Source organism: Grammomys surdaster, unplaced genomic scaffold (genome assembly GCF_004785775.1).
Source record: "Grammomys surdaster isolate TR1022 unplaced genomic scaffold, NIH_TR_1.0 126398, whole genome shotgun sequence".
In the NCBI taxonomy this organism is placed as follows: domain Eukaryota; kingdom Metazoa; phylum Chordata; class Mammalia; order Rodentia; family Muridae; genus Grammomys; species Grammomys surdaster.
Window position 1 is genome coordinate 4,823,273 of NW_021621192.1, and position 144,179 is coordinate 4,967,451.

Sequence of the window (144,179 nt, forward strand, 5' to 3'; positions counted from 1 at the left end):
CTGTGTGTAGTGTCTCTTCTTTCTCAGCATTGAGATAACAACCATATTCAGATGCCTCCCTTTTTAAAAGCTGGGTTCTAAGGATCAACTATAGGTCTTCCTGTTAGTGAGGTAAGAACTTTACAAGCTGAGCTATTTCCCTAACTGTTGTATTTATTTGTTAACTTTTGATATAGGTTTGTAGTGCCAGGTAGAATTGATGTAATAATATAAAGAAGCAAAACATATAACAACCTTTCAAAGAGTCAACATAATTGTTACAAATTGAAAACCCTTTTAGAACTCCCATACATTCTGTAAGAACTGTGTTGTTTCCCATTATGTTTTTATAGAGCTTCTGTAATGTTGGTTCATAGCAATGTATGTCTGCAGAAACTATGGAAGTTAGAGGTAGGAAAGCCCTGTGAGGGCATCTACTGCATCCACAGACCATCAATAACAGATGCAAGGTAAGACAATAATGCAACATTAAGGTTACACAGTCAAACACAAAAGACAGGAAATGAGAAAAAAAATCACAGATCTCACAATAATATCAAGTACTTATGGTGCACAGATAAAATATATTTATAGCTAATTGTACTGTTAAGTGTTGTACTTCAGAATAAAGTACATGAAATATGAATGAACTATAATTCCCCTGAAACACTTCCATTTCCTGGCTTTTTTTTGTTTAAATTGGTAACGTTAAAATTTTTATTGATGTAGATTTTTATTTTTTATTTCCTTCATAAAATGCCTTGTCTTGATCACTGACGTTATTAACAGCATCAGAGACTTCCCTTGGCCTCTGTATAGCTTTCTGGAGAAGTTATTTCAAGACAGAACTGGTAAGATTGGCCTGAATCACAGCCTGATCCTCAGGCTGTAATCACCTTGGTCTCTGAGCATGGCTTGCTGATGTGATTCCACTCTCACTGAAACGTGGTGCTATCTTCTTTAAACGATCTTTATGTTTCTAAATTTTACAAAGTAGAAATTGAAAGGGTAGATGATGTAGTGATCAGATAAATTTTCATTTGAAAAAGGTTGCAGGGAGGGCAGATTCTTCCTTTAATAAATTGCTTTTGGTAAGTGCAGTAAGAAAGACAGGGATTGAGAGACAGGAATGAGAGGGGCTTTCCAGGGTAGGCCTGAAAGCATTCCCAAATAAAAAGCCTTGGTTCCTTTCTCCCTAACTGAATGGTGGATGACAAGACAGCTTAGCCAGTTAAAACTGACTGTAGCTTAGTACATCAGGATGTTGCTCTGTGAACAGAGTCCCAGACAAACCAATCAGGATGGCTCTCATTTGCATGGTAGTAGTTGCTAAACAAAAACTTGCCTACAGAAACACTCAATTCTGCTGACACCTTCACTTTAGATTTATTATACTGTGTTATTTTCAGCCACCAAATTTGGGATGATCTGTTAAAATAGCAATGGGGAAGAAAGACACCCCTGTACACTCAACTAACAATGTCACATTATTTTGTTTGTCTAGGTGACACCACCTATTGTAAGATATAGAGATAGTTTTAGAAGGCTTTTTTTTTTTTTTACAAAATACAGTTATTTGTTTCAGAAATTAATAACAGTTTATGCTAAAGCAATTCTACATGCCCATCTCATTCAAAAATGTATTTAAACCCGAGCCTGCTTCCTTAACAGTCAAAGTCCAGTGATTCTTCAGACATTCTTTAGAGTACTTGAAGTCAGAGTTGAATCTTGACATTCTTTTCATAATATATGCTCATGACTTCCTTCCAGGTAGATATCGCTAGTTGTTTTGTTTGTATTTTCTACTTGTTAATTCATAGCTCCATTCTTCTCTTAATTGAATTACATGTTGCTGGAAGTTTAATAGCTTCTCTTGAAAACCTAGTAGAGGCATTTGTCAGGCAGCTGTTGGAGCCTGGTGGCAGTCTTTCATGATGCCTAAATCAGCTATGCTATGCTTCACTACCTTTAAAAGTCTGATGATTTATTGTGAAACGTTGGCAATGTCTTCTGCTGCTAATTGCATTATCTGGACATGGCAGTCTTCTGTATGTGCAGTCTCCCTCATAAGCCTCAGTGTAATGTGTTTTGGAGACATTTAAGTGACAATTAGAGATCCATATTTCAGAGTAAATTAAATTGTATGTGATGCTACCAAAATGAAAGACTCAAATGGGCTAGAGAACAGACACATTTCATGCAGAATAATTCTATATCCATGGGCCCATAGCAATAATAACAACAAAAACCCAAAAAGGCATAAAACTGGACTGCATCTAGTTCCTTTGCTTGTCAGATAAAAAGACAGCTTGATATTGGTGAAAAGACATTGATTTTTAGAGACAAAAATCTGTGAAAAGATTTATCATTGATGTGAAGAAAATATGATAACAATGAGGATAAAAGCTGACACAGCACAGTTCAGTTGAGAACACGGAGACTGAGAGGAGGTGAAATACCTCTAGGACTACAGCAGTGCAGTAAGTGGGAGATTCAGAGGTGGTGGTGCTGACTGAATGAAGCATATACTTCTCCCAACTGCACTCCATCATGCTGCCAATCCAGGCTTCCCACCTCTGCATCTCTGCCATGCTTCCCATATCTGCATTCTCTCTATGCTTCCTACCTCTGCATCTCCTCCATGCTTTCCACTTCTGCATCCTCTCCAGGCTTCCCACCACTGCATCCTCTCCATGCTTCCCACCACAGCATCACATCCATGACTCATACTCAACTTTTTATGGTCTGTTAACTGGGCACTGTTTTGCAGCCTCTACTTCTATGCCTGCCAAGTGTTCTGAGCACAGCAGGTAAAAGAATGAACTCTAAGTCACCACTGATTATTGCTGAGTATAATACTTCTAAGTAAAAACATTTACTTGCCCTAAAATGGGGTAAAGTGAGTGATGATTGCTCTTTAGAAATGTTTCTTGCACTGTTGAGTTAATGCAAACAGATCACATTCACAGCCAGGAAGGATGTGTTTATTTGAATACACCCACATGAATTTTATACACACATACACGTGCAGATTCAGCAGCAGCAGCAGCATTTAATGCCATTCAAATAACAGCTTTGATTTTTTTTTTAAAGTTGAAGATTAGTAAAAAATAAATCTCAAAGGGGAGAGAGGAAAAAAACAGAACTTGTGGGAATCACTATTTTCTCTATTCTCTGACCTTTGGTATATTATTTAGCTAGTGGGTTTCAGTGAGCTTTAATATTTGAAAAAGGTCATGTGAATTGCTGGATTCATGTATTGTATTTGAATAATGTAAGCAGCAGAAGTCTAGAGAATTAGTCTGCTTAGACTAGGAAGTGTGATTTGCAGCCCGGCCTCATTTCTCCCTTTGATTTGTTGTTTGACCTGAGGTGAGCCCTCTCCTCGTTGCCTGTCAATGGTGATAATGAGATCTCTTCGTTCACTATCTAATATAGATACTGTGAAGAACACAATAATCTCCAAGCTGGCCTTTCCCGTTCATATGTTACCTCCATATATATCTGCTTCAAATTGTTTTTAGTGTTATAGATTGAACCCAGAGTTTCCTTATAGGTTGAGGGGTCTCCTGTTGAAATACTCCCCAAGATACGTCTTCCTGAACCAAAACTTTAAACTCTGTCTTCCTGTGTAAAACTCCCTAAATCTTCCTCGTGAAAGTCTCAGGCCATTGGTGACTCTTCAGTATGCTGGACACTATCCTGTGCGTTATTTTTGATATGAACTATTACTCTTCATCCCATCCTACGCGTAGTCACTAGGAATCACAAGCTTTTAATTATGGTGAACATAAAATACTTAAAAACACAAATTTGAATGTCTCAACTGTATTTTTTGGTATTTATTTTTCCTTTTTTGCTGTCACACACATAAACACATGTGCACATGCATGTGTGCACGTACACACACACACTTCAATTTAGAACTTTGTATTTATACTCTATCTCCTCTGAGGAATACATGACAGGATTTAAACTAGAATATATGACACAGCACACATAAACACATGTGCATATGCATGTGTGTATGTGCACACACACACACATACACACTTCAATTTAGGGCTTTATTTTATACTCTATCTCCTCTGCAGAATACATGACAGGACATTTAAACTAGAATATATGACACAGGCAGCATTTTATCTCAGAATGATTTTCCCAAATAATTTATTTTGCCATGTTGAAAGATATTAGTTGTTTTTTCTTTTCTTTTTTAAAAATGTTTATGGGAGTTTTACCTGCATGCATGTCTGTCTGTGCATCCTATGTCTCTGGTTCCTGCAGAAGCCAGAAGAGGGCATCAGACCCCTGGAGATGGAGTAATCAGTGTTTTGAGCCATGATGTTGTGCTGGGAATTGAACTGAAGTCTTCTGGAAGAGCAGCCAGTACTCTTAGCCATTGAGCCAGCTCTCTATCTCTAACATTCATTTTAATTTATTTTCTTGTTTAATTTCTTTTCATTAAACATATTTTGATTATGTTTCTCCCTTCTAGCTCCTCCAAGCCCTGACATTTTTGCTGATACCACTTTAAATCTATTTCTTGGCTTGCTTCAATAACCATTGGTCTCTTATTCCTGGTCCCTGGTACTCCTCTGCAGTTTTTTGTTCCTAAGGATGATTAATGTAGAAGTTGCCATATCTATTTACAATATTGTTATAGTTCTCATTATACTTAGGATACAATGGAAAGCTCTATCATGACCTTTAGATATAATAGGTCCTGTGCCCCGTTTTCTAATTCTTTTGTTTATTTTTGGTAGGGTTTCACTTTGTAGTACAGGCTGACTCTCCCCTTGTCTTAACATCCTGATTTCTTGGATTATAGGTGTGAATGCCACACTCAACAGTTCCTAGTTCTCGTTCTTGCACCCCAGCTCTTGACCCATTTACCTCAGTCATGAGTGATCTTTTGTTCCTTTAGTACACACAATGTGGAATATGTGCTGCTGATTTCATTGAGCACTTTCTACCACGAGCTCTTCATATGCATGGCCACTTCCTAGCACTTACGTATCAGATGTTAGTGTGCTAGCTACAGAGCAGTATAAAAGACTTACAGTATTTATTTTTTCATGTCTGGAAGGTATTTATCATGTAGATATGCTAGAATGCAGTTAATGTATTTTCTGAAAATAGGAATTTACTACTTGCTCATTCTCTTGCAATTGCAAAGACAAAACAAAAACAAACAAACAAACAAACAAACAGAAAACAACAACATGCAACATAAACGATTGCACACATATTAATGTGCCTAAGGGTAGTTGCAAATAGTAGTGACTTCTTGAACTGAATTACCAGATCAAGGAACATGGAATTACTTATTTTCAATATATATTGTTAAGCCAGAGAGATGAATTTTTTTATTGATCAATTTTGTTATTCAACAGTTCCATCCATATGTATAAAGTATTCTGGATACCTTTTCTTCCCCGCTGTAGAGAGCAACAATTTGGAGAATAAATTGCTAAAAGAATTTTCTTAGAGCCTATGCTAAGGTATCCACCAATATGTTGTTTTATGGAGGCAAGTAATCCTTGAGAAGTGGTTGTCATAAATGGCTCTCCTTGATGCTCTCTTCTCAGCAGGTGTCAGATAGAAAATTTTATTCTGAACATAGCCTCTCACATTTCCTGTTGCAAATAAAGGATGAGCCATAAGCTTAGCAGAAACAGAATAAAACATTTGACTCCAACACAAACTGGAGTGCCTTAATTGTGTTTTTGCTAACATGGAAGTGTCTTAGTGTTATAATATAAAACACTACCCTTTGCCCTTTCCACGGTCAGGTATGTCAGCTCCCAACTCACTCTTCCTCAAATCTTTCTCATGGATATACAGCAAAAGCTGATATTTCCATTTTTTGTCATTTTTTTAACTTCCTTTCTGTACTACTTACTTGGTCCTTAAAATATGATATATTTTATCATTTTTCATATGCCTCTATCATGTGTCTGATTGCCCTCATTTGATTGTGTGGGAGAAAGGTAGATATCTCCCACTCTTCCTCCCATTTCTTAACCTAATTCAACTCACAGATTAATTAATGGAAACAGTAAAAATTGTCATGGTACTGAGTTTCCTTTTCTGTTGAGAGGATTTGGATATCTTGTTGATCTTCAAATTGTTCTCTTTTACCTACAATAGTCTGGCATGCAGGGAGTGACCCAGAGTAGGGGCTGGTCTCTGATGTGGAAAATTCCTATCCCATATGAATTTCATACTCCTATGAGCCTGCCACCTTGATTTCCTTGGATGTTTTCTAACCAACTGAACTCAAGACTAAGTATTTTGGGAACAAATTTTTCATTATAATCTATTGCTCAGCCTACTCTAAGAAGAAAACAAACTATAGCCCTCAAGGAAAAAAACATAAAAATATTGCCAGTGAGAGAAAATTGAGGTTATATGGCCAGTCTCTTTAGCATCTCAGCTACAGTGTTCTTTCTCTGTTATATATATTTCTCTGATATATATATATATATATATACATATATATATATATGTATATATATATATATATATACATATATCTGAAATCAAATTCCTAAATGCAGTTTTTAATAGATGTTTTCAAGTTCTGCATAGCAACATTTGACAGGCCTGCACAGTTATGTGAAGGAGGCTTTTATTCTGATGTCTTCTGAATGTTTTGTATATTATGGGCATGTAATTCATTTGACTGACAGGTTATCTTCGCAAGACATCTGAGAAGGCTCCATGGACTTCTTTTTTTTTTTTTTTTGTCCTGCTTCTGGGAACAGAACATTGAATATGTTTAACTGTCTTAGAAATAGGGGATTGGAAACTTAAGTATCATGAAAAATGACAGGAGAAAATCCAGCTGATTTTGCTTAAATCTTAAATTAGATTTGGCCTTTGATGCTAATAATTGCTGCCTTCTATTTTTGCTATGAAAAGAGAACTATCATGTCGAGTGCTTAATACAGACTTGGCCTTGCTATGTTGTTGTTATGAGTGGTTAGGGTTATTTGAATTCTCAAGCTGTTGCTGCTTAATATTTGGCACAGGAGATGTGGTAAGAAGAGATAAAAAGTGAAGGGGAGATTAAAAACAAGCATTATGCTAATTTAGGCTTCACAACCTTTTTGTTTTTGTCTCATTTTAGGTTTGAAAGCTTAGACCTTTCAATAGCAATTCTTTCTAGAGTCAAATGTAACAAACTGAAGCCACATTACTCTCTTAAATGGGTTATATGTAAAGGCATCTTTTCCCAGAGAATCTGATTGGGTCTCTCAATTGCCCTTAAGCTAATATCTTATTTTAGAAGTAATATGTTTTAATATATAATCAGACATGAATCATACACATATTTATAAATAAGTAAATACATATATTCTTAAAATCTCAATATGTTGGTGGAAGTGTAACAAAGTGTACAACCACTTTGGAAGTCAATTTGGCATTTTCTCAGAAAACTAGGAATAGTTCTACTTCAAGACCGAGCTATGCCACTCCCGGGCATATATCCAAAAGATGTCCCACTGTACCACAGGGACATTTACTCAATTATGTTCGTAGCAGCCTTACACATAATAGCTAGAAACCAGAACAATATAGATGTCCCTCAACTGGAGAAAGAATACAGAAAATATGGTACATTTACACAATGGAATACTATCCAGCTATTAAAAACAAGGACATCATATATTTTGCAGGAAAATGGATGTAACTTGAGAATATAATCCTGAGTGAGATAATCCTGAGCCAAAAGTACATGCATGGTATGAACTTACTTAGAAGTAGGTTATAACCATAAGATACAGAATAACCATGCTATTCTTCACAGATCCAAAGAAGAAGAAAAAAAAAGGCCCAAGAGAAGATGCTTGAATCTCACTTAGAAGGGGGAATAAAGTAGTCATAGAAGGCAGATGGAGGGAGGGAACTGGATGGGAGATGGGGAGGGGAGTGAGGGAGTTCAGGACCAGGTATAGGGAGAGACAGGAAAGATGGCCAGATGGCCCATGAAAATGAATGGAAATCTACAGCAGGTTGGGGTAGGGGACATCTGGAGGATGTGCCAGAGATAGGGGAAGTTCCTGTGAATATATGTGGGTGGCCTTAGCTGAGATTCAGAGCATTGGGGGTATAAAACCTGAATAGGTCACCTCCTGTAGCCAGGAAGGAAGCCCAGTGGAGTGACAGGGACACACACCTATCCACAAAACTTTCAACCCCAAATTTATCCTGCCTAGAAGAAATGAAGTGATGGGGGATGGAGCAGAGCCTGATGGCCAACTTGAGACCCATCCCATGAGCAAGCACCAATCCCTGACACTATTAGTGATACTCTGTTATGCTTGCAGATTGGATCCTAGCATGGCTGTCCTCTGAGATGTTCCATCCAGCAGCTGAGTCAGACATATGCAGAGCCCTACAGCCAAACATTGGATGGAGCTTGGGGACTCTTATGGAAGAACTGAGGGAAAGTTTGAGGGCCCTGAATGAGATAGGAACTCCACAGGAAGACCAACAGAGTCAACTAACCTGGACCCTTGGGGGTTCTCAGAGACTGAACCACCAAATAAATAGCATACATGGGCTGGACCTAGGCTCTCCCCACCCCCACACATATGTAGGAGATATGCAGCTTAGTCTTCATGTGGGTCCTGAACAACTGGAGTGAGAGTAATATCTAATGCCTGTCTGTGGAATCTGTTCCTGTAACTTGGCTGTTTTGTCTGGTCTCAGTGGGACTAGCCTTGCAGAGACTTGATGTGCTAGCATAAAGAGATACCTGGGGATGGGGAGGGGTCCTCCACTCTCTCAGAGAAGAAGGGGAGGAGGGAGGGAGTATAAGCTGTAGGAGTGGGTGTGGCTGTAAGAGAGGGGAGCAGGAGGATGGGCAGCTATCAGGATGTAAAGTGAATTTAAAATAACCCTCAATATACCATTAAATTTGTTGACTTTTGATCAGTGCCTTTAAAAAATTAACCCTAAGTACAAAGTCTTTGATGATATTCCTGTTTCGTAAGCATTTATTACCTTTTAAATATTTTCTATTTGCCTATTAGAAAGTTCTTCTGACCCTTTATTTCTTTCATCTACAGATCCAGTAGATATGTGTTGCGCACTAATGCTCTGTCATGTAATATGAAACATTTCTCCCAGTAAAACACTTTCATCTTCAAGTGGGTTGGAAGCAAGCTTTCTTAGAAAGACTTCAGGCTTGATACACTGGTATTTTAGCTGGGGTATTTGCAAAAGTAAATGGAGTATTCTTAATCTAGGAGTCATGGAAATAGGAGATTACACCAATGTGAACTCGGTAATGAGGTGGACCATGTCATCCTTCTTTAGTTACTGTGAGGTAAAGAATACTCACTCTATGCAGAATTATTTGGTTTTACTGAGGGTTTTTTTTTTGAGGCAGTTGTATAACATTTGATGACACAGTGGGCTTTTTCAATTTTTCTTCTGTATGCAAATAAAGATTCAGAGGTTAAGCAATGTCAATCCATTCCTCCAGGTATAGCTATATGAATGAAATGTCTTCAGTCTGCACTGTTAAATGTCAAAGATATGAGTGGATTTTAATGAGTCTCACAGTAATCAGCACTGTGACTATGGGATGATCTTAGCACCAAAACAATTGGCCTTTTAAAAACCTTTTATTATGAGAAGCTTAAAAAAATATAACATGTAAATAAAATAGTATGATGAACTCTTTAATGCCTATCATCCAGCTTATAAAATGATCAAGATTATTACTCCAGCTTTGAATCTACCAACTCCCTCACCTATTTTATCGTTGATGTTTACATTTCTATTTTAATATATAATTTACTGGAAGACACAAATCTTAGCTTTATAATTTTGATAGATTTCAACAGCAACTATGCTGTAGTGGAATTTGTATTGCTGTGGACAGCATGTATTCTGTAAGTACCCTTTTAGGAGAAAGGGTAGAACTCCTAATGCTCAGGTTACTGGGTTTCATACGTGGACTCAAAGAGCATTAAACGGATGAGCTTTTGGTTTCAAGCTATTAGCAAAGATTTTATTATTTATCTCAGTGATAGCTCTGTTATTTGGTGTTTCTTCAAGGTATTAAAAAAGAGACCTAGTTCATTATGAGCTGGAGGAGAGGGAAGTGGAGGAATATAAAATTCCTTGCCAACCCCCGGGGGGCTTTCCTTTGCCAAAAACTTGTCTCAAATGAAGTGAAATGCTGTGTGTCAAGATTTTCCCTAAGTGAGGAAACATGATTATCTTGTGATCTCAAGTAATTCAGTTTTGAGCTTTAATTTAGGGTCTTATTAATACTATTATCTTCTTATAACTTCCTTATGATGAACATCTGACAATCTATCTAGCTTATCCTGGTGAATCTTTAGAGGTATTGTTGAAGGTACTTTGGTGAGGTGATGGTTGGATACTTTGGAAGAATCTCTGAGGCATATTGTTGGCTGTGAGCAGCAGACCGTATGGATTAAAAACAGAATGTCTTTCCTATGTGTCTTTATATTGGTCTTCCTCAGCCTAAGTAGTTCCTAATACAGATTACTATTGAGTAACAAGACCTTAACTCACAAGATTTCTTTCCAATGATGGCATGGGAAATTACAAACCAGCACACACGTATATAAAAAATGAAGCTAAAGCTCTTTACTGTTGCCAGTATATTATTACTTATTCATAGTCAGTGGTAATTTGTGAGGATGATCATTATAGTTCTGCTGAAAATGGTCTGCATTCCTGTGTTGCTCTTGAATAATCAAAATCCAGAGCTTTGGTAAGGGTGCTCCTCATTTACAAGGTTAATTCCTCCAATAACACCATCTATACCCTCACACACAATTCAGAGCTGAGAATTTATTGCACAGGCCAGAAGCTCATTGGCTATGCAGTGTAAATAACCTTATCAAGAATGCAGAGAGAGGATCTGCATTACTGTTCTGTTGGGTCAGAAGGGTAAACACAACAGGAAAATGAGGCATTTGCCACTAAGTACTCCAACTGATTTATTTTACTGTGCCTTTTTCATTTTCAGCCTTTTCGCGTGCAAATGTTTGGATATTCTACCCTCACCTATGCAATTCATTTAGCAATTTTTAAACTCTAGCGGGTGTGGTAACTGTCCCAGAGGATAATTACAGTGGCTGTGACTGCAAGTGAACCTGTTAAAACAGAGATGAACATTTCAGGTGAGAGGGAGTGGAGACTGAGTCTGCTTTGCATTTGTGCATTTGTTTAGTTTCAATACAGACTGAGATGGAGACTGTCTTCCTAACAGTATAAAGAAAAAGCAGTTGATCTAGGTAGTAGTTGGTCAGATCCACATTTGGGCAGACTATTCTAACTCTTCAGCAGTATTCTTTTGTTGGTATTTTCTATTAAGCTTTACGTGGATCACTAGAAGAAAGTTGTGTGCAAATGCTTGGGTCTCCATTGGTCATGCATTATCTTCGTAATTAACATGGTCAGATGTGCACATCCCCAGGGATAGGCCTTTAAATATAAACTTCATGATTACACGTAAATAATGAAGCCAGGTAGCCATCTCTAGCTTTCTGCCCCAGAAATCAATTCTGTTCTCAACTTGAAGCCACTGACCTTTTTGTATGCCACCTGTAAGCCTGGCCCTTTCTGTCCAGAGAGAGACTTGTCACACCACCTGTCCTTTGGCACTCTCTACTCTATGTCACCATCTTTTCCCCAGAAGACTTTAACTATCCTGACAGGAAATTCATAGTAAGTTGGAACCTGAATATCATAAAATGTATATTTGCAGGTTAATTTCAAAACAGTAAACATTCATCATTTAGATTCTATGGAGCTTCTCTGTCTCTGTCTCTCTTGCCCCACCCCCCGTGTGTGTGTGTGGTTGGTATGTGTAAGTGCATGTGGGCATGTGCATGTGTGTGTGTATGATATCCTGTCTGTACACATGTGTTTGGGGGGGCATTAACCTATGTATGTGATTATGGAAGTCAGAGACTGATATCAAGCACCTTCCTTAATGGTTCTCCATCACTATTATTGAGTGAGGACATCTCAATTAACCTAGTTCACATGATTTTTGTTGGAATGGTTGTCTAGAAAGCCTGTAGGATGTGTCTATCTTCTCCTCATGCCCCATTCCTTCACCTCAATACTGGGATTATAGACTTGAACCACTGGGACATGCTTTGACATGGGTTCTAGGCATCCATACTCAAATCTTTATGCTCCACAATAAACACTTTACCCAATGAACCATCTCCTCAGGCCCAATTCCATGAACTTTGAGTTTGTAGTCTGAATTGACATCTGGTTGATAATACCAATATTTGGAAATCAGTGAGTTTTCTTCAAATATGAGATATTTGTTTGGGAAATTCAACAATTTTTAAGAAATCTCAGTTTTTCTGTATTTAGTTGACTTTTAGAAACAAAGCAAATTGACTATTCTGCTTTCTTTCTTATGTGAATTTACCAACAGACAAGTCTAGAAGATCTTACATGTTAAGTAGGGCAACCTGTTCTGTCAAGTGTGCTAAAGATATGACATAATTCACCATTCTTAATTCAGTGTGCTAGTATAACATGCAATTCTCTATTCTTCTCTTTTTTGCTCTCATTTTTTAATGTCCAGGTTTTGGACTTCTGAATAAGAGGTGTGTATTATCACTTTACTGGGGCCATGTTATATCTTCTTTCTGTCATATTTATATTCTCTTCTTTCCTATAAATATCTGTCCACACTCTGTTTGTTTCAGCAGCAATATGTCCCTATATAACCTTTAGAATAAGTAATTACTTAAACCAAAGTATGTTGGTTTTGGTTACTTTACTTTCAGGAGTTTATCTATATATTGTTTACTTTACCCTTACATTCCATGCAACTTAAATTTTTTAATGATATAACCATTAAAACTGTCTACTATATTCACTCATTCTTATATGTTAATGATTTTTGTATCATCAGAATTATTGAAAATACCACTTAAAAGTATATCTACTTACTCTAGTTGTTCTCTAACTTATGACCACAATTCAAAACCTATCTTAGTAAGATCTTTAGGAATAGCATTTATCAATTCTTTATGTTTTTCAATATGTTTCTTTTATTTATATAATGGAGTGAAACATTTTGTATCTATGCTCATAAGGAAAATTAGTCTGTAATTCTTCTCTTTTGTTGGCTCCTTATATAGTTTGGTTGACAGGACAACTGCCTTGTCATAAAACAAATTGGACAGTGTTTCTTCTCTTTCTATTTCATGGAATAATTTGAGGAGTATTGGCATTAACTCTTCTTTGAAAGTCTGTTAAATTTCTGTGTTAAAGTGATCTGGTCCTGGGCTTTTTTGTTGAGAGACTTTTAGTTACTGCTTCTACTTCACTAGGGGATGTACGTCTGTTTAAGTCGATTGTCTGACATTGATTTAACTTCGGTACGTGGTATGTATTGAGGAAATTATCATTTATTTTAGATTTTACAGTTTGGAATACAGGTTTTTAAAGAATCTCCTTATGTTCCCCTGGATTTCTTCGGTGTCTGTTGTTATGTCACTCTTTTAATCTCTAATATTGTTAATTTGGATATTCTTTCTCCATTTCTTAGTTACTGGGGTTTTTGTTTTTGTTTTTGTTTTTTCGAGACAGGGTTTCTCTGTGTAGCCCTGGCTGTCCTGGAACTCACTCTGTAGACCAGGCTAGCCTCGAACTCTGGAACTCAGAAATCCGCCTGCCTCTGCCTCCCAAGTGCTGGGATTAAAGGCTCTTAGTTACTTTTAAAAAGAGTTTGTCAATCTTACTAATTTTTCAAAGAATCAATTGTTTGTTTTATTGATTCTTTGTATTTCTGTTGATTGTTTCTACTTTACTGATTTTAGCACTGAATTTGATTATTTCTTGCCGTATATTCCTTTTGGATGTGATTTATTCTTTTTATTTGAAGGTTTTCGGGTATGCTGTTAAGTGGTTAATATGAGAACTTTCCTTTTTTTTTTTTTTTTAAATGTAACACTTCATGGTATGAATTTGCCTCTTGGAACTTCCTTCAATGTGCCTGATGGGTTTGGGTGTGTTGTGTGTGCACTTTCATTCCATTCTAAAAAGTTTTCATTTTCATATTTTTACTAATTTCTGTCCTCATTTCTGACTCATTTTTTACTCAGTAGTGAATTATTCAGTTTTATGAATTTGTAAGTATTCTGTTGTTTTGGCTGTTGTTGATATTCAGTTTTAATAAATGGTCAGATAGCATGCACGGTGATTCTTTCTTTGTTTTTTGTTTGTTTGTTTTTTTATGTTGAGAATTTGTGTCTTAGTGTGTGGTCAGTCTTGGAGAAAGTTCTATGAGTTGCTGAAAAGAAGTTATATTCTTTTGTGTTTGGGTGAAACATTTTATAAATATGTTAGGTCAAATTAGTTTATAACCTCAACTTCAACTCTTTGTTTAGTTTTTGCCTGGATGATCTGCCTATTGATAAGTGTGGCATACTGAAGTCTCCCCTTTCAGTGTGTGAGGGTTAATTGTGATTGTTGCTTTTATAAACTTGGATACTCTTATGTTTTGTGCATGGATGTTAAGAATTGTAATATTTTCTTAGTGGATTTTCTTTGATGATAAATATATATTTTCTTTCCCCATATCTTCTGATTAGTTTTGGTTTGAAGTGTGTTTTGTCAGATATTAAAATTTAGCTATATCAGCTTGCTTATTTGTTCCATTAGCTTGGAATTTTTTTCTATCCTTTTATCCTGACATTATCTTTACTTTGTTAAAGTGTGTTTGTTGGATGCAGCAGAAAGACAGATTCTGTTTTTTAATCTATTCTATTAGTCTGTGTATTTTTACTGGGAAATTGTGATCATTTATATTGACAGATATCAATGAACAATGATTATTGATTCCTGTTATTTTGCTGTTTTTTGTGCATGTATGTATGTATGTATGTATGTGTATGTGCATTTGTATGTATGCATATGTGTGTGCATGTATGTGTACGTGTGTGTGTTTTCTAACTGGAATTGTTTTGGTCTGAGATTATTATTCTTTGTGTTTTCTTGGGTGTTGTTAATGTCTTTAGGTTGAAGATTCCTTCTAGTTCTTCTGTAATCTGTATTTGTGGATAGATAAAGCTTAAATTTAGTGTTATTATAGAATATTTTATTTTCTCCATCTATTGTGCTTTAAATTTTTGATGGGTATTTTGTCTGGGTTGATATTTGTGGTGTCTTAAAGTTTGCATCATATCTGTCCAGGCCTTTTCTACTTTCAACGTTTCCATTAAGAAGTCAGCTATCATCCTAAGTGATCTGCCTTTATATGGTATTTGGTCTTTTTTTTTTTTGAAGCTTTTAATATTCTCTCTTTTTGCTGTACATTTAGTACTTTATTATGTGTCAAGAGGAATTTCTTTTCTTGTCCAGTCTATTTGAAGTTTGTATGCTTCTTGTACATTACCTCTTCCCTTAGGTTAGGGAAGTTTTCTTTTATAACTTGGTTGAAAATATTTTAAGTGCTTCTGACCTTTTGTCAGGGACCAATTCCAGCTGCAAGGTCCTGAGACAAGGAAGGGGTATTGGCAAAAATGAAGACACCAACCACCTACCTTTTGATTTTCAAGCAAGTGGCCCTGAGTAGCTGGAGCCATCTTTATTTATATAATCACAATCCCACTTGCCTAAGCAGTGACATCATTGGTTATTTTATTAAAAGAAATCACAACATCAGCAATATAGAAGCCTCATCATTAAAAAAAAAAAAACACAATATTTTCCCTTCCTCTTTACCGTCCCATCCCCACTGGGTCAATCACCCCCGACCTTATTTTTTATTACCAAGCACAATTTTAGCAAGCCCCAAGTAAATATCTAGCCAGGCATGTCCTGTACACATGAACACATGCCCAGGTGGTAGCAAATGCAATTATGCAGTTATACAAGGTGAGAGACAGATTAAACATTTTGGGGTAAGAAGTTCAATCTTCACATAGCACTCCTCTGTCATAATACTTTTAAAATTGTAACAAAGATGTGTTCATTTTACCAAGCAACCTTTCCTAATATGCGCCTGATGCCATCTTCCCAAGAACCATTTTAAAATCTCTATTTATCAGACATAGTTTCCCTATTTTAAGTTTCTGTTCATCAGTCACAGGGTACTCAGTGTGACTGTAGCTGTTTCTCTATGGACATGATTACATGTCCCCAAGTATCCAAGATTAGTGTCACATCTGGAGAATCAAAAAAGGCAGTAAGAGGAGAGGTAGTTGGTTCTACCCCTCTGAAGAGTCTTGAGAGAAACATAGAATCATCCACTGGGTTTTCAGCCAGTGTGATTCTGACCTTTCCTGTGACCAACAAAGTGAAACTAAAAATTGCTATGACTATAGATAGCAAAGAGAAAATAAGGAGAGCACATAACGCATGTGATCTCAGTACTAAGCATAGAGGCCACCAAATTCACCACAAGTCCTTGCCATATAGGAAGGTCTTTCCATGGGCCTTCCACAGTAGAATCCCCCCAGTGAAGCACTCATATGCTGTTCTCTGCAGATGCTTCATGGCTACTGCCAACCTGAGTTTCTATCTCTTCTATTCCTATTATACTTAGACTTGATCTTTTCATAGTGTCCACATTTCCTGGATGTTTCCTGACAACAATTTGTTAGATTTATCATTTTCTTTGACTGAAGTATACATTTTCTTTGTTGTATTTTCAATGCCTGCAATCCTCTTGTTACCTCTTGTGTTCTGTTGGTAAAACTTGCTCTGAGGTTCCTGCCTGAGACCTAATTTTTATTTCCAGATTTCTCTCAGTTTGAGTTTCTTTATTGGTATTTCCTCCTTCAGGTTTTGAATGCCCCTTCCAATTCATTTTCTTCTATTGTTTGTATTTTCATAGATTTTTAGAAAGGAATTCATTAATTTCCTCTTTAAGGATCTCTAGCATACTCATAAAGAGTATTTTAAAGTCTCGTACCTTAGCTATCCTCCAGTACACAGAGCTTACTTCAGTATGGTTGCTGGGCTCTAGTAGAGACTCATTCTGGTTGTTCTTAATTATGTTTTTATCCTGGAGTGTAGGGATCTAGCTTTGGGACAATTATAATTCTAGACGTTGATATCGACTCTTGTCTTTGTTGGGTGAGTGTTGTGTTCCTTGGTTTCTGTTGCTTTCTCTGGAACTTGGGACGGTGTGGTGGCTGTGTGTTGTTTGGTAGAAAACTCTTCTGGGATCCTGAGAGATGTGACCATGGTGGGTTCCCAGTAACTGTGCTTTTGAGGATGAGACTTGGGAACTGTATTCAATGGGGAGAAGGGAGAGGTGAAACTCTGCAGTTTCCCTATCTGCTTTCCTGACCAGAGTGATAGTTTATATTTTGTATTCAAATGATTATTTAATTGTTTAGTGTAGAGCCAAGCATCTGTGTGGGGCAAATGCATATACTGATTTGCCTCTGGTTTTTCTTCTATGAAGCATTATTAAATATTTTATAACCACAATTTTACATTTCTCATCAAAGCTGGAAATGTGTAATTCCACCAAAACATTATTTCTCAAAGAAATTTAAGAGAAGCTAAAAACCATGCATATGTCTTTAAGAGATTTTTAGCTTCTCCTATCATCTATCTACTAAAACCCCAGGAAAGTTACATCACTCACTTACTTTCTAAAGCTCTTAGGCTGCTGATGGCACAAGTGAGATGGCTTTTCAGCAACCTAACACTGGGTTTCAGAAATGGTGAAGTCAAGAAGCCACTTAAAGTTTAATTCCCTCTTTATTAAGAATTCTTTTGAAAAAACAAAATTGCTTCTTGGCACCTAAAAGCATGTGAGAAACCTGTTGACTGGAAATTGGCCCAGGGACTTTAGCCCTGAATTGATTCTTTGTTCATGAAAGGGTCTCTGTAAATGTCTTGTTCGAAAAGAGGGATTGGGATTGGAAGACTGATCATACAAGACCCAACAAATTTTCATCATATTTTAAATACAATAACATTAAATTTCCACAATATTTATTAGGCTATATAAAATCCAATGTATTGTCATAATAATTGATTATATAAATCTAAAAAAAAAAAAACCCTTCAGTATGTAATTTTCAAAGGACTTTAGTTCCTGAGATTTCTAGACGCTTTCAAAGCCTTCTTTCAAAGCTCTTTCCATTTCTGTTTATAACCATCATAAACAAAACTAATGCTTTGAGTTCCAAACAACAAAGTATAAACATTGTTTAATACAGACAAAGTAACTCTAGGCTGCAAATTGGGAGCTAGAGGCAAATAGCATTGAATGTCTTCAAAGCTGCAGGTATCTAGAAGAAAGCCTTTGCACAACAAGATTAGCAGATGGTCTAATTCCCTTTGGAGTACACAGGTACTGACCTGGAATTTCTTATTCAAAGAAGTTGGCCTCTTCTGATGATTTCATAAGCTGTGTAACAATAAACTGTGTCATTCAATTTGAGCATTTGAATTCGTCAAGTATGCTTCAAAATAGTTATTTATGCTTGGATAATGCAGTTAACCATATCACATTTGATTATTGCTCAAAAGTCAATTCTTACCCAGATATTACTTTTAAAACTGGGCCTTGTGAAACAAGTATGAATTTACACTCCTCCCTCGAGCTGAAGCAAAGCAGACAGGGAATTTATGGGAGGCCATACAAGGATTCCAAAGCTTTTTCAGCCAGAATAATGATTTGGCTCAAATAAAATAATTCCTCCACTTTGGACACAGAAAATTGAAAATTAGAAATTGTCTTTAAATTATAGGCAAGAAGATACTAACAGCATTTATGAAATTAGCTTGCTCTATAAGTATAGTTATGAAGACAGATCCAATATGATATAACTAACTGTACATTCAATCTGTCTATTATTTATATTTTACTGCTGTCATCTACCAAGAGAATTAAAAGAAAAATGACTCACTCAACTGCGAAGAACAGGAAATTCAAAGCCAAGAAATCTAACACTGTAATCTAGCCAAATTAACACTTAAAATTAACCATCACACTTGTTTTACAAGTCTTCTTAGAGAGACAATGATTTTAGTAGAAACACCTTCTGCCTCTGGACTCTATTATAACCTCACTAGGAGTGAGATGATACTGAAGAAAATTTGAGCTTACCATAAGAAGAAATGTTGAAGGGGCTAAGATTATAAAGAAGGGGCAATTTGGACATAAGGCAATGAGTATATTTAATTTGCCATGTTGATTTACACAGTATATCACATTATCCCACACATATGGAGTGTGTGTGTATGTGTGTGTGTGTGTGTCTGTGTGTGTGTCTGTGTGTGTCTCTCTCTCTGTGTGTGTGTGTGTGTGTGTGTGTGTTATGCTCAGGGGAGACTGACATAAGTAGATGGAATATACTGTTATGAAAATTTGTTTTCAAAGCAATCCTATGGACTTTTACAACTAAAGAATTTGAAGACAATGTAAATAGTATTGTTTAGCTAACAAGATGTAATATAACGTTCAGAGTAGAAACGTCTGACTTTTACTAAAGTAACAGCAAAATTATCCATACTTTTGTGCTTACTACATTTAGATTTTAGCACAAATAAAAAAGTGAATAAATAAACACTGAGGAAATGAATAGAATATTCTTGTTATGGAGTTTACTATAAAATTGAAATGAAAAGACAGGTAGGCATTGTTTTTCCATTTTTTTTAACAGTAAAATTTCCGAGTGTGTTTATTTGTAGACTTGGATAGTAACTAGGCAGGTATTATGAGACACATAGACTCTCACTTTAAGTAAATCAATTTGAAAAAAATAATAATTTGTTGTTCTAAGATACATTTTATGCATTTAATTGCTTCATTGCAACTTATAGCTGTATAATGGCTTATCTTTGTTAAAATTTTCTTCATAAAGCAAGTGTTTTATAAGGAAGTCCTTTTATAGATAATTGTCTCTATGAAATTTTTTTTTTCGTTTGGCTTTTCCAGCTTGCTTGATTGCTTACTCACTTGTGTGACATGGTTTCACCACTTTCTATCCCAGTTTCTTTCTTTTTTCTCTTTCTTTCTTTCTTTCTTTCTTTCTTTCTTTCTTTCTTTCTTTCTTTCTTTCTTCCTTCCTTCCTTCCTTCCTTCCTTCCTTCCTTCCTTTCTTTCTTTCTTTCTTTTTTTTTGGTTTTTCGAGACAGGGTTCCTCTGTGTAGCCCTGGCTGTTGGGAACTCACTCTGTAGATCAGGCTGACCTCAAACTCAGAAATCCATCTGCCTCTGCCTCCCAAGTGCTAGGGTTAAAGGAGTGCGCCACCACTGCCTGGCTATGAAATATTTTAAATAAATGACTATCCTAAAACAAAAGTTATGTAGCATTTTCATATATAAATCCACACTCACATGTAGACCTAAACTCACACACATAGTGCTCTAATTGCTATAATATTGACTACATGAAAGTAGGCCTAAAGAAGAAGAAAAGTTGAAAAGATGCCAGAAAATTGAATAGCTTTATTCCATTCATGAAAAATGTTTCGGAGATTGAGATCTTTCCCACATACTTTGAATTTTCATCTATATGTTCTATAGGCCAAGTCATGCTTCAAAATCTAGAAACTCTAAGCTGATTAATTTTGCTCCTCATCTTTTATCCTCTGTTCTGTTAATAGTTTGAACTAAATATTCTTCTAAATGTGTAAAAAGTATCTATAATGTTATGACCAACCCATTAGACAACTGATGTCAAGAATTTCCTATTTTGACTTACTTTCCCTTCAAATTGTCACATATTTTACATGATTCAATGAAATACATGAAAGTTTGATGTTGGGCTAACGGTTATTCAGAATAATGAATGTATAAGTGGCACCAAATTTCCAGTTTTCAGCTCAAGAGAGAGCACCACTGTTAGCTAATAGGGTAATACCCTTCTAAAAGAGCATAGTTGTTTCGTTTTTTTTCAAGAAATGATTTTGTTTTTTTTTTCCTGGTCAGATGGTAGCATGATCTTGTCAGACTTTAGAAAATAGAAACTCAAAAGCCTACTCCAGTCTAACTATATGCAGGTGACTTAACACCATGAGGTAGGGGTGTAAAATCTGATGGGTTTGAACATAAGGCTTGATCAGGTTTATCTTGGATAATTGGATTTCTGGAAATGTTGAGTGACACATTCTCTCCTAAAATCCTTGTGCAGGAGTGTGGCTACTGCAGCCCTCAGGCAAGTTTTCCTCCAGTAGTGAATCTTTGTATTCTCCACTGAGACATGTTTTTTACAGCCCTTGAGATGGGTCCACATCCAGGTTAACTGGGTTGCTTACATTGAAAATGTACATTACCTTCCAGCCCTTGTAGCACTTGATGATTCCTCTTCTAAGGAAGAAATGACACTCAGTTTGACTATAGAGTTCAGGATAAATGTCCACATTTCTACCACAAGTACTAAAATATGATAAGATTCTCCTTTTAGCTTAGAAGTTGCTTAGAATCCTTGGTTTAAATGGCACATTGTTGCCTTATTATGGCAACAGAAATATGATTAGAACATTTTTTCCTAACATAATCTAGTTTGTGGCTTTCAACAAAGAGTCACTGGAAATACAAACCACAATTCCAATGCTTTTATTGGCAAATAGGGCAATATTGGTGAGTGGATACAGTAATTGCTTTGTAATAGCCATCAGCACTACAATTTACAATTATTTTAAGTCTAATGGTTTTGATCAGGCATTTCCAGAAATAAGTATGCTGAAGTAATCCAAGAAACAAGGAAATGCCTTGCAAATATGAGGGTGTTTTAAAAGCTTTCTTAAAAATTATTCAATATCAGTTACCTAGTAAAGCTAGTTCCTGGAACTGACCATGTTGAATTGAATACACAGCTGCCAAGAAATAATAGTACTGAAAATACAGCAGCCACCACAGACTCTTCATAGAAAGTGTCTAGCATATATCAAATCATACATGTAAGGGCCGAGTCTAAAACACCCTAAAGAGCAAACAGTAGCTGAAGTGTCATGCCAAAAATAGACAATACATCAGTCTTTCCACTGCTGCTTTAAAGTTATGATCGCAACAGTTTTTTTTTTTTTTTTGGTTTTTCGAGACAGGGTTTCTCTGTATAGCCCGGGCTGTCCTGGAACTCACTCTGTAGACCAGGCTGGCCTCGAACTCAGAAATCCGCCTGCCTCTGCCTCCCGAGTGCTGGGATTAAAGGCGTGCGCCACCACCGCCCGGCGCAACAGTTTTTAAATAATGTTTTCTCCCTTTGAAATAAAATAAATACAGTATGATTCCAGTGTTTTATCTGCTTCTTAACTAATTTGCAGATTTGTACTTTTATGCTGCTCTAGACAGAGAGAGCAGTTTGTGAGGGGCACACGTGCATGCTGAGAACTCAGAAGGATAGCTGCAAGTTCCGAGGGTAGCCTGGATTACACAGCGAGACTCGGCTTCAAAGACACAAACACAGGCTAACATAGTCTGCTTTTAGATTCCTTAATTTAGAAGTAATTTTTAGATGGCTTGTTGAGCTGAGAAATCCTTTGTTCTTGTGCATGAAATATATTTAGACATGGTTTTAACTATAGCTAAATTTGATTTTATAATTTGTCTATAATGCATAGCCTAAACTCCTCTGAGACAGAGATAAGTCAGGAGTTCATATGTTACAACAAACTTTGTGAGTATCTGAGAAACCCATGAGAAGTCCCATTTCTGAACTCTGCATATAGTAAGAACTCTATTAGGTTATGCTCATAAGATATAAAATAAAAAAAACTAGATCTGAATGGGTTCTAGGGATGTTGTCTTTGATGATCATGGTGATTAATGGAAGGGAGAAAGAGGAATAAAAAGAAATGGTGGAGGGTATATTCAATGTAAAATGATACTACTATGAAAAATATTCTTATGCAATACAGTACAATGAAATAATAGTACAATAAAATTTAAAAAATATACTTTATGACTGTTGGACTGAATATTTTATCCTAAATGAAAACTAAAGTATGTGTATTTGTAAGTGGCTGCATGTGATTGAGTTTGGGCCTGTTTTAAAGCATAAAGGATACTGAAAATGATGCTAAACATTTCATCATACAAAGATATCAAGCTACAGGTTGATTACTTTTCTTTGTAATATGGCGGTTGATTGTAGAGCTTAAATACCTCCTGATTATTTATACTGAAAAGATATTTATTCTAAATTATAGAAAGGATGAAAATCTCTTCTAAGTATGCCCTCACAATTCCAACTTACATAACCAGTTTACTCTCATGTACTGTGCCATGGAGGGAGAGCTTTGCACTTTATTTTTCTAGCTGAAGTAACTCATTCATTGAACATGTAGTTAAATGGCGTTTAAAGAATGTTAGGGAAGAGCCAGTTAATTGAGGAGTCTTACTAACCAGAGTTGCTTCTTGTTCTAAGTTCAACCTCTTATAAAGACTGGTGTGTACTGACACCTTCTGATTATAAATCATTAAGTCCTTTTCTGGACAGGATAACTGCTCAAATTTCTGCTTCTAGTGCTATCAGATGCGTATGAATATTAGATATGAGTAAATTATCCCTTGCTAGAATCATATGCATGTTATCAGAAAGCACCATTACTCAGTCATTTAGCCCAAAAATGTAGCCTGTAAGACAAGACATTTCTTTAATCAGGGGCTTAGAGTTTACATGTAACTGGCAATTTTTCTCTTAGAGCTTTGCCAGATAAGTGACATTGTTGTGAACCACATATTCAGAGGAAAAAGGTAATAAATAATGCCAGCTACTGTATCTGAACTGTTTTATCTTTTCCTTGCTGAAAGCCTCTAATGGAATTATTGTCTTTTTACCTAACCAACTTGCATAGTATGTGGGTAGTGGTATTCAATATTTATGAAATGCTTGTTTCTCATAGGATGACAGCAACTGATTCTCATGCTAGAGATGATGGAATTTATCAGTTGCTACTTGAACCTGTTGCATTCTCATCATAAGACTTAAAACTATGGAGGTTACGGCTGGTATACGTTCAAAGTAAAGCCTGAAATATCTCTGGGAAACATCTGACTCAAAAGCTTCACTGTACAGACAGAACTGCCAGAGCTTTCAGAGATGAACAAAAGATGCTTCTCCCGTCAATATGATTACAACTACACTGGGGTTGCTAGTATTCTTTCTTTGCTTTTAATAAATTACAAAATTACAAAGAAGCTTATGTGTGCAGTATTTGTCTGTTTTTCAGCGCTAAAGATCGAATCCAGGTCTTTGTGTGTATTAGGCAAGCTTTCTACCACTGAGATATATGTTTAGCCCTTTAAGGAAGTTTATATTAATGGAATTTAAAAAAATCAATAGATTTCTATACCTCTTGTTGACTCATGTAGAAGAATATTAAGCTCGTTTAGAGATTTGACACCCCTTTGTAAAACAAAGCCTGGATTTGCTTGGTGTAGAAATTCTCAACATTAAATAAGAGGTAGATGGCATTGTGTGTAGCCTTGGGCTATTATTTTTCATTGGTTACATTAGATTTAAAATCACTTACTGTTTAGGAAAAGCGTTTGATTCTGAGGATTGGCTGGAAATCTTAGAGAGACTGAACTCTTGAGTTTCGATCTCATTCACAATAGCCCATGGGAAACTTGTCTCTAACACGGAGGTAACTGAGTACTTAAATGTTGTTAATGTTCTCTGAGTCAATTGAATAAAATGAAGTGTTATACAGGTATAGGCCAGTGGCATTACTTGCTGAACATTGTGCCTTTTCAGGAGAGACATTATTATGTATAAATGAAATGCTATAAATCAACACAATGGGCTTCCTCCTCCTGTACAGTTAACCCGAAGAATAACAGCACACAAAGTAAAGCTTTGCCTTGGCTTCTTTGAAGTGCCTTGAAAGGCATCCCCAAGGCATGAGTCCCAGCTTCCCACTTTTCATTCCAATGAGAAGTCATAGGAGCTATTTGAATGGAATGCTTATTTGACTTCTATCTGGGTGCAAGGCTCCCAAGGCTTGTGGGGTTAGTTCTTTGGAAGCTCCTAAACAAAAGCAGAGATTATACAGCTGCTTGGGTGTCTGGCTCCTTCTTCATAATTGGATCCTGTTTGATTTGTTTGCATTGACATTCCTTTAGTCATTATTACCTGCATCAAGCCAGCTTTCACAACGATATTCCATATCCCATTTTCATCACTACATGAAATGTAGCATTGAAAGGACCAGACATCTTTCATGAAGCACAACAGGACATTGACAGTTGAGCAGATTAGTTCCTGATTCAACCTCAAGGCTTCTTACTTTATGACTTTTTTTCCCCCTTCTAGACCTGCAGGCTTTCCCTCATCAGGCTGACCAAGGCTGTCTTCACACATACCACACAAGACTTCTGTACAGTGTAAAATGGAAGATCAAAAGCAGGTATGGAAAATAGAAGCATGCAAGTGAAGTGAAGACTGAAAGACGCTCAGGTTTCATGTTGGTGATGATTAGCTTTGCAAAATCTCAGACCCGTGGAACTGTGGAAGTGTTTTTTGCTTGTCTAAAGAAAAAAAAGCAGCTTTTTTTTTGAAAAGACTTTTCATAATGAGCAACTCTTCTCTCATTTGAAGGTTGGAATCTTTTCTGAAAAAGTTTGGTAGGCATTTGGACACTGTCACATGCAGGGAACCAGGCACATGGAGGACAGCTGACTCTACAGAACCAGGGACTTGGGTAAGTGCCCAGTGCTGAAGCCACTCAGAGTGGCTGCAAAGGCTGCCCTTGAGTGAGCGTGGAAGACTTGTTTTAATTTAATAATGTTTTTGTAACTCGCACAAGACAACCATTAGCAAAATCCTTGAATGTATTTTTGGTTCTCGTGATAGGTAAAGGTATTTATTTGCCTGGGAAATGTAAAAATATGTTCTGCATCTCACTTGAGGAACGTAGATACAAAATTAGATTTTTGAGCACTGCAGTTTTGTGATTATTTTGGTGAGATTTGAAGTAAAGACCAACTCTTTGAGCAGTTCCTTTAAGCTTAATGTCCTAAGTTGTGTAGGATTCCAATACCATCATATTTTTCGTACAAACTCAAATCTCTGTTCACTCCCAGCCTGATATAGCCCAGAGACAATCTGGTAGTGAAAGCTAACAGACAATTTATATTGCTGATTTCTAATCAAGGCTCCATTGCAGCAGAGAAGCTGGCTGGATATGGGTGGCATCATCTCTAGTTACAAAGATGATATGATAATTGAAAATAATTGTGGCTTGATTTTCCTCTAGCTGGAAATAATTTTAACTCCCAGCTTCACATTGTTAAGTATTGACCTGGAATCTCATATGACCTGTGGGAACTCATCCATGACTGAGAGAATACATTTGATTTCCATTTCTTAGGAGGTTCCTTCCTTTCCTGTGGTTCCTTCCACTTTCTACTTGCCAGCTAGTTAGTTTCTGGGGTTAAAGTGGTGGTCTTACTTCTTGGATCCATATATTTGAGATGATAATCCTTCTAATTCTTTGCTTCCCTTGATTAGTTTTATATAATTCACTCTACAGGTTAAAGCAAAACAATTCTTAATTACAAAGAAAACAAGCTGTTGAATTTATTTAAACTTCTAGGATTTCTCTTCATACACACAGGAAAATCCAGCTTAATTTTCTTTTCAACCACTGGCCTTTCCTAGTACGACATAGTTCAAAACTCTTACTTGAGTCATAGTATTGAGTTATAAGTTTTTCAAGTCCCTAAGCAATTTTTATTTACAATGATAGTACTTAGCAGAACATAAAAATTTGGAAATACACTGTATATAATTTTGTTTTAGAGATTTTTTTCTTTTCTAGAAATGTCCTAAAATATAGCCATTGTTCTTAACAGTTGCCTAGTACTATAACAAGACCAGGGTAAATAATCCAGTAAATCACATACTTGAAGACATTTGAAGCTTAATATTTTCCTCTCAAAGATGACTTTTACATAGATAATAATAACTGAATTTCACTGCTAGAAATTTCTATTTCAATGTTAGCTTTTGATCAGTTGAATCAGGGATAGATGGTGCTTGGGCTATACTCTATTAAGTTATGGCATCACACCTTAAATTTTCAAAAACTCATGTTTCTGTAACCCTTTCAATGGTCAGGGCAGCATTAGGGTTCTTAGGAGAGACTGATAATACCTTTTATCATTTAAAAACCTGTACAAAGCAAATAATACTTGCTTGCAAGAAGCTCCTATTGTTGACTAATTTCCCAGATTTATGCACTGTCTTTCTGGATTTAAGCTGAGATGTAAACTATAAATTAGGGTTGATTTGTTTGCTGTGTTTTGTTTTTACTGCCAAATGGTTTAACCGGGAAGTAGATACTGCAACCTTGCCAAGATGCAGCAAAAGAGAGCCTTAAACTCAAGTTTTACAAACTCAGGGTTATTCTTCATTGTTATTAGCTGTCTAAGGTGATCTCAAGTGGGAAATTATGTAGCATGCCAACTTCCATTTTTCAGTGGTGAGAAAAAGAGGTACCTTAAGCAGTGGCTTATCAACCCTGCCAGCTTAACATTGCTCTTCCAAACGCTGAATGCAAATCATGCTGAGGCTAATGACCAGTGGCCTTCTCCAAGGCTCACAAAAATTAATAGCAAAGAAATAAAATTATATTTATTGAATTAAATTTTCTTAGAAATATATTACATCCTAAAGTTTAAATTTAAAACTTATGTGTACATAGTCATATACTAATTGTTTTTAATCATCTCAATCGGGTCCAACATTTAAGGCCAGATAGGAAATGTTCCATATTTTGTAAATATCTATCTCTACTACTCCTATTAGTCACTGTAGTTCCGAGATAACCATAGAAACTAGTGTATGCAAAAAAGCTATGTCCCAGTAACAGTGTATTTAAACACACTGCATTTCAATTTTATGTAGCTTTTACATTTTTAAATGAAATGTTATTGCTTTACTTTCTTTTAAACATTTAAAACTGGAAATCACTCAGGTCACAGGTCATATAAAAAGTAGGTTATAGGCAAAATTTGGTCATAGTTTAGTGACTCTGGTTTAAACATTAATTGTCTAGAACTTACAAATTATACACTAAGATAAAGTGTAAAATATAAAATTATGCATGGATGTCTTTAAAATGTTTTAGAAAAATAACACTTAAAAATGGAATCTCATAAGAGAACCCCAAATCTGCCAAGCCCCAAGCACATTAAAACTGAAGCTAGATTTCTGTGATACATCAGGGATTTCTATCACCATATGTATAAAATGATACCCAGAGTCTAGTATCTAAGATCCAATATCTAAGCGATATTTTTAATTTTATTTTCTCTAAATGGGGACTGAGGAAAAATGCAAAAAAAAATCAGTGGCTTTATTGTTTACATAGTTAAGAGTCTTTAAAATAAGGCTGACATGAAGCTTTCTCTGACACTACCCTCATTAAATGTGAAATTGCTTCATTCAACATAGAAGAATGACTGCCACTTGGTATTTTATTTTAAGATGTAAAGTTTGTTAAATGTATTTATCTCAGACATATCCAGGCATAGCCCCACCCGAGTCTCGGCTAAGCATGTTATCACTGTGACACTACACAGAAATATTTACGTGTCAGGAATTGCTGTACTTTCATGTTAAATCATCTTTCATTAGATAGAAAATATTAAGGTGTCCAAAACAAATCATGGCCAACTTTTCTATTTCAAATGCAAGTTATATGGTAAGTTATAAGTATTCTGCAACTTTAGGTATTCTATTTTTTATGGATTTTAAAATTATTTATGGAATTGATTTATGTTTAAAATTCACGTGTATTTGTACTCAGGGATTTAAATTCTGACACACAGAAAAAACTCTAAACAGAAATTTATTTTGAATAAACTTTAAAATTGCAGAGCAATTATATGTTTCTAGATTCTAAAATCCTTGTATTATCAAGTCCACCAAAATAAATGCCATCACTATTAGAAGCAAGAAAGATTTAGTAAGAAATTGTGCTATTTATATTTGAGGGTTCTTTCAGCTGATAAATATTGATATTGTATATGAAGCACAAAAAATACTAGCTGAAGAAATTTTTTAAGTGAATCAATTAATCAAAGTATAGAGCATAAATATACCAGTTGAATATTTTTTTTTAAAATGACGTTAATTTGTCAACTAAATTCGAGTAGCTTTAATTCATGAATTTTACATAAATAGACATAATTTTAAATCAAATTGCACACCACAAATCATATTTCTCTTTCCTTTTTTGTAGTAAAGGCGTGTTAGCTCAATATAAATTACTTCTGGCTATTGGTGAGCTTATTGGGTTTTAATCTGATTAATGTTTATATGAAATTGAAAATTTTAATACCATTAGTAATAGAATAACTAAACACTAAAGTACTGTCTTGACAAGAACTAAATGTTGATTCATTCAATTTTCCATGTTTCCTTTGATTAAGAGATAACCATTCATTAACAGTTTTTGAGGGTCCGTAGCTCATCTTGTTCTCTGCTAGAGTCTAACTAACAAAGATGAAAGCCCGTTTTCATTCTTAAGGAACTTATGAATTTATTAAAAGTGAAAACAAAGGTCAGCACACAAGGGTGACTTTTGTCAGGAGAAGGTGGTTGGTAATGTCTGCAGAGCATTTGAGGGTCACGGCTTGAAGAGGGGTGTGAACCTGGCAGACCATGGCATAAAGCCAAAGTCGCTGTTAAACATCCCACAACAAAGAATTACCAATAACACTGACTTCTGAACATTGTGAACCCAGTGCAGTACAGACTCAGGATTACTCTTATACAACAGGACACAAGCTTTTCCAGAAATACAGAGAAGGACAGGGTCAGCTTTAGAATTAGGAGGGGCGGTACACTGGTGGAAAAATGACTTGAAAGAAGTGTTAGCTGTAAAAAGACTCTTGAAAAAGCAGAATAGAGAGAGACATTCGTGTGGAGTGGAGCTGGTAGTATCTGTTTTCTAGACTCCATACAGAGGAACCAAAATGAGCCAGGATAAAAATATGCAAAATAACTTCTTATCTTGGGCAGCTGTAAGAATCCTTGAGTAGAAGGACAGGTGGAGGGAAACAGAAACCTGGGTTTGCTCAGGTAAGACGTGATTTATTTAGTCATATCATAGAGCCACAGAATTGGAGCTTTTCTCTGAACAATATTGGAAAAATGATGTCAGTGACAGACCTTGCATGATCAGGCAGACGACAATAGGCTTTATGAACCTTGGTAGGAATGGTTAGGGATCTGAAAGAAACAAAAACACGAAGCCCAGGTGAGTATTCTCTCTAATGTTTCCCTATAAATATGATTTTGATTCAAGGGCTTTTACCATTTGTCAGAATTATGCCAAAGATATAAAAATTGATTACTAGGATTTTCATTAGTGTGTTTGCTGCGGATTGGTTGATTAAGGATTGAGCTGTGGAGTTGTGGTGACAGAGAGCACTGTCCTTTCCTGAAATTGATGATTTCAGAGTCTATGTGGGTAAAAATAAAGCTTATTTACCAACAAAACAAAACAAAACACTAGAATCTGGAGCGATGACTCAGCAGTTAAGAACACAGGCTGCTCTTTCAGAGGACCTGGATTCTGTGGACCAGCAGGCTGTGCCAGGAAACTTGGTAAGGATGAATGAGTTCAGAAACACAAGCATCCATCTGAGGATGATAGGAGTTTCCTTGGTTCCTACTAGAATTCCTGGCCTAGAATACATGATCACACTACTCACATAGGGATGTGACCAATGGTTATGTAGACCAGAACACAGTTCTCCATGCTAATGAGGTATATAGTGGGCCCTAAGGGTTTAATTTAGCCAATAAGCTCCCCTTCCCAGACATTCCTTCCTATAAAAGATATTTAACCTCTGGTCCATCCTGAGGAAATTGTATGCACCCATTTTCCAAGATGAACATTCAATAAGTAGGTTTGGGACCAAGGCTATCTCTTTCATCAAGAACCACCTTGGGGAGCATGGAAAAAGTCTTTGTCTACAGATCCATTGTGGCCGAATCTCTCACAGAAGGCCCCTCTTTACTCTCTGACAGTTGAGGATGAGCTAAGATGAGTTTGCCATGCCTCTGGCCCTGGGGTTTTTCTAGCAGGCTGGAGGCACTCCCCCACCTCTCCCCACCATTCACAACTCTTCCAGGAGAGTCTGGATGCCCAGGAATCAGGGAACCCTAGCTTTGTCCTCAGCCTGCGCCATTTCTCACTCGACTGAGGCCCACATCTTAAGCTGTGTTTTCTCACCCCCTGAGCCACAACTGGGTTCTGTGGGGCAGTGGACAGTGCCAGGAAACTTGGTAAGGATGAATGGGTTCAGAAACACCTGCACCCATCTGAGGATGGTAGGAATTTCCCTGCTCACTATTATATTGACATTTCCTGAAAGCCCAGCACCTGATGCAGGGTAAATACAGTTTAGTGTTCCATGATTCTTCTGCCGGGCAGACTTCCCAGCGGCAAGGCTGAATCGGAACCACAGGGTTCAATTTCCAGAACCCACATGGTGGTTAACGACTATCTATAACTCAGTTCCAGGGGATCCAGTGCCCTCTTTTCATCTCTATGAGCACTCATGCAGTACACGTATGTATACATGCAGGAAAAACATTAATGTACATAATAAAAAAATCTTAAAAACCCTAAAACAACTCAAAATAGAGAAAGAGAATCTCAATTCTAGAGAAATTTGTTCCTCCACTTCAGTGGTTCTCAACCCTGGAAGCTTGCTAGGACCACTGGGAGAGAGATTAAAAAAAATCTGTATTTCTTTAAATTATCCATGAATTTTAAAAATGTAGTGTGGTGTGTGTATGTGCCTGTGTATGCAGTAAGCACATTTGGAGGCCATAGGAACATGCTCAGTATGTTCCTGTATCACCTTCCAGCTATTTTTAAACTTAGTTTATTCTTTAATAATTTCTTACATTTATAAAGTACATTCTGAATACATTCATCCCTTCATCCTATTTTATCCTCCTCTCTCTCTCCCTTATTTTTTGATACAGGGTCTCTTAATAAATCTGAAGTTTACCATTTAGAGTAGACTAACCGGCCACTGAGCTTCTGGATTCTTCCTGTCTTTCACCTCCTAGTCCTGGGACTAAAGCCAAAAGCTGCCGTGCCTTGGTTGTGCAGGGGACCAGGAGGTTTGAACTCAGGTCCTATTGCTTTCACAGGAAGTGCTCTTACTCACCAAGTCATCTTCCCTGTCTCTCCCCTGCTCCTCTGAATTTGCTTTTTAAAGAGGATGGAGACCACTACATTATCCAGATGATTTCCTGCCTCTGATTTGAAAATTATTAACTGATGGTCTAAATCTCCCAAATAAAGTGACACAGACTAATAGATTGGATTAGAAAACCAGTCCCAGTTTTCTGTGTTTCTCCAAGAAACACACCTTAACATCAAGGATAGACATTGCCTCTGTGTAAAAGGATGGAAAAGGCATTCTATACAAATGAACCTAGGAAGCAAGTAACTGTAGCCATTTAAATAGCCAATCCCTACACTTCTTCATGCTTGTAGGTAGGCTAATTTTGAAGGGAGACATCCAATGAATTGAGTACAACAAATGCTTATTGCAGTTTATTTCACAACTAATTTCCTATTGCCAGTGACATCTTTTATGCATCTTCTCATCTTTTCATCATGACGAACTTTTGTTTCATGCTGTCCTTAGTACAATATTCCCCAAAATATTGTCAAGTAAATTCGCTTGGAGAAGAGGTCCCAATGTCTATGTGGATTTATGTTTAAATTTATCTCATGCCTCAGTAGCCTAGTCACAATTAGTAAATTATCTGTAGTCTGATGCACAATCAAACCTATCAGTCTCCTGCTCACTTCCTTCCGTTCTCCTCCATGGTCACCTTACCTGATGCTCAGTTCTTCAGGTTACAGAGCTTACCACACCTGCTGTGGTCCACAGATGTATCTATTGGTTATTTTATTTATTTACATTTCAAATGTCCCCCTTCCAGGTCTCCCCTCTGCCTACCACCATCCCATCCCCTACCCCCTTTGTCTCCAAGAGAGTATATCTAGATCTGGACCAGTCCTTTAGATCTCCAAAGCTACTGTTGTTAATGAGACATGAGCTGATAGCCGTACCTAGAGTTATGTTTTATATTCCCAACTCTGGCCGTTACAGGAGTGTAAGTTCATTAGAATTGTGCTTATTCCATCCAGACTCTAAACCTTATAAGCCATCTATTACCTTAACAGGTATTACTTAAGTTGTAATACTATACTACATTCTCTGTCAGAACCTGTCATGTCAACCTTGACAGTATTGACTTTGATCCTGTAAATAAATTAGCCTGATTTCTGTCTCTGTGTCTAACTCAGCTAGTTAAAGAATGTAATGCCATTGAGCAGATTTGTGTGATATAGTTGTGTAAGCTATTTATTTACTTAATCATGTGGGTCTTTGTTCATAGCTCGGGTGAAGGAATGTGCAATGTCATAGAGATGCCACTGATGAGTTATTTAGAGATTACTTCCTTTAGAGCTTCCAAAGGAGGCATAGCAAACATACAATATCAAACTAGCTTAATTGGTAATATTTTGTACAATTCACACACTTATTTTTTGATGACACATTTAAAACAAAAATGCAGTTGCTACTTAAAAGTTAGAAATAATAATTATTTCTTTTTAATGAGGTGGTCATTTTAGTTGAATTTAGAGTAAAGATTTGATACAGTAGTTGCCTTTAGTCATCCATGAATGAATGGCTTTTAAAAATTAGTAAAATAAAACCAAATGGTGTTTACTAAGATTAAGCAGAGCAGGAGAGATAGTTTGGTAGGAGAAGGCACTTACTATCAACCTGGATGGCCTGAGTTGGATCAAAGAGATCTACGTGGAAGAAAAAGAGAGTGTAGCCCGTAAGTTATTCTCTGACCTCTATACACATGGCTTGACTCTCAAACATAGGCCCAAGATTCATTCCCACCAAACCTTTTTCTTTGTCTCTCTGTTTCTGTGTCTCTGTCTATCTCTATGTCTGTCTGTCTCTCTCTCTTTGTCTATCAATCTCTATCTCTGTCTCTGTCTATCTGTGTCTCTGTCTCTGTCTCTCTCTCTCTCTCACACACACACACACACTGAATAAATGTAATGAAAATATTAAATTTTCAGATTCTTTTTGAGTTCAACACTTACCTTAAGTAACTTCTGTGTAAAATGATCCTTGCTTCAACTAGCTGTAACTTGAGTGCATCTCAGCTTCTCTCCTGCTCCTCATTCCCTCACATGTATGTTACTCTGCTACTCGCTAACAACTACATTTGGAATTTTGCAAGTACTTTGGTGACTGATTCTTAGTTCTAATCATTCAGATTATTCATAAAAAATGCATTAATCACTTGCCATCAATTCCTATGACTAACAGGTAAAAGTGGTTTGTTTGCCCCTTTGGCATTATTCAAAGGGAGGCCACAAAATGCATTATTATCTCCCCTGAAACAACTTAACAAATAATATAAGAATAATGAGCACAGGACTAGATATGCATTTTAGGCAAAATAAAATATTAGAACAAATTATCAGTGGCCTACTTTATTTTGTGAATATTGCTTCCTGAAGCCATTCGAGGAAGAACACCCACATTGTCATAGCAAAGAGGCATTAATTAAGCATATGCAGCCAATGGCAATATATTTTCTATATAATAGTAAACTTTACTATTATATATTATATTATATTATATTATATTATATTATATTATATTATATTATATTATATTATATTATATTATATTATATTATATTATATTGTTATATATTTTGTTCATGGAGGAAGAACCAAACCTTCCCAAAGTGAGAGGACTAATGCATTCTTTAGCACTATGGAGAGGCTGTTTCTTAGGATGAAAACATGTAGATAGAGTCTTCTGCATGTAACATTTTCATCAACTCTCAGGGTAGGAACAAGCAGGACACCAGAGCCGCTCGATGTAGTGAAGTCTGACTTTGTATAATGAGCATAGGTGGTTTTTCTCCTGCAGCTGCTAAAGCTTCCTAGGTTTAAAGTCTCTGTTTAGATTGACACCATTCTGTGGACTCATACGTCATACTTGAGGTAACGGACATAAGTTAATCTTGTAACTTTGCCAGATCACACTGATAATTAGTACAGAAGAGAGGCAGAATCCAAACCCAATGTTAGGTTTATACAAATTTTTTTGTAATTGTGACATATATATATATCATATTCTAGGAAATAGACAATGTATCAGGGAATATCTCTTGGAAGCTATGGGAAAGCTTTTAGATGCCTAGAGTACATTTTATGATGGTGAGACTTTTTTTGAATAATGAATCTTTCATTGCACCTAGGTTACGTAGTTCTAAGTTAATATCTTGAATCTCTACTACTGTTAACACAAGATGGTGAAACTCAAATATTTTGCCTTTGATCCCAAACTTCGTAAGAGCATAAACACATACTGTGTACATTAACACCTGTCACATCATTCTGGCATTTACTCTCAACAAATTTAACCACAATTACCACAAACTACATAAATAGTCTTCCTATTGTCCTAGTTACTGGGTTCATTACTATGTAAATGTGGACACAATTCAAGCTGATTCACTGTCACTGAGTTTAATTTCAATGTAACTGTCACATCCAATTACATCTAGTGTAAAATTTTAACAGTATTTTTACTTATGTATGTGTGCACATGTGTACATGCATATAAGCATGCACACACATATGTACATGCTATCAGTTGGTACGTGGATTGTTTTAAGTGTAATTGTTTTAAGATTCTGATTTCTTTTTCTTATTATTGTATATTTTATTTATTTACAATACTGATGTCATCCCCTTTCCCCATTTCCCCTCCCTAGAACCCTCTATCTCCTCCTCCTCCTCCTTTATGCTTTTATACCATTTTAATTACATGCATGTATTGAGGTCAGTTCTAGGATGAAAGTCTAGCAATACAATAGATGCAAATAGTCAAGGAACAAGCAGTACAATAAACACAAATAGTCAAAGAATAAGCAAGGCATTAAACCCAGTTAAGTAAACACTCCTGTGGTCACTGTTTCTAAGGGCTTATCAGGATGACCAAAGTATCTGAGCCTACTTCCCTGTCCTAGCCCAGAGTCCTTTTCATGTCTGAATCCTACTTCCTTGTTCTAGCCTAATATTTAGGTTCCTGCCTGAGATTACTTCTTTGTTCTAGCCTAATGTCAGATTCTTGCCTGAAACCTACTTCCTTGCCCTTGCCCAATGTCATATTGTCAAAAAAGGGTGAGATTCTGATTTCTTATACCATGCATGTCTTGGGATCAAACTCAGGTTGTCAGGTTTGGTGGCAAGTACCTTTGTCTGATAAGCCATCTTGCCAGAACAACATTCATGTTGTATGACGCAGGGCATACACTGATATGTTGGAAAATACATTCTAAAATTTCTAAGGATCAATACTCAATAAAATATATAAATCCCCCAAATCATCCTCCCAGATCTTAAGTTTAAATTCTACTTCTAGAATTTTACAGTCATTGATATGCATTAATTTTCAAAGTGAGCATTTTCAGTCTTAATCTGACTAACTTTCAACCATTTAGTTCAATATCAGAGTAGATTCCTCAAATTAGCCTTTCCTGATCTTCCCAGCTAAACGACACTATTCCATTAGACTTTCCCAAAGGATCTTTTATGTTTGCTTTACAGCATTATAAAGTATATTTGCAAGCATCTTCTCACATGTGTGATTATTAGTATGATGGTGATCTACTCTTTAGTCTATGAACTCTGTGAATTTAAGTACCATGCCTTACTTTGCTCATCATTGGATCTCAGAAACTCTGCGTCTTAAACTTAAATAAAAATGTTTGATAAGTACTTGTAATAAACAAAGAGTGAATGAATTGGTATAGAAATTTAAAATAGTGAAAAAAATTTATGAAGTCTTGTTAAGCAAGACAAGGACACTTTATGTTAAAGAATATATGTGCATAACTGGGTTAACTAAGGCATGCAGTTATATTTCAATCATTTAAAACTGTTGGCGTAAATATATTTTTGATTATTAAGAAATTAGTTATAGGCAGCTCATCATAGCATCCTTGTCACAACAACCCTTTGTTGTATCTTCTGGTAAATACTTTGTAAATCATCTCTATTAAGAAAGAAACATTTTAATTCTGTAATAGTCATACTAATAGTCTATTTTCTAATTAGAGGGAAGTGATTCTTTATGCTAATTAACAAAAATTATTATTCTATTATTAATTGGTTATGATTATACTCCATGTAAGATGGAGGAAGTCAATAAACTAGCATGGCTTCAAAGCTCATTCAGAATAATACAATATACAAATATCTTACAAAAGAACTTGATGAATTATTAAGAAAAGAAAGCCTTTAAAGTGATTTAATTCAATCTGTCTGTTCTGTTACTTCCCTAAAACTAAGGTACAGAATAAATGTCCTAAACCAAATACTGTGCATTAGTTAATCACTAGATGATTTGAGGAAAACCTCAGCAGATAGACAAATGAAGGAGATTGCAAAAATAAATAAATGAACACCCCCTTTGTGCTAGATCATACGGCAGAGGTTTTTCTCATAGGAGCAGCCTTTAGCTTTCCTATTTCCTTGAGGTATATACATCAGCAGCTTCAGAACCATAAAATTTTGCAATGTGTTCTTGATGGCAACACAGATTTCCCTTTTTCTTTGAGGCATGATTTTGAAACTACATGGTGAGTTTTATTCTTTGTTTAGCAAGACAAGGACACTTTATGTTAAAGAATATATATGTGCATTATAATGGATGTTTCAGTTGAAGGTTTTATATTTTCCTTTTCCTTTTCATGTATATGTTGCCTCTAGTGTCCAAGCATAATAGAAATAAACAATATAGAGCTTTAGTGTAGACATTCTGTCAAAAACCATCTCTCTTTATTAAAAAATTATGGTCTCTACAACTCCAGCACTTTAAAAACAGTGATTTTGGAGGGTGAGCCAAGACATTCTTTTTTTTCCTAGTGGGAAGATTGAAGCAGCAGGATTCATAACTCAACGAGACAGTAGCTTCCCTGGAAAGCATCAGTGCCTCTTTACCTAGGTCCTGATGGTTTTATTCTGAGAAGGGAGTGGCTCTTCATTTCCTTACCTCGAACATTGACATATGTTGAAATACACACATTTATCTCCTATCTTTCCCTGGAAACATTGGTTTCCAGCCAATGTAAAGTTGCCTGGACTGTTTAAGATGCTCCCTATGGAGGAGGCCATGATGGATGTTGCAGAAACTTTGGGATGTTCCTCTGCCAGCTGGAGACTGCACACTTGTGTAGTAGGGAAGGTAGAGCTAAAAAGTAAGGCAGGAAAGATGTCTTGGGCATCAGTGATGCTGAAAAAGACACTGCAGGATTTTGTGAATTGTGTGTGTGCATGTTTGTGTGTTTGTAGATGCATGTTTTTATGTGTGTGCATGCATGTATGTTTGTGTGTTTGTAGATGCATGTTTTTATGCGTGTGCATGCATCTATGTGTGTGTGTGTGTGTTTGTGTGGATGCAAGTGCTTGTTTTATGTGTGTGCATGTGTGTGTCTGTGTGTGTGTGCATTTCAAACTCTCAGATACAGCTTAGTGAAAAAGCACCAAATTTGGACTGATTATTCATTTGAGAAATTTATATTTAGCTACATTTTCCACTTTTCTTTTCAGCAATATTATCTAGCACATAGGAGGCTTATACAATTTAGAAAGAATGGACTTTGATAAGCTGCTGTGCCCATTTGTCTTTGCAAAGTTACTTCTTAGGTATAGACAAAAGTATTTCCAGGCATGTTCGATTCCTTTACCACCACCACCACCCCTGAACCCCCAGTTGCCAGGTCACAGGGGTGGTGGTTATGGTCCCACCACAGGTCTCAGGAGTGTTGGTGGTGGCAAAGCCCCTCATGTCACAGGGGTGGTGATACTACTTAATCTTTCTTGGCACTACTTGGTATTCACATTTTCATATTAAAAAAGACTGATACAGCTTTTCAAGGTATCTGTTATTCCTAGAGAATAATTCATGCACTAAAAAAGGTTGTCTTTCTTTTTAATTTGGGCACTACTTAAGTAGAAAAAAAGAAGTATTAGTTAGATACTAGCTGTTTGTAACTTGGAGCTGCTCATCTGGACTGATGGTGTATCTCTGACGACACCACATTCACTTTCAGCACACTATCCCCACTTTCTCGTTCCTCGATCTTCGTCTATTTTTACCCCATAGTGTTAATCATGTACATATTTTATATTGTACTCATAGATTGCTTTAATTTTTTTACTAAAATATAAACCCTATGCAGACTTTTTCTTATTGCTGTCTTATGCTTCTTTTATAACATGAGTTATGTGAAAATATTCAATAATTAGTTGGTAAATGAATAAAAGAAAAATATGACACTGATTAAGTGTACTCTGTGAATAGTCTGTTTTCATTTCATTTGGTGCCATGTGCGTTGTGTTTTGGACTTGTATGTTACATAGTGACTGCTGTAGTTTCTAAAGTCTTTGAGAATAAATCCTGCTACAAGCTGGATGTTTAGCCTTGAGCCGGTTTTATAACAATTCAAATTCTTTATTTTCTTTCCCCCAAGAATAAAGAGAATAAATTGCACATTTGGTTATACCAAATGTATGTACGAAGTGCTTAAAACATTCTAGTACACAGTCAGTCCTTACAACCCATTTGTGCTTTCAGTAAGTCAATTTGCAGAAAGAATAATATTCTTCATGCTCTCACTGACTAAATGGAATAGTGTTACGGAAATTATGTAGATATTAAGAAATGTTTTGCCTCAATCATCAGAATCATTTTGCTCAGGGCACATATAAGCATACATTATTAATATAATTTATTTTTTGTAAAGTAGCAGGACATTAATTATATTTATAGAACAAACCCAAACGAAATCAAACTATAGTGGAAACATTGTAAGGTCAAGTTGAATTCTAAATTCTCAACTGCCATTTGCTAAGTCTGTGACCCTGTGTAACTCAATTAAAGTCTTGTGCATGTGTAAAACCAGATCTCTACTAGTAGCTGAATAGTAAGCAAAACTCTATGTTTAGAACATACCAAGTTGAAAGAAAAATAAGTTTTAAACTATGATATTATAATGATATCTGGAAATGGTGTTTATGAAATAATGGTATCAGTGTGTATAAAGTTAAATGAGAGGCAAGATTTTATTTCATTTTTCATTTCAAATTTAATCCTAAATAAGGCAAAGTAGAAAGCAAATCTTTAAAGAACTTCCTATTTTAAAAGAAAATTGTAATAATGTAAATATTGATATGTGGGAAAACAATTCATTCAGCATAAGGCTTCTTTTGTGTTGTTAATACCTATTAATACAGTGTCAGAAATATCAGGGTGCTTTTGTTTAGTTGATGTTTACAACTTCTTTCTCTTTTTCTTGGCTTTTTGAAACAAAGTCTTATTATGTAGCTTGGGCTAGCCTTGAATTGATGATGATTTTACCTCTACAGTCTCCTGATTTCTAGGGTTACATATGTGCAGTACTACAGTTTCTGACTATTGCAAGTAAAGCAGTATGTGGTGACTCTGAAGTGTAATCTCAAAGCTTTCTGTGTATTTAGAATTTAGGGAAAATAAGGTTTGAAGACCAGCACCTTGGTTTTAAAATGACACATATTTTACTACTGCCCTTGGTAGTCTGGTCCAATTTGCTGGAGTATTCATCCATTTTTAAAAATACAAAGTTTTTAATGTTTTTTTTTCCAGAGCGAGGGGAGGGTGCCTCCCTCAAAAAGCTTGTATCTGTTTTCAAACTTTTATCACTAAGACAACATTTGTTTATTAATTCACAGAAGGAAAGATCTGTTAAATATTACAAACTTTGAAAACATAAAGGAAACAGTCAACAATCCTGAGCGGAAATGAGAATGGTAGCTGACTTATTCATTAACTGTTGATACTTCCATAGCGTGTGCAGCCAGCCAGCTTGCTGTAAGAAAACACTGTAAACCCAACTGTGGGAATGGAATTGCATTTTCTTTTTTTTTCATAAATTATTTTTTTATAATTTATTTATTTTTTCTCAAATTGTAATTCATTCACTAGTTTCTCATGTCAGTTAAACTCCCCAAGACTCAGTTTTTTTCTTCTATACTTAAAGTGATAATCCTGACCTCATCTACTTATTAAAGGAATTTAAATGAGACAGTACAGGTGAAAATTTGCCACACTCACGAGTAGAGTCCGTGCTTGGGAGGTTGTGCTTTGCTTCTGAAAAACAAAAGGTTGATGTTGTTTCAGTCTAATAAAAATAATCTAACAAGATAAAATTCCTGGCTATGGACCTATCAGCCACACTATTTTTTTGGCAGGAGGGGGGTGGAGAAAACAGTCTGGAGTTAAGAGTTTCCAGTACTTTTGGGGGCTTAATAGGATCAATGGTAGTAAGGGTGTGGCAGTGCAGCATCCCACTGAGAATGCCCTGTTCGTTTTCCCAGTCATCTTCAAGAGCCTAAGAAAGAACAGGCTTGTTCTGTTCTATTTTAAGTACCTTGAGGACCTAGACTGTGGTAATGTAGACGTGGCCAGTAAAACCCAGGGTGTGGGGCAGCTATTCCTGTGAGCCCTTTGTTTATGACGTATCACAAGGAATTAGAAGAATTGTTCTTACGGAAGTCATGAGGAGGCATGTGACTGAGATGTGGTAACACCAAAGGAAGGATGCTCCTGTTGAATTATTTGTTCAGTCTATTTTTGAGAGTAAAGTCATACCTTGCTTCCCCACATCCTCACCAAAGTGACTCTGTTCACCATAAACTTTTTGTTCTAAAATGATGTTTCAAAAGAGAGGCACATTTCCTTCCCTTTATTGAAGACTTAGTAAATCATACAAGGCAGATCTTTAAAGGCAGTTCAAACATCGTTTTTGCCCCCAAAGCCCAAGCTTTTAAAATGTACTTGATTGAGTAAACATTTATGCTTTTTATTTTTTTGTGTGTGTGCCTTCTATGTGTAGTCACAAACCACTAACTGAAATGATGTTTTTTTTTCTCCCCCTGCTCCCTCCCTGTCTTTTCAGTGTACAAACTATACTGTGGGAATAAATTGAACATTTCTGGAAGCCATTTTAACTTCATCAGGCCAATAAAAGCTCATCCAAGAAAACATTATTGAACATTCAGTCAATGCCCATTTATTTTCCAAACCCACATTGACATCTTACAGAACAACTTCCTTTACTTTATCCTAGGAATTCAGTGTTTTTGTGCAAAGCTATTAGTCTTCATATCCCATTAAAGAGCAAGCATTCATTGGAGCAACTACAGTGTTACTCACACACATTCAGCTTTCCTAGTCTTTTGCTTCATTTCTCTGTTTCCCAAGAAAGAATTACACAAACCATTGATTTTTGAGACAATGCCATAGTCTAGAATTGCTTTGTTGAAAGAAGGAAAATTTCTGATGTTATTTGGTCATTGATAATATTCTCAGAATAGTGCACTGAATGCTTGAATACACTAGACTGTGCACTGATATCATACATGTGCTGCTACCTCTAAATTTGTGAACTGGCTAGATAGTGGGTTGAGTTCATCCTATTTACATTTTTTTTTCTTTTTCATGCTTCATTTGATTTAGAATCAGTTCCCTAGTACAACAACAACATTTTTACCATTATCAAACTGAGGTCAGAGAAATGAAATAATCTTGTATCACAAAAAACCTGACCTCATACTTTGTGACTACTGTTTATGGACTCTGGTCTTTGACTGTATAGCCATAAGTTGCTTAACAAAACACTGAGATCTGCCTTAGTCTTTTCAGTAAGAAAGAGTGATGTTGGTGATATGTACATGGTTGTTACTCTTTCTTAGGTTTGCCATGGAACGAATATGGTTGCTGGTCCTTCTAGCGATTAGAGTATTTCCAGGGTCTGCTCAGTTCAACAGTTACAACTGTGATGCCAACCTACACAGCAGATTTCCTGGTGAGTCTGACCTTCATCTACTGTCTAATTACTTCTGGAAAGAACAGTTGTACGTGAATAGTCAATCATCTAAATACATATAGAAAATGAGGTCTATCTATTTACATTAAGTGGATATTAACAAATGGAAGATGAGATTTGTTTCTGGAATTTTAATTTATAAACATATATAGAATGGTCATCAAAGTTAATAATATCATAATGACTGATAACAAATGTGAAATATATTGGCCAGTGGGCAATACATTGTGAATCGAATTTTTATCAAAATATTTGCCTAATCAATGATTTTTTTTCAGCTAATGAATTCAGTCTTTTAAAATTGTCTTTACATGTGAATATATTTATATAGGAGTCATATTTACTGAAATAATTGTTAAATATTGTGTGATATTTCTAAAATACTGTTTCAATGATGTCTGACACCATCAAAGTTGCACAGGTTGCAACTTTTTAAAGAATTTCACAAAAACCTATCAATATAACAGTTGTGAAGTTTTGGCCATATTAGTGGGTAAATCCTACAGGTTAATAAAGCCACATATAATAAGGAGGTACTCTACACCTGGTGTGAGCATCATTATCCATTTGCTAGAGTTGCATCATTTGCACTCTATATTTAAAAAGTTAAGATCAGAGAATCAGAAAATGACTTTTCAAGTCCATCCTGTGCACTGCAAGCTTCTGCATTCTTCATACTTGCCAAACTCCCATTTTTGGAAGATGTGAAGGCAATAAACTGGAATAGAGCAATCAGGGGATGGTTTCATTTGTTGAAGTGAGAGTTTTGCATCAGAATCAAGACTGGAGTGTGGCCAAATGGTTTCATAAACTCAGATCTATTGTCTGGGCTTTTCTTCCCTGAGGCAAAATCATTGTGGCAAATGCTCAAAGGTGAATCTGCAGAGTGTGTGAAGGTGAAGCTTTAATAGCATCGAGTGTCACAAATGACTTCTCTTTGAAAATCACCTTTAGTATGGGTAACTTCTAACCTACACGTAAGTAAGATTAGTGAAAAAATACACACCCTCAAATGGGTCATACAGATCAATTCACTATGTCCATTTATAATTTTTGTCCCATCTCTCCTTTCCACTTCTATTTCTGAACTATTTAAAGGTAAACTTATTTTTCATGCTTTGGTATGCATATCTAATAGAAATAAGTTTAAGAATCATTAAATTTTATGCATATAACTAACATACTTATTAATTCTTTGATATGCTTTAATGCCCAGCCAAATTGCCTCTAATTTGGTCATTTGTTCTATACTATAGAATCTATAGAATCCCGACACTCTGGGTTCAGCTGAGCTCAAGTCTGAGGTGCTGTCAGCAAGCTCTTCTTGCATACCCTGAGAACTAATTAAAGCTTCACTTTTGAGTAAATTATGTTCAATTGTTTTGGCATGAATATTCTCTGTTTTATTATGTAAGGGAAGTGTTCTTACTTTATTTCGTAGGCAGAAACGATATACTGAATCCATTTTAACATGATTTTTGACAGGTGTTATATGGTCTGTTTTGTTTTATGAAGACATGTTTGAAAAAGAGTCAAGTTAGAGAAAACTGCAGGTAGAGAGAAAGATTATGAAGCTCCTGGCAGTGGGAGTAATAGAAGGAGACATCTTTGTTAAGAGAAATGTTTGTATTGGACTCAGCAGAGCATGAGATTGATTTGATTTGAGAGAGAAAGGGAAGGCTAGATGGTGTTTTGCCTGCGGGCAACTGGTGTTGATGCTGTTAACTAATGTGGAAAAAACAAAACAAAAACAAAAACACTGTGAGATTTAAACAGAGAGTTGGGGTCTGGAAATAATGGGTTAGAAAACTTTCTCAAGAATGGAGAGTGGTTTTGTCTCTCTCCTGGCAGGAAGTTCAGACCCAGGTCTGAGAAGGGATGTCCAAAGTGAAGGCTGAGAACTGTGTCTCTCCTTTGAGTGTGAGCAGGAAATGGGGGTGAGCATAAATAAGTACGGCAGTTTTTTTTTAAAAGGCTAATGTTAAGATTATCTTTACAATGAAGGAAAAAGAAGAGTACCCCTGAGACAGAAATGTAAGAAAAAGTGTTTTTGGATACTGAGCCCTGAGCTCTCACAATGAAAATTCCTCAGAGTCTGGAAATACTAAGGAGGAAACGGGTAACATAATGGGGAAAGAGAACATAGACTGCTATAGGCAGGGGATGCAACCATGAGTGTAAGAACTGCATTTATTTATTTATTTATTTATTTATTTATTTATTTATTTATTTATGGAAGAAGCAAAAATAAAGACACAAACAGAGAAGGGCTGAGACACTGATTGTGTTCCCCAAATCAGGCAGTGAGAGATAGCCTTTGTGAGAGCTGAGGTACCAGAGGCGTTGGTAAGGTAGTCTGGACAGGCCTACCTGGGTAGGTAAGGGGGCTGCTTCACATCTTCAATAGATTGTTCAGCCTAGACAATCTGGCTGGCTGATGTAATTCTATCTCCCTCCTCCTTTTCCTCTTCCTCTTCCTTGTCTTCCTGCTCTTCCACCTCTTCCTCCTCCTCCTCCTCCTCTTCCTCATTTCTTCTTTCTTTTTCTTCCTTCTTCTTCTTCTTCTTCTTCTTCTTCTTCTTCTTCTTCTTCTTCTTCTTCTTCTTCTTCTTCTTCTTCTTCTTCTCCTCCTCCTTCTCTTCCTCCTCCTCCTCTTCCTCCTCCTCCTCTTCCTCCTCCTCCTCCTCCTCCTCTTCCTCCTCCTCCTCCTCCTCTTCCTCCTCCTCCTCCTCCTCCTCTTCTTCTTCTTCTTCTTCTTCTTCTTCTTCTTCTTCTTCTTCTATGCTTATATATTTTCTCTTTTATTTTTTTAAAAAAGGAATTTTTATACATTGTATTCTGATCATGGTTGTTCCTCCCCCAACTCCTCAAAGATCCTTCCCACAGTCCCACTCACCCAGTGCCACACCCTTTCCCTCTAAGTGGAATAAAATGTGTTGATTGGCCATAAAGTAATTAGGACAGCAAAAGATTTTATTTATTCTATGCTTAATGAAGAACTATGTTAAAACATTCATTTATAATGGTTAATAGTATATACTGACAATTGATAACAAAACTAGTTTGAGTAGTTGTGGGATCCATTACCTCATCCTAAGCACCAAAATTTGTATTTATACAAGGCAAATGAACCTAATGTAGGTTTGTGATTAATAATAACTGACCATGTGTTTTTGCTTTCTTCTAGAGTCCATTATTCCATTAAAAAGGACAATCATGTGTTGAGAAACTGTTATTGAGAATAGACTCTCCTGGTCTAAAACTCCAGTGTGCCTACATAGTAAAGAAGAAAACACTTTTGGCATTGAATAAGCATTAATCTCAGCATGTCATGTGTATCATGTCAAAAGCATGTAGAGCGCAAAGACTAAAAGATTTCTGCACTCTTAACCTAGCCAAGTGAAACAGCCACAGTATATGTTTTTAAGACAAAAAATGACTGACATTTGCATAAGACTGTGACAGTATTGCCAGTCATGTATTCTGACTTTACCTGGTAATTGGCTTCTTGTGTTAATTTATCAGGTTTATCCAGATGAAAATTTATCTTTTCATATTGTAACAGGAGGAGCCTTGACATTTGAAGCCAGGTTTGTGCTAAAAGTAAGCCTCACCCTTCTCACAGTGTGCAGAAGATAGGGATGGTTTGTTGTCTCTGTCTCTGTCTCCCCTTATATAAATATATCTCTGGATCATAAGGGTTAACCACATACTATCTACCTTTTTCTAGAGAATTTGCATATATTTTAAGGAGATCAGAAAATACAATTCTAAGTTATTTAAAGTAAATCCTCTGAAAAGAGTAAGGAAGAAAATTTCGATAGTTTTCATCAGAGAGAACTGATTATCTCTTGTTTCAGACATGCTAGCATTGTCATGGGTGATAGATGCCAGAACTTTCCAAATATACATACGTCTATACAGTCACCCACACACACCCATGGTTAAAATTGAAAATTTATATTAAAGGAACAAAACCTCCTTAAACCCAAATAAAGCAGAAATCTCAGGAGAGGCTTTAGGTTTTTAGGCATCACATCCTTTCTTGGTTTGCAGGTTGTTCGCAGAAGGAACAGAGTGCGCAAATAAAGCCTAAAAGTTAATTGCTCATTGCCCTTTGGCTTTCGTTTCTGAGTCAGAATATTCCTTGGGGTCATTAGGAGCCCGGGATCTACTCCAATCCCAAGCACTGAGATGGAATGGCAATGAGTCTGGCAAGAGAGAGAGGACCATCTAAATGCAGAACAATGTTAAACAAGATGGGAATTATCATCCTGCCCTATCTAACCTCTGTTTTTTCAGGATATTGGAGTTATTTTCTCTAATTTCCATGGCATTTATTCTGGGGTGGAGATAGCTACCATGGTCCTAATTTGTTAAAACTTAAAGAAATACCAACTAATTTTAAAAGTAGTGAACTCTTTGCTATCCTAGCTAGTGACAAGGAGCAGACTTATGAACTACCAAAATGATACTTGTGCACTTCTCAAACTAAACTCATAGGTGACTTTTAGATTCTAAAAGCTATTTTGGGACAAACTAAGCCTTACAGACAGATAAAAGCACTGTCCTTTGAGATTGAATGATACCTTTTAGAACCAGCCTCTGATTTAGAAGGGAGTAGAGGGGAAATGTTAGACAAAATTTATAGCCTTGTAAAGAAGTTTTTAGTGATAAAGGCACAACCAAAGAGACCACTGGGGACTAGATCACTTATGTTCTGAAAGTATCATAGGGTGAACTAAACCCTAGGAAAGTTGTTGCTTCATAACTTTTAACTTGACATTCTACTTAAAATAGCACTAATAACAATAACAGATTTTATATATTGTTAGGTACATCCTTTTTGTATTTTTGCAACAAGCAAGTAAAGTCATTTTTAAATGTCATTTTGTAGTAGAAAAACAGAATTAGTGTTCTCTAGCATCACAGACTGTCTCTATATGTTAAGGGAATTTATTGTAATGATTTACAGTCTGTGGTCCAACAAACACAAAGATGTACAGCTATGAATGGGAAGTCCAAAATCTAGTAGTTGCTCAGTCCCACAAGGTTAGTTGTTTCAGCTGGTCTTCTGTATAATTTGGAATCCTGAGGAAGTAGGTTCTAACAGATGTGCTGGTAAGTAAGTGCAAGCAGGTAAAGAAAAGTCTTCCTTTTTCCAATGTATTTATATAGGCCTCCAGCAGAACGTGTGGCCCAGTTTAAAGGTGTGTATCACCATACCTGGATCTGAAACTTGCTTTGTCCCTGAGATCTGCTTGCCTAAGTCTCCTACGAGTAAAGGCATGTACTACCTTGCCTGGGCCTAAGCTTTTCATTGCCAATATGCCTCAAGATCTCCATGTCAAGTTCTAGGTCAGAAGCCTGTGTTTTCAGCCTCAAGATCTAGATCACAGGTGTGCTTTCCATTTCTGGATTGTAGTCCACTCCAGATGTAGTCAAGTTGACAACCAGGAATAGCCATCACATCAGGTTAACAGTCAACAGTGATATAGAAGCTAATATTCGTTCTATCAAATGTTGAAGCCACTGGCCTCCAGTGGCCTTTGGATATCGAGTTTAAAAGATGACATTATGATGTAGAATCACACGTAAAATGTTGCTTCATTAAAGAAGAAAAAAGCTACATAATGAGTATTTTTTTTAGCCTTTTCAAGATTTGGTTGATAATAAAACATTTTTCTGATAATGTCTATCAAATATTTCAATGAACCTGAGTGTCCTGCAAGAAATTAAATGGAGAACCACTCATTCAGTGGGTAGAATTAGTGAGTTCATTTTGTGCTTGGCTTTGCTTAATTGGTTCAATGTTCCATTTTTGAGGAACGGGGAGTAGAATCATAATTTCAGGGACTATGTCTGGTCCTCTGTGAAGATAAAGATAGCCAATTCTCCTGCCTTCCTACTTGGGGACAGGACTTTGGTCTCCTGTTTGTCAAGAAGATGCCTGCTTCCTGCTTTGTACCTGTGACCATAATTATTAAACAGAAGAGGCTGAAGAACTAAACCAGGCATTAAACATCAGTCACAGTCTTATTAATTGACAGTGGTACAGCATCATGGAGGAGTTAGCAATTAGTCAGCAAGAGCAGCAACTGAATAATTCAGGGTCCACCCCTCTTTAATATCAAGTTTATTTACTACATGAAAATTGCATTTCCATCGTAAAAGTAACACTTGGATCACCCCCTCCTTTTGTTTTCTTCCTTAAAACATTTATCAGATTCCTCTGGCTACAAAGTATAGCAGCCAATGTGATTATAAGTCTTCAAGTTTGCCTCAGACGCCACATGAATATCTGAAAGCCCAGGAAACAGCAGCTTGCATTTGCTAACGAGAAACAGATGTTGCCATGAAAAAATAAGGTGGTGAGAAACCTGTTCAATATAGAGAGGAAACTTGAATCCCTAATCCACTTTAAATTCTTCATCAGCTGCTGGTATTTTGCGTAGATGAAATATCAATACCCCTTAAGGATTTCTTGCTGTTTTAGTACTGAAGCCTCATACTTATATAAAAACTTTGTGAAAGGAAATATAACTTTAAAAACGAGTTAAAGAAACACACACATCTGTTCTCTAGGTAATGACAAGGAGCTGGGATTTGTAAGCAGGGATGGTATGAAAACCTACCCCTTTTATTTTAGAATAGAAGAAACAGAAATGTTATATAAATTATTCTTAAAGCCTGTGATGATGGCACAAGTTAGTATTATAATATTTATTGCAGTCCAGGAGGTCAGTAATTTCCAGATGAAATTTTCTATAAGACTTTAATGAGCTTTTCATTGTGTTGAAAACATTCTGTCTTCTCCAGTCAACTGGCTTCTGTTTACGCTGTCAACTTTGCAACAATACTTCTTCTTAGCACATATATATCAGCCTGTGAATATATATGTAATTGTGGTCGCATGAATCTTGCATCTGAAGTATACAGAGCCCCTATCTGCTTGCAGTTGACCATCCACTCCACATCCACATCTCTAACCCTCCCAGAGTTCCCTGTGGGCAGGGAGTAGACACTTTTCTTCAATCCTTTGACCGCAATGCACCGTCTTTGCTAAAAGCATCACTTTCAGAAACACCACTCCACTAGGTACAATCGTATTTTGAAGTGGGATATTTTGCTGTTCTTTGTGAAATGAGGTATAAAGATGAGAAAGGGAGACTGGTCCTTTTTAAAGTTCTGTCATGTGGGTTGTTACTGCTGTTTGATTTCATTCAGATTCAAAATGAGATATCTCATGAGACTAAGAAAGGATTATGCATGTGTGCCTGTTGGCTCCTTGCCAGCAGGTCCAGGCTAGAGGAGAGTGGTCCTGATCTCACTGTGTGTTTCCGGGGCTGAGCAGGATGGTGAGTGTCAAGGCCCTAAAGAAACACACCAGGCTGGAAGTCTTGCTAAAGCAGAACTCAACTCTATTGCTTCAGCCTCTTGCTTACATAAACTCAGAGCATAGGGAGGGGGATTTTTCTCAAAACTTGAGCCAGGCTTAGGCTCTTCCACAAGGCAGCAGAAAGTCGAGCCAGACCGAAATGTACATGCACACACCACACACACACACACACACACACACCCTCATGCACGTTTCTTCTTACTGCTTTTATATTTGTACTTTCTGTCTTGTACACTTGTGCATTCTACCAATACATGTTTGGTGAGCATGCTTAGTTTTCCCAGATGAAATCATCCTTAGAGTTTCTGTCCAATCAAAATAATTACCTGTATCTTAGCAACTGAATTGACTGCGAGACTCCTCACATGAGCATCACCGGGAGCCTGAGAGAGATATGAGAAGTACAGGCCCCACTTACACCCACATGCACCAGTACCTGTATTTTAATGAGTTTCTTCAATAATTCACCCTTTTTATCCCATAAAGTGACACGTAGAGAGTTCATGATGGCCTTGCTGGCTTTTATGTATGGAAGCCATCATGTGAGTGCCATCTCTTTCCATGACTGGCTATCTGACACTTGCTGCTATTAGTGATGACAGGCTTCAGCAAACATGTCAATGGGAAGAGAAAATTATTTTAAAATTATTAGAAGGAAGGTAAGTTAACAAGTTATCAAGACAAACTTAAAATTAAAAAACAATACATATACAAATATCAAACCCCCATTATTTTCATACTGTTTAAGTTGTTCAATGTGAAGTCAGATAATAGCTACCAATAAGGTAAGTGATGTTCACTGGAAACTCTGGAGACAGAGACATTCTCAAGCAGCTGGCAAAGATAGAAATGTAGTATGGACAGTCAAAGTGGATCTATTGGTTGCCATATATATTTTTTTGTTTGTGAAACTTAAAATCTATATTATAAATCTATAAATAGTTGGAAACCATGAGTGTTATTTCTGAAAGAATCACAACAAATATATTGGTAAACAGTTGCTAGTATTTCTAGACACTCTGGGAAAAAACTAGAACCTCTGATAAGTTTATAATCTACTGGAAAATAAAATATCCACTCACATATAATATAAAAGCAATTTTATGGCCTCATTCTTAAAACATTATAGAACAGGGCACATAAGAACTAGGTAGTCACACCAAAAGACAACATTGATGCTGCTTTGTCTGATATTAGATTATTTTTCTTTTTGACTTGAATGTTCTCCTGAGTAACAGGAGAGCTTGCTGTTAATAAAGAGAACAGTTTATAGTTCAGTTAGAAGTTTTGCTCTTTCCTATCTGATAATCGTTGTATTCTTCTTTTTGACTACCTGTCCCTTAATCCTTTACCTCACGGAATAATTCACTCAGCAATTAAGTGGTCAGCCCTACCTCCCAAACAAAACAAAACAAAACAAAACCCCCCAAAAAACAAAAAAACCCACCTGATTGTGATTGACACTCACTGTTCTTTATGCCTTCACCTAATCAATTTCTTCTAAACCTCAGACAGTTAAGATTATGTCACTTTTTACTGACGATCTCTTTCCAAACACATCGACTTGGCCAAGACCAGTAGTAGATGATTTTCAGAGAGTGCTTCCATGTCAGGAGGCCATGTTGTAAGTGACCTTTTCCCTCATATTTTTTTTCTTGATTCAACCACAATCCACAAGCTTCTTCAAGTAGAAGAGCACCATTGCCCTGATGTGAAGACTGATGCTTAATAAGTATAAGACAGATGTACTTTTGAATCTTTTAATAACACAAGGTAGCATTCAATTTGGATACAATAAAGCCCAATAGCCTCTGGTCTAGAACAAAAGAGATGTTTTTTTGGATCAACTCTAGGGTATCCTACAACTTAGAAATATAGTAAAGACTGACCTCTAGAACTTTTCTTGATATGCTTACATTTTCAGATGAGCAATTTGAATCACTGCTCTGCAGTGATGATCAGTACAAACGTGTAGCCAGATTTCAGGATATTGCTATCTTAGTATCAGAAGACACAAGTGTATAGATAATGTGATTAATTCCACTGAACCATGTTCTTATAATTGAATAATATAGTTTGACAATGTTAAGCTTTCTGAAAGGCACTAAAAGGTGGTGTAGATCTCCAAGCTAAAATGATTAAGATGGTTTGAGAAGGAGTTAGGCTGTCACAGGCTAAGAATTTGTAGCTTCAATTGTATGCTGCTGGATTAACACAAATTGACTATGGGATCATTGAGAGAAATAACAAAGGCAGCTCTACTTATTCAATACATAAATGATGTCCTGCAAACATGTGACTAGGAAGTGGGGTCTAGAGACAAAAGTGCAATTACATTTTCAGGGAATGGTATTGTACTCATGGGAAGGAGGTTGTATAATATCTTTATTCACACAAATAGACTGTGGTCCATCATATCTGTAAATTTATTCATATGGTAAGTATAGTCTATGAACTCCCATGAGGATACATTTTTTATACATATACAGGAGGAGTTAGATGGTTAGCAGAGTGATGGTACATTTATACTTTGCAGGACTTCAACAAATCTGTTCCAGGCTAAGGCATGGCCAAAATGATAGGTGAGAAGTATATGCAACTTTGTTTTTTTTAACCAATATTATTTATTAATATGTATTTCAATATTTTAATGAGAAGCTTAGCTTGTCTAAGATCTCAATGAAAAACAGTGGCCTGTTGACACTGTAACTACACACAGACTGTATAAGCAGGTCTGTGGCTCAAATGCATTTGACATCTTTAAACAGAAAACATTAGAAGTCATCTCCTAGGGAAAATCACTGTTTCACTGTTTTGCTCTTGTCATTAACTCACAATCATTGGATTAATACTCAAATATCATGCAAATAAATGTCATCCAGGCCAGTCACTGGCAGCCAAAGCTTCCAAGAAGCTTAGTTATGAAAACAAGTGTTATTCACTAGCTGGAAAAATATCTTTCCTTTGTCCATTGGCAATTTGAAGTATCTTTTTGTTCTCTGTCTCAAAGCTTCCCAAATGGGAAAGTTGAGCTGAATGGATGTCTTTAGTATCTACAACCAGAATAAATAAAAAAAAAAAAAGAAGGAAAAAAATATGTTTCTCTGAGGGACAGTGAAAGTCTTTAGAAAACCATCAGAGAATGGATTTGAACAGATTTCCTTTCTTCCTCTGCAAAAGTCCTTTAATTTGTTACCATATCTTGAAGTGGAATCAGCTTGTAGCAAATTCAGCTCCACTGCAGGGTTACAAGACTTTGGTAGTAAAGCAGAAAATGGAAACAAGCTTAAACATCTGGACACAGAAATCCTTTCCATCTGCTAAGGTGAAATCTAAGCAGCAATTAATCCCCTCAAATAGAGGTGCTGAAGTTGAAGACTCTGGCTGGCTTAAGTCAAGGAAAGGAAACCTGCCTCTTTGGACATGTATATCAATGTGTACTTCTCTTTAGTATATTTTCAATATACAAAGTAATGCAGTCATACCTGTGCATTGAGCATAAATCAAACTCAGAATGGACTCATGAATAGTTGAGTATTCTACTTAACTTTTAGGTAGACATTTTGTTGTGGCAAAGAGATGGACCATTTTATATGTAAAGGTTGCCCAGATCTTAACTGTGCTTGCCACATGGCTTCATTTCGTGGTGCTTGTTCTGCTTTGTATTTTAAAATCATGATGAAAATGGAACTTCCTGCATTCCAAACTCTCAGAATTTATTTCTTTACTCACACAATCCCTCTGGTTTTTTATGTGTTTCATTCTTTTATTTTTGCATGGCTATCTCCTTCAAAACTATACTCAATGCCATCTTCTCCAGGAAGCTATTCACAGTGATCTCATCTGGGCTACTTTGGCTCTGTCTGTCATCCCTCACCCACCGTGTCCAATCTTTCTGTGAGTCATGATATTGTGCCTGCTTTTCTGAATAAATTGAGATAAACAAGACTACTGCTTTTAAAATCCCCAGTGCAGTCTATTGCTCCAATGCCTTATATAATTAATTAAATACTCTCCAGAGCACCTTAGTGAGTATAATAGGTTTGGTACCTCTGGGACATACAGTTTATTGGACAAATATCAAAATGCATTGCATAATTTTAATGCTGTATGACAGCAAAAACTAATGTGACATACTTTGTATTTGGGATCAGGGAAATTTCTGAGTAAAGAAATAAATTTGAGATCTGAAGGGTGAGCCGATGTTACTCAGATAAAGTTTGGGTATGGGAAGAGATAGTACCTTGTTGAGTATTAAAGCATATGTAGTGAGATGTGCCAGTCTTGAGGATACAATTTGAAATCTTGACATTTTTTGACCTGGGATACATTTATACATCTCCCTGTCAGATCACTCATCATAACTCCTCCAAATATTCTTTATGCTCGTGTGACAGAAACCTTCTGTCCCAGGAGGTAAACATATTCTGGCATCTATCAATCAGTGTAATCCTTTTAAATAAATAAGCACCATTTTGTTTAATGAATGTAAGGAGCAGGCATGGTACAAGAGGAGGATGCAGAGTGCGGCAGGTGAAGGAGTATCTTGCAGACTTATTTGATGTATGAACTTTGGCCTAAATGAAAGAACCAACTTTTTACTGGAGGTGGGCTCTATAAGAAGGGCATCAAGTGGGGGGGTTGGAGTTGCCACCCCATAGTCAAAAACTCTGACCCAGGATTGTTCCTGTCTGAAGGAACTGAAGGGACAAAACTAGAGAAGAGCCTGAGGAAAAGGAGCTCCAGTGACAGGCCCAGATTGGGATTCAGCTCAAGGGGAGGCCCCAAGGTCTGACACTATGACTGAGGTTATGGTGTGCTTACAGACAGAAGCCTAGAGTGGCTGCCCTCCTAGAGGCCCAACAGCAGCTGAAAGAGTCAGATGCAGATACTTAGACTCAACCAATGGACAGAAGCTGCTGACTTCTGTGGTTGAATTAGGGAAAAGCAGGAAGAAGCTGAGGAGTTAGGAGACCATAGGAAGACCATCCGTCTCAACTAACCTGCACCCCTGAGATCTCTCAGACACTGGATCACCAACCAGGCAGCATACACCAGCTGATATGAGGCCCCCAACACATATACAGCAGAGGATTTCTGAGTCTGGCCTCAGTGAGAGAAAATGTACCTAGCCCTGGAGAGATTTGAGGCCCCAGGGAGTGGGGAGGTCTGCTAGGGTGTGTGTGTGGGGGTGGGGACATTCTCGTGGAGATGGGGGTTGGGGTGGGGTGAGGAGTTATGGGATGAGGAACAGTCAGAGTGCAGACCAGGATGGGCATAAAGTCTGGACTGTAAAAAAAGATTAAAGAATAAATAATAAGAAAAGAAAGAGCCAACTTTTTAGGCTGTAAATAAGAAGTTGATATCGCTGAATTAATAGTGCACCAAATGAAGGGGAGCAAACATAGTTTATAGATACTCAATGAATTTCTTTAAAATGAACTATTTTATTCTAAGGAAGAGGAACATTTAAAAATTGTGGTTACATTTAAATGGTTAATGTTGAGTAGGTCTATTCCCCAATTTAAGTGTATTTATTATCTTCCATGGCAACAAAGCATACCTTCCTTAATTTCATTTTTACTTCCCTGAATGGATTATTAGGATTTTGTCATACACCTAGTCTTCTATTTTCCTTTTGTCCACAAAAAGATTTTTGGTTATTCCATATAATTGAAATGAGTTTGAAATTATAATCAAACATGCAAACTTCCATATTGACTTATTCACATTCTCAAAATACAGTATATTTTACTTGTAAAAAAGTATAGAGAATCATATTTTTAAAATAACTACTAGAGACATTATTTTTTTCCTTTTTTTATTTGAAATTTTATTCATTTACATTTCAGATGCCATCCCCCTTCCCTACTCCCCCTCCCCCCCATTAATCCCCTATCCCATCCCTCCTCCTCCTTTTTTGCCTTTATACTGCTTAAATTACATGCAAGTAGTATTAAGGTCAGTTCTAGGTGAAGGAACTAGCAATACAATAGATGCAAATATTCAAGGAACAAGCAAGACAATAAACCCAGATAATTAAAGAACATACATGACAATAAACAGAGTCCTGTGATCACTCCTGTGATCTACTGACATTGTTAAGAAGACTGAGTGACTCAAGCAAATTCTTTGCTTAGTATATCGAATGAGATTTACATAATTCTTAGATGAACATTCTTTATCACATGTCAAAACTATTTTACTTGGTTTAAGGTTTTTTTTTTTTTCATTTTAAATAATCAAGGTAATTTATCCAAGTGGTAAAATCAGCTTTGTTTGTTTCCACATTTTGTAAATTTGATGCCTGATTTGATTCTTCATCTTACTGGGAATCCACGTTAGAAGTAATGAATGTACGGTACTCATTTCCTAGTAATTATATAGCAAAGTACCGCCCAGAAAATGATTTAAAACAGTGGACACATATTGTCTCACAAAGTCAATTAAAACCATGGATGATTATCTCACAGTTCTGAAGGCTAGAGACTCAACATCAGGGTGGGTTCCTTTCAAGAGTCTGCAAAGCATTCTTTCAGGTCCCTCTTTAGCCTGTGATGATGTTCAGTCCGGGTCCATTGTGGCTTCCAGACACATCATTCTACTTTCCACCGTCAGCTCCTGTTCTTCCTGCATCCTCTAACGGCATCTGTCATCTCCAGCTGGAGCTCACTTTACCGCAGTGACCTCATCGTCACTCAACTAATTAAATTTGTAGCAATCCCATTTTCTAATAAAGCCTGGAGCATGAGAGGTTGGAACTTTGCTATATTGTTTCCTGGGATGGGACACAACCCAGCAAAAGTGAAATCTGCTGCTAGGCATTACTTATCCGCTGAACTCTCCTTTTTCTACGCACTTTATTATTTGTAGGAAAACAGCTAGAGATATGAAAACTCTCTCTCTTGCTGTGTGTCTGTGCACGCGCCTGCATGCGTGCATGCACATGTGTATGTGTTTATGCATGTGCTCATGTCGAGAATGTTTCCTGATAAATCACAGAGGCATGGAGAACCATGCAAATTATATTTTGCTTTTCTGCGCCTAGCTAATGCATGCAGTATCACTGGCACCTTTCTCTTAAAGCAAGCTATGCATTTTGTACACAGTATCAGCACACTATATTTCATTTTCTTTCTCTGATAGTGCTTTACTATATACTAAGTAAAATGATGCTATTCAAAGTGGGTTTTGTTTCCATGTCCTGGATAGGATGAGACACCAAAGGCACTGAATAATTTGGTAGAGGGTAGGTTTTAACTTCTTCCTTTCTCTTGAGAAAACAGATCGTTTGTACCACCTCACTCTAGACAGGAAATTTGAATAATTTAGTTACTTTGGTTCTAAATTTTCTCAGTAACTTGATTTTCTCCACTCAGTTCTCCTGTCATTCAACAGTTGTAGACTGGCATCGCATATATATTCTTTGAACAGCAGGCTCAAGGAAACAGAGGTGACACTCAATGTGTCCAAAATCTCCCATTATGTACTAAATCAATGACTACTATTCTTAATAACCTGCACACTGGATCAGGACTAGAAATGAGTTATACAAAGGAGATGGTAAATAAGGAAGAGAACACTTAAGTCATTCACCTGCTCTCTACTGTCCTTTTATGACTGACTTCTGCTTTTATGTGTTTTTTTGTTTCAGCGGAAAGAGACATCAGTGTCTACTGTGGAGTGCAGGCCATTACGATGAAGATTAATTTTTGCACGGTCCTTTTCTCGGGATATTCTGAAACAGATCTGGCACTGAATGGAAGGCATGGGGATTCCCACTGCAGGGGCTTCATCAATAACAACACCTTTCCAGCAGTGGTCATTTTCATCATTAATCTCAGCACCTTGGAGGGTTGTGGAAACAATTTAGTGGTAAGATTACTATGAAATCCTGTGCTACACCTGAGGTCATAAATAAACAAGCTCCTGTTTTCCTGTTTCGTCAGGAAAAAAGTTCCAATAAAGCCAAACAAATCATTTTCTTTTGCCTGCTTGAAGTTTGTACTCCCAAATACATAATTCTGTCTTCTGATAATGGTTCTGTTGATAGGAGCTTAGCTGGGGAGATACATGTAGCCATCTACGGTCCTCTAAGCATCATTCTGTTAGACTGACGTTGATGGACATCTCTAACAACGGGCCATATTCTTTATGCTTCTATGGCACATCAGATCATAAGAATGATTTTTGTTCCTTTGCTGTGATCTAGATCTTATGATCTCATTCAGTAAGAGAGATTGAAGATAGAATAGGAATCCTGAACTTTTTTTTTCATGTTTACCCTTAATTGATTGTCATCAATATTGTGTAAAAGAAGGTTGTTTCTTGTGTGAAGTGCTCCGTGGTGTAGGACTGCCCATTACATTTACAAAACACTCATTATACCCAGTTTTACCCGTAGTATTCTGGAAGCACCCCTTTCCAGTTATTTTGACAACCAAAGTAATGCTTTGAGTATTTTTACTCTGACTGAGAATTCATAATTAATATCATTCACCATTTTATGAATTCACTCACCAAAGATAGAAGTAAAGAAAAAAAATTGACACTCAAGGGAATGAAATTAATTGAAATTAAAAATATCTGGTGGGAGCATTAATTCTATTACATTTTACTATGTTTTATTGAACTTTCTCAAATATCATCAATAAATCTTAACTAAAGTGGTATAATACACACAATTCCCCAATGCATTAAAAGAAGAAAAAAATGACTTTCAGTCTTTAAAAATTATTTCTACAGATGAAAAAGGAAGACATGATTATTCCCTGGGCATGGTTTCTAGGATTTGGTGGAGGCTAGAAGAGAGAAAAGAGATTTATTTGAATCTCCTTCTTTATCTTATCTCAAAGGGCAGTTAGAATATTGTGCCCATGACCATTTCTAAGCCTGCAGACTGTGCATTGTTTACTCTTTTTATTAAAAACGTTTATTCATCTCTCTGAGTTGTGTTCACAGAGGTTATGAAGCAGGCCTAAAGGTGAAGGTGGTTAGCTGATTATTGTATTCTTTGTTTCCTATTGGTGAGAGCACAGGTAGGGACCAGCAGAATCTCCCTTCCTCCTGTCATGTTTCAAAGCCTCACTGTCATAGATTGAAGTCAATGTTGCCTTACTGGATAGACTATAATCCAGAAGAAAAGTCAGGGGAAATACTATTCTGCACATGTGTGCTTTTCACATTTAAAAAGTTTGTGGATTGGGGATTTAGCTCAGCACAAGGCCCCGAGTTTGGTTCTCAGCTCCCAGCTCCGGGAATGGGGCAAAAGCTGGTGGTTTTAAAAAGTGATGTGTGTGTGTGTGTGCGTGTGCCACAGAATTGACATTCTAACCTAGTAAGAAAAGTATGTGTAAATGTGTGTGTATGTAATTCACAGAATTATATACTCACCTAGTACAAAAAGTGTGTGTGTGTGTGAGAGAGATGGGGGGGAGGGAGAGGGAGAGGGAGAGGGAGAGGGAGAGGGAGAGAGACTCACTGAACTGACATCCTCATCTAGTAAGTTAAACAAATGGTTGAAGGAAGAGAAGACTTTCTTAATTTTTGTATTTTACATTGGATGTCAGTAGCTTTGGAGGACATTCCTTCAAAACAAAAAGTTTACTATGTCACAGGGTTAGTTCTAAAACAAGTGTTCTCTTCCTACCGATTTTTGCCTCATGCATGAGCTAGATATTTGCCTTAGCTCTACCTTTATCTCGTTAGGCTCATGCATATAGACTTTATTCTATTATTGAATGTCTAATATTACTTATCTCAAAAACATCCCCTCAAAGTACTCAGTGAGTGCTGTGTGATGTATGGCCTGGTGAGAGAACAATGGTGTCCTTCCTTATTCTCATGAAAATCACAAACATTATTCCTAAGATGATTGTGTTCCAGTTTTAGTAGGATTTGAGATCACAGGGAAAGCTAAGCAATGTTAGGAAAACACAAATATAAGGAACATTCCCTAGAACTTCTGGGAGTTCATAGTCTCCTTGAAATTTGTTTGAGAATGGGAATTCCATGATACTCCAAAGAAAACACTGGAAAGTCAAATCCTTGGTAAACTTAGCACTTGTATTTATTTGTTCAAAATTATGTGTTAGACTCACATAATAACACGATGTTGCCTTGAAGACACAAATGTAAGACCAGGCGGTTCCTGTCCACCAGATGCTCTGAGGATGACAGAGGGTATACAAATCAAGCAGGGTAACCATGTGATACAAAGAGAATAAATGCATGTGACTAATTTGGGAGGCTTTCTGGGTAAGATGCAGTGTTTTAAACAGGTAACAGGTACTGATGAGGTGAAAAGGAGAGAAAGGGCTGAAGTAATATGCTCAAAGGTCAGAGCAAGGAGAGCTTTGGTGCAGGGGTATTGTATCCAGTGTGGAAATCTAAGTAGGCTGGTGAGATGGTTCAGCAGGTGGAGACCGGAGATCTGCATTCTAGTGAAAGAACCACAGAAAGGTTGAAGGAAAAATTCAACTACACAATGTTGTTCCATGAACCCCACCAGTGTGTCATGGCCTTCATGCCACATGCACATAACAACAGCAACAACAGCAACAGCGACAGCCATATAGCAACAGCAACAATAGTTAACAGTGTGGAAAAAGTCTGGAGCTACAAAACTAAGATGTTAAACAGAGTCAAAACAAATCTTTTAAGTAACCCAAGACATTGGAATTTATCAATGAGGTTTTTAAAAATTAACTGTCAACTTCTGTATATCTTATTTTTCCTTTCTTATGAAATAAGTAGGAGTCAAGTGTCTGTGGTACACATAAAGTTCCATTGAGTTTAAAAGACACATTGTCACTTATAAATTTTATAAAATACGTATAATTTCAAGTCTATAGTAGGTTTCAATGAAACCAAAATGAGAAATAGACTATCATAATGTGTTATTTGCATGTAAAGTATATATATTTGCATATGTAAATATTTAATTATTGAACTTGGTCTGCTATTCTAATAGGTGTCCACAATTCCTGGTGTTGGTGCTTCTGGAAATGCAACCTCAGTACAAATAGGAAATATTTCTGGATATATTGATACTCCAGACCCGCCAACAGTTATCAGCTATCTTCCTGGGCTCCTTTACAAATTTAGTTGTAGTTATCCATTGGAATACCTGGTTAATAACACGCAGCTTGCTTCGTGAGTTCATGTTTATTCTTTTTTATCCCATATTGTCTTTCTGCTTACTTCTTATTTTTGATGGACTTGTAGTCAGACTAAAACCATGTAATGGAGCACAGTATTGACTCAGCTATCTATCATCTATCTACTATCTATTATCCATCCATCCATCTTCCTTCCTTCCTTCCTTCCTTCCTTCCTTCCTTTCTTTTGTTCTTTCGTTCTTTCTTTCTATCATCTATCACCTATTAGTCAATATATTTATATCTATTTTTCATCATCATCTATCTCCTCTCAAATAATCTCTATCATCTCTCTTCTATCTCTGTTTATCCATCTATCCATCTATCAATCTATCTATCCATCCATCATCTATCTATCTATCTATCTATCTATCTATCTATCTATCTATCTATCATCTATCATCTATTTTCTATTATAAACCAATCAATCTATCTATCTATCATCTATCTATGTATCATCATCTACCATCTACTATCTATCTATCTATCTATCTATCTATCATCTATTTATGTATTTATGATCTATCTATTTAGCATTATTCTTAATTCCTTTGCACAAAAGCCATGGGTGCTTATGTAGTTCTGAAGTGTTGTAGTGTCTCCAAGGCATAAGGTGCCTGATCACTGTATTGCTGGTTCCTGCTTGACCCAACTGTCACTTTCCTTCACTATTGGATTCCAAAGCTTCGGATTCTGAATTCCTATAACTTTTGCAGAAGGGAGGAGGACAGCATGACACAGGTCCAAGGAATTCTAGACAAAGAGTGAAGCTAAGGAATATATCTATGTCTTTATTTATCATTTCCAAAATACACACATGAAGACACAATATGTCCATAACATAATCACCTAAATTTGTCGATTATTTTTGACAAAAGGAATAACTGGATGAAAAGTTTTTCTCATTGTTTTGACATTTTGTATTATAAGGTTCTAGTTATTGTTTAATCTTAGTACATGAGCATGTGGAAGCTACTTTTTGTTTTAGAATTAAAGGTAGAGAAGTTTTTCATAGCACATTGATGGTATCTACCTCAGTCAAAGGCAAATCTTAAGTGTGGAAAGGCCTCAAGGATAAAGATGTAGGAAGAACCATTCTTCATTCTATCCTCACCTGGCATATCTAAGGAATCTGTTCATTTATTTAATCAATGTTTATTAAACCTCTATTATTTAATCATATACTGTTTGTTCTAGTATGAACAAAGTTGAGCAACTCTCTGACTTCATAGAACTTGTAAAATGGATGAAATTCTATTTACCTCAAATTTAAGATCTTAGGAAATTAGTTTTCCTGAAAAATTTCTTACATATGTAATGCCAAATAAAAAGATGATTTTATCAATAAAAGGGATCATAAATGACAGTCTATCTTTATTTGATTTCCCTTGCTTTTTGATAACTTGCCATACTGGTGATTTAAACTCCATACCTATTGCAGACCTAGTTAAAAGTATGTCAAGTTAACTCAACAGTTCATTGTTTAAAGCCTAACATCTGGGTATAAATAAAACTTTTAATTTAAAATCTCATTCCTGTTTCCCCTCTTTGATGTCGGTTTTAGGTCCTCAGCTGCTATTTCTGTGAGAGAGAACAACGGGACATTTGTCAGCACTTTGAACTTGCTCCTTTATAATGTAAGCTGATGGGCGAAAGATGCTATTTTCCCTTTCACTGTTGTGAGGAGTCATTTATGTGAATGGCGTTTCTATAAAAACCTACTGAAAGTCATATTATCCCTGCGACAGTTTGGTAACATTTATCCATCTTGCTTTCATTTTCATATATCTTAGTTATAAAGGTTGCTGTAAGCGCCATTAAATTTTCTAAAAGTTGATAAATGATTGAAATTCCATACCATAAATATGATTCTGTAATAGTTACTCCAAAAATCTATCTTGCACCTCTCTCTCTCTCTCTCTCTCTCTCTCTCTCTCTCTCTCTCTCTCTCTCTCTCTCTCTCTCTGTGTGTGTGTTTGGGGGAATAAAGTGCTTGTAAGAGACAAAGATATACACAGTTCAAATGATACATCTCTTACAGGCATCATTGGTGATGAATGTGTTAATATTTTGAACATGGTTTCTGGCTGATGACAGTTTCTGTCACATCTGAAATAATTTGTACTGATGACATAGCATTGTCTGAACTTTTGTCATGTAAATATCGAGAGTGGCAGCAACACGTGAAAAATACATGGGTTTCTATTTATAAGTGTAACATTAATCCACCAAATGATATTTTCATGTTGATTAAAATTTTTATTCATACATTTTAAATGCCTGATTTAAATATCAATTTTTCAATCTATCAACCAACATTTTTGTAAATTATGAATCTGATTTTTGCATTATTATTCATGTCATCATGGCACTGAGTTATAATTCATGCAACTGATTTAAAAGTCAGCGCTTTATCCATTGAATATAATGAGCTATAAATATTGTAGTAGGACATTTTGCAAAGGCATTTAAAAAATCTTGTTTATAAGTTTGTAGTTTGACACCACAGAGTTCTAAACAACACATTAAAATGTGTGGTACTCAAGATTGCCTTTTTGTCATTTGTAAACTTTTTCCTGAAAATCAACTTGCTTCTATATATTTAGCAACTATGTACAGACATTTTATTCAAAAGGTAACCATCTACCTATAATTTTTGTGTTCAATATTTAGAAAAGTAGCCTTAAATTGCAGGATTTTCTCTGATGAGTTCTGTGTATAAATTCTCTGAGGAAGAATTAATGGTGCTCATGTTAGAGTCATCAGTCCTAAGTGAGATAGAAATGAGGATTTCCTTTATTAACATAGTGAAAAAATACATTCATATGAGTCAGGCATGGTGCTGCACGCCTTTAATCCCAGCACAGGGAGGCAGGGGTAGGCAGATCTTTGAGTTTGAGGCCAGCCTGATCTACAAAGTGAATCCAGGTCAGCCAGAGAGAAACTCTGTCTTGGAAAACCAACCAACCAACCAACCAACCAACCAACCAACCAACCAATCAAAATCCATATACCACTAGATGGTATCTTTATTTTCTGTGAAGTTAAACTGTTTCTTCTCCCTACTGGAACGGCAGAAAATCAAACATTTGAGAGAGGAGAATCTTCCTTTTAAAATATCTTTATTACTGGAAATACTGTGACAGTCTTGTGGCCCAGGCCTATTACTACAGAGTTCTTGTTGATGCCAAATAAAAGCTTATAAAAACTTATTATTAAAACTTATTTTATTATTATAAAAACTTATTATTAAAAACTAATAATCGGCCTAAAATCAGCAATAGGCCTGTCATACATGTATACTAACACCAAGTCTTGGGTCTCTGTGGATAACACTGAAACAGATGGCTAAAAGCTATTGTAAACAGGCAGTTTTTGTGACAATTTACCAGCCTGAGTAGTCATAGACCTTGTGATTAGGTAGCCTTGGCAGATATTACCAACTTAGATAAGGACAAGTGAATCAATCATAGGTAGAGTCATAGTGACCTGTCCCCTGAACCCTCACCCAGCCGATACCCTGTTCTGAAAAATATCTGTATTCCCCCTGAACACCCACACTCCAGTGTCATCCCCTTCCCCATGTCCTGCCTTTTTGTGTTTATAGTCCCTGTGTGAATGAGTATAAATTACAATTTGAAAAAAATAAATTATATATATATATATATATATATATATATATATATATATATATATATACTAATAATCTTCATATTTTGATTCTACAGTAGAAGGTAATCACTTTTATCATACTCTAAATAAAAAAGGGTCAAAAGTTGAGTTTTGATCATTAATGTCACTAAAATATTAATTATTGAATTAAATAAAATTAAACTAAGTAATTCCTTACCAATTACATTTTAAAATTAAATCATTTCTAAAAAATATGTTTTATTTTCTTTTCTGTGTCTCTGTGTGTGGTGTATGCCTGTGCATTTGTGATGCATATGTGTGTGTAGAAGTTAATGTGGAGATTAACTAAGTTAGTGTCAAATTGTCAATAGTTAGTCCTGCCTCATTCTTTTTCCTGCTTTATTTACTAAATCAAGGTCTTTCAGTTACACTCAGAGCTTATCAATAGGGCTAGTCTGGTTAGCTAGCTTGCTCAAGGGATCCCTTATTTGTGCTTCTTGGATGCTAAAATGACAGTTCTGCTATCATGTTTACCTGACATTTATGTGTCTTTGGAGGGGATAAATCCATTTTCTCATGATGTGCAGTAAGACTTTGAACCACTGAGCCCTCTCCATAGACAAGGTTTTAAATTTTCTTTAAAGTTAACAGATTTACTATTTTTAGAGCAAATTTAGCTTTATAGACAATTTGACTAAAAAATAGAGAGAATATTCCAACACATCTCTGTAAACATTTTTCCTCTCTTATTATATATTTTACTAGTATGGTTTATTAGTTAAAAAATGAACCAGTATAGACACATTTCTGTTAGGTAAGGGTGAACATTATGTTTAATTCACCTGTCTTAGCGTATGTCCTAAGAATCTTAAAAATCATAGAAGGACATGTATCATTAGGTGTGTTCATGCATAAATATCATTGTACCAAACCAGTTTAACATCATATTATTTTGCTATATAACAATGCATTTAAAATTACAAATTTATATTAGAAAAGTAAATGTTGGCATACTTTCATTAATTAATTCCAAACCACATTTATTATTTATTTGGGATAATACTATTTAGTCACTCAAATATAATTGTATTGTAGTATTTAAATTTTAATGTCATTTATATCCATTAGGAGTCATACTTCTTCCAGAGAAGTATATATAAATAGTTACAACTTATTTTACATGCCTAATGCTGAACTCTTTTCTCTGGTTAGATGTTAGGACAGATACAGCTACATACTGTCTGGATACAGCTTTCTTCCTTCTGTCATGTTTATGTATAACAGGACATAGTCCATGTGCTTACGAAAGGTATATTTACAAAAAAAGTAACTTTTATTGAAGATGAAAGTTTCTATGAATTCGATTTATTTTGTCTGAAATGTGGCCTTCTCTTTGTGTAATAAAAAAGTAACTGTTTTATTTCCTTGTAAAATAGAAAGCAAGATGCCTTTTATATTTGAACGGTACCTAAGTATTAGTGTTTGATGAGTGGGTGAATAAATAGGGCCATGCAGGACAGTGATGAGAGAAATCTGATGACTCATGACCAAACCACAAAGGGATATATGTCATTTGCAAATGTTTTATGAGCTTATTTCTTGTGAAGAAAGTCAGCCTTCTTTGGGACAGTATTAATGCAAATATAAGATGGGTAATGAACTGAAATTTTCTTGAAGACATTCAAAAAGAAATCCAGAAACATTGTGAACAGAGACACTAGCTCTCTGCTGTGGATATAGGAACCGTCACTATTTATCACAAAAGTGTAGAGAAAAGTGAGAAATACAGAGGCTTACATTTCACCAATTGTGGCATGCAGACTCTTGTTTATCTGTCTGTCTCAAAAACGGAATGTCCCTCCTGGATGCAATTCTTTCAAATGTCACATATCCAAACCCTACTGTTATAATGTAAAAAATTCTAATACGCTGCTTTTGTCCAACCAAATAAATACGATATGCTCCATATCCTTTGGTGACTAAAATTTCACACTGAATGGTAAAAATGAGGTTTCTGAAAAGCAGGAAATATTTTGAGTTATTAATTTTTGGAAAACCAATTTTTGAAAGTTAAAATGATTTAACAACTTAGATTTTGAGAAATTTTTCCTTTGACATTTTATATTTTTCTTTATTTCTCTTGATTATCAACTTATAGATACAACTTTTGAATTTCTACTTTGCTATTTTACTTCAATGTGGGGGGCTGATAGGTATAAATAATTGAGAATTGCTCTAAAATTTTTAAGGAAAAGGAAATTTTGAACAAGTCTTTTATTGCAGAAATGTTGACAACTCAGAGATTATTTTGGTCTCTCCTCTGTCTCTCTTTCCCCCCCCCCCCACCTCGGGCTTTAAGTTAAATTCTGGTAATTTTTGATTATAAGATGAGACGTGATTCTAGATACATGAGAGCTTACACAATGTGAGCACCTGGCACTCCAACAGTGAAAGGCTTCAGTTGAAGCACATTTAATTAAAGAAAACTTAAATTAGAGACTAATAAAGGTAAATGGAGTCCTAATTTAAATCAACACAATATTGGGAGTTGAATACTAAACAAACTAACACTAACCATTAACTACTTAATATAATTTAGATGTACTAAACATTAACCATCATATGTGATTAAATCATGTAAACAAAACAATATATGCACCAAAATCAACCTTTTGTATTCATCTGTGTTTTGAGCATTTTTGCCAATATAAGGGCAAAATAAATCCCTTTGGAGTCAATTATGTAAATATATGTTGATTTGAACGATCTTTGTTTCTCCTAACAGTTTTAAGTATTAACTTTTTTATTGATAGAAGGGTAATAACATGTGGATTATTTATTATTTCATCATTAGGATTCAACCTACAGAGAGCAATTAATTATCCCGAGTATAGGATTACCCTTGAAAACCAAAGTGTTTGCAGCTGTGCAAGCTACTAATCTGGATGGCAGGTAATTGTGCACCCTTACCTTGATTAGCTACATTACTTAGCTCTCCGCAGTCATAGTGTTAGCTTATTCGTTCTGAAGTCTTACATGAAATATATGGTCATTGCCACACCATTAAGTCATACTAATAAAAATAAACAAAAAATTATAAGGGCTAAGGGAGTGCTACTCACTTTATGTCATTAATTGGGAAATAACCAGGCTGCCCATAAAGAAACTGGAGGAGTGACTGAACGAGACCATGTGGAGATCTTCTGCGATGCCATAATGTTCTATATTTATTCATCAGAAAGATAACTAGTCCAATATCATTTGATACAGCTGTGATTTTTTTATTGACTCTGTGTATTTAAAATTCATAAAATAACTGTCATAGTAAGAATCTGTACTAAAATTATATAAAACAATTTTCAGAAAGAACTCTATAAATAAATAAAAACCGACATTATTTTTTATTCTGTCTAGAACATTCACTTCAACCTTCTGAGAAAAAAAAACCCTCAAAAAATAAAAATCCTCACAACTGAAAGGGATCCTATCATGACATTGTTTAAAATAAGAACAACAACGACAACAACAAACCAAAGCAAAAAACTACCCCCCCAAAAAAAACCAACAAAAACCAGACCCCTATATGAGAACTTAAATGCTGAAGATCTGATTCAGTCCTTTAAAATTATGTAACCGATGATGGTTTATTGTGGTGTGTAGACTATGTTTTAAATTTGGGGCTCTCTAGGAGATTTGTATACTATAGAAGTGGGATGTCAATTCACATTCTCCTCATCCCTCAAACTGTGGCTTATTAAGCATTATTCAACTGTTTAAAATCATTTTACCAAATGGAGGAATTTCCTTTCATATTATTGACACTTATTTCCTGTGGTGGTGTACACACACACACACACACACACACACACACACGTAATGCAAAGCACTGGGATGACGAAAGACATGAATCTTACTCTAATATAACTCTGTGGAAGAAAGTTAAGTATCCTCATGACTTCTACTAATTAAATGCTATCAGGAAATCACAGTCCTATCCCTACTGAGTCAATTCATATACCAAACACATTGTCTATGTCATTGTATGACTATATTTTTATGGCATTTAGTGTAACTTCTTTAAACAGTACGATTCATACTGAAACATCTAGGTAGTGCAATTTGCTTCAGGCTATGCGACCATCCACCTGCCTTATCTCCTGTTATTTGGGACATTCATCTCCATTCTAATTGACAATTGTTGCAAAATTCTAAATACATAATTCTTAGAGAAATGTTTGATAAAGAAGAAACTTTTGTAAATAGCAAATATTGAAATATAACCCAAATGTTAAGAAGTTGGCTAATAATTTCCTTGAATTGATTACCAACACTCTGTGAGGACTCTGACACCAGATCATGTTTGTTTCTCTCTGCAGATGGAATGTATTGATGGATTATTGCTACACAACCCCATCTGGGAATCCAAATGATGATACTCGGTATGATCTCTTCCTTAGGTAGGTGTCTAAGTCTTGTTCCAAAACCAAAGACCCCATTATAGATAATTAAGATGTGATATATAGGTCAGACAAACAATTTATGCAGCACTTTAAACTTTTACAATTTGAACTTTTAGACTGCAGTACAGAAGTTAAAAATACAACATGTTAATAACTCGGTTGTAGAATGAGAATTGTAACTAATTTAGATCTACTAACAATGTTTTATTCATGTTTAAGAGAGACAGGATATTTCACTACCTTATGTACTGAAGAGCATAAGGTTATCATTCTCAATAAAAGAGAGCAACAGGATGGTATTGTTTATTGGCAGCTATACCGTCTTATCATATGTCAAAAAGGACAGTAAAACTAAAGTAATGGTCGGGAAATTTAGATCCAAGAGCACTTTTGTTCATTTATCAGTGTTTAATATGAAAATATAATATAGCCTGCTGCTACTTCTTTTTTTTTTTAAACCAGAGCCAATAACTTCAACTTGATTCCCCAATAGACAGTGATAGAGTGAATGCAATCTATGTCTAGGGAAAGGAGACATTGATCATAAAGCCATTCAATCATTGCAGCTCCCTTTCAGCATTTTTATCTGACAGCAGAACAGACTTGAGAGATAAGCAATGTCTTCTAATCACACTTGTGAAGTGCACTTGGCTCAGATCATTGCGGTTATTGACACATGATGGGTGAAGCATAATGGGAAACCAAAGAATGTACTTTCTTGGCTAATCAAGGTTAAGATGGTGCTCAGAGGATATGTCCAAACTACCACTTTTAATATATTAGATTGCTGGAAATGTTACTCTCAGCTAAGTTTTGGAGAAAAAAAAGTGTCAGTGTATATGAGAAAAGGCCTAAAGGAATTCATGCTGTTTGATCTGACCCTTCCAAATTTAGAAGTGTATTTTTCAGTATTTATGATATTGTAGTCTATCAGTTTTAGTAAAACTGTAAAACACAGGAGTAAACTGCATACACAGCAATAAAAAAATTGACCCAGTGAATGACAGAAAACCAGTCAGTCAGGAATTCACACTGGTGCAGCTATCATGTGGTGAGTTATTAAATGGAAATTAATTTAATAATTTTAATGGAAATTAATTAAATAATTAATTAAATTATTTAAATTATTAAATGGAAATTAATTTCATAATTTAATAATAATTAAATAATTTTGCACTTTCATCCTTGATATTTTCATTCCTGAAAATTAAAAATTTAAGTATATTTAGAAGTAAAGCTTAAGAAGTGACATAATTTTGTATATAGTAAGACTCATATAAAAAGCTGCTATTAAAAAAAAAAGTCACTATAAGCCAAATGGTTCACTGGGGGTACTTAGAAGTAGAAAGATTATGTATCATTTTGATTTGTCATTTGTTTACCAACATTTCTATAACCATCATAAATGAATCATATGGAATGTGATCGTGAGACTTATGGGATAAGTGCTGTGTCAACTTCCGAATTATTTCAGGTTTCTTATTGGAAGTTTTAGAGGGTAAAAGAGGGTTGCTGCTGATGGCAAATTATAGAAGCGACTCTAAGGAATGTGGCTAGAAAAAGTCTCCTCTGAATTGGAGATGCTGGCAGCAGGGCTGAGGTCCAACAGTTGCCAGAGCTGGGGAACATCAGAAACGATGTTGGAGACTGTTCCTGGAGACTCCACAGTGGTAGATCTTATTAAATAGAAGGGAAGGAACTCATTATCAAGGTAAAAGACTCACCTGTGAATGTCCTTGCCTACTGTAGGAGTCCAGGAGAGTCAATGAATTCTCTGAATTTCTTAAAGCTCAGCAGGCTAGAGAAAATTCAGGTATAGCATTGCAGTGCAGCTGAACACTTCTTCCATCACTTTAAAACAGAAGCATGGAGACCTTTATCTGGAGAAACTATGAAGAAGGTCTTTAGCATTCTACTTTGCTTTAGGAGCCTCTGGAAGTAACAAGTCCAGTTAAGTCCCAATACTTAAGACAGAAACCATAACAAAGAAATAATTTCTTTGCGATGTTGCAAAGAAATAATAAAGAAAAATATATTGAAAATGGCAGAAAATATTTTTAAGTATAAATTCACCTCAATGAAATATTATAGAATAGAAGACATTTGTAACTGAGCATCTCAATATTAATTTTAAAATTATTAAAAGGAAACTTCAGTAGCAATGAGCAAATTGTTAGAATCCAGGAAAGTAAAAATAAAAAAAAAAAAAGAAAAGCAATGAAGGTGGGAAAGGGGAACTGGACAGATTTTAGGTAGAAATAGATGTGACTAGAATATATTTACATGAATAGAGCCACACAGCAATAGAACACAGATCATGGAAGACAAAAATAATGAATGTAAATAAAAAGAAACGACAATAAAGACAAAAAAGAGGAGACTGATGTAGAAATGACAGACAAAAATGTAGGTAAGTGGATTAAAATACGTATTTATGTATATCTATCTTCATTGTGTATGTGTACATACTATATAAAATATATAAATTATATGACTATGAAATCCCTCCTTAATAACCTAAAATAATAGAACATTGTTTAAAAATAAAATTTAAGAATACTTTCCTAAACTGAAAAAATATCATAATGTTCAGTTACTGAAAACATATGCTAGGTAAAATTTAATGTTTCCTAAAGTAGAAACTAGAAAAAACTGAGAAAGACATAGTCAAGATTGCAATAAAAGCTGGAGACTGTCTCCCTTAGGAAACTTAACTGAGATCAGTAAATTAGAATATGTCTCAAACAATAAGTTGGACTGTGATTGTGAAAGGCACCTGATCCCAAACTCTGAACTCTGTGGGCATGTACATTCATAAACACACACGAATACACAAACACATGGACAGTCACACTTACACACACACACACACACACACACACACACACACTTATACACACATGCATGCACACACAAGCACATACACACTCATTAACACATGCACACACCCACATATGTACTTACACACACATGCACACACACAAGCACATATACATATACACAAGTAGATACACATGAATAATAATGATATATATGCTGAAGGAGAGAGTGATTATGATAATATCATAAAACAAAATGTCTTTGTAACTTGGATGTTCTTAAAATGCAAAGCTACCACTTGGCTTAAAAAGGAAATACACTAAGAATTTTAAATACTTTGGGGGAAAGATTATTTGAAAAAATTCACAAACTAATGTGGTAAAGAAAAATGTCTGACTGATACTTAGAAAATGCAAAATGTGAGGTGAGGATTAATGTGCAGAGAGTGTGGTCCATTAGATCTCACAGAAATAGTTCTAATGTTAGCAAGGATATGGTGGCTTGCTAGACACAGTACTGAGTGGTAAGCTTAGAAGTAGATCTCAGAACAAGAGATTTCAGTGTAGTACAGTGCTCCAAATGAGAGGGGATGTACAGAGATTTAAAAGAAAAATATCTGAACAATGAATAATTCTAAGAAAACTGTCAGTTCTTTACTCAATGCAGCATAGTAAACTCCAAATTGATTATTAATTTAAAATACATAAAATTCAGCTATAGAAGTTGTGGAATAAAATATATAAAATACTTCTAAAACTTTGGAATAACAACTTGCAAATCAGGAACCATCCCCCCTATTACATGAAAATCTTATATGAATCAGAAAGGGGAAGGCCATGGTTGAATTTGGCAAAGGAAGTACAGTTTACAGTGTATATGAAAAGATAGATAAACTCATTTATATTATGAACAGTATACATTAAAATTATATGGGAATATTTCCTTATTACTGTCAATCAAGCAGAAAACAATCCAATAATATTATATATTTATATATATACATCTCCAAATGAAACAACATTCATAGAAGGCAATGTGGCAAATATATTAAATTATCTTAGAGATATGTATAATATTTTGTACAGGTTTAATATTCATTAGTCTTTTATTATGATGAATGATCAAAGAGATCAATTGTACTTATAAATAAGGACTTGACTAAATAAATTCTAGCTTTTGTGTACACTGGAATATTCTACTATTGTTTAAAAATGATGACGGGGATCTGTAGAGTGAAGTACTAACAATAAAAACATGGTTTATGTAAAATGCACTAAAATAACATTTTCTTATATGAATATATCCTTATTTTCAAATATCCTGCGAGAATACAAAATATGTATAATATTTTTTCAATAAGGTTTACATGTGAGTGTGGTGTGGAGATGGGAGGGTGGTTTCATGATGTTTATTTTACATTATTTGGACCTGTGAATCCTGGAATAATATGGCGCTCCTAAACTTGACATTACCCTGTGGTCAGACACAGCTCTGTTTACATTTTACGATCTATTTACAGTCGTCATAACTACATGATTTGTTTGTGCCCTTCCCATTATCTCGGACAAAGCATTTTTCTAGCTTATAACGTAATGAGGGTGCCCTTCGTGCCATGCGAATTAATCCACAAGTCCCATGTGGTTGGTACTTTCCAATGATGCCCTGTTTTCTGATCCCCTAAAATGTAGCTGTGACAAGGATCCTCAGACCACTGTCATCGAAAATGGCAGAAGCCAGCGGGGCCGGTTTTCTTTTGAAGTCTTCCGTTTCGTGAAACACAAGAATCAAAAAATGTCCACTGTCTTCCTGCACTGCCTCACGAAACTCTGCAGAGCCGATGACTGTCCTCTCCTCATGCCAGTATGTCTATAAGCAATTTTACTTTAAGTCACTGAGTTAATCTAAGCTGAAAGACTATTAGATCTCAGGAAAGTCATAGGTCAGGGTGAACTATGAGTTGATTATTCATTCAGTAAGGATTTATCTGTTGTTTATTTTGTGCCAAGTGACGAAGCTATCATGGATTTGGATTAGGATCATGAAAGAATGGTCGAAAAACAAAACAAAAGCAATATTAGCAAAGGCAGATGGGTACGTGAGTTGTAATAAGTGGACTGATTGTCCTTTGAGAAAGTAGAGGACAATTGGTGGGCTAGAAAGAGGAGATGACTTGGCTAGTGATTTTGAGGATGGATGAACTTCCAGCAGGGCAAAGATCAAGTGTGAGACAGTCCATACCAAAGATGCCAGGTAACCGGGTAGGAGGGGAAGAAGGTGGAGGGAAACATGAGGAGGGTTGGGCTGGTTCTAGAAGATAGATTAGTCCCAGATGGTTCAGGAATACTTTCAATCAAAAGCTAAAGTCTCTAAAAGATCTGGATCAAGTGGAATGCAGCCACCATCAAACTGTAGAAATTCAGAACTTTTATTTAGACAGGTTCCCTAGAATTATATTAATATTAACCAGAGAACAAACATAAGTAGTTTTTCACATTTAAATTAGCTTTACTTATTATATTTATCCCCAATATATGTGTAAATATGAAGCTATTTCTTCTACTCATTGATTCCTTTGGTCTTAACTCACTGGATCAGATGGAGGCAAAAGCAGAGTCCAGATTATTTTGGATCTGTGCTGACCAACATTTTAGGGAAGAATTTATTAAAGGCTTGAGAGAAATAAAAGTGGCAGAGTTTGATAAACACAGCTCGTTTCCAGGAGAGCTGTTGAGCTATGTAAACTAATGAGGCAGTGCACAATTACAGCGGGGAGGAAATAAGAAATGTGGTCCAAGCTAGGAGAAGAAGCACTGTAGTATTTATGTGCAAAGTAATTAAATAAATGCACAGAAGGAAATGAATAAAATTAAACATGTGGTATGTCTTCCAAAAGAATCTGCTTTCCAAATGGCCATAAAGAAACAATTTTATGCTGGGGTGGAATTTCATTTGTTTTCATTAACACCTCAGATTTGTGGCAACAGAAAAAGGAGAGATGCCCAGAGCTGGACAACTTGGGCCCCACAGAGCATTTCAGGAAATGCGGTCCTGTCTGCTGGACCAATCATCACCCGGAGCGGTAAGGACCCCTCCTTTTGTATGTAGTCAGAGAGGGAGGCAAAAATGGCGGGCTACTTGGCCTCTAAGGAGAATTCCATGTTTCTAAAGAGCACTACTTAGTACTGAGACTAGTAAACAATTACCCAGTGTTTATACAAGAGGTAGTGTTGTCTTCTATATATTTCTTTGTTTTATACATTAACACACACACATACACACAGCAAATGTTCCATGACCCCTGTAGTTCCAGTTTACATTTGCTGCCTATTCTCTCCCCATTGTAGCACACCTTTAAGGTCTGTGTCTACTGGTTCCCTTGTTATCTATCTTTGCATGAAACTGGACCAGGAAGAGGCACTGTCAGAGACCAGGCAGTCACACAGAAGTAAAAATTGTTCCAGTAAGATAGATTCCTTGATGCTGAAGAGATGTCTCCCCAGTTGCAAACACTTGCTGCTCTTGCAGAGGATCCATGTTTGCTTTTCAATTCCCATACAGGTGGCTTTTCACAATGTCCTGTAACTGCAGATCCAGGAGGTCTGAAACCTCTAGCCTTCACTGGCACAAACACTCACTTGTGCACACATGTGTACATGTACACACACACACACTTCTAAATAAAAAGAATATCTTTTTAAAAAGTAACATTTTTTTCTAAAGTTACACTTTCCGTGTTCTGTAAACCCTTTCTTAACCTACTGCCTAAGAAACATGACTTTCTTTTGTGACCTTTGTAACATTAACATTGTAATTAAATATTGTTGAATTGAGCAGGTTTAGTATCACTTACTGCATTGCATCCTTCTCCACCAAGTGATACACATTCACAAGCACACATTTGTATGAGTGTCTGAACACCCTGCCAGTACACGTAGATTCTTACAGACACAAGTATTTTTTCACACATGTCTATGCATAAATCACACAGATGCAACAAAGGATATGGATTTAAATCTGTATGAATATAGACGCTTCCAGAACTGATTGGATAAAACAGACACGTGGTAAACATCACTGAAATTTAAGCTGGACCCACTTGACTCCAGGTCTAGCTTTTGTTCTAAAAAGCCACATGACTACTAGTTACTGCATTTTGCTGGATATATGATTCTTTCGGTTTAGTATGTAGAGATTTTAAAGGTAGGTTTAAAGCTATTTTATAATGTAGTTGCAAATGTCCTCAAAAATAAAAAGAACAATTTTGGTTTGGCTTATATGATAATAAAGTTTTCTAAATTTTATTTTAGCTGTAGAGCTGTTATCATCTTTCAATTAAATTCTTTACCTTTTTGCCAATGTCACCCATCTAATAGAAAAAAATTTTTCTTGAAATACATAAATAATTAAGTAAAAAAGTACTTTTATCTTAAAAATACTTGAAATTGAGTTAATTGTTAACTTCTTTGTGTTTGTATAAGCATCCTATTATTGAAAAAGATGCCAATAGGACCCTTAAATAATGTAGAAGATTATTAAGTGTGAGATTTCAAACTTAGCCTCCACTCTCTGAGGATTTGTCTGAATGGATTGAAGATGAATATTTTGGGGTTTGTTAAAGGCCCAAGTTTTTATCTAGTTATAAAAATTTGCTGATGGAATTACACGGGAAGGAAATACAGGTCTTATTTCCAATAATTAACACTTTAGGATAGGCAAAACAAAACTCTTTTTATATTTATGGAGTATATATACAGTAATTTTCTTATTAAATAAGAACTTTAAAAGAGGCTGTGTGTCCATCATGGATAGATGGTTTAACAAATTAGTAACCTTGTTTCTTTCTTACCTAGATCCCCAAAATGTAAACATTATAAATCTTAAATATGTTGTTAGAAGATACTTTTCAAAGGAAAACATTTAAGACCCTCAAACCCTATTAAATCTAGCTACCCAGGTTTCTTGATTTCACCTGCCCCATGCCTAGCTCTCTTAAGTATCTCATCATTTAAAACCCTTTTTATGTTGTGGGTGAGAATCGTTCTGCGTGTAACACGTATGTGTGAGGCCAGAAGAGAACATCAGATTTTTGTAGTCACAGGTTGTTTTGAGCCTCCTGGTTTAAGTGCTGGGAACCTAACTCAGATACTCGGGAAGAGTAGCAAGGACTCTTAATTGATGTGCTATCTTCCAAGCCACCAAAATCAGACAAATCCCATGTAAACTTAATACTCATCTTCATTACTAGAGCTATCCTTTCTCCTTTGGCTCACTAAGATTTTACTTGAATCTTCTAAAAGTTATCCCTCCAGGTGCAATTGCGAAGTCCATTTCAGGCTTGGTTTACCTGCTTCAAAGTCCTGATCCTTGGATGTTTTGCTCAATTTACAAAGTGAGCCAGCCAATCCTTGCTGGTGAAATTTCTGGCTTAAGTCATTTCTCAGTTGAAAAAACTTAGGAATCCTCTTTTATTTTGATTTTTAATGAAATCAAATCTGTTTTGGTTATTTTTGCCCAATAACATTACCCTTTTTGTTAGTTCATTTATAAGAATGTCCATATATTTTTAAATGTAAAATCCTTAAAGTTTCTGTAGTGTTCTTACTAAAAGCTCTCAAATGTCAATATTTCTGATGTAGACAATTGGCTGTGGTGAATAATTCTGATACAAATTCTGGAAAACTATAACACTTAACTGTTTTATTTACATAAGTTGCTATGAATAACCCAAATGTTGAACTCTTGTTCAAGTAGTATTATTAAGTTTTGGGGTAGTTAATAATTCATAAGCGCATACTTATTTAGTGTCTACATAGGATGGGCACTCTGCTAGAAATTAACCCACCAAGTTGTCCCTTAAGGAATGTAGAGTTCAGAGCTAGACTATTAACACACATTATATAATGGAAAATTTCAAAAGTTTAGTGCTTTCTTAAATGTAAAATATAGGGTTCATTAGGCAAAATAAGTAATTAAACACTTTTTAGGTTTGCTGGAGATAAGAGAAACATTTATTCTGCATATATTTTCTAGTGAGTACTGTTTACATATTTTCATTTAGTACAGTTTTTTTCTTTTGATGGGGTGTGAGGAGAAACTCGTCATTGCAATGTGTATGCCACTTCTGGCTTACACAGCTGTGGTACTGCTACTATTGCTTCTGCTCTATGAATCCTCTGACAGTTGAATATTCCTTGCACACCTCACTGAGTTTAGTATTCAAACATATCTAATTTCTTCAGTCTCCATGCCTTGCTTTTGACACATATGTACATATCAAGACCAACAGGACTGGAGGGAACACAGACGTGGGTGGTGACTTAACACTCCTAGAAAGCATGTGCCTCCTTTTTGGGGCTTCACAGTGATTTTTATTACAGCAACACAATATATTAGAGACTATCAAAAACAACAAACAGGAAACAAAATCTCTACCAGAAACTGTTATTCAAAGGAAATTTCAAACAATACATGATTTGAACACAGCTATCTGACAGTGGTAAAATGCTTTTATCTTCTCTACTCTAGGAGCTGGAACTAGTGCTTCCATTTGGTTTGAGGGGTTTGTTCCTAACACAAATTTTTTTTCATAGCAAAGTGTTCCTAGGGGTATCCAGAATATTGCTTTTTCAGTAATGGTGTTAATGAGAGTGCAGAAGTTTTGATATTTTTTTAGCTTCAAGATGAAGAGAACAGTGAGCGGTGTGTGTGTGTGTGTGTGTGTGTGTTTGTGTATGTGTGTGTGTGTTTGTGTGTGTGTATGTGTGTGTGTGTTTGTGTATGTGTGTGTATGTGTGTGTGTGTGTTTGTGTGTGTGTGTGTGTTTTGGAGGACTTTATGCTTAGCATCTCTGCTTCATTCTGGACACTTCATAGGAAGGAGCTACTTACTCAAAGCAATCTAAAAGGAATTAAATGTACCCCAGAAAGGATATATAAACAGGACATGGAAGTCTTTTGGATGAATCATCGCAGTCCATTCATCACATTTATTTCCATGAGAAAGGAAATAATTTTACATAGAGATGTTAGGTGGGGGTAGGATGTTCCCATGTGTGTCATTTCTTTGTCCTAATAGAGCGAGCATTGTAAAACATCCCCTGAATGAGTACCAATGTACATTGTAAAGCATCCCCAAAAGGAATGCTCATGCACATTGTTAAGAGTTCTCTGAGTGAATGACGTGTTAGCTTTGAAATCTGTATTTCAGGATGTGATAACAGAACTATTTTTGGATATGAATCAAGTGTCTGAAAGAAAACAGAATCAGATATTTTAAAAATAATTCCCTGGAGGCAAGTATATAAAATAATTGTGTTTATGAAGATTAATATTTCAACTATAAAATATTTATCATACTTTGTCAATTTATGTTATTTTAGAAAAAAGACTGAGCTGGAATTATGATGTTAACATATGTTTACTTTGCGATAGAGGCAATGACAGATTGAAATTTCCTCACCTGTAAAATGGGTGTAGCAATAATATCTAAGCCACACAGCTAACATGTGGTTTAAATATGGCAACACAAGAGATAGCACTTTATGGTTTCAATGGTGTTACATAGTTACACATGTACTAATTGTAAAAAAGAAAAAGTGTTTAACCCATAAATAATCAACTATGCAAATCTTATGATTTAAGTAACAATCACAAGCACACACGTACACATTATCTCTGGTTTCAGGCTCAAAGGTTAATTTTAACATGATTGCAAATTGGGCAATAGGATTGGGGAAACTCAGTATATGTGCTCATTGCTGCTGTGATGTTCACCAAGGAAAGTGAAAGTCAACAGCCCCAACCTTCCACTTAGCAAGTACCAAGAGAACTCCAACTCAAGCGCAGGGGCCTACTTGTCCCTTTGCTTGGTTATTAAGTATGAATTTATCTTCTTGGATCTCAGAATGATGTTTTTGGAGATTATGTTAGGCAAATGGGCAGCACTTAAAACAGAGTGACACTAAATAATGACTATTTCTCTGTAGCAGAATAACAAATGGCAGGTTATAGGCCCATAAAAAATGTAATAGCTGTTAACAATTACTGCCCTCACTAACCTGGCAGAGAGAAAATAATGAAACAATGTTGGCAGGAAAGAATACAGTACAATATATTTTGCGATTGTATTTGTAGACTTGAGGGTGAAATCCCAGACAGGAGGAGTAGAAAATTGGAAAACAGAAAGGTTTATGGGCTTTCATTCATGAATACTCCATGGAGCTCGGATGAGGGATTGGTAAAGAAAGTTGATAGGGATGGAGTTTAAAACTGATGGAGTTGGAACACACAAAAGCAAATGTGTGTGCAGACAGTTTCACTTCTGTTTTTCTGTTATCTCTCCTCAGATGAGACTCCAACCAACAATTCACAGCTTGGTAAGATAATTAGCAAATAAAAATGCTATGTTTCAAAATGTTTTGGTGGTCTGTTATGAAGCAGTAGCTGGCCTCTATACTGAGTTCTAGTTTCCTCAATTTGCTAAGTTTTAAATAACAGTTCACAGAAGAATTTCAAACCCATATGTGATGTGTTGGTCAATTTTTATAAAACCTTTAGCTTTCATTTCATTTTATTTTATTTTATTTTATTTTATTTTATTTTTGGAATATCAAGCTTCTGATCCATACAATATTTTGGGTCTTTGGTTGAATTGTAGTTATATCATATTCCAGTGTGCTGCTGTGAAATACTGGTGAGGGATATTCTGTGGGAGCAAAGTGGGAAGGCAGTGAGTAAAATGCATCTTTAAGACTGTATAACAGTGTATGTGCTTCTTACAGGTTCCTTGAGTGTGCCTCCCTTTCAGCTGAATGCTGTCACCAGCTCTCTGATATCAGGAATGGTCATTCTGGGAGTCATGTGCTTCTCTCTCCTCTTGTGCTCACTGGCCCTTCTACACAGAAAGGGATCCACCAGCTTGGTATTGAATGGTGTGAGAAATCCTGTCTTTGAGTGACAGTTACTGGTCCTGCTCCAGAAGGAAGGTGTCACTGACCACTCTGTGTGACTGTGGTCAGCAGTCCATCTGAGTTCAATGACAGCCACACTTGATACTTTTTAGGTTAGGTACATTTCTTGTTGTAGCTCATGAGTATTAACATAGTGAAAGACTTTTGATGGTATTTTGATGACCTATGTAAGTGGTCAACCCCATTTTCTTATCATCAAGGGGCACATTGACTATAAAAAAAATATTCAGGACTCGGACCTTAAAAGATCAGTCATTTTTCACTTCATTTGTAATTTCTGCTGATTGTTGGTGTAAGAGGTCAATCTAACAAGAGAAAAAAAAAGAATTGTTTCATTTTTCTCTAAGTAGTAAAAACCAAAACAATGATTTTAAATTAGTGTATCTGGTCCTAAAAAATGAAAGTTACCTTTTGTTTTTTAAATTCCAGGTAATTCCAGCATAAGACTACATTTAAAGGGACATTTGTGAGTTAACTACTATTTCTACTGTCCTACTGTGTCATGGATTGATTTTTAATTCTGATGACATTTGTTTAAAAAGAAAACACCAAACAAAACTACAAATATGCTTGGAAAAATCTATTCACATAACAAATAGTAAAAGTGTTTTTTGATGTCCAAAGGATTCATTGTGTGTTAGCAAATTATTCCTTTGTGAAGCTTCATCCTGGTTCATGTGGGGCCACATCACAGGGTAACTCACCTAGCAGTTAAATACCCAGCTTCCATATGTGTAGTATCAAGGCCACTGTGGGAAGGTTATTGCTTATTCACAAGTCATTCCATGAGAAGCAGACATTGTCAGTGCGATACAAACATGATGCTCCCGTTAGGGTTTCCCAGCAGGCCAGTATTCATTTTATCCTAGAGCAAAGAAGAAATACAGAGTAAGTGTTGTTTGCAGAGCATTTTAGGAGCCAACATGAAAAAGATGTTCCTTTGTCCTAAACTTTTTTTTATGAAAAGTAGGAAATGAATGGTCCAAATGGGCTTTCTTTATAAGACATCACATTTCTAGATGCTATACTCACTACACAATGGGCAATAGCTTCACCTTATACTAAATGGTGAGCGCATTCAATGCTTTAACAGATTTGCAAAAGAATAATGCTTAACCCAATTTTTAAACAAGTCATGTTCAACACAAAAGCAAAAAAAAAATATGTTCAAATTATTTCCACAACTGAACAAGTAAAAGAACTCATATATGCCATATATCGAAGTCTGGTATGTACAGCTCCTGGTAGTGTTGTATTAACTGTAGAAATTTGATGTCATGACACTGAGATCCATTATTCAGGACAGATTTTAATATGCCATATGTAAATCAATATGCAATTTTAGATTTGCTTCAAGTGGAGTATGTGCACTGCAAATTAAAATAATAATTAAATCAATCACCAAGTTAAAAGACCACCCTTTCTCCAATTTGCTTGAATATTTCAGGAGCAAGTGTTTATATTACAATAATTAGCTATATAATTACCTCAACTCTTCTATTTCAAGGTGGGTGGCATGAAGCGAAATAGAATCTGAAGGAAGAAATCCTGGATAATTTCTTCAATATTAAACAAAAATTAAGCCACTTAACAAGTCAATCTCCCCTTTCACTCTGCCCTCCTTCTGTGGTAACATGATTAACTGATCGTATGATTCTCTGTGTACATGGACAGTACTGAAATACTGTGACGAATCTATCTCAGATGCCTAGGGTTAGTAATAGTTCAAGCTTAAGCTCTGTGACTAGTGCAGGAGATCACTGAGGCTGGGTTGTCTGTTTGAATTCTTTGCCTTTGGATGGTTATTGCTTCAACTTTTGTCTCTTAAGTCCTACACTTCTTTCATGGAACTGGATAATCAACAAACCCTACACTTCATTTCACAGAACGAAATAATCAACACATACCATTTTAGAAACACCTCAAGTCTCATCTTTCCTTTTGCTCCCCTTTTATCATGAGCAAGAGAAGCAAAGCTATAAGCACGTTTGCTTCACTCAGCTTTGCCCCGGAATACTCAAACTGTAGGTTCTGTTTTAGTTACTCTGAGTTACTATTATTTTTTGATTATTATAGTAGGAAGACCTTACAAATATGTGCAAATGTCTTTTCAGTTTTAATACCTCAAACTGTTTTTTCTTGCGCTTCAGGGGTAAGGTCTGATGACATGTACAAAATTAATAAAAATAATTTGAAATGAATATTTTGAAAATACTAGCTTGTTTATTTAAGACCGTATTTCTTCTTCCTGCTCTGTGTATCCTATTCTTTCCAGGAGTGCAGAGAATGAATGGCTCTAAAGTAAACATCAGCAAGGAAGGTGGGAGCTGTCTGTAGACAGATGAAGTCTGTCCTAGCAACACTAAGCTTCTTAGCCATGGAGATGATTTGGGGTCTTCATTTATGGTCCTTTACCTGAAACTTGAGCTCTGCCTAAGGTGGATTTTCATACTTTGGTGGGTGTAGTAAAAAGAAAGGACCTTGACCTCTGTGTTGTACTTACAGATCTGACAGGTTCTGAAATCATCTTTCCCACTTTGAGAAGGAGAGATGGGAGGAAACAGTAATGAAGAGAACTTCTTTTCAGGTCTAAGTGAGAATGCAGTCTTACTAGGCATGGCACGGAATCCTTAAGTACAGGGAATTAGCTTAGTGAACATCACTGCTCCAAGGTTTTTGGTGAGGGGTGGTGGAGCCTGTCGCATTGCTCTGTGTACCCTCAGGCAGTGAAACATCAGAAGCAAGACAACAGCAGAAGTTCAAGGGTAATACCTGCTGTCAACATATATGGAGTATAGATTTTTGAATTTTCAGAGTACTTGGCAGGATAAAATTATGAGAGAATGGAGAACCTGAACATATACTATCATTCCATATTTATAAGTAAAATAAGAAGCTGACCATAGATATATTGCTTTTGACAACAAGAGTGTTCAATTATCTGCAACTGGAGAGCCCTTTAACACAAACAGTACCATTTTATAACTGGGAAAAGAACTTTAAGACTTGGTTACTAAATAAAAGAAATGCATGGATAAGTTGAAATATTTCTCAGAATTCTATGTGAAATCTGTAGCATACAAAGGCAATAAATAATGATGCACACAAGTAGTGTTTATATACAAAATATAAAGTAAAATGCTATCCATCATCTATCTATCCATCATCTATCTATCCATCATCTATCTATCTATCTATCTATCTATCTATCTATCTATCTATCTATCATCTATCTATCTATCTATCTATCTATCTATCTATCTATCTATCCATCTATATCTTTTGGAAAGTAATATAATACATAAAAAGGAATAGCCTCACAGGACTGTAGAGTCTGAACAAGCCTAAGGCCTGCTGTAGGGAAGGTGAGTTCCAGGGAAACTTATGTACAGATGAAATCAGAAAGCACCCAAGAAGAACTAACGCCCCCTTTCAAGTTAAAGACAAGATAAAAACAACGTCAAAGTTTGAAAGGCAGCAAGGAAGGAGGTTTGCTTCTTGCTCTTTGTTCTAGTCAGGTACTGAACTGATCAGATGTATCACATCAGTTGGCAACAAAAGTTCCGACTAAGTCTAGGGTATTAGGGAATGAATGCATAAACATGTCAGAAAATTTGATGGTTATGTAAGGTAGTTTGAAATATTTATTATCTACATATCTATTTATTTATTATCTACATATAAAGGATCATGAGCAAAGGATCCTATTTTACAATTACTGAATAATATGGATCAAACGCGACGAAGACTATCCCAGAAGTTAGGAGGGCAGTGGTGAGTTGTGAAAAATGTTGTTATCCTGTGATATGAGGATAGATAGAATAGAGGATGTATAGCCTAGTATTAACTCAGGGTTTGTTTTATGTGGCTTTGAGGGTCCTAGTATGAAAAGAGAAATGATGTTAGTAGTGGCCATAGGTCAGGGCAATAAAGAACATCAGACACAGTAGCAGACATAACTGGGGACAAATGTAGCACGACAGGGCTGGACACAAGGAGGAGAAGCAATGTGTTAGACCAAACCAGTTCCTAGAGGAGACAGAACAAGAATAGTTGATAGCTGTTACCCTTATGCTACACGATGCAGCTCACCTCTTGCACAGGTTCAGGGTAAATGGAAACCAGATAGAACACTATGTTTTTATGTTTGTGAGAATGTATTGCCTGACAGCTTTTGTGTGAACGCTATTGGTCTGCAATTCCAAGTAACACAAGAGAAATAAACAGCCTTGACTAATGCACTTTTCTGAAACGGCAAGGAAAGACTCGGTTTGGGTTAGCGGATAGGGCTTTGTTCATTTGTACTCAACATAACAGAGACCTCTGCTAACAGAGACCTCTGCTAACAGAGACCTCTGCTAAGCAGTCTCCACTTTTAAACCCCTGTGAAGTGAAACTGAGAATTATCATTATTATCTCTAATTCCTCTTTGCTTCAAGAATCCGGATATTTACTTCTTCACCTACATTAGCAACATAACTACCTCATTTTTTCCCTTTCATTTTCTACAAAGAAGAAAGCAGTGTTGCTGTGGTGTTTGGCTACAGTCAAAAGCAATGGGGTTCATTTCCATTAGGGGCAAAGCTGTGTTTGCATCATCGCACAAAACAGAATTCATTACTTAGTCATCTTGCTTGTTAGGCTATTCAGCTTAACACAGTAAATTCGTGGAGAGTGATGGCTTGACAATTGCTTCAGCTCTGAATCAAGGGTATGTAAGTTGTGAGGCCATGTCTCCCTTCCTACATAGCATTGCACCTGTGTTTTTAAAGGTGTGAACAACTGACTCACATGAATAGTTACCTTAGGGGAAAATGTTTTGGCAATTGTTTACTTCTTTGGAATTAGAATCAACTGATTTAAAAGCTGCTATTTGCTACCAAGGAGGTGTAATAGGCAGAGAATAATTCAGCTTGTTGTTTCTGAAAGAAATTGAGCCCATTTAAAATTTACAGAGATGGAGTCTTTATTTTTATTTTTGGTATCTCACCTCAGCCTCTGAACACAATGTGGGGCAAATTGATTCACTCTCTCTCATTAGAGAGTTCTTTAAAATTTTAATTATTTTCAGTTTGTCGATATGTGTTATATATATGTATAATGAAACTTTTTCAGATTTTCCAAATTAATTAGTCTTACTTGTATTTTGTCTCATAAATGATCTTGTCTCTATAACTTTAACACAATCTCATTTAAAACTGCAACAAACAGAGTGGTCAAGTATAGAATGGTATGATTATTTAATTGATAAACCATTGCAAAGATTCTTTACTTGGCTAAAACAGTGTGCACACCATTGATGTTACACTCACAATTTCACCTATGAAGAAACCTGCCTCCACCCAATGGCTATTAAATCCATGGACTCATCTCTCTAGGTTGGTATTGCTGCCAATCGAGATGATGTCTCCCTAACCTTGTTTCCATTTTCTTCACATAAGACTCAATGTGCTGAAAAAAAGTGAATTTAGTGTTTGACATGTATGTAATTTGAATTCGAAACACAGAGCTGTGGCTTGAGGGGGGAAAAAGACTAACAGCATAGCATAGAAATCCCTATAGCGTTACTTCTTTATACATTCCATAAAGAGTTGTAAACTTATAGAAAAAATGCATACTTCAGGGTTCTACCATCCTAGAATTGTACATATGCATATTTTGGTTAATTGGATAGAGTATATAGGAAGTGGTATTTTCATAAGTTCAACTCCACTCTTTTTCTCTTTCTGGTCTAATTTTTCCATCTGATATCCAGAAGAAATCTCTCTTTAAATCTGGTGACTCTCCATATCAATATTTATTTATAACATTTGGATACTTTTGAGACAATAAAGTGCATTCTGCTTCATTTCTTTGGTGCCTTGAGTTCTGGCATCAATGTCATGTGACTAAAGTCGCTTCATTCTGATACAAGTGGACTCCTCCTAATAAGCAGAGCTGAGTTGTATAGCTCTTGGGTGACTGTGAGTGTGTGACTGATTGGCTTCCTGGTTTAATATTGCCAGGGTGTAATCACAGGCCTTTTGTCTTTACAAATCTGCAGTTAATGTAGTGATTTACACATTAGCCACATTTTTTTCAGCTTGAAAAATGAAATTTATGAGATGTTTAAACTAGGTTGTTTTTCTTATAGATTTTCAAGAACCATTTACCTTGAAATCTTCAAATTTTCTGACTTTTTGAGCTTAAGAGAGAAAAGATCTATGAATAAGTTACACTAAGTTCTTAAGAGACTCATCTTGGCAGTTAGAAACAATCATTAGAAGCCTCAGAATAAAATAAAACAAAATATCAAACAACAACAACAAGATCACCCCCACCCAAAAAGACGTTTTGAAATTAAACACTAGAAGATATTTTCCAACTTAAAAAATGCTTTTTAAAAATAAATTCTTTACATTAAAATTAAATTATAAGCTTTTCATCTGAATGCCTTTCTAACTGTATAGTATTTATTGAGTTGGAAGAGTTTAGGTATGGTTAATTTGTTATATGAGGTTTTTATTTATTTGCAAATTTTAAATAATAATGTTTATAAAATTAAAAATAAAACTAAATCCCTGAATAATATCTTGGGTACTCTATGGTGATGACAGTGTCATAGCCTCATAAAATGCAAGTGTGATCTCACATTTTATACACTTGATTTTAGGAAAATTATGAGCCACAAAATAATCACTTAGCTTTTTCTATTCTTTGAGTGATATCTTTAAACCTATGTGTAATAAAGAGGAATAGAAACCATAAGAGAATATTTATCATTTACAGAAGCCTCCTCATAATGATGATTTCAGAATATAAATACTGTTTGTGAGTAACTTAAAGTACTTTTATTATTTGTATACATTTGAAGGATTGCTTGCCTTCCTGGTTTGTTTCATTAGTTAATTCACTTTTCAGAGTTAAAGATTAAGTATTTCCCTTTCAAACTCTCATTCATTACTTAGGACAAATATTCCTTCTTATATATGCCAATCCTTGTGACAGATCAGGCTTTTATTGATTAATATGGTTTTATAGATATCATACAATTAATAGATGAGAAATCAAACTACCCAAAATTGGATGTAATATGCAGTAGCCTTATAATTACTTATAGATACTACTACTTCTACTGTGTGTTGGATGATTATGCTGGTTTTATTTTACTATACAACAAGTACATTTTTACTGTCTAGAATTGCATTCTATTGCACATACTAGTTACCAAACACAGTAGCTTAAATAAGAAAAACATTTGATATGACTGCCAGGATTGGCACAGCAGGCTACTCCTCATAGACCTCAGGTTGAGCCTCTTTTTATCTTGCTGCTCTGGGCCTTGCTGCTCTTATTCTATGATTTAAAAAGAGAAAAGTAATAAAAAAGAGTTGTGAAGCCTACATAATGTAAGGAAGGGTATTGACAGCTCTTGCAGGGTACTTTCATTATACACTGAACAAACTTAGTTATGTCTATTGTACCAGCAAGGAGATCTGGGAAATGTAGTCTTATTGAACATGTACAGAGGACCAGCCTATCAGAGGACCCAATTTAGATGTGATATCATTTACTTGTACCTAGAAAATGTTAAACAAGCTGATTTATGTACAATGATGTTTGTTATTGCATTAGTAGCAAAAATATGAAATGATACATCTTCTCAAGTACAGAATTTTTAGCTGTATCTTAGATGTATTACAGTAGCTTTATTTGATATAATAATAATACAAAACACAAAATTAGTTATGGATGTTATATAAAATAAAAATAAAATAAAAACAAGACACAAACACAATATGAGCTCAAATAGAAAAAGCCGAGAATGAAGCCAATAGAAATAACTATAGTCAAATACAAATTAATTGTTTTAATACTACATTTTATATGTTTCTTTGCAGAGTATCTAGGTCATTTAAACTGGAAACCTTTTTTAGTTGCTATATAATTGAGACGCTTGGGGAATGTATTTTGTCTATATTATTGTCACAGTCATACCAGTTCTTAACTTCATCTAGGTTTAGCTACTAGAAAACAAGATTTGTACCCAAAAGTATATCAACAAAGAAATCAAATTTGTGAACATTTGTTTCCTCTGAGAGGTAGTTAAGATTCAATGGCTTTATTCATTCCTGAACAATTTAACAATTTGCTCAACATATAAATGTTCTTCAGTATGCTTCAGATCACACCATGGTAGCATTCTAAACAGATGTGGGAACTCTGATTCATTTGGACAGAGAAGTAAGAGCTCTTTGACTCACTGTTTTTAATCTTTGTATTTGTTATCCCTGTGTTACCAGCATTATGGTCACACAACCGTGTTCACACTCAGAAAAGTGAGTTAAACTCTGGGAAATGATTGAAAAGCACCATCATTATCAACAATGAAAATGATGTTTGCCCATACTCCCAGGAGCCATTGGCTGGAATGTTTGGAATCATCACCCATGCATATTCCCTCTCAACAACAACAACAACAACAACATCCATCCTGGTGACTGTAATTTTTGTTTATTTTCAAGTAGTTTGTTCCCCTAGTCCTTTAGAGCTGAGAGTAGCTGTGTGTAATGAATATTGCTTGTATGAAAGACCGTTTCCAGAATAAATACCACTTTCTGCTGTTTTCTGAGAAAAACGACACAGGAACAAGGTACCAGAGTTCTTCAGAGTATAACCGCACTTCAGCATGATCCATTTCTTGAAGTAATCATGTAACGATTTCCTATGCACTTTCACCTCTCTTCATCTTCACATCAATAATAATAATTCCGTTGCCATTTTTCCATATTCCTTCCACTAGCTCTTAGGTATTTCTCTAAGATACCCAATTTAGGACTCCAGTATAAGACACAGCTATAGTATCACTTCATAGTAATGTAAACATCATTCTTGCCAAGCTGAAGAGAAAGGTGGTAATTATATTAGCTTCTTCATTAACTTCTCTCTAGATAAGGATCTTTCCTTAAAATGGCATCCAACAAAAGTAGCTTTATTTGTATCCTGCAGGGTTAAAGTAAAGCTGGGAGGACAGCGTGGTTTTCTAACCTGTCAGCTGTACAGAACCAAAAATCGATCACGTTTTGCCTCAGTTCAAATTCAGCATTTTCCTCTTACGATGGGATAAGAGAATAACAGAGCCAAGGATAGCACAGCAATGTGTTTATCTATGGCTCTTTAGTCAAAATTACTTTTTCCAATATCTAAGCTCTGTGCTAACTCTAAATGGAAGGCAGGAAGCAAAGAATGATTTGCTGCTTTAAATGTAGATGGGGGATAAGATGTTGAGACTAAAATTTAAAAACCACACTAGGACAGATTCATTCCACTCTCACATTTAAATAATGTTCACATTAAATAATTGCTCCAAAGGAACTGCCAGAGTGAAACAGTCAGTCATCACTTTGCCTATCTCAGTTCTGACAGCTTTAAAAGACTCAAGCTCACAGTGAAGCTATGAAAATTATTTTTTTAAAAAAGCCATTTGCAAAACATGAGCAAAATTTTATTTCTGCCTGATTATTGACAGGTAAATGAACAACTTCTATAATCTCGAAGAAGGGAAGCCTCTTAGGTTATATTGGTTATGTAGGATGTGCCCCCAGGAATTTAAAATTAGTAGGATGTGTGCATAATTTACAAAGCTATGGACAATATTGTTCTTAACTTTCATCTCAGTTGACATTGGTGTCTGTGTTTCCTCAGCTCAGAAAAAATGTGGAACTCACTATGCTATGCATGGCCTCTGCAAATCATGCTTGGAACTTTCTAGAGGCCTTGACAACTTAAAGTCAAGAAACTGAACACTTGTTTAAGGAGTATGTTGTTGACTAATGATAAATTGTATCATATAATGAATAATATCTGTCTGAAGAAAAGAAAGGTGAATAGAAATGAAGGAATTTTAGGGCCTGGCAGAGCATGGTTACTCATAGTTGTCATCCCATCACTTGGTTTACATGAGGACAGCTGCAAGCTTGTGGATAGCAAGTCATAGAACATCTAAGGATACATGGAGAGTCTCTGTTTCAAATGAAACATATTCTTTCTTGAACAACAGTCCTTAATAATTCTCAAGTGTGTGCTCATGCCTGACACCCTTTACTAGTATCAGAGGATTGGTCAGAAATACAACTCAGAAATTCTGTATTTTCTGATTAATATAATCAATTCTCTTAGCCTCTAAGAAAGGCAGTCACTTTTGGTGTCAAAATCATATACTAAAGTATTGTCAAAGTATCTTTTTCATTGTTTTCAACTCAAGCTATTTGGAACATGCCTAGGACATTCCTGGCTATCATTTTATGATATAAACCGAACCTCAAAGTGTTCCTGATTGCCATATCAGCCTTTAAAATATTTGTTCTTTGTCACTGAAAGAAGCATGCTTCTCTATCTTACATTCTTTAACTACAACATGCTCAAGGAATGTACTTAACCAGACATCCTGAGGAAGGTGCCTGTCTGTAAAGTATTTCCCTACATAAGTGCATATAGACTTCCTAATGGGAGTTCTATTGAATATTCAATAGTTTGGCTTTACTTCCTTTGTCAGGGGAGGACATTGCTTTGGAAGTAACTCCCAATCTGATACAAGGAATGGATCATTTTCCGCTCTTATCTTTTGGCCATGTTTATTTTGCTTTTACACTCATCGAAATGTTATCCAACTGCAAACATTCACAACTCTATTGTTTTCCTGAACTTGTGGAGCACTTCCTAAAATAATGATGACATTAACTCCAGAGATTTCAAGGAGACCACCATAGGTAATAGACAATGGGTGTCATCTGTGTATTCTCAACTAGTCAGAAAGTTATATTCTACCCATTGTCTAAAACTGGAACTATGTCCTCATTATGAAAACCATTTACTTTATTTTGCACAGCATTTTTATCTTATTGATAACACTAACCTGTGACCCTCTTGGTCACTAAGGCTGTTTCAGTTGAACTGGTAAGATAAGAATGTTCTCTTAGGGATCCTTGTCTATTCTTGTAAGCCGCAACACACACTTTGGAATAAAGGAATCAACTTTTCAGATTGGAAACTCCACTGATCAAAGCACAAATACTTGGATCCCTCTGTTCTCTACCATATGGCTTAGAGACACAAATTTCTGCCAACATTGAAAAATTGTAGTTGTCTAGACTGTGTAGTTTGGCTTCTAATAATATCACATATGAAAGATAAGGGGCATTGATTTAGAACTGAAAATGGTTTGATTCACATTTTTATTCTTTGTTAGCTGTGCAACCTAGAGAAAATCAGGAAGCCTCTTTGAACGTCAATGTTCCTATGAAATGAAAGATTCATAGCAACATTTTGGGTTAGAATGAAAACTAAAGATGATCTAGGCAGCCAGTTTAAGACCTAGCACACAGTCAATATTGACCTTATACTTCCCGATGTCCTCTTACTACTGCACCCAATCTCAGTCACTATTGTCACTTCTTAATTAATTCTACATGGTATTTCAGAGTCCTAAGACCATGCGTGTGATGTCAGCTTAGCACAATTTAAATTCTGACTGAGGCATATCGTATGGTTTACTTGTATGTACCAAGTAAAAAATACACTAGTATTTTTACTACTGAACTTTACAAAGTCTTCTAAGACATTAGTAGTATATATTATCAGGACACCAGAACATTATAAATGTGTAGCAAAGGTGAGTTCCCATTGGTGCCTTCATTCCTTAACTCTGTTGTTACTTCACTTCTCTCCCCTGTTTTATTTGTGCTCTTGAACATGGTCTACTGGTGGAAAAATATCACCCCATAATTTATTCAGTCAACAAGTATTTTTGCAGACCTACTGTGTGAGAGGACTTGGGCACAGAAACCACTTCCTTCATTGATCAAAGGCACAGATTTGCAATTATAACTTACAAATGTTCCAAACCAGTTTCTTAATCTGTAAAATAGAATAACAGTTTCTTCAGGGGATATGTTAGAGTTCAGTAAATAAGATGAGGTAATGAATATGATTTCAAATGCAGAAGTGACAAGCTTCAAGCCAGTCCCACAATTGCTCCATCAGCACCTTTGCAGATCAAATAGCACCAAAGCAGAGGAACCTAAGGGACCCTCCCTCCCATATGCACCCCACACTGCTTTTTGTATTTGTCTGGCAGCCTTTGCACTCTTAATAGAATGAGGAAAGAACAAATAACCTCTCAAACAAGAAAATGAATTAGGAAGAGCAGGCTCACAAAGGTGTGAACATTTTCATGTGTTTAAACAGACATTTGAGATACCACTTCAAAGTGCTGATTATCATCACTAAAGTTATTTGTTAGGAGGAACATTTAGAAGCCTCCAAGACTGCTGTGGTCTGAAGGTTTGTGTACCTCTCAAAATTTATGTGTTGAAGTTTACTTTTGAAATTAATATTATTATGGTTCGAGTGAGTAATGTCTCCCTCCCATGAACCACCCCCCACCCCAGACTCATTATGTTTGAATACTTGATCTTCAGATGCTGGTGCTATTTGGGAAGATGTTGGAACCTTTAAGAGGTAGAGACTTGTTGAAAGAAGTACAAAACTGGAGACCGGATTTGCTTAGTTCTGTCAAGGTATTTTATCATAGCAACAGAAAAAGAAAATCAATTTAAATATGAATAGTGAGGTTTTACCAGGTGGTTTGGGAAGAAACTCCTTCTTGATCTTCATTAGTGTATTGCCAGAATTGGAAGATTCTTCTTGTCTTGTCTTGTCTTGACTTGTCTTGTTTTATACCAAGGATTAAACGTGGGGCTTCATGCACTCTAAGCAGGCAGCATATGGCTCTGCTAAATTCTAAGCCTTCAAACCTGGAAGATCTTCTCTCATAAGATCTTCATATTCATGTTTATCTCTCCCAATTGTGAAAACTAAGGTAGACAGAGGTAAGAACAAGCAGATTTACTCTCTGCAGTCACCGAATCTATGAGAGCTTACTTAAATCTTTGAGAGCGATCACCAGAAATTAGAGAAATATATTTCTTTTGTTTATACAACATACAATTTGCTACCTTATTTTGTTCTGGTAGACCAAATAAGCTAATATAAAGATTAGATTCTGAAAATAATTTGTTTTGATGATCAAGTTTGGACACTTGAGTTCCAATTTTCTGGAGGATATGTCAGTCTGCCTTTGCTCTGAGCTACCTAGCTGAAGGTTATTGCAAAGACAGCGGTGAAAAAACAGATTTGATTATGTTTCAGGGTTCTCTCTATCAAAGGGAATGAGAGGGGCTTACGTTTGTTTACCTTGCTCTCTCTCTGGACCCATTGACACTGGGTCTCTTGGAATTAGCTGGGCCTCTGCAGGTCCAACAAGATGAACTCGCTCTTTCTGTCACCTGTCATATATTCATTTCTGATCCCTGACTTATTCACTTTTATGACAACATGCCTAGCCTGTTCATTTGTCTCTGTCTATCAAATGGTGCCCAGCTGGAGTCATGAATGGCAGATGAAATGTGTCACTAATGTTAGACTCTTTTGAGACATCTCTTTCACTTATTTGTTGTGGAGTTTATGCTAGTCTAGACCCCACCTCAGTCTGTGTAGAGCTAGACTTGGAATTTTAGATGTGTTATCCCACCAGAGTGTGGGTGCTCCTCTATACCCTGAATCTCCACTTCCTTTATGACAAAGTCTAATGAGCAGGCTCACAACTTCTATCTACTTGAACTAAGTGACTGAGACAGGGAATCTTTTAAAAAGAATTCTTTTCAAGCTCTTCTAGACATCAAGTTAAGATACCCTGGCCATTCAAATCATAAAACGTACAAGAGGGCAAGCAAAAATATTGTTAATTAAATGTTTAATCTTTATTATAGATAGCATATTAATTTTAAGTAGTTTAATTTATAGGATAATACAGCTTTATTTATGTGCAGCGTGTATACTTTATAGCCTAGAGTACCCTCTTGTATAATCCATGTGTATAAGATATTTATGCTCATTTTATTGGGCTCTAAGCATAATTTTACTATTAAATATATGGAAGAATTTTATAGTTGTTCTTTATAGCACCATCGGCCTAAGCTAGGCTTACTTTTATGCCAAGTCTTGTGTCAAGAACAGGACTCTCAATTTTAACATGATTTCTATGGAAAAATACATAAAACCATTGTCTTTTATGAACATCTGCTTATCTTCATGTTTTTAGGGAAGCTGAAGGATAGAAGCACTGTGCTTCTTCTTACGATCTTTTCCTCTTTGTGCATAGTTTTTGGAATAGTCATTTTTTTCTTATAATTATGAATCCACTTCCTTTTTGTTTTGCAAAAACAGGGGTTCTTTGTATATCCCTGCTTGTCCTGGAACTTCTTCTGTTGCATATGGTGGCCTCGAACTTGGATATCTATTTGCCTCTGCCTCACAAGTACTGGGATTAAAGATGTGTGCCACAACCACTGGGCTCATTATGTGTGTGTGTGTGTGTGTGTGTGTGTGTGTGTGTGTGTGCAATATATAAATGCATTGTAACTCCTCAAAAATTCTAAGAAAATCATTTCAGTTAGAAGGAAAGCTGTTGACATACATACAAATTTGATTTTATCTTTATATACTTTTTAAAAGAAAAAACACAAAGATTTGTTGTAGTGTGTGTGTGTGTGTGTATGTGTGTGTGTGGTGTATGTCTGTGTGTTTGCACGCATAAATGTTCAGGTGCCTTCAGAAGCCAGAGGAAAGTGTATGTTCTACTAGAGCTGGAGTTATAAATGGTTGTGATGCTAGGTACTGAACTTGGGTTCTCTAACAAACAGCAAGCACTTTCAACCACTGAGCCCTGTGGATTTTTCTTTTATTAATGCTCTTTTAACTGTTTGCCATCAGTGCGGTTTATTCATTGCTGGGTTCAGAGATCTAGACATTACTTGAACAGTGAGGGATATAAACTTATCATGATGGCCTTCCGGAACATGACAGAGCCTGACAGAAATGTAAAGTGGATCACATTCTCAGTGACTTCGGACACCTTGTGGTCTGCATGAAGAACAGTTCACTAGGCAGCTTTGCTAATGTACTCAATAGTTGGAATGAGTAATTTACTAGAAAGATTATTGTGTGAAAGTTAGAACAGCTACTTCTACTTTGGCAAATTCTAATCTCTTCAAAATTCCACTAGAGACCTTGTTAATAACTTTATTAATTTTTGTAAAAGTGTGAATTATTGTTCTACTTATTTTGTTAAACAATTTTAATATACATTTTAAAATATCAATTTTAATAAAAACAGTATAATTGCATGTAGATTATATATATTGTAACTAAATTTTCTGTGCTTGGATTGAGAGTTACATTTTGACCTACATGAACTTAAGCTAAAAAAAAAAATGTAACTTGATAATTTACTGGCCACTTACTAGCTTTTAGATTACCAAGTTACACTTTTTTCAAGCTCTACATAATAACAAAATCTGGAATAACAACATCTCATAAAGAGAAAAGATCTAATTATCTTTGCTTGTTATTTAAAGCTTTTAATTTTCTGCCCGTTTTTCTTTATCATTACACATTGTAAGTTGTACTTCTTCACAAGTATCATTTTATTACTAATGAAAAGTCATATAAATTTAGAAATTGTTTCATTTCATCCTCCAAGGCTAATTTCAACTGAGAGGAAGTAAAACATTTCACATGCACACAACGAAACTCTTATAACCCCATTTTGAGTTTGTCAAGTGCTCTGGTTTCAATCCTATTTGACCAATTTAAATTACAATTTAAATGGTTGGATTCTACCATCAGATTTTAATCACCATCAATTCAATCAGACCGGGCTTCCAACTCTTTATAGCAAGTTCATTTTGTGTGTGTGTGTGTGTGTGTGTGTGTGTGTGTAACCAAAGAGACAATACGCTTTAAATAGATATTTCTTCTGTTAGTGCTTCCTTGGGAGGGAAACAGTTTTTTCGGTCTGTCCTTTATTCCCTTTGTTAACTCTTAGACAGATAAATGATTTAAATAAAGTGACATCCATATAAGAGCTAGACAAGCGAAAAGAGAGAAAAGAAACCTGGCAGTGCACATTTGTAAGACAAAGGTCTTCACTGTTTCTTTAAGGTTTGTGTTTTTTTTTTTTTTTTGGTTTTTTTTTAAACTTTTTTTTATTAGATATTTTATTTACATTTCATATGTTATCCCCTTACCCCATCCCCCACAGACCCGGGAACCCCCCATCCCCTTACCCCTCCTCCTTCTTCTCTGTGGATGTAACCCCCACCTACCCCCCCACTCCCACTTCCCCACCCTCAAAATTCCCACCCCCTGGGGCGTCCAGCCTTCATGAGGTCAAGGATCTCATCTTCCACCTGTGCCAAGCAGGGCCCTCCACTCTTACATATTCAGCTGAAGCCCTGGATCCCTCCATAAGTGCTCCCAGGCTGGTGGTTAGGACCCTGGGAGCTGTGGTTGGTTGGTATTGTTGCTCTCCTCATGGTGCCACAAACCCTTTCAGCTCCTTCAGTCCTCACTCTAACTCCTCCATGGAGAACCTCATGATCAGTTCAATGGCTAGTTGTAAGCATCTGCCTCTGAATATGTCAGACTCTTGAAGGCCTCTGAGGAGACATCCATATCAGGCTCTTATCGGCATGCACTTCCTGACTTCCACATCAGCATCTACCTTTGGTGACTGCACATGGGATGGATACTCAGGTGGAGTGGTCTTGAAACGGCCCCTCCTTCAGTTTCTGTCCCTCACTTTGTCTCCATATTTGCTCCCTTGAGTATTTTGTTGCTCCTTCTAAGAAGAACTGAATCACCCCCACTTGGTCTTCCATTTTTATGAGCTTCATGTGGCCTGTGAGTCGCATCTTGGGCATTTCAAGGTTCTGGGCTAATATCCAATAATCAGTGAGTGAATACCATGTGTGTTCTTTTGTGATTGGCTTACTTCACTCAGGATGATAATTTCTAGTTCCATCCATTTACCTAGGAACCTCTCGAATTCATTGTTTTTAATAGCTGAGTAATACTCCATTGTGTAAATATACCACATTTTTTTAATCCATTCCTCAGTTGAAGGACATCTGGGTTCTTTCCAGCTCCTGGCTATTATAAATAAGGCTGCTATGAACATAGTTGAGCATATGTCCTTGTTATATGTTCGAGCATCTTCTGGGTATATGCCTAGGAGTGGTATAGCTGGATCCTCAGGTAATGCTATGTCCAATTTTCTGAGGAACCGCCACACTGACTTCCAAAGTGGTTGCACCATCTTGCAGTCCCACCAACAATGGAGGAGTGTTCCTCTTTCTCCACACCCTCGCCAGCATCTACTATCACCTGAGTTCTTAATCTTAGCCATTCTGACTGGTGTGAGATGGAATCTCAGAGTTGTTTTGATTTGCATTTCCCTGATGACTAAGGACACTGAACATTTCTTTAGGTGCTTCTAGGCCATTTGAGTTTCTTCCGTTGAAAATTCTTTGTTAAGCTCTATACCCCATTTTTTAATAGGGTAATTTGGTTGTCTGGAGTCTACTTTCTTGAGTTCTTTGTATATATTGGATATTAGCCCTCTATCAGATGAAGGATTGGTAAAGATCTTTTCCCAATTTGTTGGTTGTCGTTTTGTCCTATTGACAGTGTCCTTTGCCTTACAGAAACTTTGCAATTTTATGAAGTCCCATTTGTCAATTCTTGATCTTAGAGCATATGCCATTGGTGTTCTGTTCAGGAACTTTTCCCCTGTGCCCAAGTATTCGAGGGTCTTCCCCACCTTCTCTTCTATTAGTTTCAGTGTATCTGGTTTTATGTGGAGGTCCCTTATCCACTTAGACTTGAGCTTTGTACAAGGGGATAAGAATGGATCAATTTTCATTCTTCTACATGTTGTCCTCCAGTTGAACCAGCACCATTTGTTGAAAATGCTGTCCTTTTTCCACTGGACAGTTTTAGCTCCTTTGTCAAAGATCAAGTGACCATAGGAGTGTGGGTTCATTTCTGGGTCTTCAATTCTATTCCATTGATCTTCCTGCCTGTCTCTGTACCAATACCAGGTAGTTTTTATCACTATTGCTCTGTAGTACAGCTTGAAGTCAGGAATGTTGATTCCTCCAGAAGTTCTTTTATTGTTGAGAATAGTTTTCGCTATCCTGGGTTTTTTGTTATTCCATATGAATTTGAGAATTTCCTTTTCTAACTCTGTGAAGAATTGAGTTGGGATTTTAATGGGGATTGCATTGAATCTGTAGATTGCTTTTCACAAGATGGCCATTTTTATTATATTAATCCTGCCAATCCATGAGCATGGGAGATCTTTCCATCTTCTGAGATCTTCTTCAATTTCTTTCTTCAGGGACTTGAAGTTCTTGTCGTACAGGTCTTTCACTTGCTTGGTTAGATTCACACCAAGGTATTTCATATTATTTGCAACTATTGTGAAGGGTGTCATTTCCCTAATTTCTTTTTCAGTCTGTTTATCTTTCATGTAGAGGAAGGCTACTGATTTGTTTGAGTTGATTTTATAACCAGCCACTTTGCTGAAGTTGTTTATCAGGTTTAGGAGTTCTCTGGTGGAAGTTTGGGGATCACTTAAGTATACTATCATATCATCTGCAAATAGCGATATTTTGACTTCTTCCTTTCGTATTTGTATCCCTTTGACTTCTTTTTGTTGTCTAATTGCTCTGGCTAGGACTTCCAGTACTATATTGAATAGGTAGGGGGAGAGTGGGCAGCCTTGTCTAGTCCCTGATCTTAGTGGGATTGCTTCAAGTTTCTTTCCATTTAGCTTGATGTTGGCTACTGGTTTGCTGTAAATTGCTTTTACTATGTTTAGGTATGGGCCTTGAATTCCTGATCTTTCCAAGACTTTTATCATGAAGGGATGTTGAATTTTATCAAATGCTTTCTCAGCATCTAGTGAGATGATCATGTGGTTTTTTTCTTTGAGTTTGTTTATATAGTGGATTACATTGATGGATTTCCGAATATTGAACCATCCCTGCATTCCTGGGATAAAACCTACTTGATCATGATGGATGATTGTTTTGATGTGTTCTTGTATTCGGTTTGCTAGAATTTTATTGAGTATTTTTGCATCGATGTTCATAAGGGAGATTGGTCTGGAGTTCTCTTTCTTTGTCGGGTCCTTGTGGGGTTTGGGTATGAGTGTAATTGTAGCTTCATAGAACGAATTGGGTAGTGTTCCTTCTGTTTCTATTTTGTGGAATAGTTTGAAGAGAATTGGTATTAGGTCTTCCTTGAAGGTCTGATAAAATTCAGCACTAAAACCATCTGGTCCTGGGCTTTTTTTAGTGGGGAGACTTTTAATGACTGCTGCTATTTCCCTAGGGGTTATGGGACTATTTAGATGGTTTATCTGCTCCTGGTTTAACTTTAGGACCTGGTATCTGTCTAGGAAATTGTCCATTTCTTCCAGGTTTTCCAGTTTTGTTGAGTATAGGCCTTTGTAGTAGGATCTGATGATTTTTTTGAATTTCTTCAGTTTCTGTTGTTATGTCACCCTTTTCAGTTCTGATTTTATTAATTTGGATACTGTCTCTGTGCCCTCTGGTTAATCTGGCTAACGGTTTATCTATCTTATTGATTTTCTCAAAGAACCAACTCCTGGTTTTATTGATATTTTGTATTGTTCTTTCTGTTTCTATTTGGTTGATTTCAGCCCTCAGTTTGATTATTTCCTGCCTTCTACTCCTCCTGGGTGTATTTGCTTCTTTTTGTTCTAGAGCTTTTAGTTGTTCAGTCAACTTGTTAGTGTGTGCTCTTTTCAGTTTCTTTTTGTAGGCACTTAGAGCTATGAGTTTTCCTCTTAGCACTGCCTTCATGGAGTCCCACAAGTTTTGGTATGATGTGTCCTCATTTTCATTGAATTCTAAAAAGTCTTTAATTTCTTTCTTTATTTCCTCCTTGACCAAGTCACCATTGAGTAGAGAGTTGTTCAGTTTCCATGTGCACGTGGGTTTTCCATTGGTTTTGTCATTATTAAAGACCAGTCTTATTCCGTGGTGATCTGATAAGATGCAAGGGATTATTTCAATCTTTTTGTATCTGTAGAGGCCTGCTTTGTGACCAATTATATGGTCTATTTTGGAGAAGGTACCATGAGGTGCTGAGAAAAAGGTATATTCTTTTGTTTTAGGATGAAATGTTCTATAGATGTCTGTTAAGTCCATTTGGTTCATAACTTCTGTTAATGTCAAAGTGTCTCGGTTTAGTTTCTGTTTCCATGATCTGTCCATTGCTGAGAGTGGGGTATTGAAATCCTCCACTATTATTGTGTGAGGGGTAATGTGTGTTTTGAGCTTAAGTAAAGTTTCTTTTATGTATGTAGGTGCCCTTGCATTTGGAGGATAGATGTTCAGAATTGAGAGTTCACCTTGGTAGATTTTTCCTTTGATGAGTATGAAGTGTCCTTCCTTATCTTTTTTGATTAATTTTGGATGAAATCAATTTTATTTGATATTAGAATGGCTACTCCAGCTTGTTTCTTGGGACCATTGGCTTGGAAAATTGTTTTCCACCCTTTTATTCTGAGGTAGTGTCTGTCTTTGTCACTGAGGTGCGTTTCTTGTATGCAGCAAAATTCTGGGTCTTGTTTGTGTATCCAGTCTGATAGTCTGCCTCTTTTTATTGGGGAATTGAGACCATTGATGTTAAGAGATATTAAGGAAAAATGATTGTGGCTTCCTGTTATTTTTGCTATTAGAGGTAAAGTTATGTTTGTATAGTTATCTTCTTTTGGGGTTGTTGAAAGATTACTTCCTTGCTTTTTCTAGGTTGTAGTTTCCCTCCTTGTGTTGGCGTTTTCCATCAATTATCCTTTGAAGTGCTGGGTTTGTGAGAAGATATTGTGCAAATTTGGTTTTGTCATGGAATATCTTGGTTTCACCATCTATAGTGATTGAGAGTTTTGTTGGGTATAGTAATCTGGGCTGGCAATTGTGTTCTCTTAGGGTCTGTATGATGTCCGTCCAGGCTCTTCTCGCTTTTATAGTCTCTGGTGAAAAGTCTGGTGTAATTCTTATAGGTCTGCCTTTGTATGTTACTTGACCTTTTTCCCTTACTGCTTTTAGTAATTTTTCTTTGTTTTGTGCATCTGATGTTTTGATTATTATGTGACGGGAGGTATTTCTTTTCTGGTCTATTCTATTTGGTGTTCTGTAGGCTTCTTATATGTTTATAGGCATCTTGTTCTTTAGGTTAGGGAAGTTCTCCTCAATAATTTTGTTGAAGATATTTACTGTCCCTTTAAGTTGGGACTCTTCATTCTCATCTACACCTATTATCCTTAGGTTTGGTCTTCTCATTGTGTCCTGGATTTCCTGGATGGTTTGAGTTAGGAGTTTTTTGCATTTTGCATTTTCTTTGACAACTGTGTCAATATTTTCTACCGTATCTTCTGCATTTGAGATTCTCTCTTCTATCTCTTGTATTCGGTTGGTGATGCTTGCGTCTATGACTCCTGATCTCTTTCTTAAGTTTTCTATTTCCATGGTTGTCTCCCTTTGAGCTTTCTTTATTGTTTCTATTTCCATTTTCAGATCCTGAATGTTTTTGTTTCATTCCTTCTTTGTGTTTTCTTGCATTTCCTTAAGGGATTTCTGTGATTCCTCTTTAAGGGCTTCTATCTGTTTACTTGTACTCTCCTGTATTTCTTTAAGGGAGTTACTTAATTCCTTCTTATAATCCTCTATCATCATCATGAGAAGTGATTTTAATTCTGAATCCTGCTTTTCAGGTGTGATGGGGTGTTCAGGGCTTGCTATATTGGGAGACCTGGGTACTGATGATGCCAAGAAACTTTGGTTTCTGTTGCTTATGTTCTTGCGCTTGCCTTTCGCCATCTGGTTAACTCTAGTGTTGCCTGCCTTCACTGTGTAAGACTGGAGTCTTTATTTCCAGTTATCTTGCTTGTTGCAGAGCTTCTCAGATCCAGATGTCTCCGTAGTCTTATGATCCTAATCTTGGTGTCTGCTGCTCTGAGTGCAGTGGATCCTCTAGGATGACTCAGGAGTCAGTATCTCCACAGGACAGGAGTAGATCAACTCAGTGTCAGCTGCTCTGAGTGCAGTGGCTCCTCGGCTGCTCTGAGTGCAGAGGCTCCTCTAGGATGACTCAGGAGTCAGTATCTCCACAGGACAGGAGCAGACCAACTCTGTGTCTGCCCCAGCCCACAGGACCAGGCAGGGGAGGAAGAGAAGTGGAATTCCGGAGGGGTGGGGTTTGCGTAGCTGCTGTGTCCTGAATGGCCCTGGCTCCCAGATGTATCTCTGGGGCTTAGGGAGTGAGATGGAGTTCTTACCGGCTGCTCTGAGTGCAGTGGCTCCACTAGGATGACTCAGGAGTCAGTATCTCCACAGGACAGGAGCAGACCAACTCTGTGTCTGCCCCAGCCCACAGGACCAGGCAGGGGAGGAAGGGCAAGGTTTGTGTTTATGTGGCCTTTCCATTCGAAGTAGGAGCCTTCTTTCTCAAAAAAATGACTGAAGACCATTCAGTCTTTATTTTTTTTAAGAGCCCATTCTAAATACATCCTTTCTTCAAACTGTTAATCTATAGTCAAATGCAGTAATAATGATGAAGTAAAGAAAAAGAATTGTCAGTAGCTATGTTGTGGTCTCATTTGTAGTAAAGATGGGTATGATACAGAGTCTGTCGGCCAGATGCATGTTTATATCCACAAAAAAGCATAGTGTGGAGAAGGAAACAAAGGAGACCCTCATTCTCAGGCTGCTACCAGGCCATTTAGACACCTCATTAATTACTTCATGCCTCCTCTGGCCCACTTGGTGCACAGTGACCTTCTAAATGGTCCCAATGGCCTGAGCATTAGCCCATGGCAGGTTATACAGCAAAGTTAAAAGTCAGGTGCATTGGAAACCTTTTCTTTGACTGTATTTGATGCCTTTGGTGCAAATATTGCCACATGTGAATGACTGATACAAGGACAATGGTTTTTGTCACTTAGGTCTTGGGGAGTTTGATATAACAGTGTCTGAAAGTGAAAGTGACTATCTCCATGTTCTAGTATCTTGACAAAAGACTTCTCAGTATATGCACATCATAGTAATTAAAATAGAAGGTGGCCAGAGATCATCATGCGTCTTTAGGTGGGGTCTACTACCATTATCATTAATTCTGACAGCTCCTTGATCATAGCTAAGAGTAAAACACCACTTCTCTTGAACTAAATAATGAATAATTTATGGACTGTCACATTAAAATTTTTTGGAAGATCTGCATATCTCCTATTTGAACATGAAAATATAAACAGAGACACACATGTCTTTACATAAACATGTGAAGATAGTCATGAAGAGATTGCTCTGGTTCTCAGTACCTACTAGGGTTATACAAGACTGCATATGAGGTTGTTTGTCAGCTTCAGCTTCAGTCAGAACTTGATCTTGCCAGTTACCAGGTATGTGGTTATGGAAAACTTCTTTATATCTTTCAAAACTCAGTTTCCTTACCTACAACAAAGGAGGTGCCATGGCAGTCGTGGAGAAGATTTGCTGAGGTCATTTGTTATAAAATCCTAGCATCAGCTCTGTCAGTGCATCCTGGGTATGTCACTGGTGATCAAGCTGAGACACTAAGGATAAAATTTCTGACTAATTCCTCATTACCTACTAATAAACAGGCCATTCAAGTTAGTTTCTCTAGTGCAGAGGTTCTCAACCTTCATAATGCTGTGACCTTTCCATACAGTTCCTCATGCTGTGGACACCCCTAAGTGTCAAATGATTTTATTTCTACTTGGTAGCTGTCATTTTCCAGCTCCTATTAATTATAATGTAAATATCTGATATGTGGCATACCTAATATGTGGTCCCTGTGAAACAGTTGTCTAACCTCCAAAGGAGCCATGACCTGCAGGTTGAAAACTAAGGGCTCATATCTATTCCTTATTAAGTCAGGACGTAGTCAAATGAGATGATTTGTCAGATTTAAATTTGATAAAATTTTAGTTATTTCTAGTATTCCTTGAAAAGTCCCAGAACTTGAGTAATTAATTGGCATCTCTACCGCTAGGCATTGTGAATCCCAGTCCATCTTAAATAGCACTGCCAGACATACCTGTTAGAGTTATTGCTTCATATGGCTCTTCTGCAAAAACAAAGCAAAATAAAACAAACAAAACAAAGCAACCTTTCTAGACCCCCAGAGTATAAACAATGCTTTCTTAAAACTTTTTCTTTTAATACGATCTTCCTATTTCACCACCTTCCAGCTTTCCTGTCCCTCATTTAGATGGTGTCTAACTTTTTTCGCCTTGTGACAGTAGTTAACCTTTTTGATAATTAAATGTCTACTGAGAAACTTTTCATATCTTCCATATCTACATATCTACGTCATTTCTATCCTTTATAATTCAATTTTAAATTTTGTTTGTTACAGCCCTCTATTCACCTTTCTTAAGCTTCCCAGACTCAGGTTTCTGTTCATCTGTTGTCTGTTTTTAAAAAATATATCCATGTGAAAGGAAGCACCTAGCCTTGCAGAGACTTGAGGTGCTGTAGTGGTGGGGGGCTGATACCCAGAGTTGCCCCCACCTGCTCAGAGAAGAAGGGGATGGGAGATGGGGAAAGGATTGTGGGAGGGGGTGAGTGGGAGGGTACAGTGAGAGGGATATAAAGTGAATAAGTAAAAAATAATAAATTAAAAAGAAAGGAAATAATATATCCATGTTATCTCCCTGTATTTTGTCAACATATACTGAGAGGCTTAGAGGGCAATGGCTGGGTAGTCATTCTTTCTCCAGTCTCCACAGCACTATGGGATACATCATTCACAATGAAGGTAATAATGCAGGATTAAAAAATATTCACTTTCTCTGTAGTAAATTTGCTAAAGCTGAGTTGCAGGAAGGAAATAAAAGAACAAAAGATAAAGGGAAGGTGAATTATAAAAAGTATTCACAAGTCCGTAGAGGGCAGAGGTTGGCTTTGCCCTGTCTTTTAAATATTCTTCTCTTAGCCTGTACATCCTTTTGATATTTAGCCAGCATTCACTAATATAAAAATCTTAAGTGAAGACAGAAGGAGAAACAAAGTTTCTCTGTGCCAAAGTAGACTCAACACTTTCTTCTGAAGTGTTTTATAAGACCTTTACATAACCCCACTGTGGCTCAGGAACAGTAACAAAGGACACCCAGGATGCTTTGATTTTTTTTTCCTCCTCATTGATAGAACCCTGTATTAACTTGATTTGGACAGTTTGGTATTCAGAGTAATATGAAAATGACATTGTTTCAGGACTATTTGCTTCATGTTCGCATCCTGTTTCTACCTCAATATTCCATGGCTCTCTTTAGTTGTGAATTGCTTTGCTGGAGATGTTGATGGAGAATAGAGGTAGAAAATGCCTGGCCTTCACCATCACCAGGAGCGTGATCATTAGTGTTTTCCACATCTGTCAACTGGGCAGTGTGGTGTGCTCTACTTTAGGTGTCTTGACTTCATCTATCCTTCCTGGAAGCAAAAGTTTACTATGACATATGTAGTTCAAAGAGCTATTTAGAGATTATACCATTGATGTCTCTAGACTCAATTCTATTAGACAGAATGCCAAATCTTTCATAAAGTAATTGATGTGATAGTGTTTCCTGTTTGTAAAATGTAAAAACTCAACCAAAATCATCTGATTTTTAAAATAAATGAATGAAATTTGCTAATAACTAATGACGATGAGTCTCACACCAACAAACAATGGAAATCAGTCATCTTTATTGTGAGAAAAATGTAGTCCAAAGCACTCTTTATTTGAATCTTGCTTTAATTATAAAAATAGACAGGCTGAAGGAAAAATAGATTGTATTCATTTTAAAGTTAGTAATTATGCTGAGTAAATCAAATTCATGTGCTCTTGGCTGATTGCCTGGCTGACATACTAAATCAAAGCAGAATCATGGCAGGAACAAAGGTCCAGTCTAATATTTTAATACCCCAAATAGGGTCCTTTAGTTTCCTAAAGTGACCCTATGAAGATGATTTTAGTCTCTTAGCATTCTTGCATGTGATCAAGTAGAAGCAGGCAGAAGATGCTTTAGTTTCTGTGATTTCACTCATTTACTTTTGTTTACAGGTACATTAAGTTTGGTGTGTAAGGATATTCAAATTATTCAGGCTTTTGCCTTTTCAAGCTTGCCACTTGATGCACCAGACCACACATATCATAGCTACATTGGTATTTGTACTGCATCTACTGTTTCAGACAGATGCTTCCCGAAAAACCGCTGCTAGCTATAAAATGAATAAAATATCAATGCCAAGCTACAACATGCACAGCAGATGTAACCATTCTTTTCTGTAAACTCTGACCACCAACAGGAGCTTTGTGAGAAATTGGCCGTCAGCTCTTCCAGCCTCATAAACAGGGCTCTAATTAGCACACTGATAAATACTTCAACAACTTAGCAGACAGAGTAAGCATCCTGTCATCTAATTTACACAACCCTTTTTACATGCTCTGGCAGGGAACGATAAACTGTTCTGCTGATACCAAGAACTTATGAAAGAAATAATAACATCAACATAAATTTATTTGCAAAATAATCATATTACGCCCCAATCCTGGTTCTTCCAGCAAATGTTGAAAATAGATTGAGTGGATAATCGCAATTTACCACTACTGGTCTCATGTAGACATTGAGATTGCTTTACTAACATTTGAAGTATAAGAGACAAATGTGTCTGATGCTGTGTTAGGTCTCCTCTAATTACTGAACTACCCTGGGATTTTGTAGATTTTGTAGATGTAAATTTAAGTCCACTTTAGATCAGATACCAACAAATATATTCTATCGATGCACTCCCATTTGTTATGTTTCTTTCAAGTTGCACAAATTAAAAGATTGGGTACACAGGTTTCTTCAGGCACTATGAGGTTTGGATCAGAAGTCAGAGCAGTCAAGAAGTATTTGAAAACTTGCGTCAGATGCACAAGTCCAGGTCTTGTGGAGAACTGGAAGTCATCAGGCATTCAGATTGCTCCATTGGTCCAATAACAACAACCTTACATTTTCTCTCCAACTCAATTTCACTTTCTCAGTGCAATTCATTCTCTACATCTGTTTCTACTACTTTTTATACCTTGGGCTATTTCCTGGTTTCTGATTATTCATAGGGATGGTTTCTTTTTAGCCAGTGCCCCATTTCCTCTTTCCTACTGCATGCATGAATACTCTGTGCCTTATATCTAAGTTCTCATACAAGGGGTACAATCAGGACAGATAAATAGATGTTTAGTTTAGTAACTATGTCATAGGCTTTGTATATCATTGTAGGGTTTGGGGTCCTTATACAATGATGCTTCAAGTGAAACACAGGCATTAGAGTGAACAAGTTCCAAATCACTGTCATATATGAATTGTAACTTAAGTTTGGATCTTTGAAACCATTATATCTTTTATGAGCATTTGACTGTGTGTAGAAAAATCTTAGAAGTCTGGTGAACAACATCAAATAAAGATATCTACTGAGAAAGAGAAGGAGAAAAACAAGAACAGGCAGCTTTCACATATTTACGAAAGTAGTATTGGCACTTTATTTATATTTTTATTGAAATTGAACCAAATGTGACTTCCAAGGGACAATATTTCTTTAGCTCTCAAAGGAACCAGGGTGTTAAAACTGTCCCTCCAAAACTCAGTGCATAATTGTTAAAATTAGAAATGTTGTATGTGAGAGAAACTGAGACTGGAGTTCATCTTATTCTTCTGTCGTGCCGTACTGTAGAAAATCTTCTGTAGAGCTCTAGCGGGTTTCAGATCTTTTATTTAGCACTGAAGTGAGCCAGTGTGTGGTCTGTCATTTCACAGTGCTCACTATCCTGCACTGCTTTTTGACGAGCAAGTTTAAGCACCCAAGAAATCATTTCTCCAGCCCCAGATTCTATTCTTGTACAAAAGCACTCCAAGCAGCTCTTGTGCCTTCACTCTGGTAGCCTATGTTTCATGTGACCAATCAACAGATCATGGAAAGGCCACAGATTTCACTCGTGACAGATGACTTAAACGGCTGTCTCCACACTTCCTCCAGATCTGAGCATTCAAAGTCATTTATACCTCCATCTTATTTACATACTACTTAAAACATTTCATAAGGCTATTTTACAGTTTTCAAGGGATTTAATCTTAGCATTAATTATAGCAGCAATTTAAGTCACAATTACCAACCAAACTTCAGCTGAATGTAAAGGCCACATTTAAGGGCCAGGTCTAAGGCAGGAATTCACACATGGCTATAAGCATATAGTCACTCCTCAACTCCATTAATATAGACATTATGATTTATGTGCTCTTGATTACAATCTTGTGACTTTATTTTCCATAAGAAATAAATAAGAAAGACAGCAAGTGCACCACACTAAACAAACCATTTGCAATACAAGAAATTAAATGAGATTGCAGAAACCTGGGGTGTAGTTAATGTCCCCTCAGATACTATATATTTTAAGGTATCTGGCTTATGTGATAGAGTCTCCCAGGGTCACTCTAGTCCAACCCGGTGACAATCCAGCTTTCTATTAGACTCTTGATCCTTGAGAAAACAAAGTAGTATTTTGACTTCATTTGGGGGATATAGTTCAAGAGTAAAGACAAAACCTCTTTCCAGTTACTTGCTAACTCCTTAGATGAGTCAGAGAATGTAGAACTTTGTGGATGGACAAAGGAAAAATAGTAGTACTTTATGGAGAAAAAAAAATAAATATCCTTAATTTTTTTAGAAAAGATAACAAAACCTTTCACATACTCAGTGACCACTCCATCCGGGACTAGAGTTTGAAGTGCTTTTTGGAGTCATACTAAACTATAGATAGTAGTTACTGGATCCAAATATGTTGTTGATATTCAGAGTCTTGCAATAATTCCCACATCTCAGCTTTGCTCCACTTATACTTATATTTTCTGTAAGTTATGGCCAACAATCATCTAATATGTTTTGACTGTCAAACTTTTATGCAATTGGTAATGATCCTTCCAAAATGGTTTCTGTGACCAATGAAGCTTTCACCCATAAACCATAGACGCAGGAAGGAAATAGGGAATGGCCAAGGCATTTTCTGTCTGCATTTGTATTCATTTGTATACAGATCCATAATTCCTAATGGTGCATCCTTTCATTCTCTAAATGCCACTCTTAAAGGCTATGGTAATGCATACGGTTCTAAATAAAACTAGGACATTAAAAACCCTCTTGTCCTTGTCATATCTTGGAATTTGATTACATTGACCACAGACAACTCAGAATAATAAAATAGGTTTGGAAAATATCAGATCTAGGGTTTAACCCTGTCTCTACCTCTATTGTTAGCTGCATAGCAAGAACGTTATAACACACAGTAAGCATAGCACTGAAAATCCTGCCTAAGTCAAGAAAGCAGTGTTTATCTGTAAAGGCCCAGATAAGATAATGGTTGGTAGACTCCAGTCGTGTGGAAATCTGGGAAGCAAGAAAGCAACAAGTCAGTCTTGATCATTTGGAATCTCAAAAGCATTACTATTAAACTAGTTCTTTTAATAGGATCTCAGTTTGGGCTTGGAGAAGACTGAATTTAGCTGTCAGAATTGTTCAGAGTGAATCTCAGAATACACTTTGAGTAGATTAGGTTGTGGTTGTTATAGTAATGCTACAAACAATGAGAAGACATAAAGCCCTTACTAGGTGTCCGGTGATTTATCAACATTTCCATAAACTAAGTCACTGTGTTATTACAGGAGTTGTGTAGCTGAATAAGGATACTAGATTTTGCAACCCAGGCAGTGGGGGCAAAGGTATTTTTACTATTTGTCCATGAACAAATAGTACCTAGCTAGGCAGGGTGTCTATTACAGGTAAGAGTCAGATGATGTCATTCATGGGGTCAGGAGAGTGGTGTGGACTCAAATAAGACCCAAGAGCAATTATGCTTCTCTTGACATTGAGAGAGTTTGACTTTCTATTCAGCCATGTCCTCTGGGTAAAACAGTCTTCTATCTATTAATTGTTTTATTATCTAATTGTTGTTATGACATTGTCATACAGGAGGGCCTCTCCAAGGAACTTTGAGATGAAGAAATTCTAATTGCCCTACCTGCTCTGAGAGTTATAAAGTCAATAAACAGAGTAGAGATAAGCAGGAAATTACCAAAGAGGCAGACTTGCTCCCAGGTCTGCAAAATTTGATAGCGACTCAATGAAATGTGTTAGCACATATTTTTATAAACAAAAATCAGATGAATATGTTAAAAGAGCATTAACAGCCTCAAAGACATATGAAAGGAGAGTTAAGGAGGCAAATAGAGACCTGAACTACGCTGGTATAATTTGGTGAATGACCTGATAACAGTGATAGGAAATGCATCTCTTTACCAAGAACATCTTTATGGGCCAACAGTGATGTCAATAGAATATCCAAAATTTTAGTTGTTCCTCACCCAGAAACCTTTGAATTATAGTTAGATTTCCCATACATTTTGTCTTCGGAGAGGAAATGTTCTGGCTAGAATTGAGGAAATTAAATCAAGCACATTTTACACTAAAATTAATCAGCTGTAACAGGTTTTATTTTCCAGTTTGTGAGTTTAGTTTATAGAAATCTATCTCAGAGACAGCTCTCTCTGAATGCTGTCATACAAGGCTACATTTCTTCAAGGCTAAGGTCCAGATGCTATCCTAGGAAATTTTGAACTAATGTGATCTTTTAAAGCATCTTGGGAAGAGAACAAATTGGCCTGTTAAGGAGAGCCTCTGCAGTACTCTGTCTTCTGAATATTCATTTTACAAAAAGGTGTTGAGTAACCACGAGTAACCACCAAGTATTTGGCTTTGTGCTTTGTACTAGAGACAATATGATGCAGGTGAAGATGTAGATCTGGCTCTTGAAGAGCTCAGCAGTAAGTGAATTAAAAAACACAGCATACCCTTTTCCATCATAACTTCTACCTGACTGAGGGAGTTTACTTGAGAAGTTCACTGTGAGGCTGTGGGAGGGGTAGCTAAAGAGGAAGAAACATCTCTGGGTTCATAATGACATCTTGGAAACTGGGTTTGGGCTGCGACTAGAGTGTATGAGGTTTCATAGTATTTACATTTACCTCTGCCTTCTCCCTTTGTCTTGAATGTTGAGACCTTGCCAGGATTCTTGGATAGGATTAATCTTACTTGTAATTGAACATCTTTTCACCTTGTTCTTTATCACAACTGACATAACTTTCCTTTTAATTAATATCTGGACAAAACAGATGTAAAGATTTTTCTATTCTACTCTGGAGAAGAAGATAATATTTAAATGCTACCAACACTGTATTATAAATTTTTAGTGTGAAAAATGTTTATATATATATAGCATATATTTTCTTTAGTCATTCCATATCCCATTTATTCACTAATTCATATTTTTCCAGCCTGTGTTGAAAGATTGCTGTGTAAGACTCACCAGAACTTTCTTTTAACTGCTTTAATCCTAGAAATACAGATAAGATTTGTATTACAGTTACAAGCAGATATCCATGCAAAGTTACTTACGAAAACTTGAGGCAGCAGGGATCATGTGGACCTGATAATATTGACATAGATCTTTAAAGAAAAAAAAGTGTGCTTTTTACAGAAGAAAAGAGAAAAGATCAAAGTAAAACAAACTGTGGTTGTGCTGTAGAGGAAAGGATGCTGCATCTGTCAATGTTCAGGGCTGTGACTTCGGAAAGGTCTCTTTATCTCTTTTTTTTTATTGGTTATATTGTTTATTTACATTTTAAATGTTATCTCTCTTCCTGGTTTCCCCTCTGCAACCCCCCTCTCCCATATCCCTTCCCCCGTGCTTTTATGAGGGAGATCACTCATCTACCCACCCACTCCTGACTCTACCCCTAGCATTCCCCTAATATCTAGTCTCCATAGAACCAAAGGCCTGTCTTCCCATTGATGCCAGATAAGATAATCCTTTGCTATATAAGGAGCTAGAGACATTGGTTCATCCATGTGTACTCCTTGGTTGGTGGTTTAGTCCATGGGAGCTCTGGAGGGTCTGCTTGGTTGATATTGTTGTTCTTCCAATGAGGTTGCAACCCCCTTAAGCTCCTTCATTCCTTCCCCTCACTCTTCCACTGGGGTCCTTGTGCCCAGTGCAATGCTTGGCTGCAAGCATCTATATGTGTATTTATCAGGCTCTGGCAGAGTCTCTCAAGGGAAAGCTAATCCAGGCCCCTGTCAGCAAGAGCTTCTTGGCATCAGCAATAGTGTTGGGGTTTGGTGTCTGCAGATAGGATGGATCCCTAGGTGTGATAGTCTCTGGATGGCCTTTCCTTCAGTCTCTGCTCCACTCTTTGTCTCTGTATTTCCTTTAGACAGGAACAATTCTGTGTTAATATTTTTGAGATGGGTGGGAGGCCCCACCCCTCAATTGGAGACTGTGCTTAACCTCTGGGAATGGTCACTACAGGTTTTCTTCTCTCCTTTGTTGGGTATTTCAGCTAATGTCATCATCCCCATTGGGTCCTGGGAGCCTCTTCCTTTCCTGGCATCTGGGACTTGCTGGTGGCTAACCTCAGTTCCCCCTACCCCATTGCTTCACACCTCTGGTCAATTTCCTGACCCTCTGTACTTCTCTCATGTCTCCTCCTACACCTGATCCTGTCCCCCTCTTCTTTCCCCCTCACTTTCCCTCCCAAATCTTTCCTCTCTCTACCATATTTTGGACTTCCTTCATATGGTATGTGAGATGTATCATGGGTATTCTGAGCTTTTTTTCCCTTAATATCTACTTATTAGTGAGTGCATATCATGTATGTTCTTTTGTGACTGTGTTACCTCACTCAAGATGATATTTTACAGTTCCAATTATTTGCTTGTAAATTTCATGAAGTCATTGTTTTTAATAGCAGAATAGTATTCCATTGTGTAAATGTACAACATTTTCTGTATCCATTCCTCTGTTGAGGGACATCTGGGTCATTTTCAGCTTCTGACCACTATAAATAAGGCTGCTATAAACATAGTGGAACATATGTCCTTGTATATGTTGGAACATCTTTTGGATATATGCCCAAGTGTGGTATAGCTTGTCCTCAGATAATATTATGTCCAATTTTCTGAGGAACTGCCAGACTATTTTCTAGAGTGGCTGTATTAGCTTACAATGCTACCAGCAATGGAGGAGTCTTCCTCTTTCTCTGCATCCTCTCCAGAATCTGCTGTCAACTGAGTTTTTGATCTTAGCCATACTGACTAGTATGAAGTCGAATCTCAGGTTGTTTTGAATTGCATTTCCCTGATGACCAAGGATGTTGAACATTTCTTTAGGTTCTTCTCTGTCATTTGAGATTTCTCAGTTGAGAATTCTTTGTTTAACTCTGTATCCCATTTTTTAATAGAATCATTTGGTTCTCTGAAGTCTAACTTTTGAATTCTTTGTATATATTGGATATTAGCCCTCTATCGGATGTAGGATTGTTCAATATCTTTTCCCAATCTGTAGATTGCTATTTTGTCCTGTTGACAGTGTTCTTTACATTCCCATATTCATTTTGAGCTAAGAGAGATAAAAAATATATTCATCTCCACAGGAGTATGAGAATTATGGTCATTGTTACATGTTAAATTCTCTGTAAACTTTAAGTGCTGCTCAAGAATAAGATGTTATTTACATATAGCTAAGGGAAGAAAATCTCAGAAAGGTCATGTGTTTTAAGAATTCTAGATGTTTGAGCTTTGAACTCTGATTAACTGTCATGGTCTTTTCTCATTGAGGAACTATAGAGAAAAGAGTTTCATCTATGTATTTATCTGTCTGTCTCTCTGTCAGTCAGACTGTCTATCAATCTATCATCTATCTATCTTGATTCATTAGGAAAAAGAAAATAGTATTTTCACTTACCAGTGTTACAGAGATGGCATGGTTTTTGCGTTAGATCACAATATAAAATGCAATTAGCTTTTGGAAGTAAAATCTCATGTAAATAAGGTGATTGAGTACATGTTATAGCAAAGAATATTGTTGACGAATGCTTCTTTTAAATGTACTAATGTTCTTCTGCTAGTGTGAAAACAAGAAACTGTTGACAAACTATCAAAATGATGGTAGCTTGGGTAAGTGCATTATAAGTTTATCTGTATTAAGTAAACTGTCTCTTTTTAAAACAATTGTCATCTTACTTTCTTAAAAAATGCACTATTCTAGTACTTGATTCTGGATAATTAACATCAAAGCCATTGAAGGCTTTGGAATTAAATTTAATTTTAATAAGTGACATCAGCCTAATTTGAGAAAGATTTTTATTCCAAAATTGAATTTCTAGCGTTAATGATGGAAAGAAGACTTTACAAAACCCAAAGGCATACACAGGAGTTATGTCTTCATAATGTAAGTACATACAGAAATTACAGTAAGGATATAAACACAAGCATTTTGGAACAGTCTTTTGTGAATGATTGTGTAACTCCTAATGCTTCTTCTTTTTCTTTTCCAGAAGCTGATTTTACATTTTACTTAATCTGTTTCATTGAGAGTTTGGGGTGTTGTGTGACACTCATAGAAGTATTTTCTTCAATATTGTCATTATGAGTAACAACTTGTTATATAAAAAATACCAGGAGCAATGCCAATCTGAATGGCTTCCGAGACAACATGAACATTGTTGACACAAGGCATTATGTATACCAACCATAATCACTCTAGCAATGTGACACCTCAGTAAATCTGTGAGCATTAGCATATAGTAGCATCAACTCAGCGCTGTCTCATATTACAGTATATCTTCACAGAAACACATTGACTCTGGAATAACAGAGCTCAAGCATAAAGATGTAGATTGTAGCTATCAGTCACTAACTTTGCTAAAATAATGATTCTACTTTTCAGTCTTAGCATTCTTTTTTTGTAAATTCTATTTCAGAATTAGAACTATTCATTTTACAGAGATGGTTTTGCTATCATGACATAATGCATGCAGACTTTTACATTAGAAAACAACGTAAGACAAACTAGTTCAGTGGTAATTGCCTTCCATGATTATTTGCATGAAGAAAAGTACCTTCAAGGAATTTCCAAAATTCCTTTGGAGACATGTCTAAAATAAGATTTGTCCATAGGTGTTTAGAAATGTGAAAGCATTTATACCAGCAACCTTACAACAAGCTTGACATTTATATTGAGAGAAAGACATGTACTCACATAAGAACAATAAGAATAATAGGATGAAGAAGAGTGGATTTTAATTGTAGTACCACAAAGGATTCATGAGTGTCCTGGTTCTTGAAACCAAATAAAGACCATCTGAGGGTTGAGGAGATAGCTCAGTGGTAAGACACATGTTTAACATGCACAGGGGTATGGTTTCCATTTCTAGCACTAAACCAAAATAAACAAGACAAATCCAAATAAAACAGAAACTGGGAACATGTTCATTTTATGTTTATAGAATTTTAAATTTTTTTTTTAAAAATGGAATCAAACAATATCCAAATAATTTATTTCTCACAATCTGGACAAACCTCATTATTCAAGAATACTTTGTACACACAGATACGAAAACATACAAAACTTTTTAGATGATGTTCAACAAAATCCAGCAGTGTAATAGAATGCTATCAAATGTTCTCACTGTGAAAAATACATTTAACTAGTTTAAAAACAGTAATACATGGCAATCTTTTATGAATCTTCTGCAGACTACAAAGGAGAGAAATTATCACCATATATATAACTTTTATATTAGGCAGGTTTTATATTAGGCAAACCTAAATACAAAGGCAGAAGGCTGCATATTTTAAAAAGATTAATGTTGTGAATTAGGAACTTTACATAGTTATTCCTACTGGCACTTTTAACCATAGTCTGTGTACCTCATATTATTATCACCTTATATATCACTACACTGGAAAAAATATATCTGAGTGACAGTTTTATAACATTCACACACGATGAGCCGATTATGGGAGCACTGTCATAGCATTTTCCTGTAGTGCTTTGCTGTTGGTGAGGGTAGTTAATCATGCTTAAAAGTTAGATAATATGGTTCAACATCTCCAGTTTGCTAAAGACCATCAATGTCCAGTGAGCTCTTTTAGGCTACATATCGTAGAAGTAAACATGATTATTGGTTGAAAGTTTGTTTATAAGTAATCAGTTTCTGCACTGAAATTTATTAGAGTTTTTAATCTTAACACTAAAGGATGGTTTTCATGTAAATATTTTGTCTTTTCATAATCACATTTATGCCTGAGAGTTCTTGGAAACTTTGGCATTTATGCTCAGTTTAATGTATTCTTGCCCATTTATGAACACCACCTGTAAGGCTTTATGGTGGTGATGAGACGGTCTTCACGAAACCCCCTGCCCATCAGGAGTATTCAGCTGCTGAACAGTGATCCAGAGGTGCCTCACATAAGCTCTCATGCTGTGTGTGTGCTTCCTCAGCCTTGCCTGCATCACTATGTGTTGTAGAGGATTAGTACTGATGTTTTCTTCCATGTCATTTGTGTCTGGAAAGCAGTTTATATCAAGATAATTATAACTAGTGTCCTGAGCTACAGAGATGACTTTAAAGATACCTCTGACATACAAATAGGTTCTAACTCGTTATGTTTCTTAAACACATGTCTTTGTTTTTAATTTTATTTAATCTTTTTTTTTTTTTTTTTTGCAATCCAGATTTTATTCCGCTCCTGGTCAACCCTCTGACTGTTCCACATCCGATACCTCCTTCCTCATCTCCACGAGGGTGTCTCCACCCCTTCCACACCACCCCTCACTCCACAAGACCTCCCCACTCCCTGGGGTCTCCTGTCTCTTTAAGGTTACATGCATCATCTCTGATTGAGTCCAGACCCAGCAGTCCTCTGGTGTATATGTATTGGAGGCCTCATATCAGCTTGTGTATTCTGCCTGGTTGGTGGCCCAGTTTCTGATAGATCTTGGGGGTCCGGGTTAGTTGATACTTCTGGTCCTCCTACAGGGTCACCTGCCTCCTCAGCTTCTTCCAGCTTTTCCCTAATTTAACCACAGGGGTTACCAATTTCTGTCCATTGGTTGGGTTTCAATATCTGCATCTGGCTCTTTCAGCTGTTTGTTGTATCTTTTGGAGGGCAGTCACGATAGGCACATTTTTGTGAGTACACCATAGCATCAGTAATAGTGTCAGGCCTTGGAGCTTCCCCCTGAGCTGGATGACAGTTTGGGCCTGTCTCTGAACCTCCTTTTCCCCAGGCTTTTCTCCATTTTTATCCTTGCAGTTCCTTCAGACAGGAACAATTATGGGCCAGAGTTTTTGACTGTGGGATGGCAACCTCATCCTTCACTTGATGTCCTGTCTTTCTTCTGAAGGTGGATTCTACAAGTTCCCTCTCCCTACTGTAGGACATTTCATCTAAAGTCCATCCCATTGACTTCTGAGAGTCTCTCACCTCCCAGGTCTCTGGTCCATTCTAGAGTTTCACCTCACCTACCTCCTAAGGTTGCCTGTTTCCATTCTTTCTAATGGCCCTCAGGAGTTCAGTCCTGTCCCCCCAATACCTGACCATGTTCCCCTCTTCCCCTCCTTGTTTCCTTTCCCACCCAGCTCGATCCCTCCTACCTCATTCCTGTGGTTGCTTTCTTCTCCCTCCAAAGTGGGATTCAGGCATCCTTACTTTGGCCCCTAGACTTGCTAACCTTTTTGAATTCTGAGAATTGTATCCTGGGTAGTCTCTATTTTTCTTAGGCTAATGTTCACTTATTAGTGAGTACATACCATGCATGTACTTTTGGGTCTGAGTCACCCCACACAGGATGGTATTTCTAGATCCATCCATTTGCATTCTTATTAGCTGAGTAGCATTCCATTGTGTAAATGAACCACATTTTCTGTATCCAATTCTTCTGTTGTGGGACGGCTTGGTTGTTTTCAACTTCTGGATATCACAAATATGATTACTATGAACATAATGGAACACATGCCCCTGTGGCATGGTGGAACATCTTTTGGGTACCACATTTTCTGTATCCAATTCTTCTGTTGTGGGACATCTTGGTTGTTTTCAGCTTCTGGATATCACAAATAATAGCAGCTATGAACATAGTGGAACATGTGCCCCTGTGGCATGGTGGAGCATCTTTTGGGTATATGTCCAAGAGTGGTATACCTGGATCTTCAGGTAGCTCTATTTCTAATTTTCTGAGGAATTATCAGATTGATTTCCAGAGTGGTTGTACCAGTTTTCAATCTCACTAGCAATGGAGGAGTATTTTCTTTCTCCACATCCTAGCCAACATGGAGTACATGTCTTTTATTTGAGAAGTCTGAAAAAGAGTCACAGAAATCCAAAGACATTGGCAACATGTAAATAATCTGATAAGATAGAGTGCTTTAATATACTTTTAGGACAAAGTCATCTTTTAAGAGATCCATGCTATGTTTTATAATTGTTAGCAGATAGCAATAAGTGAATATACTTAAATGGTAAAGCAGTGGTGGTTTGCAAACTTCCTTGCCTTTATTTCAAAGATAGTGTCTTCAGTAAAGGTTCACGATGAATAGACCTTGGAGTCTAGTCTTGAGGTAAAATTTGTTTGAATATTTCTGATCTAATTTTGCAATGCATGTGGTACAATGTTTTGTTACAGACAGCTCTTCTAAATAGAATCTGAGGTGTAATGAGAAAATCTTTCCAAACTGAGTCTTCAAGTATCATTCTGAGGTCACTGGCCAATGAGCCTGTGGGCACATGATCTCTCTATCCTTCTCCTGGTTGTTAGAGAAGCATCACAATGAGACTCAGCTTCCCAAATGAATAGTGACTTCACTCTACCAATAATATTCCATGTCAAGAGAAGTATGCCTTTGTGGCAGTGTAGGTACCCTTTGACAGTTCTTACAAACATTTGCCAGCCAGATCCTAATGTCTGGTACCAAGATAGCATGAGCAACTCCTCTGATGAGCCCAAGTTCTTGGCAAATCTGAAGAGAAACCTTTGCCTCTTTTACTGTGTAATCTAGGTTATGTTAGAGAAATTTTCCCAACATTTGAAACAATAAATAGTATCCCAGTATTTGATATAATAAATAATGGTCCTGAAAAACAGAAACAAAGAAACATTTGCAAAGCCTCCTGGTCTAATTTCATACATTTGGTACAGTCTCTAGGTGATGGTATTTACAAAATATTCAAAGCACAAAGATTGTCTACATTTCCACAGTACTTAATTGTGCTATAAAAGATAAAAACTATCATCATATTATATTGGTTGCTGATTAAGCAACTTTGGTGATTAAATTCTGGAAGAAAAAAAACACTTTATAATATGCAATCTATAATTAAGTAATGTCATATCCAGGGTAGTAATGGGGACTTTCAATGAGGAAGAAGATTGAGGGAAATAGGACTTTCTCACATGCACAGCAAACCCATTACAGCCACCATTAGGCATGGTTCCAGAGTCACTTGCCAACAGAATCCAGGGATACATTTAAGGAGAGAGGAAGGTTTCCATAAAGGTCAGCAGTTGAAAGGACTAGTTCAATGGTACAGAAGGTCCCTGTATCACCTCTATGGTATGTGTGTTGTGGGAGTGGTTCAGATTCTGAAAATCTGATATTCTAAAAGAGAAGCTTGGGGCAGGATTTTTTTCTGAAATAGTTTCCATTCTTCTATTTGATTCTCTTACACTGGGTTCCCTCCAGTTAGGCAGTTCATATGGAGGACCATCCAATGCAATGTAATTGCAGAGGTATTACAAATTACTGTGGGATGTAAACATTAATTTGCCAACCCATAATTCATTATTTGATATTTAGAATTCAATGGCTCCAGGAACTGAAATTTTTTTTAAGTGTCCTAGCTGCTACTCTTAGCTGTGAATCATATTATTGATGATGGCTCATTCTTCCTAACAGATGGGGAGAATGGGAGGGCACCAGGACTCACAGTTCATAGATGACTTACTTTCAAATGTGTGAATGGTTTTATATCTGATAGACCTCCCTGTGTATTATGCTTTGCTCTATAACTCATTGCCCACTGATAGAGAGTGAAATAATAGAACCAATGAATACGGAATCCAATGTGACTCTTAGAGAACTGAGTCATAGAAAGTAAGGAATGGTAAGGAAAGAATTCAAAGCATTTGTTCATGGATTCGGCGAAATAGTGCAGAGAAAACAGGGATCCCTGCTTGTTCCTGAGGGCATGAGTTATTGTGGAGGATTTACAATTGTTTCCTGAAATGGCTTTTGAAAGTTGATTAGCATAGTTCAGATGAAAGCATCTACCTTTATCTCACACGGACAATAAATGCTAAATGATCCAGGGTCGAAATTAGATTTTTTTTCACAATCTAAATTCACTGAAATATTTAATTACCAAAGCTCCACTTAATTTTGTGCTGGCAGGAGGCTGAGGAGAGGCATGGAGCTCCTCAGAACAAAAATCCATCTGCCACCAGTAACAGCCTTTGTGTTCCAAAAGCACCGAGTGACAACAGGCATTCTCTTTCTGCCCTGGCTTTGTGTTTTAGTTGTTGGGGAAAAGTGCATTTTAAAAAGATGTCAAAAATGATGTGATGAAAATTAAATTCTGTGGGCACCATGGAGAGACATACAAAAATAATCAGTTCAATGTAGGGCTTCCTAACCTTGACCCCACCCTGCTACCTCAAAGTTATGAATAGACTGTAGAAATGTCCAGCTTTGTAGTAATAATAACTAAGTACAATGTTAACATCAATAACTTATTGCTGCATAAACAACATTTAAAAAATCTCTTTGAGACATTATTACTTTGGCTGTTATTCAAATGAGCAGAAACAAATGAGGCATTGTGTAGTAATTTTTTTCTTACTCAAATCAAGCTAAATCTCATTAAGAATTGACTCTACCAGAATGAGCTTCTGCAATTAAAAATAACTTAGATTAGAAATTATCTGTTTGACAAAAGAGTGTGTTCTATTAGCACTTACTTATTTTATGAAACAAAATCAATTTTCTGTCAAGGGTCTTTCACATGTAACTGAAGCAGGTTAGATCTAATTAATGGAAACATTTTTTTTTCCTGAGAGGAAGTTCTCTCATCCAACAAAAGAGTGCATAAGTGGTAACTAAATTCATCTGCTTAATAAAAGAAATGAGTTTCTCTTCCCTACTTTCTCTCTTATCAGGTATGTCTTCTCCACTCTCCAATTGTATCAGTAATTTGGCTGTCAGTTGTCTGGAATTCCATTAGGGAAACTTTAATTTGATATGTTAGGTACAAAGCAGATCGGAATGACTGTGGATCTGAAAAGAAAATCACAGGAGCAATCTTAGTTTTGTTTAATTATTTATTACTTATTGGCAGTTCAGTTACATGAGTCCTCATGGAATCTTCATGTTTGAAATGGACTCCTCCACTTCCCATTTGAGATTGGAAAACGATAAATATTCTTTCATTAATTAATGTCTTAATTTGATAACTAGATTGCTATCTGTTGGATTACTCAGTAGATAGTGTTTGTATATGTTAATTTCCCTTTTTATTCCCTTTTATTGATCTATATGACTATGTATATGCTAAAGCCATCAATTTAATTACTGTGCCTTCAAGTTTATCATGCAGCTTTATTTTAAGGATTGCTTTGCTTCTTGTAGGAGTTTGTATTTCAGCCCCAGGTATAGAATCAACTTTTCTGGTGTTTTTTTTTTTTTTGTTTTGTTTTTGTTTTTGCCTGTTAGAGTTGTTTCTGTGACTAAGTTGAATCTATAGTTCAATTTAGCAAGGCTGGGCAGCCTGACCTATTAAATCTACTAAGCATGATGTACTAATAATACTGTGTTACATCTTCTTTTCTTTGAACGGTGTTTTTAAGTTGCGGAGTACTTTTATCAGCTTTAAACTGGCCTCTAAATATTATATATTAGTGATAATTACATACCATACACTGTTTTTTAGAGTGTGTAATTATTCACCTGACAATACAGTAGCTTTGTTTGCAATAGAATCGCTACAAACCCAGTACTGTATGATATTATGAGGTCTAATCCTGAAACATTAAAAAAACAGATTGAAAACAATAACACATCATCTCAAGAGGCTTCCTTCTTTTGTAACTACAGAAAAGTTGATTCCAGGATCTAGTGAGATTGTGATATTCTACTAGCAATTAAAGGCTTTTACAAATCTGAGATCTTACTTACTTGAAAATGTCTTTATTTTATATTTGTTTCTAAACTACTATACTTAGAATTCCAAGTTGGCCTTTTCGTTTCTCTTTTTTCATGATTCTCAAATGTTCCTTCATTGTCTTTTGATGTTCATCTTTCTCACAAGAAATTAAGTATAGTTTGTATCATTGTAACCTATTGGGTTGTATTTTCTTTTCTTCCCTCAAGATTTTACTGGTTTCATTATGGAATCCTTAAGCATTTTATTTGTATCTCTACTATTTGGTATTTGCTGAGCATTTTAGGTCTGTAAATCTTTTTTTTTTTTTTTTTACATTTAAATTGAGAAAATCTGGCCTTTGTTCCATATTCCTTCAGTTTTCCCTCCACTCTCTTTCCCTTTTCCTCATTTTCTTTTCTTGAGTTCAAGAATGACCCAATCCCAAATTGGTAGGATTCTGACCATACACCTCAGGACATGACCAGTATTTACTATGCATTTACTACATTCACAATCTTTTCTGCCTATGGAAGTTAAATTGCTCATGAATGAAAACATACCACATCACCCAACCACACATTGACTTTGTGCTCTGTGTTCTTTAATAGTTTTTTATTACCATTTTCAAATTATGTAATTTCTATTGTAGACTCTTCATGAATTCCCATTTTCTGATAATTTTCTGATAAGTTCTTCTAGTAAGCTTGCTTTTCACTGTGTTTGTTTGTTGGTCCTAGAACTTCCAGTTGGTTAATTTTTCACTTTCCCCCTGAGGTTTCTTTTTTTCTGCTAACATTCTTTTCATTTTAATATTGGTGACATAATATTCTTGACATTTTAAAAAACTCTCCCTTGTATTTAGAACTGTTTATAGTTCCTTCAGTATCTCAGATAAGGCAGACATCAAATTTGTAATCATGTTAGTTTCCATGGGTTGCCTAATCTGTGGCTGCCATATTTTTCCACATATTTTAAAATTTGTAGTTCATGTTAGAATTTTGAAATCGACATTATTGTGACTATATCTTTTTGTTCACTTTCCTTAAGTGTCTTGATGTCCTATGGGAAATTTATTCATTTGTGATTTTAAGTTTGTGTAAGAATAGTTTCAACTTTGTAAGTGTAGTTCTGACAATAACATGAAAAGTTTTCTCAAAGTATTCTACTTGCTAAGATTTGAATTCCTTCACAGATTCATCCTTTGTAGGGCTTTGTTTTGGCTTTCATTAATTTGCTCTGTGGTTTATTAATCTACATGTGGTATCCTGCAGAGCAACCTTAAGCTGGATTCTTCCTGCTCAGTAAATTCTCTTGATAGTATTCTTTTATATTTTCCTGGCATCTTTGTTTTTTAGTATATGCTGATTTCTCTCAGCCTGGTCTAAATGGAGCAATTGGAAAGGATTAGTTTGAAAATGCATAGGAGTCAGAAAAAAAATGTTCTAAGAAACAAAATAGTAACTGTAATGATCTTTGTATAACATTTAACAGGGATGCTGTGCTTATATATTTTATGCTATATGTAATACACAAAACATTTGTCCATATTTATAGACATGAGAGAGGTGAGGAGAGGTGGAGGGAGACAAAGAGAAAAAGACTAATCCAGCTTCAATAGTTCAGCATCTATGTACATCTTGCTGTTTCCTGGCTCAGTGCCATGTCATTTTCTCTCCTGTCATGGACCTGTCACTGTTCAGAAGAAGAATCTTAATTATTTCTGACAATTAATAGTTGAAGGAAATCAGGAATTATTCAAGAAAATATAGTCAATGTGGATAGAGCAATGTAAAATGTGCTAGTTAAATTCTTTTGGGGGAATTTAGACCTTGCTGTTTGCTGTTTTGCTTAATGGCATTGCAATTTAGAAGACATTTAATTTTTTTATTCATAGTCGTGTTCATTAAAAGGGACATGATCTATAAGCATGATATTAGGCTTCCTTTGTTTTGGTTAGTAATTCCTTTAGAACTCTTAGATTTTAGTCAACTAACTACAAGGGTCTTAATGTCTTTCTCAGCACTGTAGTCTAAGGCTGACGGTGGGTGTCTGAGACTTTGGATTGGATTGAAACCCATACATATATTACATTTTGTCCTGGTTCTTCTTATCAAAGAAAGGTTATAGCAATCTCGGGATGCAATTTTATCTTTCCTTATTACATTGAGAACTTGCACCTCTCAAAGTGGCTGGTCTCATTGTTTCTCTACTTTGGGGTCACTGTTTTGCAAAAAGCTCACTTGAACAGGACCTTTCTGGCACTGTCATATGGATAAAATGGAGATGGCTCCACTGTGATTAAAGGGAAGCAAATACAAGCTGAATGTGATGGACAAAGGAATGATCAATTCACATCCCATGTTTGGAGAAAGGTCAGAATGAGGTTTTAAACATGCTATTAGGAAGAATACACTGTTTAAATTATGAATTATTTACTTCTGGGATTTTCCACTTAATAGTTTTGGTCCTCAGGTGAGCATAGGTAAGTCAAGAAAATGAAGCTGCCACCAGAGATTGTGGAAGAACACTATATACAGCAATGACAAGTCATGAAGAGTGCGTGGTCATAACTCTGCTACTGCTGGATACATTGCTTTCTGTACAGCCTAGAGGTTGAATTGATTAAAATCTCGTACTTGCTTTATATATTTTAGATGCTTATTTTGAATATTATTTTACTCATAATGTTAGGAAAAATGTTTATGTCTCATCTATTTAAAAACTATCAGTCTTATTTCTGGTTATGGAACAAACAAACAAGAAGAGAATTACAGTAGTTGTTGACTATCAAGTTCAGCATCATGACTGCAGAAAGTACTTGGTGTTTCCTATCCTAGAGCTGAAGGTGGCTAATGGTAACATTACCTATATTAATACAAAATACTTAAAACTTGGGAGTCAAAGTGCCGCAAACTTTAAGTTCTCATACAGATTTGGCAAAGAGTTATATTTGCTAACATAAGAAAAACATGGCATATTCAAAATTTACATGTATTAATTAACTGTGTTTTTATAAAGCCTTTATGAGTTAAAGCCACAAATATAGTGTTTCATTTTCAAAAAAATATTTATGCTGTTTATATGAACAGGATATAGTAATGAGACAAAGTCAAATTTTATAGCCTGTTTAAGGAAAGGAAAACACTAGAGATTTAAAAATAAGGCTTACAGAGAATGTTTATGGAGCTGGTTTCAGGCAAGTCTGTTAAGGAATCGTATGTCTTTAATTCACCAAGAGGAAATAAATAATTTCATTCATCATGATGAAAAACTAGCAGGAATATATATATATATATATATATATATATATATATATATATATATATATGTTGTTTATTATTTATGAATTTAATGAGAAAATTGATATATATTGGGGTTTCTAGTGCCTAATTCATCTCTTTGGTAGGTGAGCAGAGAACTGGAAACTCTATGCCAATAGAAAAACAAGTTTGGTTTTTGTTGTGGACATTAAGGTAAGAAAGTTGTGCAACTGATTGGTCCACATTTCCCTGCATCACGACTTCCTTAGTGAGTCATTTTCAACTTATCTTCATTACTGGGCAATGAGAACAAAACCATTGAAACATCTGACTGGAAAACATATATTCAGAAAAAATTGCCAGAATGTTAATATCTCCAAGCAGATTGTATGATTTGCTTCCATTTTTCCTACTTTGTTTCAGTTCTGGGTCTTAGCTGGCTGTCTGCATCAATTATAAAAGTTTTGTTGTCTTGTACAAACCTTGGTGTGTGTGTGTGTGTGTGAGAGAGAGAGAGAGAGAGAGACAGAGACAGAGACAGAGACAGAGAGAGAGAGAGACAGAGACAGAGAGTGAGAAAGAGAGGTATCATGGTATTATGTGTATTATTATATGTATGAAAACACACAGACACAGACGCAAACACACAGATGCACACTCAGAAATACACACACTTATGTGTGTGCATGAGAGAAAGAGGAAGAGAGAGAGAGAGAGAGAGAGAGAGAGAGAGAGAGAGAGAGAGAGGCCAAATAGAAGAAGAATGGTTATTAGTCCAAATTCTACTTTTCATTGGGAAGAAAGCAAAATTCTGAGATGGCTTCAGGGTCCATATCAAGTCATATCTTTTCAAAGTCAAAAAAGTTTCTTTATAAGCACAAGATGTCTCATATTCACATGAACTAATCCCTCTTTGTTCATCATAGGATTCCTGGACTAAACTCATAACCAGAGTGTGAGGACAAGAGGCTAAAAACCTATCTTTTACTATTGTTCTTTCTTATGGTTTGAATGTCACCACTGGCTTGTATCTCCTGTTGGTGGTAAAATTTTGGCAGGTTACAGAACCTCTTGGACATAGGTCCTATCTGTCAGAAATAGACCCATAGTGGAAAACTTTAGAGTTATTGACCAATCTTATTTCTAGCCAGAACTTAGCTTCCTGGTTGGAGTTTGCAGTTATCACACCCTCCCACCATAATAGACAGGAACTGGTCCTGCCACCATGGCTCCGCTACCACAATGGGATGTATCTTATATTTACTGGACTGTGAGCCATACTTTTTTTACGTTGTTTCTGTTGTATATTCCTGTTACAGTGTTGAGAAATGTAGCTAACACACCTTTCTTTGATGACCATTTTGTGGATGAACTTCAGTTTAAGCCTAGTAATCTCACAGTGTGGATCAAGTAGGCTCTGCATCTTCATATCCCTCCCCCCAATTGGGATTTGCTCTTGTGTTCTGAAATATATCTGAGACTTGCCAGGGAGTTGAGCAAGCACGTGGAGGGTACCTTCCCTTTAGAGATACTGGAAGCTTGACATTCTTTTGTCTTTGTTCACTTGTAGTGTTATGATGAATGAATACTGAATGAACTTCCAATTGTATCTGAAGTTGGGAGAACATGAATAAATCATTCATTAAATCGTTTGATGAGCCATTTGAGCCTGAGCTCAAATAGATAGGTTTTTGTAAGAAAAAAAGAATTTAATGCTAGGCTTATGTTATATGTCGAAATTTCAAAGAACAATGCTGTGAAAAAGCTAGTGAGTGTCTTGGTACAGAGGAAACTGTTCCAAAGGTTAAAACCACAATAGATCTAAAACATACTGTTGGCAACATTTTAAAGATCCTCAGTGGGCATTGCACTTGCCTATCAGAGTGCATTTTGTGCACTCTTCTCTGTTGTTTTCCTACTCAACATTAAAAAAAATGAAGTAATGGCTATTCTTCTCTGTCCATGTTGATGTTCATTTGATAGGTATAAAATCCAAACCACACTTGAGTTCTTCACAGAACACAATTCAGTGTAGAACCATGTCTATTTCTATTTTTCTCAAAAGAGAGATGATTGTACTGTTTTATCACCTGCCATTCTCTGAGGCATCAACTGTTTATCATCACACAATACCATATTTTTAGCTGTTTCTGAGAATCCATTAGCTGTGGCATGGTAATGTGTTGGTGGAAAAGATACTGAGCTGCATATCCTTTTCTAATTACTTTATCATATAAAGTGATTGGTCCCAACAATTTGCCAAGGACTACTTTATCTCCTTATTCTATCTTCTAAATCCTAAAGCCCTCATATCTCTTGTTTGCTAAATCTATGGTGCTTTCTTAAACTTTAAAATCCATGAATGTCATCCCATTTTTGTTAATATTTTCCCTAACATTTGCCTATTGACCTGATTCTGTAAATTCTCTTGAAGAACTATGACTATTCTAATTAAAGTGTTGTTTAGAAGTCTTCTCTGTAATAGAAAATGTAAAGTAAGTGACTCAAGAGAACGAAGACATATATCTGTATTGAATTATGTTATGTCAAACACAATGGTCAGTACCTGGTTGTACTTAATTTGTTAGCAGAAATAGATGAATACATTATGGCAATTGAAAGAAAATAAATAGCATGTAGAGATAATATATCAGAAAGATTGTTTTATAATGCCTGTTCTTAAATAGGGGAATATCTTGGTAGCCAATATAAAGACACATATTTACCTAGATACGAATAAAAATGACATCATGTACCTAGATCATGTTATTCTCTTGTTGCCATCTTCCATTCTATTCTACTCAAAGAAACCACAGAGCACAAACTGCCAATGTTTTCCCATTAAACAGAGAATTTCATGGAAGATAGACATATAAATCTATCCTGTCTTTTCAAAATTAGTACCAATTGCTCTTCACTCAATCATTTCAAGTCAACTATATTGGTCTTCTAGGTTCTGAAAAGTACCAGATGCATTTTGACCTTGGAGTCTTCATTGTGCTATGTTGAGATGCCCACTCAGAGCCCTCACTAAAAGGGATGGCACATTCTTGAAGGAAAGCTTTTGTATCAGGCTGGTTACTGGACTGAAAGCATTTCCAATATGCCCCTTCATCAAGTACGAGAAATTCACATCTGATAAACTGGCTTAGTGTCTCATTTCCTAAAGCTTTTTTTGTTAGCTGAGTCCTTCTGTTTCTTTTGTAAACATTAGCTATAAAATGGTTTCTAATATTTAGGGAAAGGGTTTAGTTATTGATCAGAAATAAGGGTTGATCGTTAGTCCATCTCTGATTACTCACATGAGGCATTTTTTTCTTGTTCAACTTATGAGATTCATTGAGCATGCAACTGGCTATGGACTTGAAGTTTATCTCTACTTATCACTCTCCATATCAGGTATTATCAAATAAACAAACAATGAGTTATTCACATTGTCTTAGTTAGGGTTTTATTGCTGTGAACAGACACCGTGACTAAGACACCCTTAGACAACATTTAATAGGGATTAGCGTACAGGTTCACAGGTTCAGTCCATTATCATCAAGGTGGGGGCTTTGCAGCTTCCAGGCAGACACGGGGCTGGAGGAGCTGAGAGTTTCACCTTTTGTTTCGAAGTCAGCTATCAGAAGACTGGCTTCCAGACAGCTAGGACAAGGGTATTTAAAGCCCATGCTTACAGTGACTCACCTACTCCAACAAGGCTATACATCCTAATGGTGCCACTCCTGGGCCAAACATATACAAACCATTACACTTGTTTACTGAAACAAAATTTAATATAGGACTACCACATGTATACTTCTTCCTACACAGTCTAAATTTTAGAGATTTTTTTCATTACTGGCAAATATTGAAATAGACTAGCAGAACATAGGCTACTATGAACATAGTTGAGCAAGTATCCTTTTGTTAATGTGGAGCATCCTTTGGGTATATGCCCCAGAGTGGTATAGCTGAGTCTTGAGGTAGAGCTATTCACAAATTTCAGAGAAGCTGTTGAGTGATTTCCAGAGTGATTGTACAAGTTGCACTCCCACCAGCAATGGAGGCATGTTTCCCTTGCTCCATAACCTTGCCAACATGTGCTATCACTTGACTTTTTGATCTAAGTCATTCAGAGAGGTGTAAGATGGCATCTCAGAATTGCTTTGATTTGCATTTCCCTAATGACTACAGACATTGCATATTTCTTTAAGTGCTTCTTGGATATTCAAGATTCCTCTGTAGAGAATTCTCTGTTTAACTCTCTACCTCACATTTTTTTTAATAGTTGGGTTATCTAGATGGTTGGTTTCTAACATCTTGAGTTCCATATATATAATATATATATAATATATATATATATATATTATATATTTGAAGTATTAGCATTCTGTGAGGTTTGGTGAAGATTTTTACCCATTCTGCAAGCTGCTGTTTTGTCCTATAGATGGTGTCCTTTGCTTTACAGAAGTTTTTCAGTTTTATGAGGTCCTATCTATTAATTGTTATTCTTAGTGCCTGAACTATAGATCTTTTATTTAGGAAGTTGTCTCCTGTACCAGTGTGTTCTAGGCTATTCCCCACTTTCTCTTCTATTAGATTTAGGGTATCCAGTCTTATATACAAGATAATCAGGCTATAATCCACAGACCCAAAGAAGCCAAATAATAAGGAAAGTGCAAGGAAGGATGGTTGAGTCTTACTCAGAGGGGGGAATTAAATAGACGTTGGAGAGGGATGGAGGGAGAAAACTCTGTGGGAGAGGGAATGAGGATGAGAAATTTGAAGGGGTGGTGAATCAGGTGTAGGAAGAGCAGGGGAGAAAGAATGGAAATTGGCAGCAGGTGGAGGGGGCATCTGTAAGACATACCAGAGACTAATGAACTGGAATCTAGGTAGTCCCCAGATGACTCTAGCTGAGACTCCTAGCAGTGGGGGATATAGAGCCTGAAGTGGTCACCTCTTATAAGCCAAGCAGTACTCTCAGTGAAGGGATAAAGACAGGCACAAAACCATTGACTCAAAATGTGTCCTGCCAACAAAAATTGCAGGGACAAAGATGGAGCAAAGATGGAGAGAATGGCCGACCAATTACTGGCCCAACTTGAGACCCATTCCATGGGCATGAATAAATCCCTGACACTATTAATGATACTTTCTTATGCTTGCAGAGAGGAGCCTTGCATAGCTGTACTCTGAGAGCTCCACCCAGCAGCCAATAGAAACAAATGCAGAGATCTGCAGCCAAACTTGGAGCTTAGGGAGTCTTGTGGCAGAGTTGGGAGAAGTATTGAGGGACCTGAAGGGGATGGGGTGCCACAGAGTCAATTAATCTGGACCCTTGGGAGCTCCCAGAGACTGAACCACAAACCAAAGAGCAAAAATAGGCTGGGCCAAAACCCTTGTACATATATAGCAGATATGCAGCTTGATCTTCATGTGGATCCCCTAACAAATGGAGTAGGAGCTGTCTCTGACTTTGTTGCCTGTCTGTGGATCCTGTTCCTCTAACTGAGCTGCCTTATCTGGTCTCAGTGGGAGAGCATATGCCTAGTAGGAAAGTGACTTGATGTGCTAGGGTGGATTGATACCCAGGGGATCTTCCCCCTTCTCAGAGGAGAAGGGTAAGTGTAATGGAGGGAAAAGCTGTGTGAGGGGAGAGACCAGGTGGAGAGGATACAATTGGAATGTAAAGTGAGTAAACAAATTAATTAGTGAAAAATAAAACAGAAATAATATAAAAATGTTTTCATTTTCATTCTAGATGTGGGATATGGGGCTGCTTCAGATTTGTCCCGCAGCTTACTATGATTTACCTGAGGAATTGTTTGTGGGGGGAAGAGTCTATGGGATCCCTTTGGCCATCTACTCAACAAGAAGTAACTTATTTTTTTAAAAAGCAATTATCTCACATAGGTATGTTTGTTCTCTGGCCCTTACAATATTTCTGTTCCTTCCACCTCAATGTTTTCTGAGTTTTATTGTGTAGGGGTTGTATTATAAATGTAATTATTGGGGTCAGGCATCCCATGGCCAGTTCAACTCTATGTTTTGACCAGTGTGGCTTTCTATAGTGGTCTCCATAGAGTGTAAAGAGAATATTCTTTGATGAGGGATGAGAGCTATATGTATATGTGGATCTAAGAATAAATACTTAGAATGCAGTTAAAGAGTAATACTTGTTTAGAAACCTTGGACTAGTAGTTTCTCTTCTAAGTTCCATGGTTTCACCAACCATGGGTAGTTGGCTAAACTTATAGTGCCGTGGATCAATTCTTCAAGGCCTTAACTTTTATTAGGTGGTTGTTGGTTACCTATGGAATATAAATGTCATCATTTACCTTTTGGAGTATCACAGTTGCATAGGATTGTTTTTCTCTGCAGGGAGCTTGCATGACTCGTTCCAAAAGTATGAGATTTAGTCCTCAAAGTAGAGGCTTCCAGGTCAGATCCAGGTTGATTCCTCCAAATCCTCTTGGTGGGATGTGGTGACAATAGGGTTTTATCTTCCTTTTCTGGAAGGTTCCAAGGGAAATGATAATAGTCTCTGTTGTTTGGGAGAAGTAGGATCTCTGTCTCTTGAATCTCCTTGACCGACAGCTTTAAAAGAGATTTCCAGTATCTAGCACTGAGGTGTTTGGAGGAAAATATTATTACTCCAATTGGAATAACATACATATTTAAACAAACACATATATGCACATGTAGAAAGAAACATACACACACACACACACACACACACACACACATATATATATATATATATATACACACATATGTACATTTATACACATGTATACATATATTCATACACATATCCATACACACATACTTTAATTGGAACCAGTTTTTGAATAAAGTTTCTCATGGAAAATACCTGGTTTGTAACCTTCAGAGAAGCCACCACAGTTCCTTGTAGAAATCAGGAACACACATGCATTCTATGAAGATAAAATACAGATGATGCTTTCAATCACAAAACAGAATATAAAGAGTTCAGTTTATATTTTTCAAAAAAATGATCATTTTTATCAATCGATTTTGAATTTTTCTATGTTCCATCTGCTGTTTGAATTGAAATTTTTCCCTTCACGCCATTTTGGAAGGCTTCCATTTTATTAATAATTTTATTAAAAATTATACTCATTAAAATGTCTCTGAATCATCACGTAAATTTAAATCTCATGTTCTTTTAATTTAATTCACATTTTTCTCAAAAAGAACTTTTGTCTTCTTTAGCTTTTTAAAGTGCAATCATGGTTTCCAGAATAATAAAACACAGGGTAATGAAGGAGACTTAGAAATTATGTACCCAAGTAGGTCTTAAGTTTGCTTGTTAGGAATCATAAATGTGGAAACCACCACATTAAGTTGTGTGGATGAACCAATGTTTTAAAATGATTAATTTATATTACCTAAATTTCCCTTAATGAGAAAATAATGAAAAACATAAAAAGTACTTCTTTGTTTTGTCATTGTAAATGTAAGTTGATTTTCTAAATATTATCTAAAATGGGAACCACATGTTATGTCTGGTTAATATAGCTGATAGGGAAATGCTTGATAAAAACAAATGAAGATTTAAGCCATTAATTAGCTCTGTTATTTGCAGAATGGGGAAATGGAGACAAGAAGGCCTTGTTTGTGGATTAATACGATGTTTTGAAAAAGAATATATTTAGATGGCTACTGAGATTATATTAATCTTCTTTCTACTACCAAATCATTATATCCGAGGCAAATAATTTACAAAGAGAAAAGGTTCATTTAATGTACAGATTGCATGTTTGAACCCAAACCAGGTGGTGTCATATGTTAGTGGAAGTAATGAGTGCTCATACCTCAAACCTGTGAAAAGAGAAAGACTGAAGAGGAGAGGGCAGTGAGGTAGAGTGGGTGATGCCAGAGTCCTGTATTCCTTTTGGGAGCATATCCCAAATTATCTAAAGACATTTCACTAGGTCCTACTCTCTTATGTCCCAGTACAGCACAATACTGCCATCCTTGGAATAGGTTTGACCTTTGAACCTTTGGAGGACAGTCATCCAGACCATAATTTTCACCAAGGATGTGTAAGCAGTTCTTATGGTTCTTCTTCTTGCCTTTCTTACCACAATATACTCAGAGTAACAGGTGATTGATTGCTTGTTGAATTGATTAGCTCCTTTGACTGAGTGAAAATGGTCCTTGAAGTCTCACTTTAAGATAGAGCTCAGCAATTTCATTTGCTCCATATGTAGATGCTCTGCTTTCCTGAGTCTGATTAGGTTACCAGTTGTAAGGGCACAGCTCATTTTTAGGTAATTACAGCTTTAAATGCACCCAAAAGGCTATTACATATTGGCTATATCCAATGCATATAATAAATAATTAATTGGACAAATAAATAAATAAAAATTACAGCTCATAAAAGCTGCTCATTAACTTACCCAGAACGAGTCTAGCTCTTGCAATTAATTTCAAACTCTCTTGTTTCTCCTTTATTAAGTAAGCCAAAATGAAACAGAAATGATATAATTGTTTTTTGCTTTCTCATTTGCAGAAACACTCACAAAGGCTCAGTTCTCTGAGCAGAAAAAAAAAGAGACTAGAAGAATTCTAAATAAAGTATGTAGAATTCCAGACAATAATAACATCACATTATTATACTGAATTCATCTACTCCTTCCAGTAGAAAAGATACTCTAATTACCATAGATTTATAAAACAAACTCCCCTTATTATCGATTATAGAATAATTCCAGAGGAACAATTAGGGCACATATATATTTGATAATCACTGTTTGGGTGAAGCTTCCTCCAGTATCAAATCCTCTTCCTGTCTTTTAGTGAGAAGAAATTAATGAATATGAATGTTATAGATTGACTTATTAGAAAATAATTCTATTTCCCAGTTTCAATTTTCTGGTGTATTATATGTTTGAGGGTTGGGACTCAGACATGAAGTTTTACACATATGTCATCCAGGAAAAGTTCTGAGGGAACAACCATTCTGCCTGTTCTGTGAAGTTAAAGAAATGCAGTCTTTGCTCATTTTCTTTAGGGGAATTTCCCAATACGTGGTGGTGGCCATGGGCAGTGTTTGTCATGGTCAGCTTGTTTCGTGGCTCTCCCAGAGGATGCGGTGTGAGCTCAGGCAGAGTCTACTCAGTTCTGACTCAGTAGGTAGATCATTAATTATCTGTGTATGAATACCCCTTCCACACTCTCAAAGATCATTGTTTCAGAGTCCTGAGACTTTACCATACAATTCAGTGCTTACTATTTTTCTAATCCAAAAATCGCTAGAGTGAGTAATGGCTCCCATAAGTCATCTGGAGGCATCTTGACTTGATTTTAACATGAATCGCCAAGGCTCATATAAATGTCTTGCACATAATTTCATTTTAAAGTGCCAGTGTAATGATAAAGTACAAAGAGACCTGGATTAGAAGTCAAAAGGGTTGGTCAGGGCTGGTATCTACTATGACCATTGTAACGTTGACATGCTTTGTGCTTTCAGATCCCCATTCCCTTATAGAATAAAATAATTCAGCACCAGGCTCTTTGCAGCTCCAACTTTCAATCTTTCAATCTAGCTTTTAAATTGATAATTTCCATGGCATCTATCAGTCCTCTTGAAAGTGTTATTTTGTTTCAGAAGCCTTGGAAAGAAAACAGTATATGCTTTCTTCTTCATTTCATTTCTCCATTCCTCAGAATCGTTAAAAAAAAATCCTATTTGCCTTTTTCTGGTGTCTGTCCTGATCCAGGATACACCATGGACAAAGGGCCACATTGTTAACTAGAGGACAACAGTGAGTGGCACACAACTCTTGTCTAAGCTGGCTTGTGATAGGAAAGACTTTGTGTTCAAATGAATGGCAGAAATATGCTTGCTTTGTGGGAGGGAGAAAAAGCCAAGTTCAAAGAAATATTGTGCCCTCTGTGTAAGAAGACCTGGGGGTAACAAGGTAGTGAGTAGATGAATTTTCTGCTCTCTGGCATGGCTGTAGGCATAGCTCTCCCTGGTGAGAACTGCCTGCGCCAGCCAGTCTGACATTGTTTCTCCTCACCGTTGACAGTTGTAGAGTGCAGCAGAACAATGAGCTCCTTGGTTATCCTCCAAGGCGAGCAAGGTCAGCTTTAAACAGCTTGCTGTCAGGGAGCCTCATATTTTACTCTGGTCTCCTGACCTCACAAATCTTGAGGCTGGCACCGAAGTCAACAAGTCCTGTGCAGCCTGAGTCCTCACAGGATCCCCTCTCCTCCTTCACACCACTCCACGCCCCAGTTCTGCCAAGCCATACATATTTTTAGGGGCGGGACTGAAATTAGTCAACTGTAATCATAACTCAACCGTGATATGTTTGTTTTTGCCGAACATCCCAAATTAAGTTCCCATGAAAGAAAAGCTGCCCTTCAAAGTTTGGTCCACTGTATTAAAACAGAGTTAACTTAATTTTGTCAAATGTTTGTCATAGGACACAGTGAGGTGATGCAGTCATTTGCATATTAGGACTTCATTTACAACATTACCATATCAAATTGACTTCATTTCCTCAGGGTACAAATATTTAAATTTTCTAAACACCCATTAAATTACTTGCTTCCATTTTGTTCATCGTATAAGAAAAATGGAACAGGCTCTACAGAAGTGTCTGTTAATCATACCCCAGGCAAGCGGAGTATGAAGATGAATGGTTCATGAAGTGACAGATGACAAAAGAAAGAAAAAAGTCTCCAAAATAAGATGTTTTTAATGTCTGTCTTCTCGTATGATAAAGATAGGCTCAACTAATTATGTACAGCATATTTGTGTCTTACAAATGAGCTAAAGGATGAGTATTTGTCACCGAGGCAGAACTGACAGAGGAATTTGTTTATCTTCACCTGCTCTTTGCATGTTACTGACATCTCCAAGACATGGCCGGAAAAATAATCACTCCATCAAATCAGTGGTTTAAAAAGAAAAGACAAGGTTCCCATTTTCTTTTGGCCTACATCAAGCAGTGGCTCTGGGGTACCCGTGTTCTTATGGATGAGACATTTTGTGTACTTGTTTCAAAGGATTAATTTATACTTCAAATATCCTGAAGATAATTAGAGCTAGCAAGAGCTTGGAATGGAAAGAAGAGTGAGTGCTCTGCATATCCAAGCCCTTGATTTCTCTGGTCTGCTGTCACTTATGATTAAGGCCTGTATCAGTCATGCTGTGAAACGACTAAATATTGGAGGTTCATGAAGGTAGCACAATGAAACACTTTGCGAACTTTTAGATAGATGAAGCATTGTGGTATTCTACATTGAGAGTTATACATTGTCTCTCATTTTCTTTATGGCATGTAGGCATGGAATAAACCCTACTGAGTCGCATCGCAGTTGATGGGACAACAATACACAATACATTCCCTGTATTTATCTTCCCTCCCAGAAAAATAAATATGAGGAAGTGTGACTGTAATGGTACATTGAAGCTTACTTCTGTATTAATGGGTGAGGGGAGAATTTTCAAGACCTTTGGGTAAAGTGTTTTCTGAAGGGTTTGATCATTTGTGCATCTACTGGAGAATCAATATCTGGTGAAACCAAGTCAAATCCCAGAGGATTCACCCTAGGGGTGTGCAGAATTTATAGCTCTTTGTGTTTAGTCTTAACAATTGTGATATGAAAACAAATCTCTTGACATTTTAAGGGGAGATTTATATAATTTAGTTGGGAAGATCCACTCTAAATATAGAGTGTTCCATTCAATGGGATGGAGTTCTGATCTGAAAATGGAAAAAGCAAACTAGATGTTTTAGATATGTTTTTATTGTTGTGATCATGTCTGAGTTCACTTATAAAAGAAGCTATTTATTTTAGGGACAAAGAAGGGGGAACCATAATTCCAGAGTGCTGAAGTCCCTGACCACCATGGTAAGAAGTGTGGTGCAAGGCAGGAGTACTGCTGGGACAGTAACTGAAAGCTAACATTTGAGCAAAAAGCTGGAGACTGCAGAGGGCAGAGAGGAGAGAGAGACAGGGAAAGACAGAAACAGAAAGAGACAGAGTCAGAGAGAGGACTGAGAACTGATAATCATGTGGGCGATACCTCAAAGACACCCCCCCCCAGTCATTTACCTCCTCCAACAAAGTCACATCTCTCAATTGTTCTCAAACAATAGTTACATTGACTGGGGACAGGTATTAAAATATGTAAGCTTATCCAGGTCACCCTGTTACAAGCCACTGACAAACATTTTGATCTTCCTCAGCTTCCTGACTATGGATGCAATGTGACTAGGCAGCTTCTGCTTCTGCTGCTGTAACTTCCCTGACAGGATGTACTGTATCAGCTGGAAGTGTAAGCTAAAATAAACCTCTTCTTAACTTACCTTTGTCAGGTATTTGTCACAGCAGCAAGGCAGGGAGCCAATAGGACTATAAATATAAATCCTCAGACAAATATGAATGAACTGTGAACATTTTATGTGACATCCTCTTTTTCTTATATCTTCTCCTACAGTAATTCTGAGGTAGTCATTTAAACTTGTGTCTTATGTGAGTTATCTATGATGGCTTCTTCACTGTAGTCTTCTGGATAAAATCACAAGTATTGATCCCAACACCTGAAACCTTCCTTTCTAAGGCCTCTGGCTACCTCCTCCTTGCCTTCTCACACATGATTTTCTCCATATTTTAAACTGTGTTTTATGCCTTGTTTGCTGTGTTTCTGAAGTCTCTTTGCACCTCTTAAATCTGCTCTAGCTATTTCTTTCTGTTGTTTCGATAAACACCCTAAGCAAAAGCAACTCAGGAAAGAACATGTTTCTTTGATCTCACACTTCCATGTAACAGTCCATCCAAGTGGGAAGTTAGAAAAGGAACTCAGAGGCAGGGACTGAAGCAGAGAGTGTGGAGAAATGGTGCTTCCTGGTTTGTTCCCACTGGCTTGTTCACTTACCTTTCTAATAGCCTTATCTGCCCATAAATGGCACCACTCATAGAGGAATGGCCCCACACATAAATCAGTAATCAAGACAATGCCATACAAACATGTCTTCAGACCAGTTTGATAGAGGTAATTTCTCTATTGCATCCCTTAAGTGTCTAGGTTTGTGTCTAGTTAACAAAATCTCTCACTATGACAAAAATTTTTTTACCACAAATTAGCTTGTTAACACCTATCTCTTTTCTAGAATCTAATTGTCGGATCAGAGAAGTTTTCTTAATGTTTTACTACCACGTGCAACAATCTGTAAGATTTTTCAACTTCATGTATATCCTTTGTTCATTAAATTATTATTATCTTAGTCAGTTTTCCTTTGCTATGACAATTTTCCCAAACTGTTTAAACGCAGATGCCATTCCAAGGCCAGCTTTAGCCATCGCTTTGGCCTTAGGAAAGACAAGAGTATAGTATAGTATCATGATGAGGGCATGTTGGAGGCGAGTATTCACTTCATGGCAGTCAAGAAGCAGGAGCAAGGAAGGCACTGTCTGTGCTATTATGTCCTCCTTCTCTGTTTTTGTTCCACCTGGACCCCAGCCTCTTGATAATGTCAGTCAGATTCAAAATCTGCCTTTGACATTAATTAAATGTCTCTGAAAAAATCTCAGAAAGACACCCATGGGTGTTCTTTACTAATCTCCTTGGTATTTATCAATTTAGTCAATTGGTAATCAACGTCAACAATTGCCATCACCCATGTCCCTTTTAATACCATTTGCATAGGAATTTTAACTTCTATGTATCTTCTAGTGCTCAGTTGTATCTGATATAAAGGAGAATTCTGCCACTGTTTCTTGAAGCATTGTCTGGGGTAAACCAGGTACTAAAGATGAGTGAGAGACTAAAGAAGAGAACTTTCAAAGTTAATTGGAAGATTGGAACCAGGTTAGTTTTCTCAATCTTTAAATAATTGATCAGCTTTATGTTTGTCTGTGTTGCTTAATTCTCTGCTTTGTTATTTGGTGAGATCGTTTTTTTAAAATCCAAACTTCCTTATGTTATTCTAAGAGAAGAATAGCAGAGGTTTTAAATGAACAGAGGATATGTCACACCTCATGGGATAGATATGGTGACAATATCAGAAAGGGGAGAATTGTCATAGGAATACAAGGACTTCCAAGGAGAAAAGAGATGATGGTTTATTTGCCCTCTATAAAATTCTGAAGACACGGGGCTTTATTTTAATAAGAGAAATTCCATTTCCATAATTTCTTCTCATCTACTTTTAGTCGGATTCTCTTCTCTTTGCCTTTACTTGTCTTCTTGGTTGTGCAAAGGTCTCTACTGACTTACCACAAGCTCGTTTTCTGGCTTCCTACAATTGCTTTGGTTAGCCATGTATCTTGGATATCAGTCATCTAAATCATGTGTTTACTCTTCATATCTCTAGAGCTTTGGTATGTAAAGCATAATGTGCCACACTTCACAGGGGCAGGTTTTATTTCAAGACTTAGTGGCTCAGTACTGCTATGACTTTAGTATCTGTCATGTTTCCATCTCCCACAGGCTCACTGTGTTCTGCTGGCTGTGACTAGGCTGGTCCTGCTTTAGTTTTCTCATGGGATTGTGTCTGGATGATGACTACTATTTGTGAAATTATATATGCAGGGAGTTAGATGTAAAATAACTAAAGAAACTGCAGCTGTATCTTTCCAATTCTTTGGTCACAATGACCACATGTTGTCATACATGCTGTGCTTAGCTGCTAAGCACCATTCCTGCTACGTTGCCAGAGGATTTTCCCAGTGATTTGATGAAAAGCTTTCATTATATCATTTGCATTGTGGTGCTGATTCCCTTGTGGGCTTTTCAAAAGGATCATGGATAGGAACACTTTGGATGTTTCATTTTACCATGCTTCAAGAGAGGGGAAAGGCTCACTTTATTCCTTAAATATATCACACCTTATTTTGCTTTGCCAAATAAATTCTCCTTAAGGTGTTGGTGTCTCTAGCCTGAATTTTTTTCTGCAAGAAGATTAGGACTGAGAACTCCAGCTCTGTGTCATCTGTTGGATAGAAGTTCTGTCTTACAGCTTGTTTAGGATACTAGAGTGGTTGAGCAATCTCTTTTTCAACATGGCCTCTGAACTTGCATGACTTCTTTGTAAGGCAGCTGGAAAATGGGAGCTGACTTCTTACATGGCAGGTCAAAAATGCATAGACATGCAATATGAAGAAAAAATCCTGCTGTTCCTCCTAATACCTACACCCCAAATGATCACATGAAGAGTGGTGCATTCTTTTGTCAATGGACATCACAAACCAGATAAGGCCAGAGTGGGAGGGGAGGGAACAATGTGATTACAAGGAAGCATTCATCGCTGTGTATGTATTTTTAAAATAAACAACATTGAAAACAACTATAAGCACCATGGTCATCCCCTTATTTCTGATAAAACTCTGCTTCTTTTCATCCACCAATTCAATTCTCTCTCCTTTTTACTCATCGCTTTCTCTCTGTCATCTACTCCATTTTTTTTCTCTTGCTTGCCTCTTGTGTCTCTAACTAGTTCTCCTTTGCTTCTTTCGACAATAGGAGGCAAGACTCAGCACCCAGGATGCCACCCCCGCTCTTGGCAATCTATTATTGTTTTCTATTCACGGAGTTGGATTTTCTCTCATTTCCAAACTTTTGCATTTCCTTGACTTTCTTCACTGAGTCTGTCTCTCACCACTCCAGGCAGTTCAAACATTAACACTTCCTTGAGTATAATGTACACGCTTACATCTGTTTGCAATTGCATATGCTAGCCCTCCTGACAGGAAGTGCTCTGTTTCTAAAGTCCTCAGTATTCTCCATTCTAATTTTGAAACAGACTATAGGCATATCTTCCTCCTCAAAGATGATGTTAGTATTTCTTTTGTTCTCTGCATTATGGATTCATTTCTCTCTGTTCCTACACTAGATTGTTTCATGTAGAGTTATTTTATGATATTATAAATGCTTCAGGCTGTCAGTCTTTCTAGCGGCATGCCTTATTTCTCTGTGTTTCTTTCTTTTCAGTATTCCTTAGTTTCTAAACACAGGAGCGAGAATAACTCCAAATTGGATGGCAGAATCATTTCATTTTATTTTCTTCTCTCAATTATTATCTCTGTGTAGGTGACTACCCATGTTCCCTATAATCCTCTAGGTATGTAGTCTTTTTCATATTGTAATTTATACCTAGTATGCTCTTAAATTCATTCATCATTTTCAGAGAAAAGACTATTATCCTAGACAGAAGCTGAACTTTGTGTCTTTCATGTACCTATGTTGGTTATTCTCAGCACTTGTTTCAGACATGGCTCAGATTTATTTCTGTGGATATATCCACACTGCAACTGCCTGCACGATCATTTTGCTTTTCTGTCTCATCTCATTGGCTTTTCTGTTTCCATCTCTCGGCACCAGGCAAATCTTCCTTAAGATGATTCTTTGCGGTGTTGCCCTGGTGCCTCTGGAAGTGCTAGGTGTTTTCTGTCAAATCGAATCTTTTCTACCTGAATCTTACTGTCTTCCACACTCTAGCTTCTAATAGTCTTCCTTGATTTCTGTTACTTAGCAGCACCCACCAGCATCTCAAGCAATCTTCTCCCTGATTGATTCTGCCTCACATGAACACTTGTTTGATCCCAACTACAATGTTCATTTCTCTGGATGTGTCTCCATCTTGCTTCCTCCTCCTTCTATCAGTATTCGTGTCATTCTTATACAATGTGTTCAAGGGCTCACTTGCTCTCATTTAATTTCACTTATCCCTGATATCCTACTCTCTTTTCTCTGAGCCCTGACTACAAATATGTTGTGTCAGAATCATTATTTCCCAGCTTCTTTTTCTGCTTAACCAATATGTATCTCTTAAGGTTACGAATTATCACAGGTTCCCTGTTCCTTTATTTTCACAGTTTCACAATGTCCCACACAATTAAGCCATGTATTCTTAGAAGATAAGTTATATGATAGGTATCTTGCTATAATTTAAAGGAAACAATAAAAAACATAAAATACAGGAGTCTTCTCAACTTCTGCATTTCTCAAGCGTGATGATTCCTACTTTGGGTGTTCATAGTACCATTGTTGGAAAACAATAACAATTAGTACTTGTATATCGCTTAAGTGCCTATCAAGCACTTTCACTTATATTTCATATTCACAGCTTTATAATGCCCTTTGGAATCATATGTTCCTTTGAGGTTTCATATCTGAGGACAGAAAAGATGGAGGTTATAGAACTAGATTACTTGGATTTACAAAAATACTTAAAACTGAGTCACTTTTCATTGGTCCCAAGGAATCTTGATCCTTGAAATGAAGCAAAGCTTATTTTTACTTGAAGATGGGTTTACTTTAATGTTTCAACAGTAGCAACTTTCAGACAAGCAAGGAAGAACTTTAAATGTGAGACAGTGCTTAGCAGCCAGTGCTATCAGAAGACTGAAGGCCTTCTTGCAGAAAGCCATGCTAGAGAGGGAATTTCAATAGCCTCTTTCTAAGAGCAGCTTGAGTGTTGATCATTTTTCTATTATTGGGACGGAGGAGGTGACACAGGATT

The 144,179-nt window shown here is 36.4% G+C and overlaps 1 protein-coding gene across 1 annotated transcript; it reads left to right on the forward strand.

The window, feature by feature from the left end:
- The first annotated feature begins 42,817 nt into the window (after positions 1–42,817).
- Zpld1 (zona pellucida like domain containing 1) lies at positions 42,818–81,370 on the forward strand. Its single transcript, XM_028760328.1, has 10 exons — positions 42,818–42,923; positions 57,998–58,218; positions 61,316–61,497; positions 63,067–63,139; positions 67,990–68,087; positions 69,512–69,592; positions 74,104–74,275; positions 75,386–75,494; positions 80,760–80,789; positions 81,195–81,370. The coding sequence occupies exons 1-10, from the start codon at positions 42,818–42,820 to the stop codon at positions 81,368–81,370; spliced, it is 1,248 nt and encodes a 415-aa protein (XP_028616161.1).
- The last annotated feature ends 62,809 nt before the right edge of the window (positions 81,371–144,179 follow it).

What these genes read in the sequence shown, in the direction of transcription:
- Zpld1 (XM_028760328.1), top strand. Translation starts at nt 42,818, where the DNA reads ATGGAACGAATATGGTTGCTGGTCCTTCTAGCGATTAGAGTATTTCCA. An exon ending in TGAACTTGCTCCTTTATAAT is followed by an intron (nt 63,140 to 67,989) that starts GTAAGCTGATGG and finishes TTTCATCATTAG; the next exon opens with GATTCAACCTACAGAGAGCA. An exon ending in GCTACTAATCTGGATGGCAG is followed by an intron (nt 68,088 to 69,511) that starts GTAATTGTGCAC and finishes TTCTCTCTGCAG; the next exon opens with ATGGAATGTATTGATGGATT.